The 144,179-nt window shown below is 35.2% G+C and overlaps 1 pseudogene; it reads left to right on the top strand.

Moving 5' to 3' along the window:
- Positions 1 to 33,580: 33,580 nt before the first annotated feature.
- Positions 33,581 to 35,213, top strand: LOC136391792 (transcription elongation factor A protein-like 8; annotated as a pseudogene).
- The last annotated feature ends 108,966 nt before the right edge of the window (positions 35,214 to 144,179 follow it).

Below are 144,179 nucleotides of genomic sequence, written 5' to 3'. Positions count from 1 at the left end.
TTGGATTGATGATTAAATATAAGGAATTGTCTCTTGAAGCCTTTTGGATTTCTATAAAAGAAAAATATGTGGCAATATCTAAAAAAGCTTTGAACATTTTACTACAATTTTTAACATCCTATTTATGTGAATTAGGATTTTCTAACCTCAACACAATTAAGAGTAAAAGGAAAGAAATTCTTCAATGTATTGACAAAGAAATGAGAGTTTGCCTTTCAAATATATGCCCAAACATTGAAGAAATTGCTAGGACACATCAGGCTCATGTTTCTCATAGACAAAAGAATTAAAAAACTTAACACATTTGTGCTGGGACCTGCAGAATTTACTAAATCTTACTAAGAATGTATCTATATATATAAAAAGGATAACTTTTTGTCATTTTTTGAATTCTAAAAAGCATAACTCAACAAATGTGACATAAAAATGTTTTTTAATGTCAGAATAAATTTAATTTATTCATTTTTATTTTGTTTAATTACCATAAAAGCATGCTTGGACTTTATATTTTTTATTTAATATTTGACTTAATTATTATACCATATTTCTCATAAATTTGTATATAGTGTGCCTACAATTATTTGTAGGATTTTAAATTTTTTCCGGCTTCAAAAAGTTTGAGATCCACCGGTTTAGAGATTTCTGTGGTTCTGTTGTTTTTCCTGTTGTCTATTACAAATGAATTTTTAAAGGCAGCATTTCATTCAGGTTGGTTGTCCTGTTTCTCCATTTTTTGAAAGTCAGTACAATTCCAGCTATTTAGTAGGTTTTTTGGGAGGGAGAGTCCACATGAAAACATATACTCTATCATCAAGCAATAATAAGAATTAAAACATCAATTTCATTTTAAAAGTAATGAGTAAAGAATGATAAATGACTTAAACTTTGTAAAATGCTAACACGGATTTGTCTACACAATGTCAATTATTTAATATGTTATGTTTTACATAATAAGGCAAGATAGATATTATTATTATTTCTATGTGATAGTTGAGGGAAATGAGGGTGAGAGAAATTTAGTAAACCTGCATATGGACACATAGCTTAGGTAGCTGGACAATTAGTCAAACTTTTGCTTAGCTTTCTCCCAAGTCCAAGCTATTTTGCTTGCATGGAATGACTCCCTATACTAATGAAGTTTAAAATTACAGGTCCAGTATGAATTATGGTGGTGCAGTAGACAAAGTGTTGACCTGGAACGCTGAGGTCACCAGTTTGAAACCATGGGCTTTTTTGGTCAAGGCACATACGGGAGTTATGCTTCCTGCACCTTTCCCTTCTCTTTCTCTTTTTTTCTCTCTCTCCTCCCCTTTAAAAAAAATACAGAAAATCTTTAAAATTATAGATCCAGTTCTAAAAAGCATGTAGTTTTGTTCCCCTTCTATTGTTCCCTGGGAGAAGGAAGGAAATGGAGGGATTTTATATTTGTGATTTTATAGGGACCATTAGCATCTTTTATCAGTTACACTCAATTTGTCATCAGGCAATGAAAAGTTCTAATAGTTGCAAACAACTATTCTGGCTTCACATTAGGTCGTACAGCATAATATTAGACCAACACTAGACACTACAAATATAAAATAAGCTAAATATGTAATTTAAATTTTTCTAGTAGTTAACAAAAAAGTAAAAATAAGAAAAGTTAATTTTATTTTTACATTTAAGAAGTTAATTTTAATAACAGTTTTATTAGACACAGAACCTCCAAAAATTATAATTTTAATATGAAATATATTCTTAATGGGAGTATTTTCTTTGTTTTTATACAGTCTTCAAATCTGGGACACTAATTATAAATAGTAATTAGGACGTGAAGTTTTCATTAGAAATACCACATCTGGCCCTGGCCGGTTGGCTCAGCGGTAGAGCATTGGCCTGGCATGCGGGGGACCTGGGTTCGATTCCCGGCCAGGACACATAGGAGAAGCGCCCATTTGCTTCTCCACCCCCATCCCCTCCTTCCTCTCTGTCTCTCTCTTCCCCTCCTACAGCCGAGGCTCCATTGGAGCAAAGATGGCCCAGGCGCTGGGGATGGCTCCTTGGCCTCTGCCCCAGGCGCTAGAGTGGCTCTGGTCGCGGCAGAGCGGAGGGGCACCGGAGGGGCAAGAGCATCGCCCCCTGGTGGGCAGAGCGTCGCCCCTGGTGGGCGTGCCGGGTGGATCCCGGTCGGGCGCTTGCGGAGTCTGTCTGACTGTCTCTCCCCGTTTCCAGCTTCAGAAAAATACAGAAGAAAAAAAAAAAAAAAAAAAAGAAATACCACATCTGTATTTAGAGTTCATAAAATTTACAGTTGTAAAGAGATTCATTTGTCCAAGTGTTCACCATTAAATGATATAAACATTATTTATATTCACATCAATGTTATTAATATTACATATTAATAAAAACATTTTAAAAAACACTGACACTCAAACATTTTAGTATTCTTGGAACAACTTGGATATTGAGGACTGAGCTCACAACAGAGCTGCTACCCAAAAGTGACTGCTCTGTGTTGTGGAACCCAGGCTTTGTCATTAAAATAATTTTTTTCTAAATAAACTTAATTTTGAATAGATTTACATTTTCAGAAAAGTTGTACAGAATGTTCCCATATGTTTCACACCAGTTGTTCTTATTATTAATATCTTACATTAATAGGGTACATTTTTCTTTATTAATGAAATAATATTGATACATTATTAATTAAATCTCATATTTTATTCAAATTTCCTTAGTTTTTGTCTAAGAAAATGTCCTTTTACTATTCTAGAATCCCACTGAGGATTCTATATTATATTTAGACATGAGGTTTCCTTAGGCTACTCTTGGCTGTGACATTTTCTCAGACTTGCATTGTTTCTGAAAATCTTCATACTTTTGAATAGTATTGCTCAGGTATTTTATTGAATGGGCTTCAATTGATATTTGTTTTTCTCATGATTAGACTAGGATTATGGTTTTTTTGTCTTTGTTTTTTAGGAGGAAGACCACAGAAGAAAAGATGTCATTCTTACCACATTATATCAAAGGTATCAACTATATGTTATCATCACGACTGATACTATTAACCTGACTTACCCTGATATACTATCGTAGTTGATATATGATCAACATGTCTTATCACTGTTGATGTTGACCTTGATCACCTGGCTGAGGTAGTGTTTCTCAGATTTCTCCATTGTAAAGTTATTATTCTTCCCCTTTTCATACCTTACTCTTAAGAAGGAAGTCACTATGCAGAATTCACACTTAAGATATGAGGAGTTATATTGCCCCTTCTTCAGGATGGAGTATCTATATAAATTATTTGGAATTCTTCTGCAAGAAAAATTTGTTTATTATATCTTATTTATTTGTTCAATTATATTTATATTTGTATGGATATTTGTTTTCTGCTTTGGGTTATAATACAATACTCTTTATTTTGTTATTCAACTGGTTCCAACTTCGGTCATTAAGAGTTTTTTCAGTTAGTTATCATGTCCCTTTAGTTTACCCTTATTGTATATGTATGTATATTTACTTGTTGGTTTTGAGTATAAGGGTTTGAAATCAAATTTATTTAAAATTAAATAAAATTAAAAATTCAGTTATTCAGTCTCATTAGCTACTTTTTAAATACCCAGTAACTACATGTGATTGAAAACTACTTTGTTGTATACAAAATACAATGTAGTTTCTTACTTTCCTTTGTCATCCACCTCTTAGAAACTGGTACATAATCAAATAATAAATGAATAAAAATGATCCAGTAAGAAATTATTCACAAATAATGTAAAGCATAATTTTCCACATTTTCAAAGTTTTTACGAATTGTAATATTTATCCATCTTGTTTGGTCACAAAAGACAAAAGAAATATCTTAAAGCCATAAGAAATAAAGGCATATACTTTAGAAAAGAAGACATTAAAATTGACACAAGTTTTTATAAAAATAATAGAAGCATGTTGATTAAATATTCTTAATGCTGGGGAAAAATAGCTGTCAACTTATATTTTTATTTCTAGCTAAATAATCATTTTTGAGTAAGTGTGAAAGATATTTTCGGATAAACAAAGAATAAAAATTTTTATTAAGAGACTTCATGGAAGGACTAATAAGAAATGTATTTTACAATGAGGTGCTAAAGTACATGAAACAATGGTCAGCAAAAAGTTCAGTCAACAACTGAATAATTTTAAGTCATCATGCCCTGTTTTATTTTCCAACTATGCAAGTTTTTGTCTTTTCTTGCAGTATTATTTACTTCTATACCTTTCATTATTTAAAACGTAGCTAATTTCTTTTGAATTATTCAGTAATCTGAAGGGCTTTCTGATTATTACATCTATTGATATTTTTTCTCCTTGTAAAGCCATCAGGGAGAGTGAGAAGGGCAGCTGAAGATATAAAAGAAAAACTTGGATTCAATAGTGTTACTGAAGCTCAAAGAGTAGCATGTTTCAAGAATAATATAGTATCAGTGAATTAAATAAGAAGACAAGGTGAGGACAGAAGTATATGTAGTAAATTTAGCAGCAAGACATTTTTTGGTGACTCTGATGAATAAAGATTTACTAGAACACAAGTTAGAGTTGAGTAAGTGGAAGGGAGAGTAGAGTGAGTTAAACACCGATGGCTTCAACACATGCACTTTGTTCTCTCCTTTTCAGATTTTATTAAAATGAGAGTAGAAACTTTTTTTTTTAATGCGGAACAAGCCTACAAAAACAAAGAGGATGAAACAGCAGTCAACAGGTTTTTGAACACAGATGTTGGATAAATGAATGGTGAACCTGGACTTGGAAGAAAGGAAAAAATGAATCCCCTTGTATCCTCAGAGGATGACAAAAGAGCCACAATTATTCCTTTGAAAGCTCGGCAAAGCACCTAGAACAAAGCATTTTCAGATCACAGTGTAAAAGTGAGAAATGCTGGCTGGTACAGTATTAGCATTTTGCCTCAGTCCAGGTCTTCAAAACGCCGAATCACAACAACCATAACAAAATCTTTGCCAAATATTCTTCAATAACCTAGGAGTCGGAGACTGTGTGTGTGTGTGTGTGTGTGTGTGTGTGTGTGTGTGTGCACGCGTGCGCGCATGTTTATCTTTCTAGATGGAAATAAGGTTATTTTTTTTAAATTCTCATATGATTATTATTTTTTTAAGAGACAGTAAAGGTTGACTGGATTATATAATGAAGTGGAAAAATGTAATAATGCTCTGGATTTCAGAAGATCTCCTTTAGATTTACTTTCATCATCTGTAAAAGGGTGATGGGAACATGCAACACATAGAGATATTTGAGGATGTGAAGACAAACACAATGAAAGTGCCTGCTGTATATTTGGCTCTGAATACATATCAACTCGCTCTCTGCTCTTTTCTCTTATTAAAGTATCTAATTAAAACAGATACACCAAAACACAAAAACAACTAAAAACCCAAATCTATAAGACAATTATACCAAATGGCATTTGATGAGTTAAAATTAAAAATTAAGAACATTGTTAATTCCTATTCTCATACTTTTATTTTAGTAATAAGTTGATTTCCTTTTCTAAAAAATAAAATAAACACTGCAAATGTAAATAAAACAAATTTTTATTAATTTTTTCTAACTTTTTGTTTATGGGCATGGTAAGAGGTTAAAACAATAGGATAAATCTAGTTTACATATAAAATATAAAGACCATCAAATTTTAAAATATCTGGAAAATAAAACAAGGGTAAAACACTACAGAAGTCTTTAAATAGTTTCTAAAAATATTCTGTTTTTGTTAATCTCCTTTATCACTTTTTCAGGAAAAGAAAATATTTTTATAGATGTTAAACTCTCATCAACAGCATAAGAACACTGTGCTGATAGTTATATTGCCCAAGGCTAATTTTTTTAAAAGCAACCTGTACTTTTATTAATTTATACTGCATTTTCTCCTCTGAAAAGGACACATTTGCTTTTCTCAAGTTCATATAATGAAATGAGCAATAGTAGAAACAGTCTGACTACAGTGATAGTGATATTTAAATTGCATTCAGCTCATGTTATGATTGCCATCCAGGTTAAAGTGTTTGCACACCCCATGAATTATCTCTCTCTGCAACCAAGTCTGTATCTTAATTCCAAATAGAGACCTTAGGCAATTATTAATCTTCAGTGGCAGAAAAACTCAAGCCCAATCTTTTTATGTTACTTCATTATTCTTCTTCATAAATAAAAATTTAATTTCTGTAAGGACGTTTAGTGCCGTCAACTGTTATATTATTAATTACAGAACTGCTGCCAATGCCTAGAAATGATATTTTAATAAGGTTTAATCTCTTTTTCATATTCTGGAGTCTTTAATAATTATGTCTTTGTTTTTCTCCCTGATTTTATTTCATTTGCAAACAAACTCAGCAGTGCAGGTTATAATTTTAAGTTAGCTGGTGTTTCTGAGGCTATAACACCCATAACTCAGACTGTGAATTTGTTCTGAAAAAAAGGGTGGAGAGAAGAAAGGCAACTTTATTGCAAATACCAACTGTAGTCTTGACCCACATATCAGACTCTGGTTTTAAGATTTAGTCTCTACACAATAGCTGAGGGACCTACTAGAGCCAGGGGTCCCCAAACTACGGCCCTCGGCCTGCATGCAGCCCCTTGAGGCCATTTATTCAGCCCCCACCACACTTCTAGAAGGGGCGCCACTTTCATTGGTGGTCAGTGAGAGGAGCATAGTTCCTATTGAAATACTGGTCAGTTTGTTGATTTAAATTTACTTGTGCTTTATTTTAAATATTGTATTTGTTCCCATTTTGTTTTTTTTACTTTAAAATAAGACATGTGCAGTGTGCATAAGAATTTGTTCATAGTTTTTTTTATAGTCTGGCCCTCCAACAGTCTGAGGGACAGTGAACTGGCCCCCTGTGTAAAAAGTTTGGGGACCCTTGTACTAGACATTTGGCAACTGTTTTGAAAGTTTTTCAGCTGAAAATTGTTTTGTGGATTTCAAGAGCATATTTTTATATTTAGTTATGCTTTAAAGCAGCAGAGAGCTCTCCAGAGAGAAAGTATAAAGACCTGTCATCATATATATAATGGCCTAAAGAGGGTGAAAATGGAGCTATTTTGTTCTTACATGTTGATAGCTTGTTTTTATATAAGGGGGTGCTGATTACTATTATAAAAGCTGTGTTATTTTCCTTTATTAATTAAGTATAAGGACAGCATTTAATTCTATTATGCTAACTCCATGATAATCACTTTGTTTATTTCTTTTTTTTGTTCTTAGAACATTTTAACTTTAGTATGAAGTATTTGTGTAATTGCTGTGTTTATTGGAACAGCTCTTGAGAAAGAATCTTAGCAATACTCTTGTTCTGGTGTGTTGGAGGAACAGCTCTTTAGGGATATTTTTATTTGTGTTATGGTGCATGACACTGATGAGAATTCACAACAGGAAGAAGAAGTCTAATCTACAGGTTAATTTCAAGAGGGAGAATGAGAGTAGAAATAGAAATCTATTCTATTTGCTCCACAAATATTTACTAAGCATTCTACACTGCTCTGAAAAATTAGGGAATCAAGGAACATGCAGATACTCCAGTACTTTCAGCCATTTTTTGTATAGTGCATTTTCATCAATAAAACAAAAGTTGGTTTTGCATCTCATTTGCATAATCAAACAACTTTCTTTGACTTGTTTGCTTTTCTGATGTTCTTGTTTAATAAAAAAAATTAAATGCTTTTTTTTATTGCTTCATACTTATTTTGAAATAACCCTTAATTTTGGTGAACAGTATATATGTTTTAGTTGCTGATCAGTACTAAAAACTTAACCAAATGAGAAAAAATATTAAAAAAAACCATCATTTTTGTAATTTTTTGAGAGAAGAATGGAACATGGTGGCCTGTTATGGATGTTTTTAGTCTTGAGGGGTGAAAGAGATTATGTAAGAAAGTGTATAATTGAAAACTAGATGACCATGCCTGACCTGTGGTGGCACAGTGGATAAAGAATCAACCTGGAATGCTGAGGTCACCAGTTCATAACCCTGGGCTTGCCTGGTCAAGGCATATATGGGAGTTGATGCTTCCTACTCCTTCTTTCTCTCTCTCTCTCTGTCTCCTCTCTCTAAAATAAATAAATAAAGTCTTAAAAAATAAAGTAAAATAAGAAAATTAAATGACTTAGGATGAAACTTTGGAAAGTATCAAAATTTAAGGATTAGAGGAAAGAATAAAAAAAAAATACTAAGAGATAGGCAGTATATGAGAGAAAATGGAATAAAAGAGCCAAAGAAAGTTATATAGAGAGGTAATAATCAATAATACCACATGCTAGCAGTAGGGCAAATTCTGTAAAGAGATTCATATTCTCCTTGGATTTGATTACTTCTAGAGCGGAGTTCAGAAATTTTTTTTTGTTAAGTATAAGATAGCTAATATGGTTAAATATCAGATAGATCAGTAGTCCCCAACCTCCGGGCCACGGACCGGTACCGGTCCACAGAGAAAGAATAAATAACTTACATTATTTTTGTTTTATTTATATTTAAGCCTGAATTATGTTTTATTTTTTAAAAATGACCAGATTCCCTCTGTTACATCTCTCTAAGGCTCACTCTTGACTCTTGTCTCGGTCACGTGACATTTATCTGTCCCACCCTAAAGGCCGATCCGTGAAAATATTTTCTGACATTAAACCAGTCCGTGGCCCAAAAAAGTTTGGAGACCACTGAGATAGATCATATGATCTCTATTGCACCTACTCAACTCTGTTGTAAGGCATGAGCCATACTAGAGAATACATAGATGAATGAGTGTGGCTGGAGTCCAATAAAACATTTTATACAATAACATGTAGCTCTAAGTTGCACTGTGGGCTAGAGTTGCCAACTACATGAAGAAAGTGGGATAAAAGAGTTTTAGTTGTTTTAGACTAGATGGCCAATAAGTGACAGTGGCTAAATTATACAAACTCTAAATCTTATGATCTTTTTATTACATCATGTTACTTTTAAACTAGTAAAGCTATAAAGATCACTTCTTGCCAAAGAAAGTCAGATTCAGTTCTGTCATTGAGTGAGATACATGTTTCCAATCATTTTGTGGGGTCATTTGCTTTTATGCAATGCTTCGCTTACATTAGTCTCACAAATAGCCATGGTATAGATGGCAGCAGCAGTTTCTCATGGCTTATTTTTGAAGTTGTCTTTGCTCTAAAATGTTTCTGAAAACGTGTCATGGAATTTAACAGTCTTCCATTAAGAATTTCTTATGAAAATGGAACCACTTTTGCAATACCAAATACATTAGCATTGATAACTAAATTTGAATTAGTGTTTCAAATTTAGTTAATATTTTTGAGATATGATTAACATATAACATTGTGTTTGTTTTAGGTATACAACATAATGATTTTGTGTTTGTATACACTGTGAAATCATCACATATTTTTCAAACAATATTGGAAATATTGGTGATAAGCAGAGTCTGAAATAAGTAAAAATCCAGGGAAGACGAAATGGAAAATAATGTCTTCACTTTACTATGCACTTGCTGAAATCATTAAAAATTAAAAACAAATATCTCAGCACCTTTACACACACACACACACACACACACACACACACACACACACACACACACATATATATATATACTATCGTCCTTTGAGTTATATTAATATATGCTATTAATTAAAAGAGCCACAGGTTTTCTAAAGGCTACATCATTCCCTGGTATTAAAGATATTAAAAATAAGATTTGTGAAATATATATAAGTTGAGTGTGAGGAATTTCATGTGGGTTTTTGATATATATGTTATATCCATCTCTATTTCAATTTTAATATGACCTATTCTAGTTACATTACCTAAAAATCACATTTTCTTTGTGTAATGAAATTGGCCAGTCATAAAAATGTCAGCGTTTAAATCTTAGTAGAGAAAGTGAGTAATAAATGTACTTATACTTGTACATATATGCAAATATAAGAATTATTAAATATCTGAATAAACAAATTCCTTATTCATGATCTTCAGAAGGTCTTAGGGTATAGTTTTATTATTCTATAAAAATCTCATCCAGAAACAGTAATTGTGTTTCCTACATGGGGAAAGAAACAGATAAAACTGCTGGTTAGGGTGACTCTTTGGCAATGCCGATGGAACATTAAGGATCAGCAGGGATGCCTGGGCGAGTTCCAGCCGACAGCATCTTCTGGATTGAAAGCAGCAGGGGATTCCTATTTTACATCATTTCCTAAATCATTTCTCTTCTTGAGAAGAATGACTAACAACTGTGAAGGAAAATTGAAGTTATAGTAGATTTTCGTAAAGCAGAGGAGATTATGATCATGGAAGCTTATGGAAATAAATAGACCAAAGAAATTTTAAAATAATGAAAGTATCTTATAAAGTTGATTAAATGTAGATATATATGTACATTTATAGTGGAACTTTTCATTACTTAGAATTCTAGACTCAATATTTTGGATCAAATTTTTAGGTTTTAACAAGGATACATTTTATGTCTTTTCTAGTATAAGAAGAAAACATTGTCATAATTTTAGAAAAAAGTATAAAGAAAACCTCTGGCTGGATTTTAGAAGCTATGTTCAGTGAGTCATTACTTATTTTAAGTATGTTTTAAAAATTCTGATGATTCCTTGGAGGTTTAAATACATCTGAGAGTTCAGCTTGCCTCTGAGAATTTTCTCACTGGAGTTATCAGCTATAATTCGCCTAAAATACACAAACAAGTATTTCATTTGAATGTACATAGTCTGCTGAGTTCTCTTTCTCTTCATTCTATTGTCCTCTGTCTAAGAAGATGGATGAAAAATTGAATTGGAGTAAGGCATTAACAAAATCTGGACTCGTGGTGGCAAGAGAGGAGCGAGTTTGCTGGGTAAGCAAACCTGTCACATATTGATAGGGACAAACCATTGTGCCTTAAGCCGGCTTTGAATGTGTACTATTATATGCACACAATAAATGAATAAAATTCACATGAGAAGGAGAAATCACATTTTGTACAATGTTATTGAAATTATTGAGGATCTTACAATAGTATTTTAGGGGGCTGATTTAAAATAATACTGAAACATTGATATGGAAAACAAATACTTGGAGATGGAAGAAATAATATACTTCCTCTTTACTTCCAATGAATACCTGGATTGATGCCATAACTAGTTCAACCTCTCTTTAGAGTGGTAATTTTTTTTCCTTAAGTATCAAAAATTACTGCTAGATTATCAATCTCATCTTGTTTTAATGTCATTTTATAATCAGATTAGATCAATTCTTCTCCAATCTTATTCATTAACAGATAATTTATTAGTAATTAACTAATTAATTAATATAAAATGCTTAGAACAGAGGCTGACCTATAGTAAATACTAAATACACATAAATAATAAATGTATTACTATTATTATTATTATTGGGTAATGTCTCGGTTGAGTCTGCATATAAAATCTGATTCAAGGATTGAATAAACCATGTGAAGTCTATTTCACCATGCTTCGTTCACAGATGTAACTAAAGTCTCCTTGTGTAAGTAAATTTCACAAAAATTAAAATGTAATACCACTCTGTTTTTACTAGAAAAGAACACTAATAATAATTGGGAGAAAATGTGGGAAAAAGACATATGAGAAAGATACTTCAAAAGTTATTTGCAAGTTAATTAGAAACTTAAAGATGCTGTCAAAATGTATATTGCATGATTTAAGATGAAACCTTTAAAAAGGGAGATAATATTCGATAAATTATCCTATCAAATGCTGTACATAATCCTGTTATTTCAAGCAAGATAATTGCAGGGTAAACAGCATTAGCTATTCATTAGCTGTAGTTGTTCTAGCTGATTCTTTCTCAGCTGGGCAGATTTAATTTAATGACAAGAAAAATACTGCAAATCAACTTTGTCAAGTGAACTAAATAAACACAAGAATAAAAAAGTAGTAAATAATTCATACACAACTGAAAGCAGTTTATCTTTAAAAAATAAAATTTCTCACATCTTGTGGTCTTGACACTACATTAGCTAGTTGTAAATATCTGTAGGTAATAACCTTAACAACAATAGGGTATTCTGGTAAGTGTTAGCAGTGTATAATTATATGTAAGTTGTTATAAAGAATAATTAGCAAAATAATTAAATACTAATATATTTGTGCATCATAGTATTTTTGTATTGAATTAAAACCAAATTTTTATTTCTGCCTTAGGTATATTGTTTATAGGACAAGATGTGATTAAGTTTTACATGATATGTAACTATATATTTTCATTTATTAGTAGAGATATAAATTCACTTGATATTTTTACAAAATATTTTTAAGCCAAAACATAGATTTTTCTGAGAATTAATACTTTTTTTCAAATCGTAAAATTTGGTGAGTTGGTTAAGTATTTGTCTTTATTGTCTTTCAAATCTTACTTAAAGTAAGGCTCCAAAGAACACATTTTATCTAGATCACTATTTTTATAAATTGTTATTGCATATTAAAAATTTTCCTGCTAATAATTTGGACAAAATTAAATGCCATATGAAAAACAAGTCATTTATATTGGGTCAAAATACCAAATACATGAACAATTACATTAGGTCAAATAACTGAATGGATGGACAATTTATTTAAAGTTTTGTACTTTAATCTTTATGTTTTCAAAACACATAGAAACTGAAATGTTTTCTAAAGAATGATGTTGCTGAACATGAACAGTTCATTAGACAATTCTGGTTATTTCAATATCACTTCAGAAAAGGTTCATTGAGTAAATCCACAGACAGATGGAAAAGAAAAAAGTCATGATTAACTTGGAGAAGAGAAATGTGTAGGTGTTATTATACAATGATTGTATTGCTCAGTAGTTTTCATATTCTTACATGGAAAATAGATTTAAATTTTATGTTTTTTTCTCAATAAAAACTGAACTTAACTTAGAAAAAAGTTTTGATTAATTTCTTTTATAAGCTAAACATTCAGACACTAAAAATAATAGTTAATGTTTTAATGTTTTATTTTTATCAGGCTTTTCTTAGAATAGAAATTATCTATCATCTATCTATCATCTATCTGTCTATCATCTATCTATTTATCTATCTATCATCTATCATCTATCTACCTACTTATCTATGATCTATTTCTTTATCATCTATTTACCTATACTTCTATTGGAACATTGGACATTTGGTCCTGCCCAAAACCTCTATGGAGACTTTTGATCTATGCCTTGTCATGTACCATTGATAATTATGCTTCTGAGACAATATAACTACAGTGCAATTATTGGACCAATAAAATATGATAATATTTTTATGTTTTAATCGTATAAATAAAAAATAAAAATATATAGGGTGTTTGAACCCAGGGATGTTACCTAAACATGAATGTTTTTGACAGGAACAAATATCAAATACTGTTTGGCATAGATCAGACAGATATACTCAGGATTGATTTGAATTGTAGTTGGTGTGAGAGAACTAGAGAATTGGGACTGGGAAGGACGTCAATTTGGTATTTGGTGGGTGAGGAAAAAAGCCTCTCATATCCCTAAGAAATATAAGATTATAAAGTAGTTTGCACTTTCTCTTGAGAAAAGCAATTTTGAGTGACTTTAATATAATTAATTCCATTTGCATCAAATGCAACACAAATGAAATGACAGAGTAAATTCATAGATTTATTTAGCATTTAACTAAGTTCCTCCTATGTGTTGAGAAACCACAAACCCCTAGAAAATGACATAATCCCTAACACTTAGAATTTGCAGTGTAGTGTGTGAAGTGAACATCTGAACAAATAGTAACAACATAATGAGGTAAGTGCAAAGACAGAGATAGTCATGAGTTATAAAGAGCCCATAGAAAACACTGGAGTCCTAAAGGCAAAAGATAGTCATGAGTGAGTGAAGTGGACAGGGAAATAAGGGAGTAAGAAGCCTGCTTTTATATGTTGGAATAATAATCTGTGAAACTCTCTTCTGATGTGAATACATGGTTTAATTATTTCTGTTTTATTTATCCAACAAGAATACCATTTTAAAGATATTGCTGTAAAGGTGAGAAAATGATTTATTTCAATAAATTTGAATTCCCTGCTAGAGCTGTGATTGGTATTGCAGTAATCCAATAATCGGCCACAGGGGATGTTCACTCGGATCAAGGTGGACTGGAGCTGATGGAGGTAGGTAAGAGGATTTGAGGAGATTTTAGAACAGGGGTCCCCAAACTACTGCCCGCGGGCAACATGCGGCCCCCTGAGGCCATTTATCCGGCCTCCGCTGCACTTCCGGAAGGGGCACCTCTTTCATTGGTGGTCAATGAAAGGAGCACATTGACCATCTCATTAGCCAAAAGCAGGCCCATAGTTCCCATTGAAATACTGGTCAGTTTCTTCAACCAAAAAGCCCTTCAATAGAAGACTGGATAAAGAAGATGTGGCACATATACACTATGGAATACTACTCAGCCATAAGAAATGATGACATCAGATTATTTACAGCAAAATGGTGGGATCTTGATAACATTATACGGAGTGAAATAAGTAAATCAGAAAAAAAACAAGAACTACATGATTCCATACATTGGTGGAACATAAAAACGAGACTAAGAGACATGGACAAGAGTGTGGTGGTTACCAGGGGTGGGGGGAGGGAGGACGCAGGAGGGAAGGAGGGAGAGGGTTAGGGGGAGGGGGAGGGGCACAAAGAAAACTAGATAGAGGATGACGGAGGACAATCTGACTCTGGGTGAGGGGTATGCAACATAATTTAATGACAAGATAACCTAGACATGTTTTCTTTGAATATATGTACCCTGATTTATTGTCATCCCATTAACATTAATAAAAATTTATTTAAAAAAAAAAAGAAATACTGGTCAGTTTCTTGATTTAAATTTACTTGTTTTTTATTTTAAATATTGTATTTGTTCCTGTTTTGATTTTTTTACTTTAAAATAAGATATATGCAGTGTGCATAGGGATTTGTTCATAGTTTTTTTTTATAGTCCGGCCCTCCAATGGTCTGAGGGACAGTGAACTGGCCCCCTGTGTAAAAAGTTTGGGGACCACTGTTTTAGAACATAAAATCTGAAGGACACGATGTAAATGTCCATGAATGAATTTCAAGTTTCTGACATTGATATCTAAATAGATGGTGTTGCTAATTCTTGAGATTGGAAATTGAGGGATGAGATGATATTTAATTCCTTTAAAGTTTTGTAGTCCTTCTACATTTCTTGAAGTATGCTTTTAAAAAGCTAAATTCTAATCTCTCAAAAGTTTGCTTACAAAAAGTATTATAAAGTTTCTACCTTGTGTAAATTTAAGTAAATTTTATATTTAATTTTTTTCACAGCTGTTTAGATGTATGTTTGGAATTGTGTGTGTATATGTGTGTATCTGTAAATATATAAAAAAGTAGATGTTAAGATGGTTGACCTAAAACTGTCTTGAAAAGCATCTGTTTTGCTTTAGTTCATTTTACACTTTTCACAATCAATACCCGAGATTTCTGTGTCAGGGTAAAAGAGGCTGATGAATGAATAAACTAGGATCTTGAGGGAAATGAAATACTCTGGTGAAATGGAAAAAATAATCTCTCTAGAATGGTAATAGCCTAAGTTGGAAAGCATAATATTTTTTTGTATCATTCATCCAGGAAACTAGTACAGAGGATCTCCTGCTGTTCTTGTGCACGTTGGATCAAGATTAAATTCATTATTCCACCTGCTATTACTGCTCTTCTTTCTACAAATTATAATGACTAGGTAGAGAATTTATCAGAGCTCAATAAACTCTCAAGAAAAACAGAGTTATGCTGGTGTTAATTTTTTTGGCATTTTTCGAATATTTTTTATTATCAAAATGGAAAAATCTTTTTAACATCTGTAGTCAATCTGAAGTATGTCTTACATACATACACACACAAGACAAATATATATGTTATACTTAATATATATTATACCTAATAAACCAAATATTATGAGAACATCTACATTTTAATTCTCCTGTATGATTCCTTATATCAAGAGTAGAGAGAGATAAGAAATTAATTTCTAAAATATCATTGAAAAATTTTAAGATACCACTGTAAACTGTTGTTTCTAAAATGGAATGACAAAATTATATGCACATTAAAATTGAATTAGAACAATGAAAATCAGGCAATTGGATTTTCACATTTAGATTGTGTTTTGTTATAAAACAGAGTACTACAATCTACATAAATTCCAAGTAAACAGTGTTGATTAAATAGATTACTTATCTGATTAGAGTGTACGGCAAAATGTTGCCTTATGATTTTGTTGTCACTTAGCAATGATATAAAATATTTTTCTATATGTTTTCAGGTGAACAATGTGATAAGATGACAACTCTTTAATTAACTTAGGACTTGACTACCTCACCCATCTAGGGCTTTCTAGAGCTTCTCCACTAATGTCATTACTTATAAGTTAATACTTGTTAACTTGGCATTTTACAGATACATTGACAGGAAGAAATTAAAAATGAATTTTCCAAAAGTTAATTATAGATAATAAATTTTGTTTATGCAAATGTGGAAATGATTTAATTTTCCAACAACTCATACTGAGCCAGTAAATTAAAGCTTACCTTTTATTTGCTGTGTTAAATTGCCAATCAGACTGAAGGTTACTCAATTATAAGAAATCTTATGTTTCTAAGTTCTTTTGATTTTTTTTCCTTGGAAGAAATCTGAAGAACAAGCTTTGGTATTCTGAGGTACCCTAGGGATCTGAGTCAATGATACACCTATTTCTACCTTGAAATTAATCTCCCAACGCTTAAGCCAGAGTTTGGAGTAGATTAACATAATAGAAGAATTTGTGTTTTTTTACTAAATTATTCAGCCCACAAAATGTATTATTTCTATCTGGAAAATGCAGTTAAGTGTGATTTATTTTAATTTATCTCACAGAAACAAGAACAAGAATACTATTATCACCCCTCACATAGACTAATCTTTGTACCTTGATGTACCACTTACCTTTGCCTAATGATACTCACTTGGCTCAAATGTCAGTCATGTTTTCAATTCTATATTTTTTCTTACATTTTCTTCATATCACTCTTTACAGTTTATAAAAAATACACTTTTTTTGTAAATGTTTATTACCCCATTGAATTGTAAACTCAAGAAGATATTGTTTCTTTTCTTTTTTTTTTTTTAATTTTTCTGAAGTGAGAAGCAGGGAGGCAGAGAAGACAGATTCCTGAATGCCTCTGATTAGGATCCACCAGCACACCCAAAAAGAGGTGATGCTCTGCTCCATCTGGGGCATTGCTCCATTGCAACCAGAGCCATTCTAGCACCTGAGGAGGAGGCTTTGGAGCCATCCTCAGCACCTGACCAACTTTACTCTAGTGAGCCTTAGCTGCGGGAGGGGAAGAGAGAGAGGCAGAGAGAAAGGAAAGGGGAAAGGATGGAGAAACAGTTGGGTGCTTCTCCTGTGCACCCTAGCTGGGAATGGAACCCAGGACTGCCACATGCCGGACTGATGCTCTACCACTGAGCAAACTGGCCAGGGCTGTTTCTATTTTTTTATTTTAATTTTTATCCCTAGCACCTATCATGTTGCTAGACACCTTATGAATGCTCCAGTAATATTTATTTAGTAAATTGAAATATAAGTGTTCTTATAAGTTGGATATTGGATAAAATAGTAAAACTCTGACAGCTGATCTGAAGAGATATCGCTTTTTCTTATGGCTGTTTAATATGAAATATGATGGACACTGAAAGCATAATCAAATGAAAATAAAAATATGCAAGGAATTTTTTTTATGACATTTGGACATTTGTAGTTATGAAGACCAATGAAATCAAGGTATGTGGTCTTTCAGTGATCAAACTATACAAATGGAACTTAGATTACAGAGAGTAATAAGTGGTTATTTCAACAAATATACTTAATATCAAAGGTGCAAACCACTACATTAGGTACTGTGCAGATACGTTTACTTGTTTATTTGCAAAGGCAAATTACTGATTACAATCAACTTTGCAAATCTCCATTTAGTATCAATTTTGTGTAACACAAATATGTTAGACACATCCAACACACTGATAGATTCTTAAGTGAATAATTTCTCATGGAAAAGCTTGACTGAAAATATTCCAGAGTGTAATAGGAGTAAGATAGCAACCACTATTTTTAGTGTAGTTATATTAAACTTATCCAGTAATACTAACATTTTTGAAACTTTTATAAGGACTCAAATTAAATTTATTTTAAGCCTTTGGCATGTAGGCACTCGGCAGCTAATTATAAGGAAGGCCTTTTTACTTTTCAGTTTGGCTTGGTTTCTCTAACTCAAATGAAGCATATACTGTTATCACTCAAATTTCTCTTTTCTTATTGTTATTAATGTTTCTCAGTTCTTATAGGTAAGGCTGAAACTAATTTCCACATTGTGAAGTAAAGGTGGTTGAGACCATTCATTATTTTATTATTTATTTTTAAGTTTTTGACAGAGACAGAGAGAGAGAGAGAGTCAGAGATAGGGACAGATAGGGACAGACAGGTAGGAAGGGGGAGAGATGAGAAGCATCAATTCTTTATTGCAGCACCTTAGTTGTTCACTGATTACTTTCTCATACATGCCTTGACTGGGGGGGTGGGGAGATCTGGCAGAGTGGGTGACTCCTTGCTCAAGCCAGTGACCTTGGGCTCAAGCCAACAATTTTTGGGCTCAAGCCAGCGACCATGGGTGTTACGTATATGATCCCACACTCAAGCCAGCCACCCCATGCTCAAGCTGCTGAGCCTGTGCTCAAGCCAAATAAGTCCATGCTCAAGCTGTCAACCTCAGGATTTCGAACCTGGGCCCTCTGCATCCTAGTCCAACATCTTAGTTTGATGCTCTATTCAATGTGACACCCCCTGGTCATGGGAGACCCTTCTTCTTTTTCTTGGAATAACAAAGGTCATTTGAAAAGCACTAGCTTTTGACTCCCTTCTCTGTATATCTCATGATCTATTTTTCTCTTTGTTTCCTTCATCTTTTCTCTTTCTGTTTTAGCCATCCCACTGGCACAGGGTGAACCTTCACTTAAATTTGGCTTCAGGGTCAAGATTCATGACATTACACACACCAAGAGGATAGGAATACATTCTTTATTCACATAAAGGGAGTCTCTATGTGGAGAGTAGGGTGAATTTCCCAAGCTGGTGGGGAAGAGGGATGGATAAGTCTGAGACTACAGAGAAAGGAGACTAGTTTAGGATTTCTATGGTGGTTAGAAGATGGAGGAGGGGTTCAGGCCCCCAGGACATGGGCTTGCCCAGTGTAAATCTCCTGCTGGCATCAAAGAGGTAGCATTCAGACTTTCTTAAAAATTTGCTCATAGGTAGGGCAGAAGAGAAAGGTCAGTCAAAACCAAAAAGTGAATTTAGATTCTCTTTCTTTTCCTTTCTCCCATTGTCCTTTCTTCCTTTCTATGTTTTACTTGTAATGTATTCTCCTTCTCTTTCGTCTGTCACCCTTTTTTTTGGGGGGGGGTCTCATTCTAATTTAGAATTTTATGTATCTCCTAAGAAACCCAATGAATGGAGAGAAAGAAAACCCAGCATTTTCAATATTATGCCAAGCAACACAATTTATCCAAGGTGGCAACTCCTGTATCTCATACTCTCGTGTTTCTGAGCAATTGGACTTAAAAAGGTCTGTTTTCACTTCTGAACTTCCTTAATAGAGGTTCAGAGAATGTGTTACTTCCAGAAAAAAGCAAATAGTGTAAATGCTTTGATTTCAGCATACTACAGCCATCTATCTTTGAATAATTGAGCCCTACAAGAAACTATATTAGTATTGAGTAAAATAATTGTGAGTTGAAAATTTTGTGATCAATTAAAATAAAAAATTAAACAATATTTTAGAATTTTTTATATTCTAATACTGACATGACTGTCTATTAAAAAAGTCATAAGATAATCTAGTTACCAAAATTTAAGTCTATATAATTATAACCTACTCACAAAATAATACAGTTTCTCTTTCAAATCTTAGAATTTTTCTCAGGGCTTAGAATTTGAGGGCTATTTATTTATCTCATAATTTTAATCATCTGTTTATAAATAAAACAAATAATTACACTTTAGCTCTATACTTAAAAATAGCTAGCTTTATTTTTATGTATCCATGCAATTTACTTTTGACATCTTAAGGTAGAATTTAATGTTTAATAAGGCATATATTGAGGTAATGAGACTTCAATTTCAGGCTTATGACTAATTATTCACATAGTCAGTTTGTTGTGAAGCCTGAAAGATGAAGAGACTTCGGTTTTCCCATTTGCATCTGTTTCTAAGTGGAAATGACTAGATGTCATTCTGTCTCCCAGGCTATTCCCAGTTTTTTCATCTCAATACTGTTTCCAGTTTCTCTCTTTCATCCTCCCCTTCCTACATGATGTTTAGTGTGAGATAAATCTCTCTTTCTACCCCTTTGGGTTTATTTTATAATTTTTGTCACCGTACTTAAATAAAGTGTGCTTTCAATTTTATATGTCCTTTCATTAAATTATGCACAATTCCATAGACTTTCTTTCAGCACTACAATTATTTTACCAATATATAAGGTCTACTGGAAAGTTCTGTCCATTTCTATCACAAGTTTCAACATGTAAGCACATGTTTATTTGGCGCATGTGTGCCTCTCTATTTTTATCACTTAATGTATACATACTGATATAGCAAATTAACTAAAATAAAGTTGATTCATGTTAGTCTTATGTGTGAAGCGATAGTGTACCAATGGCTACTGATAAAGTTCATTTACGCCAGTGTAATTTTTATGAATTTCAACAAGGAAGAAATGCTACAGAAGCATGTCTGTTGCATCCACCATATTCCCCGGACTTAGCACCCTCCGACAATCACTTGTTTTTGTCCTTACAAAATTTTTTGAAGGGCAAAAAATTAAAAAATGAAGAAGATATCAAACAAGCACTGGTTCAATTTTTCACATCAAAAGATAAAACATTTTTCAAAAATTGCCCTCACGCTGGCAAGAAATCATTAATAATAATGGCAATTATATTATTTAATAAAGTTTATTGATGGTAAGAAAAATTTGTATTTTGTTTTATTCCAAAAGCGAACAGAACTTTCCAGTAAACCTATATTTAGATGCGTTCAAAAGAAATATTATAAGAAACGATGCTTTTTGTACTGAAGAAAATTTTAAACTATTTATGGAATAGAGAGGGAAGCTGGAGATAACATATCTATTTATTGAAGCACAGGGCTATATTTGGTACTTTTCTGTTTTAAATTGAATTTTTGGCGTGACATTGGTTCACTATATTATACATGTTTCAAATGCACAGCTCAAAAAAGCATTATCTGCATGATGCATTGTGCACCCACTGCCTCAAGCAAAGTCTCTTTCCATCCCCATTTCCCCATCCTGGCTGACCTCCTCCTACTTCCTACCCAGCTTTCTCTCTGGCTATCACCATACTGTTGTGTTTGTATTTTATATATATATATATATATGTGTGTGTGTGTGTGTGTGTGTATGTAATTTTTGCTTAATTCCTTTACCTACTTCATTTAGCCCCTAAGCCACCTGTTTCTGGTAGCTGTCAGTCTGTTTCATGTATCCATGCCTCTGTTTTTGTTTGTCAGTTTATTGTGTTCATTAGATTCCACATATAAGCGAGATAATATGGTGTTTATCTTTCTCTTACTGGCTTATTTCACTTAGCTTAATGATCTCTGGGTCCATCCATAGTTTCACAAAAAGCAAGGTTTTCTTTTTTACAACTGAGTATTATTTCATTATGTAAATGTACCACAGCTTTTTTACCTAGTCATCTACTGATGGGCACTTCAGCTGTTTCCATATCTTGGCTATAGTAAATAACAATCAATGAAAAAAACATAAAATTTAGTTAGGAAATATATATACAGACACAAACACATATATACATATATACAATGATTCATAAAGAATAAAAGTAGATTTTATTTGGTAATAAAATTCACTTGAATATTTATTTAAAAATTTTTATTCTGTTGTTTTCCAATAGACTTTATCCATTAACCTTTTGTTTTTTGTGTTTCATTAGAATTTTTGATTGCTAATAACTTGTGGTCAGGTCTCTACTATGAAATTTAGAATGTGTGTGCATAAAATATATTAATGTGTATACATATATAATATGCACAAATCATCAAATATATGTTAACATATCATTTCTGATTCAGAAAAACTAATATTTTTGATGAGTTGTTCTTGGTTATGGCCATGAGCCAAACCTTGTTCAAATGTCAATATATCAGAATTCCAGATCTTATACTGGTATATTTGATTTTATTCTCTGCAATTCATTGCAAGTTTATGAAGCTTAATAATATCAAAGCTTATATGACATGACTCATTAATTTACACTTGCTGCTCAAATTGCCTTACATACTTATGCTAATCAATCTTCATTGCATCTCTCTGAGTAGGGCCTACTGTGTTCCCATTTGACAAATGACAAAAGGTACACACAACAGGATTGGAATACTGTCCAAAGAAAGTATTGAGATTGGGTTCCAGATAATCTATATCTCGTCAAATAAAATCATAATCACAAAATTTATTTTGCATGTTTGACACCAAGACTTTTTATAACAAATACTATATTTTTCTCTGCACTTGTTTTTAATTTATCTCTGCTTCTTTTTAACCCTTAAAATATTCATTTTCTTATTTAATGTAGGTGAAGAAAAATATTTAGTGGCATTTACTCTAATATGCTCAGTATATAACCTTATTGTTAATATTATAATTATCAATGGGGATGTCACAAATTTGACTTTATATTGTTTGTAGAATTAAAAAACAAACTTTAAAATTTTATACTCTGTTTTGGTTCTTCCTCTGCATTATTATTACTCACTTATAGTTAATCTAACTGTACAGTTAAACTTTTAAAAACTAACCATGTACTTATTTATAGTGTGTCTGAAAAATTCTCATTGACTATATTGTTAAATGTTTTGTCATGCCTCTTGGCAGCATAAATAATATAGACCAAAGAGTAGTGTAAAATTTTTTCACATATTAAAATAACTAAAATGAGGGTTTAAAAAATTTACAGTTATACTAAGCATCCAAGTATGACTTTGGTTTCTTTTTTATTCTTATGAGGAGAAAGAAATGGAACATCTTATCTAGAAAATTTGATTATAACTGTCTACCGATTGCTATAATTCATAATTATCATAAAAATGCCTCTGGAGTGAAATGGCAATTTAATAGTTGCATAAAGGCAGTCAGCTACAGTATACAAAACTGTATGTCTTTTATAAGGCTACAGGGTCTTAAATAAATAGTTCTGCTAAACCAATAAAATGTTGGCACAATAAAATTACCTACTCAACAGACTTCTCGAGTGTGTTTTGCTAAATTGCCTTGACACATTTGAAATTACTGGGTTTGGAGTTTTCTAATAGTTAATGATTTGCATTATCATCTGAGATAATTAAATATTTTTCTTATTCAGTACAAACTCTCTTGTGCAAATTTTTGTGAGGATAACTTGTGCTTTATTAAGTAAAAACTACTGTTTGACTCTCCGAATCTCATTCAAAAAATAAAAACTTTATGACTTGTATTCCAAGTGGTCACATATTCATAAACTTACCAGGTTAAATGTTTGGATAAAGAATTCTTGACTAAACAAAAAGCTTTGAACTAGAAATAAAAAGATAAAATAATTTCAAGTCTGATACCTTTATATCTAGAAAACTCAATGTTCAGAACATTTGAGATATTTATCAACAGACAAGATTGGGTCTTTTTTCTTTTTCTTTTTATACCATACCCTGAGAACAATATGTATCTGCTATTAAGAAGTATATAAAAGTAGTGTTACTATTCTTTCTTCACTTGATCTTTGCCAAAAGGCTGAGAAGCGATGTTACTATTTTTTTTTAATTTTTTTTTAAATTTATTTATTCATTTTTAGAGAGGAGAGAGACAGAGAGGGAGAGAGAGGAGAGAGGGAAGGGGGAGGAGCTGGAAGCATCAACTCCCATACGTGCCTTGACCAGGCAAGCCCAGGGTTTCGAACCGGCGACCTCAGCATTTCCAGGTCGACGCTTTATCCACTGCGCCACCACAGGTCAGGCTATGTTACTATTCTTTCTTAAAGTAAGTCATAATGAATAGAAAATGCCCTTTGATATAATTTATCATTTTAAAAAAATTATTAATTTTTATTTATTATGTTAACATGAATTCAAGTGTCTTATTCAACATAACATCCTCATTCCCCTCCCATGTCTCCCATTACATGTCTTTTGCCCTGCTCCTCCAAACTCCCTCCCCTTTCCTTCTGAGATTTGCTGTCCACTTATCTGTATTTATGTGTTATAATTTATCTTTAGATAGGAAACTGATAAGTGCTTTGTTATCTTTACCAGAGCTCTTAGGAGACAACCATAGACAAATTCACACCAAGGACTTTCAATTCTGTGGTTAATTTGCCTCCTTTTATGCTGAGTTAGAGCATTGTGTCATTTATTTTATTACAGCCTTTAAAATTTCTGTTGGAATACTGTTCTGCCATTTCTGGCTATTAGGCGACGTTTTTCAAAGGAAACAATAAAGCATTTACTTAGGAAAGTTGAGCAAGTCTTAAATAATTGTTTTTTACTTCTCATTCTTTCCATGGATTTTAGAACATTATTTTTAATATTATCCTAAATGTACACATAAGGTTTCCAGGATAGAAAGGATATTACTTACACATAGCATATAAACATGGGGCTTCTTGGCACCCTAATTTTTTATTTATTTATGATTTTAATTTGTGTTTTACATAGATTCAAGTGACCCACAGAATATATCTCCCCTCATCACCTTACTCCTCTGCAACCCCCCTGCAGCCCCATTCCCCAATGCCTTGCCCCGTTCCTTCCAAGATTTGCTGTACTGTTCCTATAATGCTATTATGTGTATATAATTTCATTACTCTCTTTCCCTTCTCTGATCCCATCTTCTCTTCTACTTTCCCTCTGACGGCTTTCCCTCTGGCCCCTTTCATCCCGACTCTGCTTCTGCTCTGTTGCTCAGTTCACATTTTTCATTAGATTCCTTAAATGGGTGAGGTCATATGACATTTTTCTTTCTCTGTCTGGCTTATTTCACTTAGCATGATAGTTTCCAGGTCCATCCATGTTGTCCCAAAAGGGAAGATTTCCTTCTTCCTCACTACCACATAGTATTCCATTGTCTATATGTACCATTGCTTTTTAATCCACTCGTCCACTGAAGGACACTTGGGCTATTCCCAGATCTTGTCTATTGTAAACAATGCTGCAGTAAACATGGGGGTACATTTCTTCTTTTGAATCAGTGATTTGATATTCTTAGGATATACTCCTAAAAGTGGGATAGCTGGGTCAAAGGGAAGTTTCATTTTTAATTTTTTTTTGAGGAATCTCCATACAGTTTTCACAGGCTGCACCAGGCTGCATTCCCACCAGCAGTGCAGGAGGGTTCTCTTTTCTCCACATCCTCGCCAGCACTTATTCTGTGTTGTTTTGTTGATGAGAGCCATTCTGATAGGTGTGAGGTGGTATTCTTTGTGATTTTAATTTGCATTTCTTTAATGATTAGTGATGAACATTTTTTCATATGCCCATTGGCCACCTGTATGTCCTCTTTGGAGAAGTGTCTATTCATTTCTTTTGCCCATTTTCTGATTGGATTGTTTGTCTTCCTGGTGTTGAATTTTACAAGTTCTTTATAAATTTTGGTTATTAACCCCTTATCAGATGTATTGGTGAATATATTCTCCCATTGTGTGGGTTGTCTTTTTATTTTGTTAACGGTGCCTTTTGCTGTGCAAAAACTTTTTAGTTTCATATAGTCCCATTTGTTCATCTTGTCTTTTATTTCACCTGCCTATCGGGATAAATAAGCAAATATATTGCTACGAGAGATGTCGGACAGTTTGCTGCCTATGTTTTGTTCCAAGATGTTTATGGTTTCATGACTTACATTTAAGTCTTTTATTCATTTTGAATTTACTTTTCTGAATTGTGTAAATTGGTAATTCAGTTTCATTTTTTTTGTTAGTACCTAGTACCTGTCCAATTTCCCAACACCATTTGTTGAAGAGGCTGTCTTTACTCCATTGTATGCTCTTACCTCCTTTGTCAAATATCAGTTGTCCATATAGGTATGGGTTTATTTCTGTGTTATCTGTTCTGTTCCATTGATCTGCATAACTGTTCTTTTGCCAGTACCAGGTTGTTCTGAGTATGATGGCCTTGGCCTGACCAGGCAGTGGCGCAGTGGATAGAGCATCAGACTGGGATGCAGAGTATGATGGCCTTGGACTATAACATGATATAAGGAAGTGTGATACCACCCACTTGTTCTTCTTTTTCAGGATTGCTGAGGCTATTTGTGTTCTTTTTTGGATCTATATAAAATTTTGGAATATTTTTTTCTATATCTTTGAAGTATGTCATTGATATTTTGATAGGAACTGCATTGAATTTATAGATTGCTTTGGGTAATATAAACATTTTAATGATGTTTTTTTTCCTATCCATGAACAGGGTATATGCTTCTATTTGTTTTTATCTTCCCTGATTTTCTTTAACAGTGTTTTAGAATTTTCTGATTATAAATCTTTAACCTCTTGTGTTAAATTTACTCCTAGGCACTTTATTTTTTTTGCTGCAGTAGTGAAGAGGATTATTTTCTTAATTTCTCTTTCAGACAATTCATTGTTGGTGTATAAAAATGCCACTGATTTCTGAATATTGATTTTATATCCTGCCACCTTGCTAAATTTATTTATCAGGTCCAGTAGTTTTTTTGCCTGAGACTTTAGGGTTTTCTACGTACAGTATCATTTCATCAGCAAATATTGATAGTTTTACTTCTTCTTTTCCAGTATGGATGCCTTTTATCCCTTCCTCTTGTCTGATTCTGTGGCCATGACTTCTAGAACTATGTTGAATAAGAGTGGTGAAAGGGGGCACCCTTGCCTTTTTCCTGATCTTAAGGGGATTGGTTTTAATTTTTGTCCATTGATTATGATGTTGGCTTTGGGTTTCTCATAGATGGCCTTTATTATGTTCAGGTATAATCTTTGTATCTCTACTTTGCTGAGAGTTTTTATCATAAATGGGTGCTGGATTTTATCAAATGCGTTTTTGACATCTATTGATATTATCATGTCATTTTTATCCTTTCTTTTGTTTATGTGTTGAATCACATTGATTGATTTGCTGATATTGTACCAGCCTTGTCTCCCTAGAATAAATCCCACCTGATCATGATGTATGATTTTTCTCATGTATTGCTAGATCTGGTTTGCTAATATTATGTTGAGAATTTTAGCATCTAAATTCTATACTGGTCTATAGTTTTCTTTCTTTGTAGTGTCTTTGCCTGGTTTTGGAATACTATTAATTTCTCCTCATAAAAGGATTTTGGAAGTCTTCCCTCTTCTTGAATTTTATGAAATAGCTTGTGAAGGATAGGAGATAGTTTTTCTTTGAATATTTGGTATAATTTGCCGGTGAAGCTATTGGCCCAGGACTTTTGTTTGTTGGTAGTTTTTTGATAACTGTTTCAATCTCATTTAATGAAATTGGTCTGTTTAGGTTTTCTGATTCTTCTATATTAATTTTTGAAAGATTATATGTTTTGAGGAATTTGTCAATTTTGCCTAGGTTGTCTAATTTTTTGGCATACTGTTCTTCATAGTATTTTCTTACAATATTTTGTATTTCTGCTGTGTCAGTTGTTACTTCTCCTCTCTCATTTCTAATTTTATTTATTTGGGTCCTCTCTCTTTATTTCTTGGTGAGTCTGGTTAAAGGTTCATCAATTTTGTTTTTTTTTTCAAAGAACCAGCTCTTGGTTTCATTGCTTCTCTATATTGTTTTTTAGCCTCTATGTATGTCATTTATTTTACTCTGATCTTTATTATTTCCTTCCTTCTACTTCCTCTGGGTTTTACTTGCTGTTATTTTTCTAGTTCTTTTAGATACAGGGTTAAATTGTTTATTTGAGTTTTTTTTTTTTAGCTTCTTAAGGTATGCCTGTAGTGCTATTAACTTCCCTCTCAGTACTGCTTTTGCTGTGTACCATAAATTTTGTGTTGTTTTATGTCACTTTCATTTGTTTCAAGGAAATTTTTTATTTCTCCCTTGATTTCATTGTTAACCCATTCATTATTTAGTAACATACTTTTCAGTTTCCAAGTGTTTGAGTGTTTTTCCATTTTTCTAATGTATTTGATTTCTAGTTTTATGCCATTGTGATCTGAGAAGATGCTTGATATGATTTCAAGCATCTTAAATTTTTTGAGACTCCTTTTGTGTCCCAGCATGTGTTCTATCTTAGAGAATGTACCATGAGCCCTTGAAAAGAATGTATATTCTGTTGCTTTAGGGTAAAGGTTATGAAGATATCTGTTAAGTCCAGTTTATCTAGTATGTCCTTTAAGTCTGCTGTTTCTTTGTTAATTTTCTTTCTTGAAGATCTATCCCAGGGGTCGGGAGCCTATGGCTCGCAAGACAGATATGGCTCTTTTCATGGCTGCATCTAGTTCACAGACAAATTTTAATAAAAAAATAATAACGTTAAAAATATAAAACATACTCATGTATTACAATCCATTCATTTCCTACCGCTCATGTTCATGGTTGTGGATGGCTGGAACCAATCACAGCTGTCCTCTGGGACAACAAATTTTTATTGGATAATGCACAATGTACACAGGTTGTTGTATGGCTCTCATGGAATTACATTTAAAAATATGTAGCATTCATGGTTCTCTCAGACAAAAAGGTTCCCGACCCCTGATCTATCCAGTGATGTTAGTGGGGTATTAAAATCCCATACCATTATAGTATTTCTGTTGACCTCACCTTTTATGTCCATCAAAATCTGCTTTATGTATTTAGGTGCGCCTTTATTAGGTGCATACATATTTATAATGATTATATCTTTCTGTTGGATCCCCCCCTTTGTTCTGTTTACAGCAGGCCCATTAATATTTCTTATAGCATTGGTTTGGTTGTAATGAATTCCTTGAGTTTTATTTTGTGTAGGAAGCTTTTTATTTATTCTTCAATTTTAAATGATAGCCTTGCTGGATAGAGAAGTCTTGGTTGTAGGCTCTTATTTTGCATTACTTTGAATATATTATCTTGCCATTCCTTTATGGCCTCTAATGTTTCTGTTGAGAAGTCAGATGTCATCCTTATGGGGGCTCCTCTGTATTTAATAGACTGCTTTTCTCTTGCAGCTTTTAGTATTCTTTCTTTATCTCTTAAGTTTAGTATTTTAATTATAATGTGTCATGGTGTTGGCCTTTTTGGGTTCATTTTCAATGGAACACTTTGTGCTTCTTGAACTTCTGTGACTTTTTCCTTCATCAATTTAGGGAAGTTTTCAGCTATGATATTGTCAATCATATTTTCTATCACTTGTTCTTTCTCTTCTCCTTCAGGAACCCCTATGCTGCAGATGTTATTTCTTTTCATGTTGTCACAGAGCTTTCTTAGAGTTTCCTCAGACTTTTTGAGCCTCTTTTCTTTTTGCTGCTCTGCTTTTGTGCTTTTATTTATCTTGTCCTCTAACTCTCTGATTCAATCCTCAGCTTCACCCACCCTGCTTTTAATTCCTTCCAGTGTGGTCTTCATTTCTGATATTTTATTTTTCATTTCTGACTGATTCTTTTTTATTATTTCAATGTCCTTTTTTTATACTTGCTATCTTTTTATTTAGGTGCTTGTTATGTCCATCTATTGTTGTTCTAAGATCTTTAAGAATCCTAACAATCATTATTTTAAACTCTACATCTGGTAATTTGGTTATTTTTGACTCATTCAAGTCTTTTTCTGGGAATTATTCTTGATTCATTTGGGTTGCATTTCTCTGCCTTTTCATTTTGTCTGTGTATAAGAAGGGTGTGGCCACAAGAGTCTGATGGTGTGGCCTCTGTGTCACCTAAGTATGGTCTGTATGCAGGCCCACTACCCCCTCTGCTGCTGCCATGGGCATTCAAGCATGGGTGTTGCTGGTACCAACCTGCTTTGGCATTTGTTGCAGTTTCAGCCTTGCCTCTGAGGGCTGGACTGTGTTCGTGTGCCTGAGCTGCAAGCCTTGGCCAGCCTAGCCTTCACACCTTGCGTGAGGGCAGGTCTGTGCTCAATGCCTGGGCTGCAAGCCCTGGCCGGCCCCAGCCTTTGTCCTGACTCATGGGTGAGACTGCATTCACGTGTTTGGGTTGTAAGTTTTTTCTGATCCCCTGCCTCCACCCAGCCCCCACGGACAGGACTGCTCTCCTGTGTCTGGTCTAAAAGCCTTGGCTGGCTCTGGCCTTTGCCTTGCACCTGAAGACAGGACTGCTCTTGCTTGCTCAGCCTGCAGCTGCTGCTCAGACTGCATTCATTGGACTTTTCTGCCACTGTGGCCGCCCTCAGACTTTGCCCCCAGCTGGCAGGACTGCACTCGCGATGGGCCTCAGTCACCACTGGCCTCTGCCTTCTGCCTCTGTGGGCAGGACTGTGTGAGCATTCAGCAGTGTGAGTGGTGGTGATGCAGCTTAGACCTTAGCATGCAATACTGTATTCCTAATGGCTCCCTGCTTATAAGTGACTGCTCTAAGTGCAGCAGGAGAGCTTCTGTTTGGCTGGTGACCTGCTTCTCTTTGCTGGTGTTGCTGGTTTCAGAAAAAATGTTCACTTTTGATTTGAGGAGTGACTCAGCCCACGGGTTAAGGTGGCTGTCTCTCAAAGTGTTTCTCTCTGTGAATCCTAGATTACACTCTCTTTCTGCTACTCTGGTCCCCTCATCTCTTTCTGTCCCTCAAAGCTCTGGGTAAGTGGTTGTAAAAAAGGTTTTCTGCACAGTCCCTTTAAGAAGAATCCTGGGACTGAGAAATCTGTTTCTTTCTCGCAAACAGTATCCAGGCTTTTTTTGCAGCTAAATACTGTCTGTATGCCTCTTCTAGGCTCTGGGGATGCAGGCTGGGGCTTCATTCCTGGGGCCCTGAACCCTCCCCTCTCCACTAAACTCACTTCCTGCCACGCGAGTCTCTCCAGGCTTCTATTTGCTCCTGGAGATGGGCAACCTTTTCTGTGTTTCTGCTTTTCCTACCTGTCTCAGTGTGGCTTCTATAGTGATCCTTGGTGAAAGAGTCCTCTTAGTTTAGTCCAAAGTTGGTTTTTCCAGATGATTGTTCTTAAAATTAAGTTATAATCCACTTTAGTTTTGGGAGGTGAAAGTTGGTACATCCGCCTACTCCATTGCCATCTGTCTGACTTCGGCACCCTGTTTTGTTGACCTGGCAGTGAATCAATGTGATTGAGGTCTTATACTCCACACACTGTTTTATATTATGAGTGAGGAAGCCAGTAAAAAGTACCTGGGCTCTTTGTTCCTTGTGGAGGATGTTTTTACTCTAACCCCTTAGAATGAATATTTATCAATTCCCTTCACTATTGTAATAACAAAAAAATAAAGTACCTAGGAGTAAATTTAACCAAAGAGGTTAAAGACTTGTACTCAGAAAATTGTAAAACATTCATAAAGAAAATCAAGGAAGATACAAACAAATGGAAGCATATATCATGTTCATGGATAGTAAGGATAAACATTACTAAAATGTCTATATTACCCAAAGCAATTTATAAGTTCAATGCAATTTCTATTAAAATACCATTGACATACTTCAAAAATATAAAACAAATATTCCAACAATTTATATGGAGCCATAAAGAACATGAATAGCCTCAGCAATCTTAAAAAAGAAGAATAAAGTGGGGGGTATCACACTTCCTGATATCAAGTTATACTACAAGACCATTGTATTCAAAACAGCTTGGTACTGCATAAGAATAGATATAGAGATCAATGAAACAGAACAGAGAACCCAGAAATAAACCCATGCCTTTATAGTCAATTGATATTTGATAAAGGAGGTAAGAGCATACAATGGAGTAAAGACAACCTGTTTAACAAATGGTGTTGGGAAAATTGGACAGGTACTTGAAAAACAATGAAACTAGACCACCAACTTATACCATTTACAAAAATAAACTCAAAATTGATAAAAAGACTTAAATATAAGTCATGAAACCATAAACATCTTGGAAGAAAACATAGGCAGTAAGCTCTCTGGTATCTCTTGTAGCAATATTTTTGCTGATTTATCTCCACAGGCAAATGAAATAAAGGACAGGATGAACAAATGGGACTATATGAAAATAATAAGCTTTTGCACAGCAAAAGGCACCATTAATAAAATAAAAAGACAACCCACACAATGAGAGAATATATTCACCAATACATCTGATAAGGGGTTAATAACCAAAATTTATAAAGAACTTGTAAAACTCAATACCAGGAAAGTAAACAAAATGGCCAATAAGCATATGAAAAAAAATGTTCAACATCACTAATCATTAGAGCAGGGGTCCCCAAAATTTTTATACAGGGGGCCAGTTCACTGTCCCTCAGACCATTGGAGGGCCAGACTAAAAAAAAATCTATGAACAAATCCCTACTCACACTGCACATATCTTATTTTAAAGTAAAAAAACAAAATGGGAACAAATACAATATTTGAAATAAAGCACAAGTAAATTTAAATCAACAAACTGACCATTATTTCAATGGGAACTATGGGCCTGCTTTTGGCTAATGAGATGGTCAATGTGTTCCTCTCACTGACCACCAATGAAAGAGGTGCCCCTTCCAGAAGTGTGGTGGGGACCAGATCAATGGCCTCAGGGGGCATGTGGCCCATAGTTTGGGGATTCCTGCATTAGAGAAATGCGAATTAAAACCATAATGAGATACCACCACCTCACACCTGTCAGAATAGCATTCCTTAACAAAATAACACATAATAAGTGCTGGAGAGGATGTGAAGAAAGGGAACCCTCCTGCATTGCTGGTGGGAATGCAGACTGGTGCAGCCATTGTGGAAAACAGTATGGAGATTCCTCAAAAAATTAAAAATGTGGCCTGTTTCCATGTAGCAGCTCTGTATCACTGGAGGAGAGATGTGTTCCAGATCCTTTCAAGACTCCTGGTCTTGGCCCTGGCCGGTTGGCTCAGTGGTAGAGCTTCGGCCTGGCGTGTGGGGGACCTGGGTTCGATTCCCGGCCAGGGCACATAGGAGAAGTGCCCATTTGCTTCTCCACCCCCCTCCTCCTTCCTCTCTGTCTCTCTTCCCCTCCCGCAGCCAAGGCTCCATTGGAGCAAAGATGGCCTGGGCGCTGGGGATGGCTCCTTGGCCTCTGCCCCAGGCGCTAGAGTGGCTCTGGTCACAGCAGAGAGACACCCCAGAGGGGCAGAGCATCACCCCCTGGTGGTCAGAGCGTTGCCCCTGGTGGGCACGCCGGGTGGATACCGGTCGGGCGCATGTGGGAGTCTGTCTGACTGTCTCTCCCCATTTCCAGCTTCAGAAAAATACAAAAAAAAAAAAAAAAAAAAGACTCCTGGTCTTTTGGGCGTGATGCAAATCGAGTGAGGGAAGAAGAAGGAAAATCTCTCAGATTCTTACAGGATTGATTTATTAAAAAAGGAAATAATAGAAAAATACTCAACATGCAAATGTCTTTTGAGGAGAATGAAGGAAACCCACAGAACATGCCAAGGGCCAACAGAGAGCACCCTTTGGAGGATATACCCCAGGAGGCAAGAGGGGATCCTCAACCTTTCCGGGAAGGAGTGAGCCAGGAAGCAGCAGGAAACTTTTGAGGGGGCCCACTCAGCTGGTCCAAGAATTTAAAGAGGACACTCCCATTAGGTATTTGGACCCTGAAGAAATGCTGAGAGGAGTAGATGAGTTAGAAAGGCTTAGGAAAGAAATAAGAAGAGTAAGAAACAAGTTTGTGATGATGCATTGGAAGCAAAGACATTCACACAGACGTCCTTATCCTGTGTGCTTTAGGCCTTTAATTTTTTTTTTTTTCTTGTATTTTTCTGAACCTGGAAACGGGGAGGCAGTCAGACAGACTCCCGCATGCACCCGACCGGGAATCACCCAGCACGCCCACCAGGGGGCGATGCTCTGCCCATCCGGGTCGTCGGTCTGTCGCGACCAGAGCCACTCTAGTGCCTGGGGCAGAGGCCAAGGAGCCATCCCCAGCGCCCGGGCCATCTTTTGCTCCAATGGAGCCTCGGCTGCGGGAGGGGAAGAGAGAGACAGAGAGGAAGGAGAGGGGGAGGGGTGGAGAAGCAGATGGGCGCTTCTCCTGTGTGCCCTGGCTGGGAATCGAACCCGGGACTTCCGCATGCCAGGCCGACGCTCTACCACTGAGCCAACTAGCCAGGGCCTGAATTCTTTCTTTCTTTTTTTTTTTTCTTTTTTTTTTTTTTTTAATCTGATAGTAAAATCTTCCCCCTGCTTTCTTTCTGTTAGCATTTTCTGACATATCTTTTACCTTCCTTTTACTTTAAATCAGCCAGTGAAATTTTGTTTTAGGCAGTTTTTTTATTACCAGCATCTTACTGGATTTTGTATTTTGATTCACTCTCCAGGCCTATTTTTCAATTGGGCAGTTTCACACAAATGCATGAAAATATGTTAATTCCATATTGTAACACATAACAAGTTACAAAGCAGTATATTTAGTATCAGCTCTCAAATGTAGGATAAAAACGCAAACGGTGTGTGTGTGTGTATGTGTATACATACATACGTCCAAAACTTAACTGTGCATATTTCTGTGTGATTTGAGTTTTCTTTTTCCTTAATACGTATTTTTTAATGAACATGTGCCGCAAACGGAATTTAAAATTTTTTAATAAGAGAATCAAGTAATTTGCAGCCAGCATATAGGGGCAATGGCAGCACCTAAACTCTTGATTGAAGTAACTATTAAAATGTAAAACTGAAATTACCTCTGAATTTTCTTAATCAGAGAAATAAAACTGGCCATTATTACAGAAAAAAAATTAAAAATGCAAATGCCCTTTGACCCAGCTATCCCACTATTAGAAATAGATCCTATGAATACCAAATCACTGATTAAAAGAAGAAATGCATTCCCATGTTTATTGTAGCAATGTTTACCATAGCCAAGATCTGGAAACAGCCCAAGTGTTTGTCAGTGGGCAAGTGGATTTAAGTGCAATGTTACATATATACAGTGAAATACTACGTGACCATGAGGATGAAGGAAATCTTACCTTTTGCAACAACATGAATGGACTTGGAAATTATCATGCTATGTAAAATAAGCCAGGCAGAGAAAGAAAAATATCATATGACCTCACTCATTTGAGGAATTCAATGAACAATATGAACTGAGGAACATAACAGAGGCAGAGGCGGGATCAAAGGGATCAGAGGGAAAGAGGTCAGCGGGAAAGGGGAAGGGGGAAAGAGATCAGAGGGAAAGGGGAAGAGAAGATCAGAGGGAAAGGGGAAGGGGGAAAGAGGTCAGGGGGAAAGGGATCAAAGGGACCAGAGGGAAAAAAGTCAGAGGGAAAGAGGTCAGAGGGAAAGGGGAAGAGAAGATGGGATCAGAGAAGGGAAAGAGAGTAATGAAATCATATATATATATAACACAGCATTATAGGAACAGGACAGCAAATCCTGGAGGGAAGGGGGGAAGGCATTGGAAGGAGGGGATATGGGAGGCAAGGAAAATATGGGTTGGGGGGAGATATATTCGGTGGAACACTTGAATCTAGGTAAATACAAATTTAAATCATAATAAATAAAAAAATTGTTTAATTAAGAAAGAAAGAAAGAAAAAAAGAATATATATAATATATATACATCTCTCTGGGAAAAAGATAAGACTATTGTCTCCAGCTTTATAATGTCTTCACACTACACCTTCATAGTTCCAGGTCTTATCTACCCCACGCCCCACCCCAGATCAATTTTCTCACTATCTAAATCAGTAACAAATTATCTTCCCAAACTTGGCTATGTACTAAATTTCTGTAAAACTTACAAAAATTTTAACTGTGCAAAATATATGCAAAATATTCTTTTCTTCATTTCATAGGGGATTATTGTGTTTAAGAAAAATTATGAATCATATGAATATTTAAGTTATGTGTTTATAATGAGTATGTGCATTATTATTTACTAGTTTTCTAAACAATAGTTGTAAAAAATTGGACCTGAATAAGACTTTGTTGGTGGTTAAGTAGTTACAGTGATAACAGGAGCAGTACTGCAGTGGCAAGAGGCAAACAGACTGTCACTGATTATTGCATAGTTTACTTTCAGAGGAAACAAGAGGTCTTTATGATTCACATATTTTATTAAAAGATTCCTGTGTCCCTTGTGTAAGGAAATTAAATTGTAACAACACCAAAATCTGCCTAAGAATACTATATCAAATATTAATCTTCAAAAGACTTTTGGTTGTATAGTTTGTGTTCATTATTATAGCCATGTTTTTTGTTTTGTAGGAGGAAATGTTTTTAATAGTGCAGTAATGATGTTTCCTTTCCAGCACTGTAGGCACTAACACAGATGTTTTATACTGATGCTGATAAACAGAATGTTCTTCAGCATCTAGAAAAAAAAAAAACCTTAACAAATTAAAACTAAAGCATCAGTAATACCAAATAGGAGAAGACAGGCCTTTGGAACTTGTGGAGTCATTTGCATACAGCTTATACTACAATTTCAGGAATGTATTTTTTTTTTGTAGTCTCCAATTGTAGTCTATTTTATTCCCAGTGACAGCAAAAGTAATTGCATTGAACATAACAAAAGTAATTGTGTGAGAAGTTCAACATGACTGTATTGGAGCACCTCTGTAGTCTCTGTACTTGTTTTTGCATATCTAAATGTGAAAAAGCAAATATATTCCTGGTACTTGAACAGTAAGATTTAGGTAAGGATAGCATGACATATTCAGATAGAACATGTGCCTTCATTATTTCCTATTTCATTAGCTTGCAATACTTTGACAGGGTATTTTATTTTCACCTGATAATTTGTGCCTTTTTAGAGTAACGATCTGAAGCATCACTAGTTATGTTATAAAATCACTAATGACCATTATTTTTTAAAAGAATACTGATAAAATTAATTTAACACCCTACCTGGTTTCCAGCGTTTACATCCTGCCTTCCTCACAGCACTGTTTGACTTCCTCCACAGTTTTATCTACATTTCAGTTTCTAAAATGAACCTTATCTACATACAATAAAATTAACTGGATTGAACACAATACTCCAAAATTCAGTTATAAGCTAATCATCTCATAACTGTGTGACCTTGCCAATTCCCACTGATCTCTACCCTTCCCCTTGCTACTTGAATAACTTCTACTTTAAGGCTCAGTTCACAGCACCCCCTTCAGGAGCCATTCTTCCATTTATTTCTCTGCTGAAGGGACAGTCAAACCATGAAAGCTCCTTCTTATGTGGGGAAAATTCACTCACTTCAAACTCATTTATTCTTTCATGTCTTTCAGCATTACAAATGACTAACATAAGATACACCTTCTTAGCACACGTTTTTAAATATACAACATATTATTGTTGACTACAGGTGCATATTGCACAGCAGATATTTAGAGCTTATTTCTCTTATATAACTGAAACTTTATGCTCATTGATTAATAGATACACATTTCTTTTCTCTCCAGCCCTTGGCAACCATTTCAATCTGACTCTATGAATTTGACCATTTCAAGTATTTATATATATGAAATCATACAATATTTTGTTTTTCTGTGATTGGCTTAATTCACTTAGTGTACTGTCCTTTGGGTTTATCCAGGTTGGTACTTGGAACTTGGTTTATGGCTGATGTCTGAAGTAAAATAGTCCTGTGGAAGATTGTTCCCTTAACCTTAAAGTTTGGCCTAATTCTAGGTAATTAGTACAAAAGGCATTATGCTAATATTTTCTGTGCTCTTGCAATGATCTTCTTTCTTTGGAGACCCACCATCCTTTGTAAAATACTTGTAGGACCTTATCCAGAGGATTCAGTTAATCTGAGTTTCCTGAAAACCATAGGTGCTTGAGTGTACTGCTTGAGTTTTGTTAGTCCAATGGGCATAGCTTCTTGCATGGCATTATTTTCTATTTTATCAAAAGTGACTGCATGCATTAGAAGCTAGTATTACCTCCTAAACTTCCAGGATAGATTTTGTAATGTGTCTCTTAAACTTCCCTTCAGGACTGAAAGACTTAGTCTCTCAAGCCTCTCAGAATGTTGCCAGTTAACTACTCTCAAATGATAGCCTTCTCTAGAAAATGCCTCATGCTGGAATTAGTTGCTTTGCTCAAGGTCATATCCTCTTCTTGGAGATAATCTGTATTTAATGGTGATAAATGCAGGAATATAAAATCCAACTTTCTGGCTACCATAAAAGCAGTGCTGAAAGTTCATCGCAGCTTCAGAGCTCCTTGATTTGACTGGGGACGTTGTTTGGACTGCATGATAGTCCATCTTCTCATTCTGTTTAATTCTGCCTTATTTCATTTTTTTTAAAGGTTGTCAAACCCTCTATAATAAAATTCTTGCATGTTAATCTCAGATTTTGCTTCCTGGCACCCCAAACTGTAATCATTGTTGCCAGGGCTTGTCAAGAAATAAGTGATAAGATTCTCAAGTTTAATCATCTGTTAGATCAGTGTTTTTCAACCAATGTGCCATGAGACATGGTCAGGTGTGCCATGGGAAAATTAAACATGGGTCCCCAAACTATGGTCCATGTGCCGGATATGGCCCGCAGAGGCTATTTATCTGGCCGCCACCAGCTGCCTCCATCTGAACATAAACATTCCCTTCACTATCCCTCCAGCTATCAGCGACAGGAAGAGTGGAGGCACAGGGAATGCTCACTGACCAATCACCTTCTAGGATTCATTCTGACCACTAGTGATGAACCAATAGTAGGTCGTCTCTCATCCACACTCAGGAAGGTCCCGCTCGGGCTGCCGCGCACTTGTCATTGTGTGGCCGCAGCAAATAATTGAAGTTGCTACTCCTACCCATGTCCCAATTTCTAATCCTGGTCAGGACTGGAGGTAAATGTTGCCACCACTAGATGAAGCCTCAGCCTCAGCTGGTTATGTCTATCCTAATGGTGTATATAGATATTTGACCTTTTTCTTTTTAAAAGAGGCCCCCACAGAGGGTGATATACAATGCATCATAATGTTATCTATATTGTATATGGGTCATCTTCTTAAAGAGCTCAAATCTCTATATAAACCATCAAAACAGACAGAACCAAGGCCCCTGCACCCAGCTAACCATGGGATTTAAACCCACAACCTCAGGGAGAACTCTAGTATTTATCAGAATCCTTACCTAGAAAGCAAACTGCTCAATCTGACAGTAGAGATGCTCTGAGGACTTATGATGTTACACAAGTACCCAACATTTTCTAAAATTGATTTTGTCCAGTCTCTATATAGAGAATTTGCCAAATTGATTTGAACCCACAACCTTGATGAAAGCTCCAGTATCTATTAGCAGGACTGTATATATGAAGGGATACATGGGACTGTATTTATGAGGGATTACATGGGGCTGTATATATGAGGTTACATGGGACTGTATATATGAGTTTACATGGGACTGTATATGAGGGGATGTTACGTGGGACTGTACATGAGGAGATGTTACGTGGGACTGTATATGAGGGGATGTTATGTGGGACTGTATTTATAAGGAGATGTTACGTGGGACTATATATATGAGGGATGTTACATTAGACTGTACATATGAGGGGTTATCCTTTTTTATTTAACATTTTTTTTAATGTAATTTATTTAAAGGACCTCTGCCAGGCATATTTCACTTTTGTGACAGTTTGGGATCTCAGCAAAATGAGCAAGTGACAGTGATGGAGAAGTTTTTGAGAAGAGAAAATGCAAATGCCGAACAGGGCCCTGGACAAAATTCTGACCCAGATGAAGGCTCTAGTATGAGTGGTTGACAAGACGGTGAGCTCGAGGCTATACAGCAAAAGCTATCTTTCATTTGGATTTACTTTCACCGGGGACGAGACAGCACCGACTCCGCTGTACTTGGTGTGTGGTGAGAAGCTTAATAGTGCCATGGTGCCAAGCGAGCTTAAATGCCATCTCCAAACGAAACACCCTTCCATTCAAAACAAGCCGATGGACTATTTTGTACACTTACGTACAAACAATGAGAAACGGGCAACTTTTTTAAGAAAAACCACAAAGGTAAACGAGAGAGCCCTCAAAGCTAGCTACCTTGTTGCTGAACTCATAGCTAAATCAAAAAAGTCTCACACTGTGGCAGAAACATTAATACTGCCAACTTGTAAAGCCATTGTAAATGAGATGCTTGGCCCTACCATGGCCAAAGAGATAGCTAAAGTGCCTCTCTCAGATAACACAATTGCCAGACATATTGATGACATGTCTGCGGACATTGAAACTGTTGTTTTGGAAAAGGTGCGCATTAGTAAGAAATTTGCCTTGCAACTTCATGAGTTGACGAATATTAGTGGATATTGTCAGCTCTTGGCCAATGTGTGTTTTGTGGATGGAGAAGCCATTAGAGAAAACTTCCTATTTTGCAAGGCACTGCCAGAAAAATCAACAGGAGAGGAAATATTTCGGGTCACGTCAGAATATCTTGATAAAAGCGGGCTTACATGGGAAAACTGCACAGGTGTCTGCACTGATGGAGCCGCAGCCATGGTTGGGTGCATCGAAGGCTTCATAAGTAGGGTCAAAGAAAGAAACCCTGATGTTATTGTTATGCACTGTTTTTTTCACCATGAGGCCCTCGTTGCAAAGACCTTACCAGCAGATCTAGCTCCTGTGTTGGATGATGTTGTGAGCATAGTGAACTTTGTGAAGACATGACCTTTGAGATGTCGCTTATTTGCATCTTTGTGTAAAGAAATGGGAGCGGAACATAAAATCTTATTGCTCCACGCATAGGTCCGGTGGCTGTCGCGTGGCAAAGTGCTGGCCTGTGTGTATGAGTTGTGAGAGGAACTTAAAGTATTTCTGACAAACGAGAGGTCCAATTACTCAATGCTGCTTGCAAGTGATGACTGGTATGCAAAGCTGGCATACCTGGCTGATATATTTCATGATCTGAATGAACTGAACACATGGATGCACGGCCGAAATGCAAACCTGCTTACAAGCACTGATAAAATGAATGTATTCCATTTAAAGGTGCAGCTCTAGCAACAACATGTGCAGCGTGGCAACCTTGAGATGTTCCCGCTCACCGAGAAACAGCATGATGGCAATACTGCTGCAATGTGCGAGGTGATTGGCAGACATTTGAAAACTCTTGAGAAGACGTTGTCATTTTATTTCTCTCCAGCCTTCACAGAATGCCTTGACTGGGTTAGGGACCCATACAGCTCAGTATCCATTGCTGGAAAGGACATGACTTTAAAGGACCAAGAGGAACTCATTGAACTGAAACAAGATCGTGGTTTAAAGCTAAAGTTTGTTGATCTTCCTTTGGACAGTTTTTGGTTATCTGTTGCCAAGGAGTTCCCCATTCTGGCCAACAAAGCTATTTTGACATTGCTCCCATTTTCAACCACATATCCATGTGAGCTGAGCTTCTCAAGCTTGACTGCGATAAAAACTAAAAACAGAGAGAGACTGAGAACTATTGAGGAAGAGCTTTGTGTGTGTCTTTCTACCATTCCTGCCAGGATATCCCTTTTGTGTTCATCAAAACAAGCCCAGGTTTCACACTAAGTGAGTATAAATACATTTAAAAACTATATTATTAACTATACGTATAATATGTACTTTGTTAGAGTGTCATTTTGTGTCATTTTGGTAGGTGGTGTGCCCCAGGATTTTGTAAATGTAAAAAATGTGCCATGGCTCAAAAAAGGTTGAAAACCACTGTGTTAGATCACACCAAGGATGCATCCCTAGTGTTAGATGAGCTCAGATGGCTTTGGCACAAAGGAGCAATATTATTAAGACTTTCTTTTGCAATGAACTGGATGGCTGTATCAGTGGGAGGAAGTGAACTAGCAAGGTTAATATAATATATTGCAACTTTGAAAGGTATGGGGTAAGTAACAACAGCACAGTAAAGGATGGTGAAATCAAACAGCTTATGCTAAGTGCAGTTGGTACTTTGAGAAAAGATAATCAAATGGTAACAGTGATTAAACAACAATTAAAAATTAAATGTGAAAATGAAGGGGGTTCTTTGCTAGCATAACAAGACCTAATTATAGCCAAAGAACTACTAAAGCTTATGACAAGCTAACGTCTTTAACTGAAATACCAGAGTTTCAAAAAAAATTAAACAGTTAAACAAAGAGGTTCTATGTAAAGTCAAGGCTCTGGTTGAGAAATAAAATGACTTAGTCATATGATGGGGACATCTGGGTTGATATACTAAAAATATTTTATATTCACAAATTTTCTTAGCTCATCCATTTATGTAGAAGTAGCCCACTCCTCTCTATTAAAGGTTAGCATACTCCCTCTACTACAGAACATTTTACCATAGGAACAAATCTGTCTCATTGTCAGGATCTGCCCTCATCTCCTTTCTTAGTTATCAGACCATTAGGATTAAATATAAACATAACTGGCTACAGGAAGTGTTTGGTTGGATAAGAAGTGAAATAGACTACTATCCAAGGAGATATGAAAAATGTATTTATTTTCTTGAAGGGAAAAATAAGACTCACACTTTAAAGAAGGTTATGAGAGAAAATGGAAATGCATGGCACAAAAATACCACTCAAAACATATTTTTTAAATGAATAAATAAATGTCTCAGTTCATGTCACTTTTTAAAAGACTATTGCAGGTCTTATCAAGGCAGAAGTACTTCCTATTGTGTATGCCAATAATGTATTTATATTTCTCTTGTAGGAGTTATTCTATTGCTATTGTTCTTCACAGACCTGTCTCCTCTACTACTGGAGGTAATTCTGTAGAAGTTCTCTTGATTCATCCTTGAATGCATAGAAGATAACTAGCATAATGTCTGGCTTTGAAATAAGTCATTGAAAACTCCATGGTTGTTTGCAATACTTAGGCTATTTTGACTGAAGTATAAACATATTTTCCAGTTCCTCTTTTAAACTCACATTTTCTTAATATACTTAATGTTTATTTTTTTAAATTTGTGAATGAAAATAGGTGAATAAAGACAATTTCTCGCCCTGGCCGATTGGCTCAGCAGTAGAGCGTCGGCCTGGCGTGCGGGGGACCCGGGTTCGATTCCCGGCCAGGGCACATAGGAGAAGCGCCCATTTGCTTCTCCATCCCCCCCTCCTTCCTCTACTGTCTCTCTCTTCCCCTCCCTCAGCCAAGGCTCCATTGGAGCAAAGATGGCCCGGGCGCTGGGGATGGCTCCTTGGCCTCTGCCCCAAGCGCTAGAGTGGCTCTGGTCATGGCAGAGCAATGCTCCGGAGGGGCAGAGCATCGCCCCCTGGTGGGCAGAGCTTCGCCCCTGGTGGGCGGGCTGGGTGGATCCCTGTCGGGCACATGTGGGAGTCTGTCTGACTGTCTCTCCCCATTTCCAGCTTCAGAAAAATACAAAAAAAAAAAAAAAAAGACAATTTATCAATATAATTTAAGTGAAATGATAGAAACCTTCTCTCCTAAAGGTATCTGGCCAAACGGCTTGATGATAGCAGACATTTGGAAATGTTTGCATTTGAATTGGCATAATTATACTAAAACAATAATCTTTTTTAAAATTTTATATTTATTTTATTTATTCATTTTATAAAGGAGAGAGAGAGGAGAGAGATAGAGAGAGAAGGGGGGAGGAGGAGGAAGCATCAAATCCCATATGTGCCTTGACCAGGCAAGCCCAGGGTTTCGAACCGGTGACCTCAGCATTTCCAGGTCGATGCTTTATCCACTGAGCCACCACAGGTCAGGCCTAAAATGATAACTTAAATTAAATTTTCTTTTCTAGATATCAGTCAGAAAATATTTGGGGGGAGCCAATTTTCCTTGGCCCACCAAAAATACATAAAATTTGAGAAAATGATTTACCCTAACCAAAATCAATTCCATTTAGCTTACACCTAGCCTTAGTGGTGGAATGTTGTCAAAATCCAGTGTCATTACCTCCTAGAAACACATATGCTCATTCTAGCAATTCAAGGTTTAAGGAAAGCTCTCAAAAGATAGTTTGTTGATAGTTATACATTTATGTAACCTGAAGGCAGCATCTTAAAGAGACTTAAAGACATTTTGTTGATATTTGAGTCAGGAAATGCAACAATGTAACCAAGTTACAGTTGCTCTGAATGTAGGTAAGGTTTCATGATGCTTCGCTCCAAGTGGCAGATGCAAATTCTTTGAAGTTGCTCTAAAAGAGAATTATAATAAACTGGCTGCATGATGAGGAAAACACGCAGTGCTGTGGCCGATTCACGAGAAATGTGAATTCAGCTGGTGCTGTTTAAAGATCAGAAAAATGTATTTTTGAACTACAAATTCAATCTGTGATATTTCAGTGAGAATACCTGGCATCCAGTAATCCACTATCAAAGCTGATCTCCCCATGTTCAGAAAGAGTAATATAAAAGAGGGATTAGAGTCTCTGATTTATTTCATTTTTTCCAATGTTATCTTTGGGAGATTAAGGATGACTGATGTTGATACACTGTAACAACTAGTTTAGATCAAGCAGTTCTTGAGAGAAGACAAACATACCCAGCTGTGCACTTGAATACTGGGAAAATACTGATGAAACTGTGCTTTGAGTTTAGAAATATTCATTCTGATTGATTATATATATATATATATATACATATATATATACATATATATGTATATATATATATATTATGTCTTAGAAACAGTAGGGCAATTAATATAATCAACCCCCACTACTTGATCTAAAGTGAGAGTTTAAATACCATCTGGAATTATATTTTTGCATTATTCCATGTTTATAATCATATGTAAATACCCAAATTTATCTGTAAGAATTTGCTTAATAGCATATATTACAGTAAATATTATGGTTATTATAGCATGTAATGCATAGTATATGTAATATATACTGCTCATAAAAATTAGGGAGTAGTTTATTGCTTCATATTCATTTTAAAATATCCCCTAATTTTTGTAAGCAGTATGTATATTTACATAAATATATACTTGTATGAAATATTAAAAATAAAGAATATTGATTATAACTAATAATTTTTGAAGATTCAATAGAAAATTAAATTTGTTAGTCTAAGAGTCTATGATATTATTTTCTCAGATTCTTTATATTGAATCTGAGTGGTATTTAAAGAGTTCTTTTTCAAGAGTAAAAGGTTGCACTACACAAAGAGATACCTTCTTTAAAAAATAAATTAATGTAAATCAACATTTCTATAATGTTGAAGATTAGTATTATATAGAGAAGTTCAATGTATACCATATTGGAGATTTTTCTGTTGATAGAATTGATAAAACAGAGTCTTAAAGTTCAACTTCTGTAACAGAAAACTCATTACATATAGATCAAGTTATATTATGTTATTTGCTTTTATGGATCAATAATCTGCAATGAAGTCTTGTGCTAAGTATATAAAAGCATTTACTCTGATATTTAATATGTAAGGTCGAAATTGAAATCTATACTAACATAAGGAATGCTAAAGAGACAAAGAATATTGAGTTACAGTTTAGCTGAGTGGGAGCTACTTTTTTGTGAGACTCTCTCACTATCATGACTTTGAGATCCAAACCTCTATGAGTTATTTATTGGGATCTTACGATGCTATGTGAAACAATAAAATACACCTTGGCACTTTGCGATTTGATGCAGGTACCATTTTACAAGAGATTGCTCTGTTCATATGCTGAATTTCACTTCACTAGAAATCAAATAATGTCCCTAGCACCATCTGTGCGTGGCAGGGCAGAGAAAAAGTAGTAGCACAGATGTCTTATAGTCACACTGCTGCTGTAGTCTCCACTATTTATCAAAGATGGCTGGAAATTCTGCACCCATACATGAGATAGTTTCAAAGTAGAACCCTTTAAAAAATACTAAATGCTCATATCTCTTCTTAATGACTTTAATTATTACTGACATCCTTATTCTTAAGAGAAAACCCATTAAATTAAAAAATATCTTTTTTAATTTTAAAGGAAAAAAACAATATTTACCATTCTAACTCCAAATATCCAAACATTTGCACACAAAAATAGCATTTGTCAGCTGAATACTGATAAGTTAGCTAAGAAATACAATTTGTTTATAAAATGAAATGTTGCAAAACTTAATGTATTTTTTTCTTCTTTCTGTACCATGTTCTTTATAGTTTTTTTTTTCCTATCTTTTGAGAGCTATGGTTATTTTGGATTCAAATGCATTTTAAAATAAAGCTTTACCACCAGAAAATATCTCTAGGGCAAAATAAGTCTAAAGACAGAAACTTTGTAAAATGGAGAAAAAATGACTATACACAATAGTCCAGTGGTAGTCAACCTGGTCCCTACCGCCCACTAGTGAGCATTCCAGCTTTCATGGTGGGCGGTAGCAAAGCAACCAAAGTATAAATTAAAAGATAGATTTAACTGTAGTAAGTTGTTTTATAAAGATTTATTCTGCCAAACTTAGCAAAAATCCAACATAAAGTACTTGGTAAGTAATTGTTATTATATGCTTTAACTTGCTGTAACTCTGCTTTATAAACTTTATAAAGTAAAGTTACTTCTCTACTTTATAAATCACCATTACTGTGGAACCAGTGGGCAGTTAGAAAATTTTACTACTAACAAAGATACAAAACTGGGTGGTAGGTATAAAAAGGTTGACTACCCCTGCAATAGACCAAAGTCACAGCACATGCTGCCCCTTCATCTCCCTCATCTATATAAATAAAAATATAATGTTCATTTGTTCAAAATTTTAAATCTCTGAAAGTTCTTCACTGATTGCTTTGAAATTTTGAAACAACTTTGCATTCAAATACATGCTCTTTTTTATATACCTACTATTATATAGATATAGATGTCACACCTGTGACAGGTAAAAACATGCTTCTTTGAAAAACAGCGCCATCTGTTGGACATAAAAGCAACACACACTATACTAAATATTTTTTTGGGGGGGAGTTCTTTTTTTATTTTTTATAAATAAAATTTTATTTTAATGGGGTGACATCAATAAATCAGGGTACATATATTCAAAGAAAACATTTCCAGGTTATCTTGTCATTTAGTTCTGTTGCATACCCATCACCCAAAGAGAGATCATCCTCCGTTACCCTCTATCCAGTTTTCTTTGTACCCCTTCCCCTCCCCTTCCCCCTCTCCCCCTTCCCTCCCCCACCCCCTGTAACCACCACACTCCTGTCCATGTCTCTTAGTCTCGCTTTTATGTCCCACCAATGTATGGAATCCTGCAGTTCTTGTTTTTTTCTGATTCACTTATTTCACTCCACATAATGTTATCAAGGTTCCACCATTCTGCTGTAAGTGATCCGATGTCATCATTTCTTCTAGCTGAATAGTATACTATGGTGTATATGTTCCCCATCTTCTTTATCCAGTGTTCTATTTCTTTTACAGTGATTAAAAGCCTTTAAGCAAACTCTTGGCCAATACAGCAAGAATCCATAAAAGAGTAGTGTCCTTAACATGTTCACCAAGTCCAAATTGGCCCCATCACCATGCCAAATCCCTGAAAAATGCAACCCAACCACAGTTCAGTCTGTTAGGAGCTGTCACAGGGAGCAGGAGTCCAGGAAAAGTCCACACAGGAAAAGTCCACATGGCACTGGAATTGTTGTCACCATTCTATATTTTGCAGCTCATGTCCAAGTCCCAATGACCGCTGCTTCTAGCTGGTAATGATTCAGGTAGACTGGAAAAGCCATTTGCAGCATGCGTGGATATGGAGCTTCTGTTCTCCTCTGCCTGGAGAGTTGGACATAAAAGCAACACACATTATACTAAATATTTTACAATTCCCTTTCAATGTTTCCCATTTATGATCCATTTACTTGCAGCCAGACTTGAGGGTGCACCCTTGCAAGCACAGCGATCGTGTTCTGCAGCTTCAGATCTGCTTTGTTCTCAACAGAATGAATGCAACAGGCTGAGAGTGGCTGAGAGATGTCAACAAGAAACAGCAGATCAGTGTCAAACATGACTCTGTGCTCAGCAATCACATGATTTTAATCGCCTTGCATTCTGGTACAACCCAGCTGATGATTATAGTTTGAGCCACATGTTCACTTCATGACTGAAATGTGTCCTTATTGCAAGGCTCTGAAATTTGATGGAGAAACGAAAGGAACGTGTTGCGCCCCTGAAAAAATTAAACTGCCTCAACTTGGAGAACCACCAGAGCCATTAAAAACTTTGCTTGCCGGATATACTGCTGAATCAAAGCAATTCCTATTTAACATCAGGAAATAGAACTCATGCTTCCAAATGACATCGTTTGGTGCAGAAATTGTAACAGCTCAATTCATGCCAACTTTCAAAGTGAAAGGACAAATTTATCATAAAGCTGGCTCCCTGCTTCTGTTCCCAAATGGTCAACATAAATTCCTACAAATGTATTTCATCAATGATGGCAATGATGAATTGAATGCTGTGGAATTTCTACCGACATAAAAAGGTCCATCATTTCACAACTGCAAGAGCTTCTTCACAAAAAAAACCCAATTTAATGTGTTTGTCCAAAACAGCAATTGACATGATGCTATCTGATACACACAAGATTGTTATTCATGCTGACAAAATGGCTGCTGGCAAACATGTGCAAAGATTCAATGCTCCAACTATAGACGAAGTGGCAATTGTTATAGTCGGAGATCAATTCCAACCTAGAGATATTGTTTTTCATCGGAGAAACAATCAATTGACAAAACTTGCAGAAACTCATCAATGCTACGATGCCCTGCAATATCCAATCATGTTTTGGGATGGTGCCAATGGATCTCACTTCAATGTTAAGATGATAAATCCAGTCAGTGGCAAAGAAACAAATGTGAAATGCAGCACAATGAACTATTATTCATATCAATTAATGATTTGAGAGAATAAAAACAATCACATTTTGAAATGCCATCAATTGTTTCACCAATACATTGTACATATGTATGCAAAAATCAAAACAGAAATTTGATATTCACCCATTTGAATCAGACCAAGCTACCTTTGAAGAATACGTTCATTTGCGAGATGCAGTTGTAATGAAGGTAATACAACTAACGTTGGAAGACTAATGATTTTGCCATCTTCATATACAGGCAGTCCATGTCATATGCATGAGTATGCTCAAGATGCAATTGCGTATGTTCGTTACTATGGGCATCCAGACCTATTCATTACATTCACATGCGATCCAGCTTGGGATGATATACAACAGCTCATACTTCCTGGCCAATTACCAGTGGATAGGCTTGACACCACAGCATGTGTTTTCAGACAGAAGCTGAAATCTTTGATGGATTTCATGGTAAAACAAAGTGTTTGAGTCTGTGCACTGTAAATAATTAATGAGCAACTTTGTAGAAGCAACAATCTTGACAGGACCTTTCAAAGGTGAAGACGTCCTCACTCTTTGCCTTCCTATGATTCCAATGGATATACCATTTCAATTTAAGAGATTGCAATTCCCAATTTAATTAATGTTTGCTATCACCATCCACAAAGCTCAGCGCCAATCTTTAGAACTGTGAGCTTTATTTTTATTTATTTTTATTAATTTTAATGGGGTGACATTAATCAGTCAGGGTACATAGGTTCAGAGAAAACATTTCCAGGTTATTTTGACATTTGATTATGTTGCATTCCCATCACCCAAAGTCACATAGTCTTCCGTCACCGTCTAACTGGTTTTCTTTGTGCCTCTCCTCTCTTCTCACCCCCTCTTTTCTCCTCTTCACCCCCAATAACCAACACTCTTGTCCATGTCCCTGAGTTTCATCTTTATGTCCCACTTATGTTTGGAATCATATAGTTCTTAGTTTTTTCTGATTTACTTATTTCAGTCAGTATAATGTTATCAAGGTTCATCGATGTTGTTGTAAATAATCCAATGTCATCATTTCTTATGTCTGAGTAGTATTCTACAGTATATATGTACCACATCTTCTTTATCCAATCATATATTGAAGGGCTTTTTGGTTGTTTCCATGTCTTGGTCATTGTGAACAATGCTGCAGTAAACATGGGGCTACATGTGTCTTTAAGTACCAGTGTTTTTGAGTTTTTGGGGTATATTCCCAGTAGAGGGATTGCTGGTTATATGGTAGTTCTATTTTTAATTTTTTGAGGAACCATCATACTTTCTTCCATAATGGTTGTACTACTTTACATTCTCACCAACAGTGGATGAGGGTTCCTTTTTCTCCACAGCCTCTCCAACACTTGTCATTACCTGTCTTGTTAATAATAGCTAATCTAACAGGTGTGAGTTGGTATCTCATTGTAGTTTTGATTTGCATTTCTCTAATAGCCAATGAAGAGGAGCATCTTTTCATATATCTGTTGGCAATTTGTATTTCTTCCTGGGAGAAGTGTCTGTTCATGTCCTCTTCCATTTTTTTTTATTGGATTGTTTGTTTGTTTGTTTGTTGTTGAGTTTTATGAGTTCTTTGTATATTTTGGATATTAAGCCCTTATCTGTGCTGTTGTTTGCAAATATTATCTCCCATTTAGTTGGCAATCTGTTTGTTTTGTTGTCAGTTTATTTTGCTGTGCAAAAGCTTCTTAGTCTGTATTAGTCCCATTCATTTATCTTTGCCTTTACTTCACTTGCCTTTGGAGTCAAATTCATAAAGTGCTCTTTGTAACCAAGGTTCATGAGTTTAGTACCTATGTTTTTTTCTATGTAATTTATTCTTTTAGGTCTTATATTTAGGTCTTTGATCCATCTTGAATTAATTTTAGTACAAAGGGACAAACTATAGTCCAGTTTGCCCAGAACCATTTGTTGAAGAGGCTTTCTTTTCTCCATTGTGTGTTGTTGGCCCCTTTATTAAGAATTATTTGACCATATACATGTGGTTTTATTTCTGGGCTTTCTATTTTGTTCCATTGGTCAGAGTGTCTATTTTTCTGCCAATACCATGCTGTTTTGATTATTGTGGCTCTATAATATAATTTGAAGTCAGGTATTATAATGCCCCCAGCTTTATTCTTTTTCCTTAGGATTGCTCTAGCTATTCGGGTTTTTTTATAATTCCATATAAACCTGATAGTTTTTTGTTCCATTTCTTTAAAAAATGACATTGGAATTTTGGTGGGAATTGCATTAAATTTGTATATTGCTTTGGGTAATATATTCATTTTGATTATATTTATTCTTCCTATCCAAGAACAAAGAATATTTTTCCATTTCATTGTATCTTTTTTGATTACCCTTAACAATGTATTGTAGTTTTCATTATATAGGTTCTTTACATTCTTCGTTATGTTTATTCCTAGGTATTTTATTTTTTTGTTGCAACCATGAAGGGGATTTTTTAAAATTTGTTTTTTGGTGTTTTATTATTGGCATATAGGAAGGCAATGGACTTCTGTATATTAATTTTGTATCCTGCAACCTTACTGTATTGGTTTATTGTATCTTCCAATAGCTCTTTTTCTAAGACAGTGGCTCCACTCCACTCCTAGTTCCTAGTCCTGTTCTGCTAACCCTGGGGATAATAACTATTACCTGCAGTGTATCTCTGATATTTTAATGTACCATTTTGTTCCTCTAGTTTTCCAATATACATTACCAACATACTGTATTCAATTTATTCTTTTTGAGATATCTGATATGGTTCCTTCATTTTTTTTAACTGAGCCTTGACAGGGACTTTTTTAAACATGCATACAGCATATTCTTATCACTGATAGTGAATTCTAGAGAGTAAAAAGCTCATTTTTATTATATTATATAATATTATTAACTGTATGTTCTATATTAATTTATAAAATATCTAATATTTATTGAGCAAACTATGTAGGAAACATACTTCTGAGTTATTTACTTATTTAATCTTGATAATAATTATTAGAGGTAGATAGATATTTTTCAGGTGATGAAACTAAGACTGAGTGAATTTTAAAAACTGCTCCCAGTTAATGGAATTAGGATGGAGCACAGAAGAGTTTATCTATAAATGGACATATGGAATTGAGGAAGGCTTATTGAAACACAATGATAGTAAAATTATTTTTTTCAAGATAAAAAATATTGAAGTATTGATTCAAATGGCATTAACCTGGGAAAGTGATAACAATTGAAGGTATAGAAACTCTGAAGATTACTTGCAGGGTTGACTTGAGTAGCAGAGAAGGATTTTCATATGGTAAATATAGAGAAACTATTTCCTTAGAGAAGAAGAGAAACAGTAGGCAAAGCATATGGTGCAGGTACAAATACATTGCTAGAATGGAAGCCAGAGTGTATGGAAATTCATGTATGATTGCCTCTATTTTCCCAATAAATAAAACACAAAGCCAATAGTTTATAGTGAGGATTATGATACAAATATTCGAATGACTAAAAAGAGAGGAGCAGGTATGGTTTGATCATTTAAAATAGAATAAATCTGCCTGACCAGGCAGTGGCGCAGTGGATAGAGTGTCAGACTAGAATGCAGGTTACTCAGGTTTGAATCCCTGAGGTCACGGGTTTGAGCACAGGCTCACCAGCTTGAGTGTGGGATCATGGATATGACCTCATGGACGCTGGCTTGGGCCCAACGTCGCTGGCTTGAACAAGGGGTCACTTGCTCTGCTGAAACCCCCCAGTCAAGGCACATATGAGAAAGCAATCAATGAAAAACTAGGGTGCCACAATGAAGAATTAATACTTCTTATCTCCTTTCCTATCTGTCTGTCTTTCCCTATCTGTCTGTCTCTCTGTCTCTCCCTCTGTCTGACTCTGTCTCTCTTGCTAAAGAAGTAAATAAATAAAATAATTGAATGAATCTACAAAGAGAAAGTAATAGTTTGTCATGTAGCACTAAAGGTAACATTAAAGTTATTTGTCATAAATTTAAAGTGAGATGAATCAACATGGTTATATCAGTCAATGTTTTTCAGAGAAGCAGAACCAAATGTGTATATAAAAATCTATATCTGTGTCTGTATCTATGCTTATATCAATAGCCCACCATTACCTGCAAATAGTCCTTATTCTCTAGGGTGGGATTTTAAATGAATAGCACAAATGCTATGGCTAAACTCAAATTCAGAGAAATAGGGCACCAAAAGCCCACAAGTAAAAACAGAAATAGTGATACTGAGAAGGTTAAAGGATTTGGGCCAGTTTTGCAATATATTTACCAGAAAATAGAAAGGAGAGAACAGATTTAGATGATATATTGAATATGTATATGTGTGTGTGTGATAAGTGTTCTTTGAGGGAAGGAGACATTTTTCTCTATCCCCCTAGAGTTTTTAACTGGTCTATTAATTAAACTGACATAGACAAATTAACAATAGAAAACAAAACAAATTTAAATACATATGTTAAAACAGAAACCCACATATATGACAGAGTCAGAGACAGAAAATGAAGTGTATGTGATATTTTGAGCTAAGGAGTAAGGAAAGAGGCCTGAGGCTTCAGGGGGTCACCCAGAATGGTAATTTACAAGATAATAAGAGACATATATGTTCATTAATTGCATGTTTGCCCTGTCATATAAATAGGTCATAAAAAGTTATTTCTACTAGTGAGTCTTGTTATGGGCAAGTCACCTATTTAAATTCCTTAAGGGAGAGTTAAAAGTTGTTCTTGATTACATAGGGTGTTGATTGCTTTCAGCTCAAAATAATTCACACATCAAAATATCAGACCTTGGGGATGCTTATTTTGAATTACTTCATTCTTTTTTTTAGAGAACATAGACTGAAAGGGCTTTGTAAAATAATGCAGGAAGTAAAAAAAAAACCAAACAATGTTTTTGAATACTTAATTATTTTCTCTGGACAAAAATAAGTGGCAGGACATTGAGATTCTTATTCAGACTCTGCTGATGCATTTAAACTGCTGTATAAATAGTACCGAAATCCATCTCACAAGGTTTCTGTGACTGCTTGCATATTGATGACACCTGTGAATTCTCTACTCTCATTTTTCATGTTTTATGTCCTAAGTTTTGAAACTAAACTGTATAAAATGTAAATGAGATTGAGAGATGTTTAATCATGTTGGAATTAAAGATCATAACAATAAGAATTAACAAAAAAACAACCGCTGTCTTGAAATAAACTAATAAAAGTGCACTAGTTATTAATTTCAGCTCTAACATTTAAATAGAGATAACAACATCTCTAAAAATATAGTGTTTCTTTTGTACAAATAGGTAGAACAAAATGTACTTTGGAATTTTTATACCCAAATTATTAATAAACTTGTCAATGTATTTGATATTTCATAGTAAACTCAATACTTTAATTGCTATTTAATTTTATCCTAAATTTATTTCTAAATACACACACACACACACAAATTATGTATAAGGCCTTAGACAGGACAGGTAATCAATCCTTAGGTGAATCAATAGATGATTCAGTGACCATTATTACAGTATTACCAGATGTTTATAAAAAATCTATTCCCTGGCCCAGGCTGGTTGGCTCAGTGGTAAAGCATCAGCCTGGCGTGCAGGAGTCCCAGGTTCGATTCCCGGACAGGGCACACAGGAGAAGAGCCCATCTGCTTCTCCACCCCTCCCCCTCCTCTCTGTCTCTCTCTTCCCCTCCAGCAGCCAAGGCTCCATTGGAGCAAAGTTGGCCCCGGGCACTGAGGATGGCGCCGTGGCCTCTGCCTCAGTCACTAGAATGGCTCTGGTTGCAGCAGAGCAACGCCCCAGATGGGCAGAGCATCGCCCCCTGGTGGACATGCTGGGTGGATCCCGGGTCGGACACATGCGAGAGTCTGTCTGATTGCCAACTTCAGAAAAAAAAAAAAAAAAATTTATCCCCTGAAGTATTACCACTATTTCTTTTTCTTTCCATCTTACTATAGGGAAGTTTGTGTTCACAAAAATTAGTATATGCTTTCTTCTTAGTATAGACTTCTTCTTTTTTTTTTTTGTATTTTTTCTGAAGCTGGAAACGGGGAGGCAGACAGACTCTTGCATGCACCCGACCGGAATCCACCGGGCACGCCCACCAGGGGACGATGCTCTGCCCATCCGGGGCGTCGCTCTGTCATGGCCAGAGCCATTCTAGCACCTGGGGCAGGGGCCACAGGGCCATCCCCAGCGCCCGGGCCATCTTTGCTCCAATGGAGCCTCGGCTGCGGGAGGGGAAGAGAGAGACAGAGAAGGAGAGGGGGAGCGGTAGAGAAGCAGATGGGTGCTTCTCCTGTGTGCCCTGGCCGGGAATCGAACCTGGGACTTCCACACGCCAGGCCGATGCTCTACCGCTGAGCCAACCAGCCAGGGCCAGTATAGACTTCTTAACATCACCATAGCTTCTACTCTATAGTAAATCTACTACTCTTTAAAGTCAACCAAGTATTGTATGTACAAATTATAAGTGAAGGTACAATTTCTTGATTTCCAGTGGGCAGGGGTCAAGCATATATATATATTTTTCCATGAGTGAAAAATTACATTATATGGGAAAAGAAAAAAGAGTTATATTTCTTATCCATATAATTTTTTCAGCTAAAATTACCTTATAGTGTGTATTTTTTTTCTTTTTTTTACAGAGACAGAGTCAGAGAGAGGAATAGACAGGGACAGAGAGATGAGAAGCATCAATCATTAGTTTTTCGTTGCTCATTGCAACACCTTAATTTTTCATTGATTGCCCCCTCATATGTGCCTTGACTGCAGGCCTTCAGCAGACCGAGTAATCCCTTGCTTGAGCCAGCGACCTTGGGCTCAAGCTGGTGAGCTTTTGCTCAAACCAGATGAGCCCTCGCTCAAGCTGCCGACCTTGGGGTTTCGAACCTGGGTCTTCCACATCCCAGTCTGATGCTCTATCCACTGCGCCACCGCCCAGTCAGGCGATAGTGTGTATTTGTAAAATAAAGAGTGACAAAACAAATCTTTTCTTTTGCAAATGATAAAACAAATCAAAAGCCAGTCTTTTGCATTCAACACAATACACAAAAGCTTTTATTTGCTAATTTCTTTTACCTTTGGCTTTATGTACTCTGCATGATTAATGTTGTTTTCTTTGTTATTTTGTTTAGATTAAGCTTTATAAAATGCCTGTGGACAAGAGTGAACAATAAAATTAAAAAAGGCTGACAAACACCTATAGAATCCTGAATTAGCAGACTATCATCTTTATCTTTGTAGTTTATATGAATTTGTATAAATGGTCTTGTGCAATATTTTTTCTTTACTCAAAAAATCTTTGCAACATTCATTTAAATTTTCAGTCATAATAAATATGTAAGTGCAAACCTTGACTACCAACTGAAATATTTAATGGCATTCTCATGAATAGATAAATTGGGGGAAAAGTATGTCAAAAGAAGCTAAACTGAGAAATTCAATACCATGTCTTTGAGTACTGTATATGGTAACAGAGACTGTATAGTCGGACTTCCAAGATAACAATTCCCATTCATGAAATGTATTACTGAATTTGTACCTTCAAATACCCCCACTTTATGTATCTTTACAATTACTGATGCGGTTTTATTGGAAGACAATTTTTCCTGGATTTCTCACATTGCTGTGGGTTTCATTTTCTGAACAAAGACATCATTAGCTAGTTTCCTCTGAATTTTCTTTTTGGGAGGCTTATAAGGAAGAGCTGTTGCCCTCTCTGGAGCAAACTGAAATCCCAAAGGCGGAGGTCACGCAGGGCTGCCAGCAGTACCTGTAAGATCAGAGCCTTCCTGATAGCTTTGTCCTTTCTCCCACAATTCATCCTGTAGTGTACACAGGAAACACCTGCCCCTCACTGTGTTGCACCGTGGGCACTGGGCTCAGAAAACAAGGGCACGGTGTTACTCTGGCCTGTGCTGTAGCTGTGTGTAATAAACTGTTGTATGCTCTGACCCAGAAACCTTGTGACTCTCTGCTAGTATCTAAGAAATTGTGACAGGCTGTCTTGTTAGCTTGCAAGTAAGGTAAAATCTGAGACATTGCTTTGGATTTGACAAATTTCTTTGAATTTTAGAAAATGTCTTCCATAACGACTTTCTTCGACTGGATTGTATTTCATCATTGTTTTTCTAAAGTTAGAAGCAAGGAGGCAGTCAGACAGACTCCTGCATGTGCCCGACCAGGATCCACCTGGCATGTCCACCAATGAGTGATGCTCTGCCCATCTGAGGCATACTCTGTTGCAACGAGAGCCATTCTTGTGCCTGAGGCTGAGGCCATGGAGCCATCCTCAGAGCCTGGGCTAACTTGCCTGTAATAGAGCCTTGGCTGTGGGGAGGGGAAAAGAGAGATAGAAAGAAAAGGTGGAGAAGCCAATGGGTGCTTCTCTTGTGTGCTCCGGTGAGGAATCAAACCCAGGACTTTCACACGACAAGCTGACACTTCAGCACTGAGCCAACTGGCTAAGACCATCATCGTTTTTAAAGAGAGATTTGTTCTTTCACATCAGGATACCTTATCTGATTGCATGATCAATATATGCTCACAAGAGAAAACTAAAGAAACTTTATAATATATATAAGGAAGACATTCAAAATATCCTCTATTTTGTTACTTAGAGAAAGTCATTTATAATATTTTTTATATATTCTTGGATCTGTCCTTCTGTGGAAACACACAATTACACATGGAAATGCATTTAATAATTTGGGACCATACTGTATACTATAGTTATATTTCGTGTTTTAAGTCTAGAACTGATGTTTGCCTTCTTACTTATAATTCCAAGTATAATATACTATTTGTATTGGGTTATGAAAGATACCACTTGGTTTCTAATTTGTTTTTCTTTTTATCTCCTTTGTCTCTCATACATTCTCCCAGTTCCCACAAATTATATTTTAAACTAACATTTAAAGGGTACTAACTTACTCTGCACAATCTACTCTAAGTTTATATGTATTATTTTTATAATAATCTCAAGAACCTTAAGAAAATAATGTTTACCTTTTTTCTAGTGTACCAGCTATTTATATCATCCTTAGGAAGAGCTTTCTTTATCCTAAGCTAAAATAAAACATTAAACTTATTATCTTAAATATTTTATTTAATGTTAATCCATTTAGTGAGGTAGTGATCTAATATTTCCAATAATTATGATATTTAATACTTATTGGACATTTACTATAGTCAAGTGCTTTTCTTTGCCATATGTATAAATTGTTACTAAATTATTTTAATCTCTTCAGCTGGTAGTATTATTTCTCTCATTTTAAAGATGAGATAACTGAAACAGAATGAGTATAGCTAGTCTTTTTTTGAGTAAGTATGTTGTAAGTAGGACTTACATTGTATAGCAGGGGTACCCAAACTATGGCCCGCGGGCCGCATGCGGCCCCCTGAGGCCATTTATCCGGCCCCCACTGCACTTCCGGAAGGGGCACCTCTTTCATTGGTGGTCAGTGAGAGGAGCATAGTCCCCATTGAAATACTGGTCAGTTTGTTGATTTAAATTTACTTGTTCTTTATTTTAAATATTGTATTTGTTCCCGTTTTGTTTTTTTACTTTAAAATAAGATATGTGCAGTGTGCATAGGGATTTGTTCATATTTTTTTTTATAGTCCGGCCCTCCAATGGTCTGAGTGACAGTGAATTGGCCCCCTGTGTAAAAAGTTTGGGGACCCCTGTTGTATAGAGTATGACTCCAGAACCCTTCCTGAGCAATTGCAATATTCTGTCTTTGAGTTAACCAAGTGTCCTGTTATTGTTTCTTAAATAATCTGCTACTCACCCCTTAATAAAATGTTTGTTAATGATATATTTAATTCAGACATGGACCTAGATCTGTTTGTGGGTCTCCTCTTCTGTTACAAAAATCTGGCTACTTATCTTGCGTCTTAAAAAACAGTTGCTTTGAGGAAACAGCCAGTATATGCTGATACATGGTCTCCCACAAAAGTTTACTTAATATATGTTTCCTGGGCCATATATATGCAATATATAAATAAATATACATTTTATTTAGAAAATGTCATTAATTCAAGGGAATGAATAGATATGAAGAGAAATGCATCAAGTTATTATAGTTATTTCCAAGAGTATCATGTTCCAACTTTAGAATTATTGTTCAGAGAGACTGTATTATAGCTAAACCCAGTGTCAAGATCAAGGGCAGGAAGAGCTTTTGGGTCTGTAACTAAGGAAGCTCACTAAATGGAAGTCCATATCTTAGCATCTTAGAGCTGCAATAACAAAATACCAAAGACTGGGTGGCTTAGAAACAACAGCCATGTATTTCTCATGTGGAGGCTAGAATTTCAAGGTCAAGGAGCTTGTATTTGTTGTCTGGTGAGAGCCCATTTCCTGGTTTATAAATATCCATCTTCTTCCCATGTCATCACATGGCAAAAGAAAAAAGGTTGTCTCCGGGTCTTTTTTATATGGACATTCATCTTATTGATGAAAGTTTCACCCTCATAAACTAATATCTGCTAAATACCTCCTTTTCTTATACCATCATTTTCAGTGTAAGGACTTAAAAATAAAGTTTAGGGGACATATGCATTCAATCTATGGCGGCATAGTCTAAAAAAGGAGGGGTATAAATTCCATCAATAGAGAATAACAGGGTGTCTTCTAAGGCCATCCTTGTTGAGAAATCATTACCAGGAATGATGAAATGATGGAAATAATTTATGGTTTACTTGTTTGTAGAATAATATCTTTAAAAAGGACAATGTTGAGACAACTCCAAGATTAGACTCAACCAGCTCTACAAATAATACACCCAAACACACAGACATAATGTGAAGACAGAGAAGTGCAATCCAAATAAAACCACAAGAGAACCCTCCAGGAAATGAACTGAGTGATATAAAAATAACCAAACTTCCAGATGCAGACTTTAAAATAATGATTGTAAGGATGCTTAGGGGTCTTAGAACAACAATGAATGGCCATTATGAACACCAAAATAAAGAAATAGCAAGTATAAAAAAGGACATTGAAATATTAAAAAAAAATCAGTCAGAAATGACAAATACAATATCAGAAATGAAGACCACATGAAAGGAATTAAAAGCAGGATGGATGAAGCTGAGGATCAAATCAGCGAGTTAAAGGACAAGTTGAATGAAGGCATGGAAGCAGAGCAGAAAAACGAAAAGAGACTCAAAGAGTCTGAGGAAACTCTTAGAGAGCTCTGTGACAACATGAAGAGAAATAACATTCGCATCATTGGGGTTCCTGAAGAAGAAGAGAAAGAACTAGGGATAGAGACTTTGTTCAATCATATCATAGCTGAAAACTTACCTAAATTAATGCAGGGAAAACTCTCACAAATTCAAGAAACACACAAGAACTCCGTTAAATAGAAACTCAAAGAAATCTACACCAAGACACATCATAATAAAAATACCAAAGCTAAGTGATAAAGAGAAAATATTAAAAGCTGCTAGTGAAAAAAAGACTATCACCTACAAAGGAGCCCCCATAAGGAAGACATCCGACTTCTCAACAGACACACTTGAGGCTAGAAGGGAATGGCAAGAAATATTCAAAGTACTGCAGAACAAGAGCCTACAACCAGAATTCTTAATACAACAAGGCTACCATTTAAAGTTGAAGCAGAAATAAAAAGCTTCCCAGACAAAAAACAACTCAAGGAATTCATTACAACCAAACCAATGCTGCAAAAAATGTTAATGGGTCTGTTGTAAACAGAACAAAAAGGGAAAAGAATATAGTAAAAGAGAAATAGAGCTTTAAAAAATAAAATGGCAATAAACAACTACATATCAATAATAACCTTAAATGTTAATGGATTAAATGATCCAAGCAAAAGACATAAATTAGCTGCATGGATAAGAAAACAGGACTCATACATATGCTGTATACAAGAGAAACACCTCAAAACAAAATATACACATAGACAGAAGGTAAAAGGAGGAAAAAAAATTTTTCATGCAAATGGAAATAAAAAAAAGCTGGAGTAGCAATGCTTATATCAGACAAAATGCATTTTAAAACAAAGGCTATAGTAAGAGATAAAAAATGCCACTATGGAATAATAAAGGCAACAATCTAAAGGAAGATATAATCATTATAAATTTCTAATGCACCTAAATTAGGAGCACCTAAATATATAAACCAGACTTTGATGGATATAAAGGTTGAGATTATTAGCAAAATTTAATAATAATTAAATTTTGTGGATTTCAATACCACATTAACATCACTAGATAGATCCTCAAGAAAGAAAATTAATAAAGAAAGAGCAGACTTAAAGGACACAATAGATCAACTGGATTTAATAGATATTTTCAGAAGCTTTCACCCTAAAGCAGCAGAATATACATTCTTTTCAAGTGCTCATGGTACATTCTCTAGGTTAGACCACATATTAGGGCACAAAAGTGATCGCAACAAATTTAAGAAGATTGAAATTATATCAAGCACTTTCTCTGATCACAATGGCATAAAACTAGAAATCAAACACAGCAGAAAAACTGAATAATTCTCAAACACATGGAACTAAATAGCGTGTTATTAAATAACAAATGAATTAACAATGAGATAAAAAAGAAATAAAAAAATTTATAGAAATAAATGATAATAAGCATACAACAACTAAATATTTATGGGACTTAAAAAAGCAGTACTGAGAGAAAAGTTCATAGCCCTACAGGCACAGTTTAAGAAGCTAGAAAAAGCTTAAATAAACAACTTAACCCTGCATCTAAAAGAACTAGAAAAAAAAACCCAGCAAGTAAAGCCCAAATGTAGTAGAAGGAAGAAAATAATAAAGATCAGAGCAGAAATAAATGACAAAGAGGATAAAGAAACAATACAGAGGATCAATGAAACCAGGAGCTGGTTTTTTGAAAAGGTAAATAAGATAAATGAACCCTTAACTATACTCACCAAGAAAAAAAGAGAGAGGACTCAAATAAATATAATTAGAAATGAGAGTGGAGAAATAACAACTGACACAGCAGAAATACAAAATATTGTAAAAAGAATACTATGAAGAGCTATATGCCAAAAAACTATAGACAACCTAGATGAAATGGACAAATTTCTTAAAACATACAATCTTCCAAAAATTAATCTGGAAGAATTAGAAAACCTAAACAGACTGATTAGAACAAATGAGATCAAAACAGTTATTAAAAAACTCCCAACAAAGAAAACTCCTGGGCTTGATGGCTTCACAAGTGAATTCTATGAAATATTCAAAGAAGAACTAACTCCTATCCTTCTCAAGCTATTTCTAAAAATTAAAGAGGAAGGAAGACTTCAAAGCTCCTTTTATGAGGCTAGCATAATTCTGATTCCAAAACTGGGCAAAGACAACACAAAGAAAGAAAATTATAGGCCAATATCCCTGATGAATATAGATGCTAAAATCCTCAACAAAATATTAGCAAACTGGATCCAGCAATATAAGAAAAATATCATACACCATGATATAGTGGGATTTATTCTGGGGTGGCAAGGCTGGTACAATATTTGCATATCAATCAATGTGATTCATCACCTAAACAAAAGGAAGGAGAAATATTAAATGATAATTTCAATAGATGCAGAATAAGTGTTTTATAAAATCTAGCACCCATTAATGATCAAAACTCTCAGCAAAGTGGGAATACAGGGAACATACCTCAAAATGGGGCCATCTATGACAAACCACAGCCAAAAACATACTCAATGGGAAAATATTAAAAGCAATTCCCTTAAGATCAGGAAGAAGGCAGGGTGCCTTCCTTTAACCACTCTTATTCAACATAGTCTTGGAAGTCCTTGCCACAGCAATCAGACAAGAAGAAGAAATAAAAGGCATCCAAATTGGAAAAGAAGAAGTAAAACTATCATTATTTGTAGATGATATGATATTGTATATAGAAAACCCTAAAGTTTTAGTCAGAAAACTACTGGACCTAATAAATGAATTCAGCAAGGTGGCAGGATATAAAATTAATATTCAGAAATTAGAGGCATTTTAATACACCAACAATGGACTGTCAGAAAGAGAAATTAAGGAAACAATTTCCTTCACTATTGCAACCAAAAAATTAAAGTACCTAAGAGTAAATTTTATCAAGGAGAATAAAGACTGTACTCAGAAAATTATAAAACATTGATTAAAAAGAAATCAAGGAAGATACAAACAAGTGGAAGCATATACCGTGTTCATGGTTAGGAAGAATAAACATCATTAAAATGTCTATATTACGCAAAGCAATTTATAAATTCAATGCAATACCTATTAAAATACCTATGACATACTTCAAAGATATAGAACACATATTCCAAAAATTTATATGGAACCAAAAAAGAACACGAACAGCCTCAGCAATCTTGAAAAGGAAGAATAAAGCGGGAGGCATCACACTTCCAGATATCAAGTTATACTACAAGGCCATTGTACTCAAAACAGCCTGGTACTGGCATAAGAACAGGGACATAGATCAATGGAACAGAACGGAGAACCCAGAAATAAACCCACAGCTCAATGGACAACTGATATTTGACAAAGGAGGTAAGAGCACACAATGGAGTAAAGGCAGTTTCTTTAATAAATGATGTTGGGAATATTGGACATCTACCTGCAAAAAAAATGAAACTAGACCACCAACTTATACCATTCACAAAAATAAACTCAGAATAGATAAAAGACTTAAATGTAAGCCATAAAACCATAAGCATCTTAGAAGAAAACATAGGCAGTAAGCTCTCTGACATCTCTCGCAGCAATATATTTGCCGATTTATCTCCACGAGCAAGTGAAATAAAAGACAGGATAAACAAGCGGGACTATATCAAACTAAAGAGCTTTTGTACAGCTAAAGACAATAAGAACAGAATAAAAAGACAAAGTACACAATGGGAGAACATATTGGACAATACGTCTGATAAGGGGTTAATAACCAAAATTTATAGAGAACTTGTAAAACTCAACACCAGGAAGATAAACAATCCAATCAAAAAATGGGCAAAAGCAATGAGTAGACACTTCTCCAAAGATGACATACAGATGGCTAATAGGCATATGCAAAAATGCTCATCACTAATCATTAGAGAAATGCAAATTAAAGCCACAATGTGGTATCACCTCACACCAATTAGAATAGCGCTCATTAACAAAACAACACAAAATAAGTGCTGGTGAGGATGTGGAGAAAAGGGAACCCTCCTGCATGGCTGGTGGGAATGCAGACTGGTGCAGCTAGTATGGAAAACAGTATGAAGATCCCTCAAAAAATTAAAAATTGAAATACCTTTTGACCCAGCTATCCCACTTTTAATAATATACCCTAAGAACACCATAGCAGTGTTCCAAAAGGAGAAATGCACCCCCATGTTTATGGCAGCATTGTTCACAATAGCGAAGATCTGAAAACAGCCCAAGTGTCTGTCAGTGGACGAGTGGATTAAAAAGCTTTGGTACATATATTCTATGGAATACTACTTAGCCATAAGAAATGATGATATTGGTTCATTTACAATAACATGAATGGACCTTGATAACATTAAACTGAGTGAAATAAGTAAATCAGAAAAAGCTAAGAACTGTATGAATCCATACATAGATGGGACATAAAAATGAGACTCAGAGACATGGACAAGAATATGATGGTAATGGCGGTGGTGGGGGGAAGGAGAGGGAAGGGTGGAGGGAGGGGAGGGGCACAAAGGAAACCAGATATAAGGTGACGGAAGACAATTTGACTTTGCGTGATGGTAATGCAACATAATCAAATGTCAAAATAATCTGGAGATGTTTTCTCTGAACATATGTACCCTGATTTATCAATGTCATCCCATTAAAATTAATGAAAAATAATAAAAGAAAGTGAATATAGACCACCACTGAAAAATAAATAATATCTTCTTTTATTATATAAAAAAATAAAATAAAATGGACAATGTTACAAGGGAATAACAAGGTCACCAAGAATAATTTGGAGGTTGCCGAGAACTTTGTTTTAAATGTTTTCAAGTCTGACCAAGAACTCTGACATTAAAAAAAAGAAAAGGACAATGTTAGACACTCTTTTCTCCTTTTTCTTGTTATGATCATTAATCATTGAGGTTCCTCTTGCCAACACAACCCTATCACATATGTGTAACCAAAGCTATGGTTTTCTTAGTGCCTTATTCAGCATTTGATCCCCTGTCAGTTTCCCTAAATTTAGATTAGGATGCTGCTTTAGAGTTTCCCAAGTACAGTGCGCTCGGCCGTTATTCTAGAGCTACAACTTTCTTCTTTTATATTTAGAAGTGTGTTTACTGTTAACTTGTTTAAGCACATTGTGAGCTTGTTTATCTTTACAGTTGTACGTAGTGAAAAGTTTAAGAAAAATAAATATATAACTAAAGTCTTATACAAACTTAATCATAGATTATTTCCAATAACTATTCATTAATTTTCATGCTGGTTATGTAAGAACTATGTCTATCACTAAAATAATGACTTAAAAATCAGATTCTGATAAAGAAAAAGAATAATAACATTTTCTGGCATTCGTGCACACATCTGTTTTTTATATGCATTTTGTAGAGTGTGACTTAAATATATTCTTTAAATATTTCTATAAAGTGGAACATTGGTAGCCAGTTCTTTAGTTTTTAGCTAAAAACAACCTTAGGTATATTTTCCCCCCACTTTCTAGGTTGTGTATATACTCTATATGAAATTACATATAAAAATGTGCCTTCAGATGGAGCTTTTATTATCTTTCTGTTGTTGGGCTACTACAATGGCTTTATTTCTGTAGTGTGTCAGGGAGAATCATGGAACAATTTTTGGATGCTAGCCTGACATAGTACAGTCACATCCACCATAACTGAAGGCATTTTGTTTATTACACTCACCTTTGCCTGACAGCAAACAAAACCAGTATTTACATTGTGGGCACAATAGCACATGAGTTTTATTCACATTGTTTGATGCTGTTAATAGCAAGAGTCAGGTTTTGAAGATTACGTCAATATTAATATTTCTTCCTGAAAAGTTTAAAGATAAATCATTTGTATTTTTTCTTCTTTATAGCTCATGTTAATTTTAAGACTTGAATTGCTTATGGTAAAATTGACAGTCATTTAGTTAAGTATACTGTTGATGCTATTTTCTTTCTTCCAAAAGATAAAATTTTTGAAAATGACTACATCTAAGAGAATTCAGTTGGAAACTACTATAGATTATTGTTTTCTTCTTTAAGAATCAGTTTGAAAATTATATACATTGTTAATTGATACTGATATTTATACAAGTTCCTCTTGGAAAATAAAAATTTTATTATCCATGTTTGAAAATGACTTTGTCACATGCATTTATCTTTCTTAAAGGTTAATAATAAAAGTTTTAACTTAAAAACATTTTTAAAAAAATGTGTTCTCAAGTCTCTTTTAATCTTCCCAAGAAGCTCGTTGATGTAAGTATGTCTAAGATAATGTGCTCTTTGTAAAGGTGAAGACACTGGCTCAGAGATGATGAGTGACAATTGCTGCACAAGTTTGGTGTGGATCCAACTCTTATGATTCTAAACCCTTGGAGAGGAGAGAGGGTAGTATTTGACTGGGTAAAACAGGAGAATTTTGGGATTTTGGGCATATTCTGTGTGATAACATAGTACCATATGGTGCTCCAGTACCCTGTAGTGGGTACATGACATTGTTAGCTTTATCAAAACACAGAGTCCTTTACACCAAAATAAGTAAATCTAATATAGGCAAAATAAAAATGCAATCAAACAGAATGACAGCAGATACTGGAAAAGAATTCAGACAGTGATAAAAGAATGAACTATTGAATATATTGCAAATATATCACAATTTCACTGAAAGTGATGGGAGGTAAAGGAGCTGAACTAAGTACCTTTTGAAAATGACGTTTATACTGGAGAGTGTTGTGGACAAGTCCTGCCAGGGGTGAGGACAACCGAGACGCAAAGACCTGACTCCGAGGAACAGGTTCAGTGACATAGATCCACTTTATTCAGGAAGTAAACTAGCTTATATAGATGGGTTCAGCCTATAGGGTGTTACAGTGTGTTCCTCAAAGCCAATGGCTGAAAGGTCAGGGAGCTGCGTGGTTGGCGCAGTGGGCAGCTCCCTTCCTGGGTATGCCCAGGAGGCTTCTGGGAGCTGGAGTATTCTCACAGCATTGCATCAGCTGCAGCTGCTAAGAATGTGCTCTGTGCTTCACCCACACAGGAACTATGTATAAACACTTTACTCTGGTTGGTAACGCTATTTCTCACAAAGATACAGTTTCATAATTCTGAAATAGATATACATGAATCCTGGGATTGGCCAAATAAGTAGATGAATGACTGATAGTGGGATCCATGTTTCTCATTGTTGGAGAGGGAGATTACGGATTAACAAAAAGGAGAAGCCAAAATAAATTCTGTGTAGTTGGATTAGAGTAAAAAATTTAAGCACACTTCAGGCTTACCTTAAAGTAGATAAAAATAGGTAGATACATAAACACGTATAGATTGGTATGTATGCATGGGTTTTATACAGTATATACATGGATTTATTCATGAAGAGAGCATACAAGTATGACATCCCAATAGTAATGGACATACTCAGAGTCTAGATTTTTTTTTTTTTTTCCTGAAGCTGGAAACGGGGAGAGACAGTCAGACAGACTCTTGCATGTGCCTGACCAGGATCCACCCGGCACGCCCACCAGGGGCGACGCTCTGCCCACTAGGGGCCGATGCTCTGCCCCTCCGGGGCGTCGCTCTGCCGTGACCAGAGCCACTCTAGCGCCTGGGGCAGAGGCCAAGGAGCCATCCCCAGCCCCCAGGCCATCTTTGCTCCAATGGAGCCTTGGCTGTGGGAGGGGAAGAGAGAGACCGAGAGGAAGGAGGGGGGGTGGAGAAGCAAATGGGCGCTTCTCCTATGTGCCCTGGCCGGGAATCGAACCTGGGTCCCCCGCACGCCAGGCCGACGCTCTACCGCTGAGCCAACCGGCCAGGGCCTAGATTTTGGTTTTTAATTTCATTCTCCAATAAAATGAAATAGGGCTTCTTGTAGCAATGACTAATTCCAGAGCTGGGGCAGGAGTATACAAGATGAGTCATAGTGACAAAAGTAAGGATGTTTTCTGCACCTACAATATTTTGGATTTTTTATAAAATCCATGCATATAACTTTCCCAGGGAGACCTTACTTAACTCTGAATTCAGAATAATCTCATTTTTCTCTATTTCAGCAAAGACTTTTATGTATTTTCAATCTTTACTGCACTCATTAAATATTATAAAACTCATTATTTACCTTTGTACCTCCCTGAACACCTCCATGGAAGTGAGACCTGAATTAATAATTTCTCTGTCTTCAGTACCAGAAAACCTGGTACTTAAAACAATTCTTTGAATGAATAAATAAATGTACAGAAAAAATTGATTTTCATTTTACTGAAATGACTAGAAGAGAAAGAGCTAATTCTTCTTTGTGGAAAGAATGAAGGAAAGGAAGCACAAGATATGATAAAAGAGCATTCAGAAATGTATATAGTTAGTGAAAGGTCAACTGGGGACAGAATGTAGCATTTTGGGTTTTTAATCTAGACTTCTGTTCAGTCATAAGGATTCAATTCATTCATAATTATGCAGCTGACCCAATTAGAAGCCAAGTATTTCTATGAATAATGTGATATAATTCCTCAAGAGATGTATCCACAGGGGTCCTTCATGGATTTATCAATTCTTCCTGCACTAGTTCTCTACTTCTACTTCTCTACTAATTTTTCTAAACTAGAGAACTATTTATTTAAATGAAAAAAACAAATGTGAACTCTAAATATGAATCATGCTAATTGTAGTCTGCAAATGTTGTTTTACTATTTTGGTTTTTAAGTTTTACTCCTTTCCAACTAATTTTTTGGATACATTTTAGTAAGAACGCTAATAAATAAAAAAAAATCTGTTAACTTAAAATTTTTGAATAAAATATAATTTGAATACTTCTTAGTATTTTATTCATTAAGATAAAATTGTTATGAGTAATCTGTCGAATGGTAAGTTTTCAGAAAATGCTATTTATTCACATATCTACAAATTAAAACACATCTCTATTTTACATGTTTATTTCTGCACAGCAGAAATATACACATGAAGCTTCCCATTATTATAAAAAATTTGGCCTCTTTTGAAAATAAAAAAACCCTCTTTTTATAACAAGCTATGACAGATGAAACTAGCTTTGAGAAATAAAATACAAACAAGTCAAATCACGTTAGAAAATGATTTTAAACTATCTTTATAAGGTCTAATTAATAACTTTTTTTTAAGACTGAAATTTTGCTCTAATGAAGTAATATGAATAGCCCCAAGAATGTGTCCAGTTCGTTGGACTTTATGTTCTGTGTATGATAAATTTAACTCAGTTTTATCTCTCAAAGGCTCAGGTTCTGTTTCATTTTTAAATGTTCCAGTATACTGGATGTAGCTGATGAAAATTTGTGTTAGAAAAGGAGAAAAACATTTGCATTAAAACAAGAGTAAAAATAATATGTTTGACTGTAAAAATGTTTTAAAAAATTAACAAAGTATGTATTCAGAACCATCTTTAGTATCAGCTAAGTTGCCATACACACAGAAATTCAGATGCCATACTCTGTGTTTTAGAAAAACTAGCTTCTTCGATGGTAGAAATATGGCAAAGTAATGTCCTCAGTAACCATCTTTATAAGAAAAAAAATCAGTGTCTTTTGTTGTTGTGAATAATGCCAATGAAGTTTTTATGTGGTGAATGCCTAATATAAATTGTATGGTACATGATAGTGTTTTATGAGATGAGATTTCTTACAAAGCAGACCTGTGTTTAAATTATGGTGCCTGCCACTTTTTACCTATGTTTCTGAGATGAGCTGTTTAACACTTCTGATTTTCAATTTTACCAGTTGTAAAATTGGGATCATTAAACCCAGCTTAAAGACACTGTTCTTATTAAACTAAGTGTGACTGTAAATGTTCTGGGAGAGCACATTGTAACTGTAAATGTTCTGGGAGAGCACATTGTAACTGTGATGAAGGCAATGATCTTCAAGGTCACAGAGACTGGAATCTTCCTGAGAAATTTATAAATAGATTTCTCTATTAAAGTATTTCTATTTGTACATTATCTATACAGATATTGCAAGTCAACATATTTTTAGGATATTTCTTTTTGCTTTTTATGGAAAATAGGTTGGTTTTAGTACTCATCCTGTTAACTGCAGAATATCGCAATTGCATATCCAATAACAAATTCCTATTATAGGCAGTTCCTGGCCATCAACAAGATAAGTTCTATAGGTTTGAACATGTCTAAGTATTCGTGTGCACAGACAAGTAAAAATGAATGTTAAGTTAATACATAAATGTACCTGTTCCAACTTACATCTAAATTCAACAAACCTTAAGAATCTATCCTGTTTGTAATCCTGGTACTGCCTGTATACTATTTATTTAAAAATTATCAACATTCATCATTTATTGACCCTAATTTAGTTACATAAGGATGATATAAACATTAAATAGATTATAACGTATATCTTATACTTGTTAGTTGGTCAAACTATTTGAGTTATTAAGATTAAATTAAATCAATCTATATGGCTTATTGGCCTAAGAAGAATAAAAAATGAAGACATATCTCTGGACAAAAGTCATACTCCAAGATAGTATATTTGATTTTACCTACTTTTTAGATTATTCTTATCTTTGATATACTTCTATATAGATAATAGAGAGTTTATTAGTTTGTGCTTTCTTGATTTAGTCAGCCATTTTAAGGATTGATCAGTTTTTTTAGGACAATCATCGGCTTGCTCCAATTAAAAATAAACACTTTACTTAAGCAAATGCTTCTAAGATTTGAAGGCATGTTTTGTCATTCCCACACACAAAATCCTACCAAACATTAGTGTCCTCTGACAGGTATTACACAGAGATATATGCAATCTTCTGTTAAGAAAGATGAGCATTGATCCACAAGATGAGAGAAGAAAAGAACTTGGAATTAGAGAACAAAATACTTGTCATTTGGGAAGGAGAGCATGGGCACTTTCATAGTCAATGTCAGAAATATTGGGCTGACAGAGGAATTCATTCTATATACTCACTCATTATATTTTATATATTTTATAGTGAATATTTATTATCTCATTCATTAATCTATCAATTTATTCAATATTATCCACACTAAAATAATTTTATATGTATATTTCCTCCTGTGTGTTTGGGGCTATAATGAATGGTAAATTAGGGTGTTTCCTAAACATTAAATACTACCTCAAAAACAAAGAAACAAGCAAATTCTAGAATCCAATTCAAGTTCTAATGGTGTTTTTAAAATTCATTTAGTTGCCATTGTTCTGTAGGCTGATCTGATTTCAAAGTTCTACTAATTGATCAGCACATGAAGTAGTAAATAGGCGTGCTATTTTTGTTCTAACTTTGCTCTAACTTTGTAATTACTTACATGTAAAATGTGTTACTCTAGTTATAGTGATATCTAATTATTAAAATTTCAATTCCAGCTAAGTTAATGAGTACATGAGGAGGAAAATGTTTTCAAAATTATTATAATTAAGTTGATTTAAATGGTGAGATTTTGAGAACACAAGGAAATGAGTAACTCCCTAAAGAAATGTGAACATGCTGGGAAGACCAAAATGTACTCTAAGATTTACAGTTATTTTGTGTTTTTTATCACTCCAATTTCTTTGATTGGAGTTCAATCTACCTTGATATGACACATTCAAGAGGATATAAGCAGTCATTGCCCCATGTTGGCAAGTGAGGGAACAAATTTAATAATTTTTGAAAAGAAATTTAGTTCTTCTAAAATGCATCTTTAAAAAAACTAGAGGAATCTGTTTCTTTGAAGTTGCTTCTCTCATTATTTTTATCTTATATGATCCAAGAAAGTACCACAAAAATTAACCTATTAGATAGTAATTTTGTTTTAAAGATATCTTCAAAATACATATTAAATATCGTATAATTAACATTTTAGAAGATGCTTAGAAGACAGTGATAATGTAATATTCAGAATAGTTACATGTCCAAACCTTTATCTTTCTTCTTTGCTTTTATATCTTCTCAATGTAGGATTGGAATTTGTGGAATAATATATTAATTTCCCTAGAGAGGAATAACTGTAGGGTTGGAAATACTAGTATGAGTTATGTAAAGCTAAAGTTTATAGTTCGTAAGTCAGCAAAGATTTATAAATAAAAACATCAGCATATCTCTTGTTGCATAAAGTGAAGACAATACTTCAATATAGGCAACACTAACTGCTTTCTTGTACTTGGTAGAATTTCTCATTTTCCCTCTTCCTTGTGCTTGTAAGGATAGTATATAGTGCTTCACACTATCTGACTTCCAAAGTCAACCAAAATTTTCTTTATCTGATCAGAATTTCATTTTTCTAATCTCTTAAAACTTTTTGTATTGATCGATTTTAGAGAGAGAGAAAGGGAAAGAGAAAGAGAGATAGAGACAGGATAGTAGATCTTTTCTTGTATGTGCCCTGATGGGGATCGGACCAGTAACCTCTGTGCTTTGGGAGGTTCCAATCAACCGATTTATCTGGCCAGGGCCTATTTTTCTAATTTCAATAGTATTAATTTCCTACTTTGGTATTGATTTGCTTATTTTTAGCAATTGCAGTTAAAGTGCAATGTGGAAACTGAATTCTTCATTCTTCTTTATCTGGATCTTTGGGATATTTACCTCTTGGGAGCCTGTTGCAATGTCAATATCCTTATCTTTCTTTTTCCTGTAACAAGATTGAGAAGAGATCCAGGTGCATCTTTATACAAAGAAATGATGGTTTAACAAATGGGCACAAGGACCTACCTAGCTAAGCCAATTAAAATCTTTCTCTGCATGTTTTTCACTGGAAATCATGGCAAACACTATGTATCTTTATTTGGATCACTAGATGGGAGGATAGCATTTAAGGGTTTCTGGATGTTGTCTTTCTTGGTTGTGAGAAAAGCCTACCTGAAGCAAAGGTATATGAAGTTGACATAAAAAGAGAAGCAGAAATTACTTGGGCAAACAATGGGGAGAAAGCCATGGCAGCATTATTTGAGCCCACCTCTGTGCCTGAAACAAGCATTCTTCCTGAACCTGGAATGTGTAATGTGTCAAAAACATCCTCATGTATAAGCTGTTAAATTGATTAGAGGTAAATATGCTTTACTTAACCAGAAATCATTGTTATAGTGTTATAATTACTTGAAAGCAAGTTTTGTGGTTAAAAAGTGCAAAATATTAATAATAATTCATATTAAATTGATATAATTGATATAGAACTATATAATTTTCAAAGAGATTGTATACTTATTACCTCATTAAATTTTCATAGTAAACTTCAAGTATTCCTTTTTTATCACTTAAGTTGATCTTTAGAAATGGGGGACGGGAAAAGAAAAAAAAGTTGACCTTTAGAGGATTATAAAAAAATTAGGTAATTGAACAGAATAGTGGAGAGTATTGTAGGCAAAGTATGTAGCTATGAATAACCTAAGTTGAGAAAGAACCTGGTGAACTCCAGAAAGGCAAGAAACAAATTTGACTGGACCATGGTGAGCAAAGATGGTGTTAGATGCAACGTGGACCTGGAGATGTAATAGAAACAAAGTCATCTCAGTTATTATTGATGTTAAAGACTAAATAATAAGAATAAATCCAGAGGGCATATTTTATGGAACTAAAAATAAAAGATATATATTTTCCAATGAGGATTAACTGTGTCAAATGCTGCTGAAGACAGGGGAGGGCTGAAAGGGCCCTTTTAGAATGAACATCATGGAGAGGACATTCGAATTGCATCAAAAGCAGTTTGACAGAGTGGAAGGAGTAGAAGTCAGCTTTGCATTACTTAAGTAGTGATTTCAAAGTCAAGAGAGGAGATGACATAAGAATAATGTTTTCAAGAGCACCAATTCAGAAGTAAGATGATAGCTAAACGGGCGAAAGGGTCAATGGTTAAAAAAAGTTGGTTTTTTTTTAAAGGGAAGAAACACACCTAGAGCATAACTGAGTACTCAATATTTGAATATTATGTTAATTTTATTTAAGATGCCAAAGTAAAATTACTTGTCCAGTTAAATTGAAATTCTAAAGTTAGACATTTATTGTAATTTAGGGTCATTTCTTTTATATATGTTATGCTCTAATCTTAATACTTCAGCTCTAAGCAAAACCTTTTTAGTTTTCTACCTAATATGTGATGTCTAATTTGTTAAAAGTTACTTTAAAAAATCTAAATGTCAACAAATATGTTTTCTTTATAAAATTTTGAGTTATATGTTTTTTAAATTTTACAGATGTCAATGCTTCCCATATATGCAGAAATGACTTCTACCCTGATGTCAGCTTGAAGCTCTTTAACAACTAAGGATATACATGTTATATACTTTAGTAATGTCTAGGACTTTTTTAAAATGAAGGAGAAAGCAAGAATAATCCACTTATAAATTATAAATCCATACCATTTTAAATTTAGTTCATGTGAAAAAGGGTTACTTCAAAAAGAAGAGAATGTTATTCTTTTCATAAATTAAAATTACTTGACCATAATTTCCAACCTCATAGGCAAATCAAACAGAATGAAATGAGTTTCACAAATAAGACAAAAGCATCAAATATTATGTTGATGTTTTTCAGAGAGAGAAAAAAGTTTTTTTTTTTTTTAATTTTTCCATGCATCTTCATCACAAGAAAGTCAATTTTATAAACAAAAATTGTTCATCTTAGTAGGAAGAGCTGAAGATCAATGTGTCATCACAGTTTGCAGCAAAAAGCTCTTGTCTTTTTGATTGGTGGTATAGTTATGAATAGAATGAAGAAGTAATTTCTTTTTATACCAGCAGCAGTGAATTCACTAGTGTTGTCTTTAATAGAGAAAAATGCAATCACTTCTATTTATTTCACACTATTTGTTTATTCCATCTCAGATTCTGTGGTTTTTCTTTTTGAAGCAGGCAAGGGCAGCCTTTTCTCTCAGGAAAATTTGACAATCAATCAATCAGCTTTAGGAGCTACTGAGTAATATCTAATTGGGCAAGATAACTGGTTCTATTTGATCTCTGCTAAAAAATATTGTTACAAATGTAAAGCAAAGAACCTGGAAACCTCAAGTCACATTTTACAGAGCATCAAATGTACAGTTTTGAATATACTTTACTCCACATAAACAGTATAACATCGGTTTTTGTGACTAACTAACATCTCAGTTCCATGAGTGAGAAGAAACAACCCCATTGGAATTTTAAAAGCAGCCTCTCAACCCTAAACATGAACTATCAAGAAGGTAAAGGAATCTTCCCAGGAGGCTGCTCTGTACAGTAAAATGCTCCTGCTGCTCAGTTAAATGGCCTTTCTGCCTCTGATCCAGAGAAAGGATTATAATGGATGCTTACAATTAATTAAAAGCTACTTAAGCAAGATAGTTTTTCTCTTACAGGATTCTGAAAATTTCCTTCTCAAAGATATTTTAAATGAGTTAGTTATGTCCTCAGATTCCACATGGCACTTTATGCTGGGATTTGCAGTTTTTCTCTGATGCAGTTTTTCTCTGAGGTCCCTTCCTCACAACCCCAGACAAAGCCCAAGATAGCCTTATAAGGGATTCTTTCTGAGTATTAATATCCTCCATTTCCAAAGAGCCATTGTTTAATTTCAGGAAGTCCCCATATGGAGTGGGAAATATTTGCACAAAAACTATATTAGAAGGATGAACACCTTACTGGTTTCACATGATCAAATCACTCTTTTTAAATATCTTTTTTATGTGACTATTTCAGGATGAACCCACCCATATCCCCTTTCCTTTTATAATCACATTAAATAATAAAGTTATCCAGGTATCCATCTGCTTGTGACAAAATGTTTTGATAGGAGAAAGAATTAAGTTTTATTTTTATTTCCACAAGATACCAATGTTCTAGGCTCTTTTGATTTTCTTCTTCTTGTTTTTCCTTTTGTCTCTTTTCTCCTTTTCCAGTTTAAGCATTGCAAGATAAATATATAACTATGAATAAATATACAAATCTCTTTGTTTATAAAAGTATATTTTTAAATAAAAAAATGAAAGCCAAATTTATTCATTTAATTAGACAGTCAGTTTCCCACCTAAAAGTGTGTATATGTTTTCAGACTTTTTTTTACTCTCTGGTAATGAGAAGCAAGAGACTAAGTGTAGAGATGAGAAAGTTATCAATGAGTCAAGCCAACAAGATCAGAAAAGAAGAAATGTGTAGAAAGTGCTGAGAACAAGCCTATTAAAGGTGTCAAAGGAAACGGGCAGTCCTGGGTACACTTGATCTCCCTATGTGTCTTTAGAGATTTAGACTCTTCCATCTTGATTTGAGTTAGAACTTGAGACTCGTGATGTTTAAATTCTTGTTCAATTACATTCTTTTTCTCTCTCTCTTCTCTTAAACCTACAGTCTGACTTGTCTTATATTTTGTTTCTTTCCTGCTTTCTTAAATTAACAGCTCATATTTGCTTAGCCATCTCAGTTAGAAACTGCAGAGTTGTCTCAACATTTCCCGGGACCACATCTTGGAGTGTTATTCATAACCATGACACCACTCTATCAGGTCAAGTATATCCATCTCTTCCACTCCATTGACTCTGTCCAGTTTTCAATTTAGATGCTCATAACCTCATCACTGTGCTATAACATCGTTTCTGGCTGATAGCATCTCTTTCATTTGCTAATGTCATAAAGGTTAATATCTAAGAATATAGCAATGTCCAATCAAGTCATCAAGCTAATAAACTGTTTCCTGGATTTCACAGCATAAAATTCTAATATATATTTACATAGTCATTAAAGACTATTCAAATTCCTGTGAAAATTACAATTTTTAATTCTCACTTTTATAATGCACACTCTGAATTGCTCTTTCTATTCGAATTAATCTTTGCTAATATCAGATGTGTTCATATCTTCCAAATAATATTGGCCCCCTTAAAATAATAAAAATACATGTAATTTTCTTTCTTGGTGAATAGCAGAATCTTTTCTATGTTGGCCATATTTCCTCTTGAATTTAAAGAAATCCCAAATGTAAAGTATATCCACATTTATTTTTTCTTTTCAATAAAAAAATATCCTTCCTGTCCATACTGTTTGTACCATTGCAATAAATCTTTTATAGCAACATATTTATAGGAAAACAATCAGATTTTTAAAGATATCACACAATTTTTTAAATCTCTGATTTTTAAGCCAAAGACTCTCAAAAAGATTTTATTTTTAAAAGAATTCTGAACCATGTTCCAAATATAACACCAATTCTGCCTTGTAGTATACTTTTAATAGTGTACAAACATTTAAATGTAAGTTTCTGTTTAAAAAAGTCTATGTTCATTTGAGACCTGTATCTCTTTCATGAATTTTGAAACTTTTATTTAAAAAAATCATAGCCATAACTCTGCTATGAACATTAAATTCAGTTTATTAAAAAATTTAATCTTGAGATACATTATTTATTCTACAAATTATGATTTTTTAACAATTTTAATTTATTTATTAAATTTAATGCAGTGACATTGATAAATCAGGGTACATATGTTGAGAGAAAACATCTCTAGATTATTCTGACATTTGATTGTGCTGTATACCCCTCCCCCAAAGCTAAATTGTCTTCTGTCACCTTCTATCTGGATTTCTTTGTGCCCCTCCCCTCCCCCAACCACTCTCTCCTTCTTCACCCCATCCCCCCTCCCCCCAACACCCACCCCTGTTGCCATCACATTCTTGTTCATGTCTCTGAGTCTCATTTTTATGTCCCTTCTATGTATGGATTCATATAGTTCTTAGTTTTTTTTTTCTGATTTACTTATGTCACTCCGTATAATGTTATCAAGGTCAATCCATGTTATTGTAAATGATCCGATGTCATCATTTCTTATGGCTGAGTAGTATTCCATAGTATACATGTACCAAAGCTTTTTAATCCACTTGTCCTCTGACGGACACTTGGGCTGTTTCCAGATCTTCGCTATTGTGAACAATGCTGCCATAAACATGGGGGTGCATTTCTCCTTTTGGAGCCGTTCTATGGTGTCCTTGAGGTATATTCCTAAAAGTGGGATAGCTGGGTCAAAAGGCAGTTCGATTTTCAGTTTTTTGAGGAATCTCCATACTGTTTTCCACAGTGGCTGCACCAGTCTGCATTCCCACCAGCAGTGCAGGAAGGTTCCCTTTTCTCCACATCCTCGCCAGCACTTATTCTGTGTTGTTTTGTTGATGAGCGCCATTCTGACTGGTGTGAGGTGATATCTTATTGTGGTTTTAATTTGCATTTCTCTAATGATTAGTGATGTTGAGCATTTTTGCATATGCCTATTGGCCATCTGTATGTCCTCTTTGGAGAAGTGTCTATTCATTTCTTTTGCCCATTTTTGGATTGGATTGTTTGTCTTCCTGGTGTTGAGATTTACAAATTCTTTATAAACTTTGGTTATTAACCCCTTATCAGACATATTGTCAAATATGTTCTCCCATTGTGTAGTTTGTCTTTTTATTCTGTTCTTGTTGTCTTTAGCTGTGCAAAACTTTTTAGTTTGATACAGTCCCATTTGTTTATCCTGTCTTTTATTTTACTTCTCCATGGAGATAAATCAGCAAATATATTGCTCTGAGAGATGTCCGAGATTTTACTGCCTATGTTTTCTTCTAAGATGCTTATGGTTTCACGGCTTACATTTAAGTCTTTTATCGATTTTGAGTTTATTTTTGTGAGTGGTGAAAGCTGGTGATCTAGTTTCGTTTTTTTGCAGGTAGCTGTCCAATTTTCCCAACACCATTTGTTAAAGAGGCTGTCTTTACTCCATTGTATTTTCTTATCTCCTTTGTCAAGTATCAGTTGTCCATAGACCTGTGAGTTTATTTCTGGGTTCTCTGTTCTGTTCCATTGATCTATATGCCTGTTCTTATGCCAGTACCAGGCTGTTTTGAGTACAATGGCCTTGTAGTATAACTTGATATCAGGAAGTGTGATACCTCCCACTTTATTCTTCTTTTTTAAGATTGCTGAGGCTATTCGTGTTCTCTTTTGGTTCCATATAAATTTTTGGAATATGTGGTCTATATATTTGAAGTATGTCATTGGTAATTTAATTGGTATTGCATTGAATTTATAGATTGCTTTGCGTAACATAGACTTTTTAATGATGTTTATTCTTCCTAACCATGAGCACGGTATATGCTTCCACTTGTTTGTATCTTCCTTGATTTCTTTCATCAATGCTTTGTAATTTTCTGAGTACAAGTCTTTAGTCTCCTTCGTTAAGTTTGTGCCTAGGTACTTTATTTTTTTGGTAATAGTGAAGGGGATTGTTTCCTTAATTTCTCTTTCTGACAGTTCATTGTTGGTGTATAAAAATGCCTCTGATTTCTGAGTATTGATTTTATATCCTGCCACTTTGCTGAATTCATTTATCAGGTCCAGTAGGTTTTTGACTGAGACTTTAGGGTTTTCTATATACAATATCATATCATCTGCAAATAATGATAGTTTTACTTCTTCTTTTCCTATTTGGATGCCTTTTATTTCTTCTTCTTGTCTGATTGCTGTGGCTAGGACTTCCAGGACCATGTTAAATAAGAGTGGTGAAAGGGGGCACCCCTGCCTTGTTCCTGATCTTAAGGGGATTGCTTTTAATTTTTGTCCATTGAGTATGATGTTGGCTGTGGGTTTCTCATAGATGGCTTTTATCATGTTGAGGTATGTTCCCTGTATTCCCACTTTGCTGAGAGTTTTGATAATGAATGGGTGCTGGATTTTATCAAATGCTTTTTCTGCATCTATTGAAATTATCATATGGTTTTTCTCCTTTTTTTTTGTTTATGTGATGAATCACATTGATTGATTTACGAATATTGTACCAGCCTTGCCTCCCCAGAATAAATCCCGCTTGATCATGGTGTATGATGTTTTCCATATATTGTTGGATCCGGTTTGCTAATATTTTGTTGAGGCTTTTAGCATCTATATTCATCAGAGATATTGGCCTATCATTTTCTTTCTTTGTGTGGTCTTTGCCTGGTTTTGGAATCAGAATTATGCTCGCCTCATAAAAGGAGCTTGGAAGTCTTCCTTCCTCTTGAATTTTTTGAAATAGTTTGAGAAGGATAGGAGTTAGTTCTTCTTTGAATATTTCATAGAATTCACTTGTGAAGCCATCAGGCCCCGGACTTTTCTTTGTTGGGAGTTTTTTGATAACTGTTTCGATCTCATTTGTTGTAATCAGTCTGTTTAGGTTTTCTGATTCTTTCAGATTGATTTTTGGAAGATTGTATGTTTCAAGGAATTTGTCCATTTCATCTAGGTTGTCTAGTTTTTTGGCATACAGTTCTTCACAGTATTTTCTTACAATCTTTTGTATTTCTGTTGTGTCTGTTGTTATTTCTCCTCTCTCATTTCTAATTTTATTTATTTGAGTCCTCTCCCTCTTTTTCTTGGTGAGTCAATTTAAAGGTTCATCAATCTTGTTTACCTTTTCAAAGAACCAGCTCCTAGTTTCATTGATCCTCTCTATTGTTTCTTTAGCCTCTATGTCATTTATTTCTGCTCTGATCTTTATTATTTCCTTCCTTCTACTACATTTGGGCTTTACTTGCTGTTCTTTTGCTAATTCTTTTAGATGCAGGGTTAAGTTGTTTATTTGAGCTTTTTCTAGCTTCTGAAAGTGTGCCTGTAGTGCTATAAACTTCCCTCTCAGCACTGCTTTCGCTGTATCCCATAAATTTTGAGTTGTTGTATGCTCATGGTCATTCGTTTCTAGGAATTTTTTTATTTCTTCTTTGATCTCATTCTTAATCCATTCATTATATAACAACCTGCTATTTAGTTTCCATGTGTTTGAGAATTTTTGAGTTTTTCTGTTGTGATTCATTTCTAGTTTCATGCCGTTGTGATCGGAGAAAGTGCTTGATATGATTTCAATCTTCTTAAATTTATTGAGAGCACTTTTGTGCCCTAACATGTGGTCTATCCTAGAGAATGTTCCATGAGCACTTGAAAAGAATGTATATTTTGCTGCTTTAGGGTGAAAGGTTCTGACGATATCTATTTAATCGAGTTGATCTAGTGTTTCCAATAAGTCTGCTGTTTCTTTGTTAATTTTCTTTCTTGAGGATCTATCTAGTGATGTTAGTGGGGTATTGAAATCCCCTCCTATTACAGTATTGCTGTTGATCTCGCCCTTTAAATCCATCAAAGTCTGCTTTATATATTTGGATGCTCCTATATTAGGTGCATAGATATTTATAATAGTTATATCTTTCTGTTGGATTATGCCCTTTATCATTATGTTGTGGCCTTCTTTATTTCTTACTATATTCTTTGTTTTAAAGTCCAATTTGTCTGATATAAGTATTGATACCCCAGCTTTTTTTTCATTTCCATTTGCATGAAATGTTTATTTCCATCCTTTTACCTTCAATCTATGTGTGTGTTTTGTTCTAATGTGTTTCTCTTGTAGACAACATATGTATGGGTCCTGTTCTCTTATCCATGCAGCTACCCTATGTCTTTTGATTGGATCATTTAATCCATTTACATTTAAGGCTATTATTGATATGTAGTTTTTTATTGCCATTTTCTTCTTTAAAGGTGTATTCCTTTTTTGCTATATTCTTTTCCCACTTTGATCTGTTTACAACAGGCCACTTAACATTTCCTGCAGCATTGGTTTGGTTGTAATGAATTCCTTGAGGTGTTCTTTGTGTGGAAAGCTTTTTATTTCTCCTTTGTATTTAAACAATAGCCTTGCTGGATAAAGTAGTCTTGGTTGTAGGTTCTTGTTCTGCATTACTTTGAATATTTCTTGGCATTCCCTTCTGGCCTCAAGTGTTTCTGCTGAGAAGTCGGATGTCATCCTTATGGGGGCTTCTTTGTAGGTGTTAACTTTTTTTCTCTTGCAGCTTTTAATATTTTCTCTTTATTGCTTAGCTTTGGTATTTTAATTATGATGTGTCTTGTTGTAGGTTTGTTTGAGTTTCTCTTTAATGGAGTCCTCTGTGCGTCTTGGACTTGTGAGAGTTTCTCTTGCATTAATTTAGGGAAGTTTTCAGCTGATATAATTGAGAAAAATCTCTATCCCTTGTTCTTTTTTTCTTCTTCAGGAACCCCTATGATGCTGATGTTATTTCTCCTCATGTTGTCACAGAGCTCTCTAAGAGTTTCTTCTGACTTTTTGAGTCTCTTTTCTCTTTCCTTTTCTGCTTTCATGCCTTCATTCCAGTTGTCCTCTAACTCGCTGATTCGATCCTCTGCTCTATCTATCCTGTTTTTAATTTCTTCCATTGCGGTCTTTATTTATGATATTGTATTTGTCATCTCCAACTGATTCTTTTTTAAAGTTGCTATTTCTTTATTTAGGTGTTCATAATGATCATCCATTGTTGTTCTAAGATCCCTAAGCATCCTTACAATCATTATTTTGAACTCCGCATCTGGAAATTTGATTATTTCCATATCACTCAGTTCATCTCCTGAAGGTGTCTCTTGTGGTTTCATTTGGATTGCACTTCTTTGTCCTCTCATCATCTGTTTTTGGGTGTTTTATTTGTAGAGTTGGTTGAATCTAGGCTTGGTGTTGTCTGCCTCCAGTTTTCAGTTGTGTTATTTCTAGGTCTTCTTGGGTTGGTATCAGCTGTTATCTGTAATCCACTTTTGGATTTGGGCAGCTATGAAGTCTTGATTTGTTTGTTTTTTTAACAGGTGATAGTCTTGTTTACTGATCTCAGCAGGGGGCTTCCTTGAAACTGTATCCAGGAATGCAATGGGTGTAACCTGAGACTCTGAAGGCCTCATTAGCCAGCTAATCTCACTGGGGGCAGGGTGTTTTCTCAGCTTCAGTAGGGGGAGGTGTATCTCAGATCTCCATGGAGACCTGAGTTACTGCCCCTCCTCCCCACTTCTTGTTTTCAGCTGTGTCTTGTTGCGCTGATTGGAGCTGGATAGATGTCCGGAGATCTGTGATCCCGAAGCACTTCAGCTCTTTATTGTGAAAGGTTCAGTCTGTCCCCCAGTTATGGTCGCCTCCAGCACGGATGAGTCAGCTTTTTTAGTTCATTTCCTGCATTCCTTAGCCCCTCACAGTTTGTCCCTCTCCCTGTTCTTTCCACTTGGGAGATAAGCTGGTCTTTTCAACACACCTCGCTCTCTGGTCGCCAGGCAAGTGGCTGTGAGCAGTAGTTTCTGCTCTTTTCCCTGTGTGAGATCCCCTCTGGGCTCTCAGCCTCAACCTCCCCCCCCTCTGTTTTTGTAAGCAGAGGAGATTCAGGCACTCCCTACCAGGATTGTTGTGGCTTATTCTTTGCTCCTTGGTTTTTGAGAGCTGTTCTTGCAGTTCAGAGTTGGTTTTTCATGCTGATTTTTCCTAAATTGATTTGTATTCCAGTTTGGTGGTGAGTGCTGGGCATCTGTGCATCCGCCTACTCTGCTGCCATCTTTTCCCCCTGGAACTTCTTTTAATTCACTGCCAAACTTTGAACTTCTATTTTTATGGCCATAAGGGGTGAGGGAACAGATGGTAAGCTTAGGGCAGCTGAAGGTTACAAATTCTGATTGACATAAAAATAAATTTGAGAATCCCTAACATAATTTGAAGCTTTCCTCATTCTCATTTTTGAGTATTTGTCTTCCACTGGGCTGAAAATTTCTCAATCAGAGCAATTAAATCTTAGCGATAGACCCAAAATGAATGAGTTTCTTTTTTACAAATGCAGAAATGAACTCAAAGGCAAAGATTCTACTAGAGTTGAGGAGAAATGAAAGGGGTTGGGGAGTGGGTGGTTAATGATTTATTCTGGGCCATGAAGGTGCTTCTGAAGCCCTGCCCACATCCACCTAAAGGTTTTATACTGCAAAAATGTGAACTCTTTGCTAGAAGCTTTTTTGGCTACTCTTCCCTGAACTTTGTTGAACATCATCGATTTCTTAAATACTCCAAAGAGCTAATTGTGATATTTTCTCAATAGATTTTTATTATGGTTACTATTATTGCTTAATTTTCTTAATTTAGTTTCAACCTATTTTCTTTTGAACTGATATTCTTGATTCTTCCAAATAGTTTCTTCACCACTTGGGCTGTGTTTCTCTAATTTATCAAATTTCCCTGAAGTATTTTGCTAAATCCAATGTTCATTTTTTCTTGATCAAAAATCTAAAGTATTAAGTTTTCCCTCTGATGTGCATGTAATTGTAAATGCCTTATTCCTGTCATTCTTTATTCCATATTACCTGGCTTCAGCCGACTTTTGTTCATTGCCATATTAACAGTGTTTCTTGTATTCTATTTACATATTTCATGTACTTAACATATTGCTTGAAAAGGCAAAATAACTCATCTTCTGTTTACACTCCAAAATTAATAAGCTATTTAAGATATAGATCAAGTTTTACCTTCTTCTTTGACTTATTCTACTTTTACAGTGATGTTTTCTTTTTTTACACAATAATTCAATATATCATATAAAGCAATAATTCTTCACTGGGGAATATTTTTTTTTAATTTTCTGTTGCATGAAGTTTTAGAACTGTTTCTATATATTTCTGAATTGCTTATTCCAAATCTGAAATTCATTTTTTGGTGCACACTCTAGTTTTTATGCAATTTTAATTTCTTTTTGTTACAGTTAATGGCAAGCATTTGTTTTTAAATTGGAGTTAAAGGGCAATGACTCATGGATTGAACATAACCAGAAGGCAATTCATGTTTTACAAACATCACTTTTACAAAATTGTACTTGTTTTTAAATGTAAAAAAATATTATCTGATAAAAACACCCTCTTATTTTGTTTTAACATTGAATCATGGCTTCTTTAAGTAGGAATAAATGTAAGAATAGTCCTGACACCTTCTATTATATATGTGGCTGTTACACACTTCAAAGTCAAAGGCACAAGATTTCATCATTTGTGACATGTGCATATATTGCCTATTTTCAAGTTCCCCTTGGCTATCAAGACAAGATTTGGGCTCCTCATATTGTGTGTCATAATTATTAGAAAATGCTTCATGATTGGACAAAAGGAAAATGCAAAGGAATGCCTTTTGGTATTGCCATGGATTGGCGTGAACCTAAGGACTACAGCAGTGACTGTTATTTCTGTCTGATCCATACAAAGGGCATTGGCAAGAAAAAATGGCATATAATCGCATATCCTAATATTCCTTCAGCAATACGATCTATCCCACATTCTGAGACACTCCTGGTTCCAGTTTTCAATGGTTTTATTTCTTCTAAGGATGAAGAAATTGAACATGGTGATCAACTGTATTTTGATAAGATGCATGAGGAAATGGTTGTAGAATCTGAAGGGTCTTCTTCTGATGCCAAGCAGTCATTAGCCCCTCAGCAGTTTAGCCAACCCAAATTGAATGACTTAGTAAGAGATTTGGGCCTATCAAAGAAAACAACTGAGCATTAGCCTCCACGCTTCAAGAAAAGAATGTCCTTCACTGGTCAGCTAAAGTATCCCATTTCAGGAAACGTGAACAAATTTTTGTGGATGTTTTTCTCCAAAGACAAACACTTTGTTTACTGTCATGATATCAGTAGTCTTCTCAGCAAGCTAGTTGTTACCATTTACAGTCCAACAGAATGGCTGCTATTTCTTGACAGCTCTAAATGGAGTCTGAAATGTGTTCTCCTACAAAATAGTAATGTTTATGCAGCGGTTCCAATTGGTTATTCAACTCATCTGCAAGATTATAATGACATAAAAATTGTCCTTGACTTTCTGAAGTATTAGAAGCATAACTGGATCATTTGTGTTGATCTTAAAATGGTAAATTTATTGCTAGGACAACAGAGAGGTTTCATGAAGTATCCTTGCTTTCTGTGTTTGTGGGACAGTCAAGCTCAGGAGAAACATTGGCCACAGAAGGAGTGGTCGAAACTTGAAACTCTGGAAGTAAGAATAAAAAATATTGTGAATGAACCTGTAGTTAATTGAGACAGGATCATTTTTCCCCCACTTTACATCAAACTTGGCTTAATGAAGCAGTTTATTCAGGCTTTGAATAGAGAAAGTGAATGCTTTCAACATATTATTTCTGTTTTTCCTGCCTTGTCTTTCGAGAAGATAAAAGCAGGTGTATTTGATGGACCTCAAATTTGAACCCTCATACATGACAAAGAATTTTCCAGGAAGATAAATAAGGAGGAGAAAGCAACATGGCAGTCTTTTGTGGCAGTTACAAAGAAATTCCTTGGCAACAAAAAAGCAGAAAACTATGAACTTCTGGTTCAAAGGATGCTGTTGGCTTTCTGCAACAATGGATGTAACATGAGCATTAAGATTCATTTCCTGCACAGTCACCTTGATAAGTTTCCCCAAAATCTTGGAGCTGTTAGTGATTAGTAGACTACTGCTGGAGCATAAAATGAGATTGTTCTCAACAAGTACACAAACGTAAGAGCTACAAACACAAATTTTTGCCTGAATAGAATTTAAATAAGTTTTGTGCAAATTTTATGATTAAAATAAATGTTTTAATATGTTCTATTTCAAAATTGTAGACCAATTCTGATGCAATCATACTTTCAGTGTATTAGTGTATTTGCTGCATTATATAAATTATATTTTTACAAAGTTGATGCCCAAGAAGATATTCTACTTCATTATGTTAAACTAAATGTTGAAAATTTTACAATAAGATGAAAACCTAAAATCTTGAACTGCAAAAAAACTGTAGCTTACAGAGAAAAATTAATGTCAGATTTGAGATCAGCACAGGTAAACACTTGTTAGGTAAGAACAAGTGTTTTTGTTGATGCTATAAAAATTTTGTTCCCCAGTGTTATATGGACTATTATGGCTGAATTGTATCCTTTTTGCCCATATCTATATGTCAAAGCCCTAATTTCAGATACCTTAGGAAGTGATCAAATTTAGAAATAGGGATTTTAGGTAACTAAGGTTAATTAAGGTTGCATGGGTGAACCCTACTTAATTCAATCTTACTGATATTCTTAAAAGAAAAAATTGGGACATCAAAAAGACACCAGGTATATGTGTGCACAGAGGGACAACTGGGTTAGGAGGCAGCTAGAGGGTGAGCATCTGCAAGCAAAGGGGAGGGCTCAGGAGGAACCAACAATGATGGCACCTTCATCTTGGACTTCCAATTTTCTGAACTGTAAGAAAATAATTTTTTGTTGTTTAAGCAACACAGTTTGTGGTATTTTGTTATGACAATCCTACCAAATTAATATATACATAAGTAACTTTCCCATAAAAATACATGAGGTAGTAATTCATTTTATATTCATCAAACCAATGAAATGCAAAGCCAAGTGACATGTTAATTCTAGGCACTATTATATTGTTCATGAGCCATTGGGTTTTTTTTTTACTCACATTTGTATTAAAACTATGTTATTCAAATACATTATGAATTCATTACTGTGGAAGCCTAATCAATATGGGGATTAATAGAAAGTATAAAGTATTGATTTCTGCAGAAGGATTACAAGTGCCCTTAGATTAGTTATGTTTATTGAAAAAGAAGAATGTTTTAAATAAAAAAGATATTGAAAAGAGAATTAATGTGTTTTCCTCAAATCATTTTTAATGCACACGAAAGAACATGAAATTTAGGCTGACATACCAGGTCTTGAATCTCAACTATGCCACAATCTTTTCATAAGACATTGGGAAAGGAGCTTAACCTCTCTCCCCAGACTACAGTAGACTGAAGTGTCTTTTCCTTTATTGTTAAAGAAAGTTCTTAACACTTTACAGACTTGATAGGAATGCATGTATATATTACCAACTAATAGAGCTCTTAGTATAAGTAAGCAATCAGTAAATAGAACTATCATCATGTTACTTACAAAACAGTAAATAAATGGATTAAACTGAGTCACTGGTTAGTGTCCTTAAAAAGATTCCAAGGCAGCTTAGTATGAGAGAGCTTTGTCCCCACATACATAGTCAAAATGATGTAAGAAAGACAAATTTAGGGATATATATTAGAAATCTTCAAAATTATGTACATTACTGTGAATTAATAAATATTTAAATGTTTGTTTTCCACACTTATAATTTACCATGTCACTTATTTTTTTCCTGACACACTTGTCTATTTGGCCATTTCTTATTAATGATACTTTTTTGTTCTTGTATTATCACCTTGCACTTTTCTCAAATTTTAGTGAAGAAGAATACTTTTGAAGCTTAAAAATCCATAATCTTAGAGCTGAGAAAGTCAACAATTAATGGGTTGCATGGATTTGAGGATGAGTATATGTTATAAAAATATAAAGTCATCAAGGTTAATTAGAAATAAAATTAAGTTAGTTAATTAGTAAATTTAGGAAAATTATTCCAGACACTGATTTATTTATTTTTATTTATTTATTTATTTATTTATTTATTTATTTATTTAATTTATTCATTATAGAGAGGAGACAGAGAGAGACAGAGAGAGAGAAGGGGGGGAGGAGCTGGAAGCATCAACTCCCATATGTGCCTTGACCAGGCAAGCCCAGGGTTTCAAACGGGCGACCCAGCATTTCCAGGTTGATGCTTTATCCACTGCGCCACCACAGGTCAGGCTCCAGACACTCATTTAAAGAGGAGAGAGAGAAGAACCAAAATGGAGGGGGGAATGGATACAAAGAGAGAGAGGAAAATACAAGCAAGAATTATAAAAAATTATTATTCTCATTTTTTTGACCATAGAAGAAGACCAAGTTAAGAATACAAGAGAAGTTAACTCAGTAAAAGCTGAAGTATCATGAAACACTGGAGATGTGACAATACTGTTTCTCCAGCAATAGAACCCTCACTTTAAGGTAATTATAGTAAATTTAAAAAATAAGTGGAAAGAGAATAAACAGTAGTCAATACATAGTCTAATGAGCTGCTCCTTGGAGACAAGCCCAAGGAGCTGCTGGGGCAGACCAATGCCATGAACAGAGGAGAGTTCATAAAAGAGAAAATGACAGGTTGCTGTGTACTGAAAAGAGATTCTGGTTAGAGCTCAAATTCACTGTTTCTCTCAGAGATGTACACTGAATTTGGTGTAGTTAATAAATCACAGTGTTGTAAGTACCCTTGGTTTCTTCCAGCGTAGCCTGGGAGTAATGTTCCAGTACAAAATGTGGAATCTCCTTGCTTTGGTGATCTGCATAAGGAAATTTGGAGCATTTGTAACAATTGCAGCCCTCCACGGCTCACCTTGATTTTCATGCCATTACTCTTGCCCAGAAGTTGTGTGGACCTGAACTCACCTACAGCCAAAGAAAGACAACAGAGAGTTCCCACATTGGGGGACAAATATATGGTGGTGGAAAATGAGATGACTTTGGAGGATGGGCACACAACGCAATCAACATTTCAAATGCCATGGAAATGTTCACCTGTAATTTATGTATTCTTATTGATCAATGTCACCTCATTAAATTTAATTTCTAAATAAAAAGTAAAATAAAAAAGGTTTCCATAATGATTTGCAATATGAATACTTAGGAAATAATTTTTCTTAAGAGAAAAGTATTGTAGAGAGTATTGCAGTTTTTCAAAATAGGAAATAAATATGTATATGCATTTTCAGATCAGTGTAAACACATAATATGTCATCACATTGTTCACATTGTATCCTATAATGAGTGCCCAGCAAACTGAAAGAATAAAACGTGTCATTAATGAATCTGTAGAAATAAGTATGCCAATCCAGGAAGCTAAGTTTCTTGTGTTGACTGGCAAATTCATGTGGAATTTTGGGTTTTCTAAATTGTGTCTAATATTGTAAAATCAAAGGATCACACCTCTGGCTAATGTGGCTTAGAATGGGACATTAAGGGACTCTAGTGGCACGTTAAGAGTGTCACCTGGGCCACTCAGAAGTGGATGGAAGGGACTGGACATGCTGTTTCCAAACCTTAGAGATTCAGCTTTCTTGAAAACAGGTTCTTAAATTATCTGATTAATTTTACAAAGCTCTAAGTCCAATGACCTCTGTCGAATACTGATTGCTTTACCTCACATTTAACCCAAATTAAAATGATTTACATGTGTTTGGGGATTTGGGGGTTCTTTGGAGCAACTCCTTATAAAATGAAAATTAGTGTACTTTAGTAAGAAGTCTTGCTTTATCCCATTTTACAAAATGACTGCACAAAGCAGATGCGCACAAAGAAGTAGATTGCAGATAATTCACTCCAAGTGAAGCCACTGTTTTCCCTTGGTGATGTGTAGGAAAGTTTCCATTTACACACTGCATTTTACTCACACATGGTCATTGTGCCTGCTTTGCCTCTAAATCTTAAATCTGCCAAGTGATTATAGAGAGCAGCATCTTTGCAGAGGCCACACTTTTCTACATGGATTCAGCTGTCTTTCATTCATGCTCTTGCTTTGCCACCATGTGGAACTCCCTGACTAAGAGAACTTCAACAACATTAGTTACTTCCCTTTGAGGTTCCCATCATCTCTTCAAATTTTTTGAAACAACTGCATTGTGATTAGTTAACATGATTAACATCATAAATATTTCTGAAAATGGCTATTACTCATAAAACTTAAACCTTGTCTAGATACCTGAAGAAAACCATTGTGAAATAAAGAAATATTTATATAAATTCATATAGATTTTGGTAAGCATTTATTAACTGGGTATAATTTTTTTTATGAGGTGCTAAGAAAGTACGGTGAGAACAAAAATAGATTTTCCACAATAACATAGATTTGCAAAAGATATGTTTCTTGGCTGAATGTTCAACCTTAAAAGATTTTCACATTTATATAAGTTGTGACACATGCCTTAATTCTGATAACTATGAGGAGAGAAAATTGCTTTCTTTCTGGTATTGAATCTTAAGTGATTAACATATTATTTCATTTCTATCTTTTCTTTTTTCTTTTTGGAAAAAAGGTACTTGTCAAGACTAAGCATGTTTCTCCAAAGATAGATGTTGAGGGGAAATTGTAAACACATGGTAGAAAAAATAGAATTACTTACTTGATTCCTTCCTGTTCTTGTCACTGTCACTTGTGTCCCTTCTGCCTCCTCCTTCTTCCTTTTGTTTGAACAGATGTTCAAAGGTTCCAGATAATTAATCACACTGGACTGTATTTAACATGAATCTGTGCCTAGGAGCCTTTCAAATAATTAGCCCTTTTGAGAGTATTCAAGATGTAGTGCACATTGCCAAGACAGTAAACTCTCCAGATTCCTTGCTTCCTGTCACTGATCAATATTATCCTAGTCTTTCAAGACCCTATTTCCAACTGCTAATGAGAGCATAGACAGAAGATGGCACTGTTGACTCATTATTAAAGGGTCAGCAAACACTCCAAAGAATAAAACAATTCTTCCTAGAAAAACATAGTGTTATTAAAAATTGGGAGTGAGACTACATATATAATAAACAGAATTTTTTAATCTTCCATTGGGAAAGACAAATTTAAAATAGGCAAGATAAACTAAACATGGAACACGGTCTCACTGACCACTGAAGTTTTAGGAACAGCCCATTTCAAATGGAAAGTAATTGGTACAAGTAGTGAATAGACCAGGATCTTGGGTTTGGATCTCAGCTTTAACAAACTGCAGGACAAATTGGATGAGTTGCTTAACTACACTGTGAGCTCTGACTGTGAAATCAGGGTAATAACATTTATATAATAAATGTTCATTAACAATACTAGACCATAAGTCTTTGGTTATCTTGCTAATAAGACACCTACCATTACCAAATAGCTAAATGTCTAACCTAGAAATGCAGTGTAGAAATTGATTAAATGGATGAAAAACACTCAAAACTTAACTGAATTTTATGTTGGTTAACAGATAATTTTTACTTCAACAAGAAGCAGGACAAGCACAAAAAATAATTAGTTTCTAATCTTGAACGTTAGAATAGGCTATTAAAAAAATAAAAGAATGCTTGCCTATTTCAATCTTTTCCTTATCAGAGAAATTTGATTATTCCCAATTAAATAAATGAAAGTATTTTATTACTAATAATGACTATTTTATTATATTTCAGAAGCACTAAGACAATAAACTATTTTAAATTGACAGGTAGAAATTTATTTTATGTTTTATTCTATTTATTATTGTAATTATAGATACACTTTTACAGCCTACCTTTCCTTTGACGAATTTAAAGGAGAAAAAACTAATAAAATGTGGTAGAATATTTTGCTCCAGTAGTTTCCCTAATATTTAAAGCATACTATTTGTAATTAGTCTACACTAATTCAACATGAACATTTTAAAATAACTTACATAGATGAAGCCTTACTCCAGCTTGTAATATTTAACTTTGCAACAATATTAACTTTATGCATCAGAAGTTTGAATGGTTATTTAGAAATTATTATATATTTAAAGATTTATTCTCATGACCCTGATACAGTAGAGTCATTCACCAAACAACGATTTCCTCTTCCTAGGCACACATAGGAGCTAGCCTGCATTTCTTGCTCTCTGAAGTTAGATTTGTGGCCATGCGACTGGGTTCCAGGCAGTAGACTGTATCCAGGAGCAATGATCTGGGCCATTTTTGTGCCAGTGCTTTAAGAAAAATGCATGTTTCCAATGACAGAGGATCTATTTTTTCTTCCATGTCCTCAATGCAAAAAAAAAGAGAGGACCTAAGACATGGCAGAGCCACAGAATGAAAAGAATCTAGTACCTAAGTCTCCACATAAGTTAAGAATTCATTCATGACCCAGTAACTGTTAGGAAAGAGGGAAATAAACTTTTCTTTGTTTATCAGTTAGCATTACACAATTTATATTCTCATAAAAGACACAAAGTGAGCTAGCAATAACATTGTAGCATATGATTTGCTACTATTCTTGAAAACTTTCCAGGTTGAAACATAGATACCAAGTAATAAGTGACTTTTGGTGAGAGAGCCATGTTGTTTTGCTCATCCAGTTCACTAGCAGTTCTAGATAGTATATACTTTTCATTAATCCATTTTTAATTAAAAATGCCAAATAATGGCTCAATGATGTTAGTTTTAGAATACATTTGAACAAATATATGTCTCTTCATGTTTAGCTCAATTATCTCAGTTAGACAGTACAATGAAAGAAAATATTCAAAACTAAAATAAACAGTGGCCACTATACCTTCTAAGAGATGAGGAATTGAGTGGTATAGAATTTATTTCTATTTCACTACTCTTTCTTTCCTCTCCCAGAGTCTAAAGTGCAGGCGAACCTTAGAAATTTCTACGTTGCCACTATTTCTTTACTGTATAATGGTGAACCTGGAGAGATGAACGATCCATTGTAGAGGAGCACAGTGATCAGTCTTTGGTGGCCTGGAAAGCAGTAGAGGCCTATTGGAAAGCTAAATTTTTCCCAACAAAGATGTGAGAGGCAATTACTTGGATGGGTGGTGAGAGACAAGATATACAATCTTTAAATGGAGAGGGGCTGACAGTTGCAAATGAAGCTTGCTGCATCCAGTGCTTAGGTTGTACTTTACAGTGAATGTCAGGTGCTGTTTTCTTGTCCTTCTCCATGTCTTCTCCTGCTCTGTACACCAAGAGAATGGTTCGTGTAAGGTCAACCTTTTTGGCTTCCAGTTAGACTTGGCTAGGGGGAAGCAGTTGCAGAAAAGTGAGTGATAGAAGAAAAGAAAAAGCAGAATTCTTTCTCACCCCCTTCTTCCTTTGCACAGGATTCTGGAAAACCCTGATATTACCTGATGGCTCCCACATTTAATACCATTGCCTTTTCCCCTTTTCCTCAGGCCTAGTGGGGCAATGGCTCCTGGCTTTGCCAGTCCCTGAGTGTTGCTGTTTCCTTGTTTTTTTTTTTGCAAACCTTTAAAGACTATTTATTAAAGTCTTTTCAGTTAAACACTTCTGAGACAGCTCATCTCTCACCAGGACTCTGATTAACAGAGAGTTGGTGGTGGCGGCGAGGGAGGGAGCATGTTATAGCAAAGGTACTGAGTTCATGCCTGGTCTGGCTCTCATGTTAATTCAAAAATGTTTGAAAATAAAATAAGAATTAAAATTATACTGATTTACTGACATGAGACTATGATGGCCTTCTGTATCTAGAGTCCATATATGCAAATGTTGTAAATATAATGTCATAGGCATTTACTCTAAGTGTTTCTCTATTCAAATAATTTAAACAAGTAGAAAACAATCTATTTCTATTCAAGTGTCACCTTCTAGCAACAGCTGAAATTTGAGAGTCTGTAACCTTCAGGTTTTAATGGTATACATGAATAAGAGATATGCAGATTCTTGAGCAGAAAGAAGAGAAGAAATAGTCACAGGAGAAAAGACAAAATGAGATCAGTTACTCATCAGAAGAGGATTCTTTCAGCTAGAAATGACTGCATGTGCTTAAACTACCTTGGAATGTTGAGATGTTTTGGAAGAATACCAAATTTCTCATTGAAAATGGGTTTGGTTAATTAATAGAGCCAATTTTTAAAGATAAACATCAAGGAACAGTTACCCCAGCTAATAATGTGGTTAACATACAAGTAAGTATAAATTAAAAGCTACACAGAGATACATGAGTTTGAATTTTTCTTACAGAATTTATATAGTCTTTTGCCCTATGTTTTTGAACTTTTCACTGGAGACTAGATTTACAGAGTTGTGAAGATAGCACAGAGTTCTAATATACCTTCTGCTTACTTTCTCCTATTGTTAACATCTTGTGTTTATATGTTATAACCAGTGAACAGATACTGATACATTGTTAATAGCAAAAGTCTATGTTTTTGAGGGTTTTTTTATATCACCATATGTTTTACTCAGTACACTTATCATTTTCAAGATTTAAGCCAGGACACCACATTACATTTATATGTTAGGTCTCTTTAGGCTCCTTTGATTCTGACTGTTTCTCAAGCATTTCTCATATCTGACGGCCTTGACCATTGTGAGAAGTAATGGTCAGGTTTCTGGCAGAATGCCGCTCAGTTGAAATTTGTCTGATGGAATGGACATAAAGGCTTATGGAATTTGGGGAGGAAGCACAAAGGGTTGAAATGTCTTTCTCATTACATCATATTAAGGGTATATACTATCAAAAGTTACTTGTTGCCAAAGAAGTCAATGCCTTATTTTGTGATGTATATATTCTAGGTTCATTACTAGATTGTAAACTCTTGGAGGATAGAAACTTTCTTGCTGTTTCCTACGTCCAAACTACACACTATCATTTCTAGAAATTATTAGTTTACAAATTTCCTAACATTATAACATGTGATACACAGAGATCATACAGAAACAGGCAGCCTTATTTTCCTCCAACACTGTTTTAATAAAGTTATAAAAAGCTGGCTGAAAAATAGAAAATGTTATAACAAAAGTGAATGCAGGCTACATGAACTGGAAAAGCACATTTTCCATGATGTCAAATGCCTTTTCATCATGTTATTGTTGTTATATTGTTCTTTGAATGTTTCTGTTTAAATTTCTTTTACAAAAGTCAGAAAAACATGTGACCTTAGTTGTCCGACTTCCCCTTTCCTAAATCCCACTATTCTTAATACCCAGAACCCAGAATATTCTTTCATCAGTTTCTCTGGGGAGAATCTACATTATCCCTCAAAAATTTGGGGGTGGGAAATAAGCACTTGTCCTGTGATTGCTTGGAAGCTCATCACTGAAGAGGATGCTTTGTCCTTTGAGCATCCTTTACCTACTTCAATGGTTGTGGATATGGGAAATGTCCTAAAAAGTATCAAAAGTATTTGAATGCCGTTCTAGTGCTCAGAAACCTGGCAGAGGAATTTCTGGGGACCCAATTGAAATCTTCTCTCCTGAAGGATCAACAAGTTTCCTGTATATAGGCTATCAATTTTAGTATTGTTTTTTTTCCCTGAAACTCAGTTTGCATATACAAAACATTCCTACAGTCTGCAGAAAGAGAAAAAGAAGAAGCTTAAGGAAAAAAAAAGGAAGGGTTGGTTCTTTTCATGACATCTTTCCTTTTTTAAAACTCTAATTCAGACAGCTTTATCTAGTTCATAACTTGGTGGTGGGCAGGTTTACCTTTCTACCTAACTTGGTGATTCTCTTCCTAACTATTTACAGAAGCTCTTCTTGTATAATTTTTCAGATTCTATAATGATCTTTTAAGTTACATGAATGGATAACATTCTAGCTCACAAAGTAATACAAAGGCACATATTATATTTGTTTTTCTTAAAAGTACAAATAGTACACGTTTTCACTCAGTAAATGCTCACTAAAAATTGTTAAATGATATTCTTATTGTGTTAGCAATACCTTTTTTATTTATAGACATTTATATATTTCAAACAGGAAGGATTTGATATAATTTTGCTTCTTTGGCATTTATTATATTCATTTCACATCCATTAACATTGTTACTAAAAACACACTTTATAGTTTGTTGTTTTCTTTTTTTTTTAAGCATAATCTTTTCACAGGTCTCTAATTGTGTCTTAATCTTATTTGATCAATTTTGTGAAATAATTTTAAGTGATATGTCTTATGTAAAAGTAAATTTCTGATTCTTAGATAATAGACTAATATTGGGTGGAGAGAAAGACATTGTACTATTTGACTAACATAATCAAATTTCCTATACCAAAGGTTAAATGTATAGTCCTTTTGTCCTTGGTAAATTTGCCAGACATCATTAGAGGCTATGTAAGCTTTATTCATTATGAAATGGTAAATTTATTAATAAAATAATTATTTATTTAACACTCACTATGAGATAATCATTACATTAGACATTGTATATATATGACTAATCAAAACCAGATTAGATTTCTGCCTAGTCAAACAGAAGCTATTTTACATGGTAACAAATCAAAGATATAACATGTTACTCTCACAAGTGCTCTGAAGTTGAAGTACACTACACAAATTTTAAATTAACTTGAGATATAGTGAACATGAATTTTACCTTTTTGAAGTGTACAATATAGTGGTTTTTAGTATATTTCCAAAATTGTGCAATCATCACCACCATCTAATTCTAGAACATTTTCATCATCCCATAAAGAAACCTTTTCTATACTCATTACTGGTTACCTTCCATCCTCTTTTCCCTCTCCCCTCATCTACTTTTTCTCATGAATTTGCATTTGCTGGGCATTTATATAAATGAATCATACAACATGAAGCCACTGTGTCTGGCTTCTCTCATTTAGCATAATGTTTTTGCGGTTCATCCATATTGTAGCATACATATAACAATGTTTCAAAGTTTTATGAATCTAAAAAATATCCCACTGTATGGATATACCATATTGTGATTATAAATTTAATTAAACTTTTCACATTTGGATTATTTTCACTTTTTGGATATTGTAAATAATGCTGTTATAAACCTATGAGTACAAATTTTGAGGGAACATATGCTTTTGACTTTGGGTAATATATAACCAAGAGTAAGATTACTGGGTCACCTTGTAATCCTATACTTAATTTTGTGTGAAACTACCAAATTTTTTTCCAAAGTGACTACACCATTTTACATTCACATTAGCAATGTATGATGCTTCCAATATTTCCATATCTTGCCCAACACATTATTGGCAGTCTTTTTCTTTTAGATGAGAAAAAGGGATGGTAGTAAGGCAGATTCTCACATGCACTCCAACAGGGATGCACCCAGAAACCCAATCTTGGCCCAATACTTGAGTACTGAGCTATTTTTATCACCTGATGCACTCCAATAGATTTATCCTTAGCACCTGGGCCTATGCTCAGACTAACGGAGCCACTGGCTGCAGGAGGAGAAGAGGGTAAGATGGGAGAGAGGTAGGGAAAGAGAAGCAAATGGTCACTTCTCCTGTGTGCCATGACCGAGAATCGAACCTGGGATGTCCATATGCCAGGTCGACACTCTATCCAAAGCCACTGGCCAGAGCCAACAGTCTTTATTATAACCATCCTAGTAGGTATAAAGTGTTAATTCATTGATGTTTTGATTTGTATTTCCTTAATGGTTAAAGATGTTGATATATTTTCATATATTTATTAGTAATTTGTACATTTTTAAATAATAACATTTCAAATGATTTGCCTATTTTTAACTGGGTTATTTATCATTAGAGTAGTGTTTTGAGAAGGTTGGGGTTTTTTTTAGTTATTTTCTTAGTGGCTGCTATGGTTACCTCAGTTAATATCATAATTTATAACAGACTAGTTAGGATTAATAGTAACTTGATTTCAATTATACATAAAAACTTTATTCTTGTTTCCTCTCTAGTTTGTGCCTAGCTATGCGAATCCCATTATTTTACACTATGTGTCCACCCACAAAGATCTATAATTCTTTTTTATGCAGTTATATTTTACATGAGATAGAAGAAAAGGAAAAAGTTATAATTAAAAAATGAATGCCTTGGGGCAAAGGCTTTTCACACTGTGAAGCTCAGAGTCGGGTTAAATAAAGACAGCCTTGTAAGCATGTTCCTACAGGGAAAGACCAGACAGGTTAAATAATGATGCTTCTCTGGGATGAGACAGCAAAGGAGCTCCAGTCCTGCTCTGCCAGCTTCCGTGGTTGCCAGGCTATGGGCTATCACCACGTTCGTGGCCTGTATGTTTGTAAAATAACTCCACAACTGGGGAGTGGGGGATGAGACTGGGGCAAATTAAATACCTGCCATGTCTGTTCTTATGACAAGTCAGTTGTTTTTCTTGAATAAACACTTTCTGGACTATCGTAAGTATCTTGTCAATTTCTAAATTTCTGAGAAAATTAAGTCTGAAAATCTTTGTCATTTCTTTTTTGCAGAGAATAAAAAAAAGGAAGGCTTTACTTAGCCTTTTTTATTTGTTTGCTGATTGCCTCCATTATGTATTTGAATTTAAAGAAGCAGAAAGGACTAGATAAAGCCCTGGGATTTAAAATGGGGATGGAGAGGTGAGAGAGGCTCCAGATAAGACTGAGAAGTCAGTCGGTGTGCAGATTATCCAGTTTTGTAAACAAAATTTAGGACTTCAGTTTAGTTTTTATTTCAAGGGCACAGAGACATAACCAGAGGATTTTGCATAGTAGAAGAAAAGCCAGCTTAGACATAGGGAGATCATTTGGTTAGGAGACAGAGAGAAAATAGCTGCTTGGTTATGTTAGGAAAAGAATGAAAATAAAAGTAGATAGGTTTGAGGACATTTAGGAAATAAAATGAACTGGGATATGGGTGGATTAAAGGGGAAGTTTGAGGAAGAAATTCAAAAGGGACATGGTTTTTCTGCTCTCTCATCACATATGGTACAGCTTTCCTGTTTAAAGCATCTGATAACTGTTACCAGCATTTGATCTTGGATGAATGCACAATGGACAAAATGAAATTGTCATGAAATGTAGTCACTGTCAGTCCGAACACTGTGATCTCTTTTTCTCTCTTTCTCACCAGTTGACAAAAATAAAAGACACTTTTTAGAAGCAGAAGGGGTTGACAGAAGTTCTGGTTCCCAAGAAGAGAAGACAAGACATGGAAGAATGGTTGGTGCTAAAACAAACACAAAGTCAAGCACCTCTCCACCTCCTCCTCATAGGATTTTATGTAAATAGAAACAAGAATGAGTCTATTCTTAGAGAAAACAGCTGTTTTTCTTGTATCACCTTTCAATACCTCATGTGAGAGTTGATTTATCTAGCCAAATTTAAAACATTTTCCCTAAGATTAGAACTCCCACTTTTCCTGACATATCCACAAGTTATCTCTTTATATGACTGAGCATTTTCCTGAGCTTTGCAATAATCTACCTTCAATAGACTATTATGGGTGACATTAATAGTTTATTTCAAAATAGTACACTTACTATTTAAAAGGTTTTCAATGATTTGCTCCATAGTAATAAGTCAGAAATTATGACAATATCAGGAAACATAAATTTCTAAACTAATTGTTTGCCTAGAGTAAAAAAATACCCTATACTGATATAAGACTACAAACACCAAATAGTAATAAATGTTATTTGTTACTAATTTCTTCACGGTTCGACTCACAAGGCAAAAGACACACCAGATTCAAATAACTGGGCAGAGGGCTGAAAGTCTTGGGCGGATTCAGCCCCGAGCCACTGCATATTTAGTGAGTTCCAAAAGCCATAGCTCAGCAGATAAAACTAGAGAGTTACACAAGGCTTTTTACCCCATCCATTTCATCCCCAACCCTGCATGTCTATTGTTTCTTTTATGAACAAGGACACAAGAAAAGTCAGAGTCCCAGAGCTTATCGATCATAAAAGACATCTGGTTCTTGGAGGCATTCCTTCAAGAATCCTGTGTACTTGCATTCAAGTAACCCAAGCCAATGTCTCCTTATGGCTAACATACTCCAAGATCTCTTGTCTCCAAGTAACCCTTGCTCGGCAGTTAACTGATGTTTATATTGGTGCAGGGTCATCTCCTACAGTTATTTATATATCAAAATGATACCAGAATGTATTACTAATATAAAAGTATTTGTCCTATAAAAATCAACATATAGTATTATTAGACACACACACACCATAAATCCTTTACCCAGAAATTTTGTATCTAAGATTATATTATAGAGATAAACTATTGTTTTCACTAAAAAATTATTTAAAATGATGTGATTTCAGGATGGTTTGGTAGACTGCATCTATCTATCATTATCTATCCCTCTTTCTCTATCTATCTATCATACTTTGGTACACACACACATGTCAAAATACATACATACTGTATTTGTCAGAGCTCTCTAGAGGACCAAATATGAGAGAAAGAGAGAGAGAGAGAAGAGAAAGTTGTTTTAAAAAATTGACATATTGGCTCTGTGGCCTCTGCTTCAGGCAATAGAGTGGCTCTGGTCGCAACATGGCGACGCCCAGGATGGGCAGAGCATCGCCCCATGGTGGGCGTGCCGGATGGATCCCGGTCGGGCGCATGCGGGAGTCTGTCTGACTGACTCTCCCTGTTTCCAGCTTCAGAAAAATGAAAAAAAAAAAAAATTGACATATTGAGAGAGGTGGTGCATAGCAAGTCCAAAGTCTGTAACAAGACAGCATCCTGGTAGTTTAGGTCAGATTTAATGTTGTACAATAGTTTTGAGTCCAAATTCTGTAGGGTAAATGCTGCTTGCAAACTTGAGTAGAGTTTCTTTTTTGTAATCTTGAGGATAACTTCTTTAGGAACCCTAAAGTCTTTCTTGTTAAGGCCTTCACAACAATATCTAGACTGGGATTTAATAAATAAATGAGCACTATAGTCTAGACAAGTGAACACAGAAAATTAACTATCATACTTACACTGAGAATCTTAAGTTGAAAAATGGAGGACAGTTCTACAAATGGGATGGAGAAGGAATGAGTTGGTGGAAATTTTTGCATTATTGATAGATAATTTTCCTTAGCAATACGATCTATTCAGTAAGAAAATTAAAAAACAAGGACGTGCTCAACAAATAAACAGATCCTCCTTTAAAGACATGTCTTTAGACAAAAATTCTTGAGTTGAGGTAACATAACTTTTTCCTCCCAGATTTCATGGTATCCCTAAATGAGTGATATCCCAAATAAGGATAGTAAGAGAAAATAGAAAGCTACAACAGACTGAAAGAAACTAAAGGTTTTACATAAGTTTATCAAACCAATAAGTGTACACTTTAGACTTACACAATGTTATATTACAAATGTATCCTTATAAAGCTTGATAAAATAAAATGAAAACAAAACACTGAAGGATTTGAAAAACATCCTGTGAGTGAGACTACCCCAATCTTCTGGCAGTTATCAGAGGTTTTATGTGTCACAGAAATATATGACCTGAGAATAAATAAATCTTTGGTCTGAAAATTTGCAATGAAATAGACAATTTAAATAATGAAAGAGCACATTCCAGAGTTTGGGATTTGGAAACAAAGGGAAGAAAGAAAGAAGGAAGGAAGGAAGGAAAGAAAGAAGAAAGAAAGAGAAAAAAAGAAAGAAAAAAGAAAGGAAGAAAGAAAGGAAGAAAGAAGGAAAGAAAGAAAGAAATAAAGAAAGAAAAGAAAGAAAGAAAGAAAGAAAGAAAGAAAGAAAGAAAGAAAGAAAGAAAGAAAGAAAGAAAGAAAAGAACGAAGAAAGAAAAAGAAACTTTAGATTAAGAGCTTATAATACTTGGCATAAAAATTCTTAAAAATATAAACCTTTATGAAAGACCTAATAATATTCCAGATATTTCAATGTTTCTATATTTGTGGTACAGAACTATGCAATCTGTATAGTTTTTGGAAAAGAACTATGCAGATTGTGTAGCTATAAGGATAAACTGAAGATCAAGATGTCAGTGATAGATGAAGATCCAGCTTCAGTTTCAGGTAGATTTTAGAACACTGGTTGCTCTCTGTGGCAGCAGTAAGAAGCAATGTGAGGTGATAAATATTTTAGCTTTTTGATGAGTAAACAGAAGTCAGACATAAAATAAATGTAGATATCATAGCTAGAGTTAATGGAGTTAGGTTAGATGGCTTTAAGATTTTATGATTATAAAATTTATATTCCCCAATATTAAAATATATTTTGCTTAAATATACAATTCTAGCTATTCTTATGAATAGCTGAAGGCAGAAATTAATATACACTTCAACACATCTTACAATTTTAAATTTTATCACATTTAAGGTACTATGTATATAATGTGCAGAAAGTATAAAGTTTCTGACAGTTTTATTTTTAGCAGCTGTGCTTATTTTCCTCTTGCTCTGTAACTTAATTTTTATGTCAGATTCTAGTCATTTAGAATTTTGCAAAGAAATTGAGCAAGAAGATTTTTATTCTGTTTTAGTTTCTAGTATGCTGTATACAAGCCTGAAGACTGAACTATATGATAAACTTTTGGAAGCTGAGCTATAACCACAGTACTTTTAAAGATAAGGATTTTATAGAGGTGAAATAGAAGGTTCATATGATTCTGGGGCTTTTGGAATTCATTGGACTGTAAACCTATTTTGGTACTTCAGAGAATGAAGGTGGTTTTTTTTTACTAAGTCACTATTACAGAAAAGAACAAGAGAAATAAATAAACTGTATTATTGCCACCATTTAATAGAAGAACTTTTATTATATATATATATATACGCACACACACACATTATTCTTTGGTTTATGTTCTAATTATTAAGCACTTGGTGTGGAGCTTGTACTAATTGACCAGTTAAAACAGACATTAGTTGCTAAACTCTGCTTCACCTAATTAATATAATCTTAGGATAAAGCAGGGTGTTTTACATTTTATAACTTAAAGTCATAAAAACTGATTACTCTTTTCTTATTTTTATCTATGTGTCACAATGCATAAAGGTTTGGTAAACATCTACATGTGTTCACAGACCAACTTCTGTAATATTGACTTAAAAAAATTTCTCTGGAGAGGATTCCAACACGGCAATAGAGGAGGCAGATGCACATACTGCCACCTCTTATGACCAAACTGGATTACAAATTAATTTAAGAACAATCATCGTGAAAAACTAACTTTGGACTAAAAGAACAGGAGTCGAAAACCAAGGAGCACAGAAGACTTCACACCAATCCTGGTAGAGAGTTTGGGGGCATGGTGGGGGGTCTTCCACTTCTGGGAGCAAGGGGAGGCTGAGGGTGAGGGTGCAGAAGGACTCTCACTGTGAGGAGAGAGACCCTGAGAACTGGGGATCCTCAGTCCCAGGACCGTAGCCCCAGCCTAGAAACCCAGGGACTGGAGGAGACAGCCTGACAACATTGAGTGGGGAGAAGAGCACAAGGTCTGTCTGTGGGAAGCAACTGGAAAAAGAAAGAGCAGCCTTAAAGAGCCAGAACAGAAAATATCACTCACAGCCACTTGCCTGAGACTCCAGGAGCAAGGAAGGCTGAGAGGACTGGTAGTGCATGAAGAGAGTGGGGAGATTGAGACATGGGGACACTCTGACTTGAGCTGATTTGAGTCATTCTCCAGTGCCGAGGCGGCTATAGCTGGGGGAAGGGTCACTCCCTAGGTCCTGCACAGCTTAGTATGGAACCAGTTGACCCATCTCCAAAAAGCTCACCAGCTCCAATGAGTACAAAAGGTTGTTCAAAAAGGAGGAAATAAAGGGGGAGGGGCAGTGACTCAGGTTTCCAGGGAGATCTGAGCTACATCTCCCCCTTCATACTGAGAATGTGCCCATTTCTCGGAGAGGCACTGGGCAGAACACACTTTCAGTTTCTCAGAAGCCACACCCACCACATTCCTGGATACAGTTTCAACTAGGGCCAAACAAAACAAAACAAAACCAAACAAGAAAAAATAAAATATTCCCACTTTCTCCCTCCTAAACCGAGAAGCCCCCTGCTGGGAACGGCAAACCTAGAAGCTCCCTGTTGGGATCAGCAAATATAGATGCTTCCTGCTGTGCTCAGCAAACAAAGAGCAGGGAAATTAAGACTTTTAAGCAGTTCTAATAGTTAAAGAGAATTAAAAACCAAGCAACCAGCAGAAGCTGAGGAATAAAGTCCTGGAAAAAAAACCCGCATTACATAATCCAACCTCAGACCCACAACACTAAAAAGCTTGCAAATCACACACAGAAAGAATGAGAAGACAGAGGAACATAACTATAAGAATCAAAAAGAAAAATCCCCAGAAAAATATACACAATAGTCCAGTGGTAGTCAACCTGGTCCCTACTGCCCACTAGTGGTGTTCTAGCTTTCATGGTGGGCAGTAGCAGAGCAACCAAAGTATAAATAAAAAGATAGATTTAACAATAGTAAGATGTTTTATAAAGATTTATTCTGTCAAACTTAGTGAAAATCCAACATAAAGTACTTGGTAAGAAATTATTATTATATGCTTTAACTTGCTGTAACTTTGCTTTATAAATTTATAAAGTAAAGTTACTTCCCTACTCTATAAATCACCATTACTGTGGAACCAGTGGGTGGTTAGAAATTTTTACTACTAACAGAAATACAAAAGTGGGTGGTAGGTATAAAAAGGTTGACTACTCCTGGCCTAGAGGAAATAGAGGGAAGGAAATAATAAAGATCAGAGCAGAAATTAATAACATAGAGGCAAAAAAAAAATACAGAATTCAATGAAACGAAGAGCTGGTTCTTTGAAATGGTAAACAAAATTGGTGAAACTTTAACCAGACTCACCAAGGAAAAAAGAAAGAGGGCTCAAATAAATAAAACTAGAAATGAGAGAGGAGAAGTAACAACTGACGCAGAAGAAATTCAAAATACTGTAAGAAAATACTATGAAGAACTGTATGCCAAAAAATTAGACAACTTAGGTGAAATGGAAAAATTCCTTGAAACATATAATCTTTCAAAAATCAATCTGAAAGAATCAGAAAACCTAAACAGATCTATTGCAACAAATGAGATTGAAACAATTATCAAAAAACTTCCAACAAATGAAAGTCCTGGGACTGATGGCTTCACAGGTGAATTTTACCAAATATTCAAAGAAGAACTAACTCCTATCCTTCTCAGCAATTTCAAAAAATTCAAGAGGAGGGAAAATTTCCAAGCTCCTTTTATGAGGTGAGCATAATCCTCACTCCAAAACCAAACAATGACAATACAAAGAAAGAAAACTATAGGCCAATATCCCTGATGAACTTAGATGCTAAAATTCTCAACAAAATATTAGCAAACCAGATTCAGCAATACATGAAAAAAATCATACATCATTATCAAGTGGGGTTTATTCTGGGAAGGCAAGGCTGGTACAATAATCACAAATCAATCAACGTGATTTATCACATGAAAAAAAGGAAAGATAAAAACCACATGATAAAATCAGTAGATATAGAAAAAGCATTTGATAAAATTCAGCACTCATTTATGATCAAAACTCTTAGCAAAGTGGGAATACAGTCATCATACTCATTTGACAAAAATATAAAGCAATGCCCTTAAGAACAGATACAAGAATCACTACGTTTATTCAACATAGTTCTGGAAGTTCTAGCTACAGCAATCAGACAAGAAGAAGAAGTAAAAGGCATCCAATTTGGAAAAGAAGTAAAACTTTTTTTATTTGCTGATGACTTGATACTGTACATAGAAAACCCTAAAGTCTCAGTCAAAAACTACTGGAGTTGATAAATGAATTAAGAAAGATGGTAGGTTATAAAATCAATATTCCAAAATCAGTGGCTTTTATATACATCAACAATGAAATTTCAGAAAGAGAAATTAAGGAAACAATCTCCTTCGGTATTATAACCAAAGAAATAAAGTACCTAGGAGTAAATTTAACCGAGGTGGTTAAAGACCTGTTCTCTGAAAACTACATAACATTGATAAAAGAAATCAAGGAAGATACAAATAAGTGGAAACACACATGATGTTCATAGATAGGAAGAATAAATATCATTAAAGTGTCTATACTACCCAAAGCAATATACAAATTCAATGCAATTCTTATGAAATTAAAGATGTCATACTTTACAGATATAGAATAAATATTCCAAAAATTTATATGAAACCAAAAAAGAACACGAATAGCGTTAGCAATTTTTAAAATGAAGAATAAAGTGGAAGGTATCATATTTTCTGATATCAAGTTATACTACAAGGCTATTATACTCAAAACAGCTTTGGTACTGGCATAAGAATAGGATACAGATCAATGGAACAGAACAGAGAACTAAGAGATAAATTCACACCTTTATGGTCAACTGATATTTGACAAAGGAGATAAGAGCATACAATGGAGTAAAGAGAGTTTCTTTAGCAAATGGTGCTGGAAAAATTGGACAAGTACATGTAAAAAAATGAAAGTAGAGAACAAACTTACACCATTCACAAAAATAACTCAAAATGGATAAAAGACTTAAATGTAAGTCATGAAACCATGATCATCTTGGAAGAAAAAATAGGCAGTAAACTCTCCAATGTCTCTCATAGCAATATTTTTGCCAATTTATCTCCACAGGCAAGTGAAATAAAGGGTAAAATAAACAAGTAGGACTATATCCAACTAAAAAGCTTTTGTACAGAAAAGGACACCATTAACAAAATAAAAAGACAACCCACACAATGGGAGAACATATTTGCCAATACATCTGGTAAGAGGTAATAACCAAAATTTATAAAGAACTTCTAAAACTCAACACCAGGAAGGTAAACAATTAGCAACTCCACTATGCGTTTTTTTCATAGCGTTCTGAAGTTCCAACATTTATGACTCAGAAGCATTTTGTATTTATGCTCCATTTAAATGAGGTATGATTTTATATAAAATTTCACAAGAACAATGGAGCCTGTAGCTTGATTTCCTGAAGAGTTGTTCCATCAACAGGAAAATCTGTCGCCCTTAACCTAATGCCAATGCACAGGGTATTCCTCCTCGTTGGTAGAAGAGTGAGCCACATACCTTGCGACAAGTAAGAGAGAGGGCAGCCAGAAGAGGTACGTGTTGGAGTAGTTACTAAAGTTGTCTCAGAAAACATACCATACCAATAAGATGCATGGAAAAGAAATGTTATTTGAATGAGGCAAGCAAGATATTCTGGTGACCTTGGTTGAGACTTAAACTCCAGAACTTCCCATAAGTTGAGGTGGGGGTTTAAGAAGAGGGGAATCATAATACTTTAATAATGTAAATATTTTTAAAACCTTTTATTGAGTTATGACTGACATACAAAAAGCTGTACATATTTAATGTTTACAACATGACGAATTTAGAGAGATATGTGCATGTGTGAAATCATTACCATATTCTATGGCAGCTCAGTTCTTATTCTAAGGGTACAGATTGAATAAGTTCCTTCTTCTCAGTGTCATATTGAGATGCAAGAGTGTTCTCTGTTCTCTCCCCTTTTTACCCATAGATTGGTTACATGTAACTGCAATCCCAATTAAACAATAAACATTAAAACCTTTCCTAGGGGTAACCTAGCATAATTCAAAGTGTATAAATAACACTTAGGTTTTCAGACTCTTGAAAAAAAATTCCCTCCTCACTGCCCAGCAAATTGCAAATCTGATTTCTGCAGACATAATAGAGGGTGAACGCCATGAGGAGTGATGATGAGAGTAAGAGTGTCAGCAAGGGAATAAGTCAGGAAGCAGTTTATGGGTTGGTCTTAATGAAATTTCTGAAGAATTGTACTTTCCATAGGCTCTATTGTGGGAAAATGTCACAGTAAGGTTTAATAAAATCAGAGGTTAGTAATAGAAGGGGCATTTTGGGAAAATAAAAAATAAAATTCTTTACATCCTAAAATATCCCCTTTTCACTGAAATTTCCAGCATATTATAGATGAAATTGCACTACAGTTGAGAAAAGCACATAAAGATTATGATTGTTTTTTAGCCTTTAAAACAGCTGGCTTTTTCTGTTTACCTGCTAAAATCTGAGACCAGGGATTAGTTCTTTCCCAAGTGATTATGGCTTTTGAAATGGCCCAAGCACTGGTTCTTCAGTGGGCTTTCGATAGCATTGAAGAGCTGCAGTCAGGGAAGAAACTAATGGACTGAAAGGCTGATTTTTTCAACTACAAATTACTAGAATGTTATTGAGATGAAATAGTCAGGATTTCTGTTTTGAGACATTTTTAGCATTTGTTCTATAAAAGATCTCTGTTTAGATTGCTTTTTATCCTATCAACAGCTGAGTTCTAATGTTTCAATGATTTTCAGAAAGTGCTCTTGCTCATCTCTACAGGTACATAGGTGTCTGTAACTACAAATGTAGAACAATAATCCTAATGTCAAAACTGAATATTAAAAAAATTCAGGCATCATTGTGGTTTCTTTACAACATGCACAGAAATAAGTGAAAGTAATATTTTAAGGCTGGTAAATTAAGAATTGGAATAAAACAGATAAGATAATGCATCTCAATAGTAGATAGAATGCACCTTGTTCATTTTTATATGTCCTTCTTTGAGTGAGGTAGATGAGACAAAGAAGGAAACTACTAGAAATAGATCATTTTGGTGTGGATAGGCATGAAATGATTTTACAGTCAAATATTTCTTAGGAGTAATCAGTCCATTGAGGGTAAGAGAAGCTTTGAACCATGACATGATTTTGACACACATACCGTTAGCCCAAACAATCTGTTATACATTCGTCTTTCTGCTGTTGACCATGATCTGGGATTAGCAAGGAGCCTGAGAGCATCTGCCTGGAATGCTTCTCAACTACCAGTGTCTGATAGGTAGAGAAGAAAGGTCTCTTTGAACCACCAAACACAGCTATATTTATACTAATTGTGTGTCAAATGGTGCAATGGATTGAATGTTAGTGTCTGTCCCAAATTCATGTTTCTTTTATAAGTTTTTTTTGCAGTTAGCTTTTTTATTTATTTATTAAATTTAATGCAGTGACATTGATAAATTAGGGTACATATATTGAGAGAAAACATCTCCAGATTATTTTGACATTTGATTGTGTTGTATACTCCTCACCCAAAGTCAAATTGTCTTCTGGCACCTTCTATCTGGTTTTCTTTGTGTCCATTCCCCTCCCCCCACCACCACCCCCATTGCCATCACATTCTTGTTCATGTCCCTGAGTCTCATTTTTATGTCCCATCTATATATGGATTCAAATAGTTCTTAGTTTTTTCTGATTTACTTATTTCACTCCGTATAATGTTATCCAGGTCCATCCATGTTATTGTAAATGATCCGATGTCATCATTTCTTATGGCTGAGTAGTATTCCATATAGTATATATGTAACAAAGCTTTTTAATCCACTCGTCCTCTGATGGACACTTGGGCTGTTTCTAAATTTTCGCTATTGTGAACAATGCTGCGACAAACATAGGGGTGCATTTCTCCTTTTAGAGCTGTTCTATGGTGTTCTTGGACAATATTCCTAAAAGTGGAATTTTCAGTTTTTTGAGAAATCTGCATATTGTTTTCCACAGTGGCTGCACCAGTCTGCATTCCCACCAGCAGTGCAGGAGGGTTCCCTTTTCTCTACATCCTCGCCAGCACTTATTCTGTGTTGTTTCGTTGATGAGCGCCATTCTGGCTGGTGTGAGGTGATAGCTCATTGTGGTTTTAATTTGCATTTCTCTAATGATTAGTGCTGTTGAGCATTTTTTCATATGCCTATCTGTATGTCCTCTTTGGAAAAGTGTCTATTCATTTCTTTTTCCCATTTTTTGATTGGACTGTTTGTCTTCCTGGTGTTGAGATTTACAAGTTCTTTATAAATTTTGGTTATTAACCCCTTATCAGACGTGTTGTCAAATATGTTCTCCTATTGTGTAGTTTGTCCTTTTATTCTATTTTTATTGTCTTTAGCTGTGCAAAAGCTTTTTAGTTTGATATAGTCCCATTTGTTTATCCTGTCTTTTATTTCACTTGCCCGTGGTGATAAATCAGCAAATATATCGCTGCGAGAGATGTCGGAGATATTACTGCCTATGTTTTCTTCCAAGACGCTTATGGTTCACAGCCTACATTTAAGTCTTTTATCCATTTTGAGTTTATTTTTGTGAATAGTATAAGCTGGTGATCTAGTTTCATTTTTTTGCAGGTAGCTGTCCAATTTTTCCAACAACATTTGTTAAAGAGGCTGACTTTACTCCATTGTATTTCCTTACCTCCTTTGTCAAATATCAGTTGTCCAAAGAGCTGTGGGTTTATTTCTGGGTTCTCTGTTCTGTTCCATTGATCTATATGCCTGTTCTTATGCCAGGACCAGACTCTTTTGAGTACAATGGCCTTGAAGTATAGCTTGATATCAGGAAGTGTGATACCTCCCACTTTATTCTTCTTTTTTAAGATTCCTGAGGCTACTTGTGTTCTTTTTGGTTCCATATAAATTATTGAATATGTGATCTATATCTTTGAAGTATGTCATTGTTATTTTAATTGGTATTGCATTGAATTTATAGATTGCTTTGGGTAATATAGACATTTTAATGATGTTTATTCTTCCTAACAATGAGCATGGTATTTGCTTCCACTTGTTTGTATCTTCCTTGATTTCTTTTTAATCAATGTTTTATAATTTTCTGAGTACAAGTCTTTAGTCTCCTTGGTTAAGTTTACTCCTAGGTACTTTATTTTTTTTGGTTGTAATAGTGAAGGGGATTGTTTCCTTAATTTCTCTTTTTGACTGTTCATTGTTGGTGTATAAAAATGCCTCTGATTTCTGAGTATTGATTTTATATCCTGCCACTTTGCCGAATTCATTTATCAGGTCCAGTAGGTTTTTGACTGAGACTTTAGGGTTTTCTATATACAATATCATATCATCTGCAAATAATGATAGTTTTACTTCTTCTTTCCCAACTTGAATGCCTTTTATTTCTTCTTCTTGTCTGATTGCTGTGGCTAGGACTTCCAGGACCATGTTAAATAAGAGTGGTGAAAAGGGGCACCCCAGCCTTGTTCCTGATCTTAAGGGAATTGCTTTTAATTTTTGTCCATTGAGTATGATGTTGGCTGTGGGTTTCTCATAGATGGTTTTTATCATGTTGAGGTATGTTTCCTGTATTCCCACTTTGCTGAGAGTTTTGATCATCAACGGGTGCTGGATTTAACCAAATGCTTTTTCTGCATCCATTGAAATTATCATATGGTTTTTCTCCTTCTTTTTGTTTATGTGATGAATCACATTGATTGATTTACGAATATTGTACCAGCCTTGCCTCCCCAGAATAAATCCCACTTGATCATGGTGTATGATGTTTTCCATATATTGTTGGATCCGGTTTGCTAATATTTTGTTGAGGCTTTTAGCATCTATATTCATCAGAGATATTGGCCTATCATTTTCTTTCTTTGTGTGGTCTTTGCCTGGTTTTGGAATCAGAATTATGCTCGCCTCATAAAAGGAGCTTGGAAGTCTTCCTTCCTCTTGAATTTTTTGAAATAGTTTGAGAATGATAGGGGTTAGTTCTTCTTTGAATATTTGGTAGAATTCCGTTGTGAAGCCATCAGGCCCTGGACTTTTCTTTGTTGGGAGTTTTTTGATAACTGTTTCGATCTCATTTGGTATAATCGATCTGTTTTGGTTTTATGATTCTTCCAGATTGATTTTTGGAAGATTGTATGTTTCAAGGAGTTTATCCATTTCATCTAGGTTGTCTAGTTTTTTGGCATACAGTTCTTCATAGTATTTTCTTACAATATTTTGTATTTCTGTTGTGTCAGTTGTTATTTCTCCACTCTCATTTCTAATTTTATTTATTTAAGTCCTCTTTCTCTTTTTCTTGGTGATTCTAGTTAAAGGTCCATCAATCTTGTTTACCTTTTCAAAGAACCAGTTCTTAGTTTCATTGATCTTCTTTATTGTTCCTTTAGCCTCTATGTCATTTATTTCTGCTCTAATCTTTATTATTTCCTTCCTTTTACTACATTTGGGCTTTACTTGCTGTTCTTTTTCTAATTCTTTTAGATGCAGGGTTAAGTTGTTTATTTGAGCTTTTTCTAGCTTCTGAAAGTGTGCCTGTAGTGCTATGAACTTCCCTCTCAGAACTGCTTTTGCTGTGTTCCATAAATGTTGAGTTGTATGCTCACTGTCATTCATTTCTAGGAATTTTTTTATTTCTTCTTTGATCTCATTCTTAATCCATTCATTATTTAACAACATGCTATTTAGTTTCCATGTGTTTAAGAATTTTTGAGTTTTCTATTGTGGTTCATTTCTAGTTTCATGCTGTTGTGATCAGAGAAAGTGCTTGATATGATTTCAATCTTCTTAAATTTGTTGAGACCACTTTTATGCCCTAACATGTGGTCTATCCTAGAGAATGTACCATGAGCACTTGAAAAGAATGTATATTCTGCTGCTTTAGGATGAAAGGTTCTGAAAGTATCTATTAAATTGAGTTGATCTAGTGTGTCCAATAAGTCTGTTGTTTCTTTGTTAATTTTCTTTCTTGAGGATCTATCTAGTGTTGTTAGTGGGGTATTAAAATCCCCTACTATTATAGTATTGCTGTTAATCTCACCCTTTATATCCATCAAAGTCTGCTTTATATATTTATGTACTCCTATATTAGGTGCGTAAGTATTTATAATAGTTATATCTTCCTATTGAATTGCTCCCTTTATCATTATGTAGTGGCCTTCTTTATCTCTTACTATATCCTTTGTTTAAAGTCCAATTTGTCTGATATAAGTATTGCTACCCCAGCTTTTTTTTTAAATTTCCATTTACATGAAATGTTTTTTTTCATCGTTTTACCTTCAATCTATGTGTAGCTTTTGTTTCAAGGTGTGTCTCTTGTAGACAGCATATGTACGGGTCCTATTTTCTTAGCCACGCAGCTACCCTATGTCTTTTGATTGGGTCATTTAATCCATTTACTTTTAAGGTTATTATTGATATGTAATTGTTTATTGCTATTTTCTTCTTTAAAGCTGTATTCCTTTTTTTCTATATTTTTTCCCACTTTGATCTGTTTACAACAGGCCCCTTAACATTTCCTGCAGCATTGGTTTGGTTGTAATGAATTCCTTGAGGTGTTTTTTATCTAGGAAGTTTTTTATTTCTTCTTCGATTTTAAACGATAGCCTTGCTGGATAAAGTAGTCTTGGTTGTAGGTTCTTGTTCTGCATTACTTTGAATATTTCTTGCCACTCCCTTCTGGCCTCAAGTGTTTCTGTTGCGAAGTCAGATGTCATCCTTATGGGGACTCCTTTGTAGGTGATAGCTTTTTTTTCTCTAGCAGCTTTTAATATTTTCTCTTTATCGCTTAGCTTTGGTATTTTAATTATGATGTGTCTTGGTGTAGATTTCTTTGGGTTTCTCTTTAATGGAGTCCTCTGTGCTTCTTGAACTTGTGAGAGTTTCTCCTGCATTAATTTAGGGAAGTTTACAGCTATAATATGATTGAATAAAATCTCTATTTTTTGTTCTTTTTCTTCTTCAGGAACCCCTATGATGTGGATGTTATTTCTCTTCATGTTGTCACAGAGCTCTCTAAGAGTTTCCTCAGATTTTTGAGTCTCTTTTTTTCTTCTTCTCTGCTTTCATGCCTTCATTCCAGTTGTCCTCCAACTCGCTGATTCGATCCTCAGCTCTATCTATCCTGTTTTTAATTCCTTTTATTGTGGTCTTTATTTCTGATATTGTATTTGTCATCTCTGACTTATTCTTTTTTAAACTTTCTATTTCTTTTTTTAGGTGTTTATCATGACCATCCATTGTTGTTCTAAGATTCCTAAGCATCCTTGCAATCATTACTTTGAACTCCGCATCTGGAAGTTTGAATATTTCCATATCACTCAGTTCATCTCCTGAAGGTTTCATTTGGATGCACTTTTTTGTCTTCTCATTGTCTCTGTTTTGTTTGTAGAGTTGGTTGAGTCTAGGCTTGGTGTTGTCTGCCTCCAGTTTTCAGTTGTGTTATTTCTAGGTCTTCTTGGGTTAGTATCAGCTATTATTTGTAATCCACTTTTGGATTTGGGCAGCTTTGAAGTTTTGATTTGTTTGTTTTATTAACAGTTGATAGTCTTGTTTACTGATCTCAGCAAGGGGCTTCCTTTAAACTGTATCCAGGAATGCGGTGGGTGTAACCTGAGACTCTGAAGGCCTCTTCCACCAACTAATCTCTCTGGGGGCAGGGTGATTTTTCAGCTTCAGTAGGGGGAGGTGTATCTCAGATCTACATGGAGACCTGAGTTACTGCCCCTCCTCCCCACTTCTTGTTTTCAGCTGTGTCTTGTTGCGCTGATTGGAGCTGGAGAGATGTCTAGAGATCTCTGTTCTGGAAGCAATTCAGTACTTTTTTGTGGGGAAGGATCAGTTCCTTCCCCAGCTATGGCTGCCTCCAGCGCAGATAAGTCAGCTTTGTTTAGATAGTCTCTTGCATTCCTTAGCCCCTCACAGTCTGTCTCTCTCTCTTTCCTTTCTACTTGGGAGATAAGCTGGTCTTTTCAACACACCTCGCTCCCTGGTCACCAGGCAAGTGGCTGTGAACAGTATTTTCTGCTCTTTTCCCTAGGGTGAGATCCCCTCTGGGCTCTCAGCTTCACCCCCCCCCCTCCATTTCTGTAAGCAGGGGAGATTCAGGCACTGCCTACCAGGTTTTTTGTGGCTTCTTCTTTGAACCTTGGTTTTTGAGAGCTGTTCTTGTAGTCCAGAGTTGGTTTTTCATGCTGATTTTTCCTAAATTGATTTGTATTCCAGTTTGGTGGTGAGAGCTAGGTGTCTGTGCATCTGCCTACTCTGCTGCCATCTTCAGGGCTCCCTAAATTCATATGTTGAAGCACTAACACTCAATGTGATAATATATAGAAGTGGGGCCTTTGGGAGATAATTATATTTGAGGTCTTGAGGATAGAATTGCCATCAAGGGATTAGTGTCCTTATAAGAAGAGGAAGAAGGTAGCTCTTTTCTGGAAACCAGGAGAAGTATTTTACAAAGAACCTAATCTTTTGGCCTCTTGATCTTGAAATTCTGAGTCTCCAGAACTGTGAGAAATAAAGGTAAATGATTTGAATCAGCCAGTCTGTGGATTTTTGTCATAGTGGCCCAGGCTGACAAAGACATATAGTGGTAGTGCCGTAATATTTCAGATGGGTGGTAAACATTGTGGATTAGAATTATGAGAAGAGCTATCATTGTGCATCAATTTGGGTAGATAAATCAAAGACTTTTCAGGGAAATCAAGATAATCATAAAGATACAGAAAATAAAATAAAAATAAAAGTAAAGGTAAGGGGGTGACTACACTGATAAGTCTATTTTATACAATTATGTATTGATTCCTCTGTGTACTTGAGCATAGGAAAAATAGAGAATAATTATATACTCATCTTTTTTTTCTCAATTCTTTTAATTTAGTACTCAAAACATATCCAGTTTTTGAATTTTAAACACACACACACACACACACACACACACACACCTATGGTATATTTGATAATTTCTGAACTGAGAGAAAATATAGAAAGTAAAATGAGAGAAACAGGGTGAAACAGTAAGTTCTGCCTGGGAAAGGATTGGTCAGGGAAGCCTGCCTAGAAGAGGCTTATGGGTGACAATGTGAAAAAGGCACTGTGAATCCTTGCTGATGAAAGTGGGGCTTGGGACAGACCCTCACACCACCTAAGTTATTGGTTGTTCCAATCTTATCTCCCTGCATCTCAGGCTTCTCTTCCTCACCATCTTGCATACCTGAGCACTGGACCTGCTTTAAACTGAGTAAGGTATGACTTGAATTCAGTTCCTTTGTTTATCTATAAGCAGCTTGAACCTTTCTTAAAAAAATTGATTTAAGTGAGAGAGGGAGAGAAAGAGAGAGAGAGAAAAAGAAACATTAATCTGTTCCTGTATGTGCCCTGACCAGGAATCAAACCGGCAACCTCTGCACTTCAGACAATGTTCTAACCAACTGAGCAATCCAGCCAGGGCATCAGCTTGAACTTTTGAAGATACTTTTATAAGAAATCTCTCCCTAGTTTTTATCAGAAACATGCAAATTTTACCAGTTTTGTTTTCTAAATAACCTTTACAGCTGACATTTTTATTCTTTTAAAAATGTTTTCTTTTAAAATATCATATATAAAATTTGGAGATTACAAAATATATACTTGTTGTACCCACTACTTATCTTCAGAAAGGAAATATGCCAAAGTCCTTTCTAAGGACTGTGAGATGTACTCTTGTGAAGATGTTATTTATTTATTTTTTTAGAATGAAAGAAGCATTATGAATTCCACATTCTGTTATATGTACAGTTGATGTTCAGTTCCTAAATACCTTTTTCTTAAAAAGTTAGCTTTCTAAAGTGTTCTTCAGAAAGAAGTAATCTTTCTGAAGCTGGAAGTAAAGTTCATGTATGATATCAGTTCCTTCAGCAGTTTATTGTGGACTTAAACAAGCATAAAAAAATTAGGTTCAATTTATTCCCACGCCCATTAAAACTTTGATGACTCTTGCCTGGTCATGTGGTGGTGCAGTGGAAAGAACTTCTGACTGAGACATGTAGGGCACAGTTTTGAAACATCAAGGTCACCAGTCGCATTGGCTCATCCAGCTTGAGTGTGGGTTCACTGGCTTGAGTGTGGGATTATAGACATGACCCCATGGTGCTCGCTTGAGCCCAAAGGTTGCTGGCTTGAGTTCAAGGTTGCTGGTTTGAGCAAGGGGTCACTCGCTCTGCTGTAGCCCTCGTCAAGTCACATATAAAAAAGCAATCAATGAACAATTAATGTGCCTCAACAAAGAATTGATGTTTATCATCTCTCTCCTTTCCTGCCTGGCTGTCCCTGTCTGTCTGTTTGTCTCTTTTTTACTTAAAAAAAATTGGTGAATCTTAGTCAACTCTGTCAGATTTTGAAAACATGGTCTTAGAACATGAAACATATTTCAGCACTCATGTCAGTTATAAAAAGAAATAAAGAATTCCACTGAGTTCATATTTTTGTTGCACTTTGTGTGTGAAGGACAAAATGTTTGCTGTTTCAGTATGAAGGGAAAAAGAAGATCCAACATCTACTTTTTGAAAGTTCAATCTTGCCATCTAGTCAAATTCTTGGTTTGAGAGACAATGTGGTTTCGAGCAGTGACAACATCTCATGAAACATTGTTGTTTCCAGGTCTTAGTCATAACCCCAACATTATACTTACAGTCCACCATCCTTTCACAGAACTTGCTGGTTTTCCTCTTATCACTTACCACCCATGCAACTATAAGGCTATGTTTCAGAATTCTGTCTGCCTTAATTAAGCAAAAAATTTTCTCATTGCTGTCTGTCAATACAACCCCAAGGCTTAAGGCTCTGTTGATATAAGCTTCTTATTTTACTGCTTCTAGACTTTTGATTCAAGGTCATTAAATTCCTGTTTTCCTTTCTCATTTTGTATCCTGAAAACCTTTCTTACAACTTTAAGTCTAAGAATTAATTTTGGTAAACTTGTTTTAGTCACCTACTGCTCAGATGGTAACTGTGTAGGGTGACTCTGAAGTCCAAAAAACTTTTGGTCTTTGGAGCATTTTATTTTATGCGTTTATTGTCTTATATCTTTCCTTTAATTTTTATTGATTTCACTACATTTTTCAATATATTTCTTTAACTAATCACAGTCTAAGAATTTTTCCTTTAGCTCCTTTCAGTGTTTTGTTTTCAATTATTGGTTTTCAGCATTTAATTATAATTTACTGTCATGTAGCTTTTTTGTATTTGTTGCCTGAGGTTTATTGCAATCTATTGAAAAAAAGTTTCTTTAATGAGTTTTCTCTCTTTTTTCCTCTCTTTTTCTTGTGATATTGTAATCACATATTTGTTAGGTCATTTAATAATAATGTCTCACATGTTAGTGAGGTTCTGTTTAATTATTTTCTAATTATTTTTGTCTGATTTTATTGGATATTTTCATAACCTTTCTTCAAAGTTACTTCAAGTATATCTCTTCAGTGTCTGATCTGCTGTCTAATCAATATATTTTTCACTTTAGATGGCGTCTATGTTAACACTACAACTTCTATTTGGTTAATTTTTATAATTTCAACATCTTAATTGGGATTCCCTAGTTATCTCTTATTAATTATTTATTGGTCACATTTTCTGATTTTCTATATGTCCATATTTTTTTACAGGTTAAACATTAGAATATTACTGTTGAGTGTCTTTTTTTTATTGTCTTTCCTAATACAGTGATGTTTGTTTCTTACAAGTAATTCATTTACTTAAAAACAGGACAGTTATTAAAATCTTGTGTTTCAGCCATATTAATGTAATTCTAGAATTGTTTTTACCCTAGATATAAAATATGTATTCTATTACAGTGTAATGTTTTTTGGATGTTATTCAATGTTCACTCTGACTGGCTCGTACACAAATATTTTTTATGCCTCTAAGATCTAGCAGTTATTTTCTCAGTTCCAGATAGATTTTTTTTTACAATTTTTTATTTTTGTCTGGTCTCATGGAGTCTAACCTTGCACATCTGCTCTTATAATCAACCAAAAGTTAACACAGATTTCCAGAGTTTTCGATCTCCTTCTCTGCATATTTTATGATTTTCTGATAAGTTATTTAACACGTTGGGTTTTCTCAGTAGCCACAAACTCCCATCCATTTCTGTTTCCTAAGATTAGCCAGTCTTCTGTGCTCCCACTGTCTATACCACATTAATAAACAATGATCATCAAGTATTGACTTTCTTAATGAAACAGTAATGAGAGACAAAATTAAAAAAATCTGTGAAGATTTTCACAAGTTTATTTGATCCAAACTGATAAAGTATGTCAAGGAATAGGATTTCAAATGCTTCAGAGAATGACAGTTTTGCATGTTCTTTTATGTATTTGAAATTAAGGAGGGATCATAAAGAAGTTTATATAGGGTAGGAGACAGCAAGTTGGGGATTGGTATACATAGCTGAGTTCTCTCTTGAGGATGACCATGCTTAGAAGGAGAGGTATGAAAAGAGGCATTTCTAAGACGTGTTAACCTAGATACTCTGAAACAATGAACAGGGCATAATTAAAGCAAAGATAAGCCTTTCACTAAAGAATTTATATGTCAGCAGTGTGAACACCCACTATGACCTGCCTAGTTAGAAATTTATGGTTAGAACACCTTGTGTTCTTTAAAGCCCTCCCGCCAAATTCCAAAGGTAGACTCTTCAAAACAGATGTCCTAGTTCTATTTTGGGAAAATAAATGGTTAAAACATTAACATTAATTATCAGTATTATATAGAATGTTATGGTATAACATAGATAGTATAAACAAAGCACTAAACTATAGAATTTATGTATCTTTTGTGTGATCATTATTATTCAAAAGAACATAGAGGTTGTTCTTGCAAGATAGTTTATAAACCAAACACTTTTGGTCCTCTATAATTTTGTAGATACTTTTCAGTATACATCAATCTATCTACAGGTAAAATCAAATTGAGAAAAGAAAATAACAGACAATAAGTTTTAGAGAAAAAACTTACAGTTTGAATTGGTACTTTATAATAGTTGATAGATATGTGTATTCCAAACTGCCCTCTTGATGTTCCGCTTATCTGTCAGACCTCACCCTTACTGGACTATTGCCCGAGACAGAGAAATTCCAAAAAGCTGACAAGCTGCCCCAAAGAGGGGCTCCAGACATACCAGGACTTTTGATTCAACACCCACATGCTCGAAGCCCCCCAAGGAGGAGCATTCTGGACATACCAGGACTTTTGCCTCAATATCCCCTCAACCTCTCCCAAACACTATATAACTCACCCCTAGTCTGTAACCCTGTGCACTTCTCCTGGAGAAGTGCCCCGGCAGGTCTTTCTCCTCTAATAAAGCCTACACATCTGGTGATGGAGTGCCATCTCATTCTTACATTTGGTGCCGAAACCTGGGACAGGGTACTAACTGCCTGGACAATCCCTCTTTGCCGTCCAAACTTACAACCAGGGAAGCAATGGGCAGTGGCAGCTCATCCCAGGCTTACTCCCTGATTCTGTTTGGATGTGTAATTGTGGGGTGATTGGCCAGTGGTCTAACCCTGTCCTGAACCCCTGCAGGACCAGAAAGGTAAGGTTCTCCCTTCCCCTTCTCTGGTTGGCCTCCAAATTTCTCTCTAAAAACACCCCTTCCTGGTCTGACGGTTTTCTCTGATATGCCTCACGTTTTGAGGGGTTTGACTTTCAGTCTCAGTGAACTGCATGGAAGACTAGGCGCCTAGCCAAACCTCTCCACTCTCTTGGACTTCTCGTCCTCGGAGCTCCCTGACAGGTGGTGACAATCTCTATCAGGGACGACTCCCCCACACGGAGATTCTCTCCTCTTGGGACAGTGACAAAAGGCTGGGACGCCCTCTCTTGCTCACCTGTCTCCACTATGGGCTCTTCAAAGTCTAAGCCTTCCAACTAGACCCCTCTGGGATGTCTTATAAAAAACTTCACTAAACTCGGTCTCTCAGACCTCAAACCGAAGAAATTAATTTTCTTCTGTAACACGGCATGGCCTCAGTACAGATTAGACAATGACTCCCATTGGCTTGAAAATAGGACATTCGATTACAATATCCTAAGAGATCTTGACAATTTCTGCCACCAGACAGGGAGCGCATCAGAAATTCCTTACGTGCAGGCTTTCTTCTCCCTTCTCTCCTATCCTTAATTTCTGTGCCTTCTGTTTTACACGCAGACCGTTTTGGCCAAAGAAACCTCACCTAAAATCTGCTCCTAATCTTTCCTTCTCCGTGGACTCCCAAGTCTCTCCTTCTCCTAACTGACCCCTGAGGGCACCCATCTCTCGGGACCCCTCTCTACTCCCTCAGCAAATCTTTTCTGCTGGAGTCTCTTCCCTCCAGAAAGCCCTTCCCTTCACTAAATCCTGTTTTCTCATTCACCAGTCTTTCTTTCTCCTCCCCTGCTGGCCAGGGGCCTCTCCCTTCTCCACTGTGTTCTTCATCACCTCCCCCTCCTTAGAAGCTGTGGCTCTGGCTGCAGTGCCTGTCTCATCTCTGACCCCCCTTCCCTCCTTAAAAACTGCAGTTCTGTCTATCTTTTCTTCGACTTCTCCTCCTTCCTTACAAACTGTGACTGTGCCTCTTTCCTCCTCATCCTCTCCCCTCTCCTCAGAGCTCTAAATCCTTTTGACTCCTCTGACCATGTGGCACCACACCAATACTTTATCCTCCTCCTCCTCCTGCAGATTCTGACCCTCCTTCTTTCCATTCAGCTGCTCACACTGTCCATCCGTCTGCTTTCTCTCTTCCTCCCCTCTATGCTGGCAACTCCCTGCCATCTTGAAAAACTTAAAAAGCAGAACTATATATTAAGCTATGTGAGTAAGTAATCCATCTTGTCTCTTTATTTGTCAGAAAATATCTCTAGTATAATTTGAATTGAAACAAGTAAAGCACAGTCAATTAAATTCCTTAATTCATGATGTGTATCTATCTGAAGTCTTTGTTTAATGTGTAACAGTGTCTGTTTCTAAGTTCTTAAACCAATAGTTACCCACCTCTTAAACCAGGTTTACTCATCCCCATGGACTCTGCCTGCAATACCCCCATCCTTCCTGTTTGAAAACCTTCGGGAGTTTATCACCTTGTACAAGACTTACACCTAATCAATGAGGCAGTAATTCCCCTCCATCCAGTAGTCCCTAATCTCTACAGGTTACTGTCACACATTCCCTCAGACACCACTCACTTCACAATCCTAGACCTCAAGAATGCCTTCTTTTCCATTCCTCTACACCAGGGGTCTCAAACTCAACTCAGCATGTGGGCTGCAGAGCAAGATCACAGCTGTTCAGCGGGCCGCACTAGGTCTACAAAAGGCAACTGTTATGCAACACTTTTCTCACTGCAGTTGAAAACAAAAAAAAATCAGTACAACAAGCACAATAGTACATGCAGTTTACTCAGTGTCACAAAATGACCAGAATCTGTAGTTCACATCACAACTGCTGTTAACTAAGCTAATATCTAGCTAGGATGCTAGAGAAATGAAAAATACAAGTAGGCCCCTAGGCTTACTTAATTTTATCCAAAATATTTTGAACTTCGTGGATTAGTCTGCGGGCTGCACAAAATTGTTCGGCGGGCCGCATGTGGCCCACCGGCCGAGAGTTTGAGACCCCTGCTCTACACCCTGACTCTTACTTTCTGTTTGCCTTTACCCAGACACTAATTCAGCCCAGCACTTACATGGACTATTTTACCCCAGGGGATCAGAAACAGCCCACACCTGTTTTGGCAGGCACTAGCTCAGGATTTAGCAGCATGCAATCTCAAAACCAATTCTTTCTTACAATATGTAAATAACCTACTCCTCTGCAGCCCCTCCCTGCCTGCCTCAAGGAGACACACTGCCACCCTTCTTAACTTCTTTACTATGAAGTGATATCGTGTCTTCTCTGCTAAGGCTCAACTTCATTCTCAGTCCCTAGTCTATCTAGGCCTCGCCTTAACCCCCCACCACCTGAAGTCTCACCCTAGATCAAACTCAGACTTTCCACAGTCTCCAACCACCTACCACCACAAATCAAATCTTTTCTTTCCTCAGTCTAATAGGCTTCTTTAAACACTGAATTCCCAATTTTGCTCTTAGTCAAGCCCTTCAGTGAGATCTTCTGAGCATGGCTTTTAAGGTCTATAATGGCCAAGGAAGTAACAGAAAAGGCAAATAAGGCCTAAAAGAAGTCAGGAAATACCAGCTTTTGGCTCCAGCACCCTAAAGGGCTTCAGAGGATTCTATCAGGGCCCTACTTCAAGAGTGGAAAGAAAGGTCATTGAACTGAAGCCTGCCAAACTTCCCGGCCCCACCAGTTGACACACCTGTGCTGTGGAAAGAGGGACATGAGAAGGTAAGCTGCCCCCTTGCTCCATGGAGGGAGGGTTCAGTCTCTTCTAGCCCTGCTCCAGCTACCTGTGACCTGACCTTGCTCCATGGAGGGAGGGTTCAGTCTCTTCTAGCCCTACCCAGCGTGCTGGGAATTGCCACTGAAAGCCCAAGGACATCGTTCACGAGCCTAAGTTATTTCTTCCAAGTAGCAAATAAGCTAATCTCATTTCTTGTAAACACAAGGGCCATCTACTATGCCTCGCTTGAATATTTAAGTTTTATTTATCTCTCAAAGATCTCTACTGTGGGTATTGACAGTCTAATTTTGTTACTTTATTTAATGTATAGTATCTCCTTTATTCCTCTTATCTCAATGTCCCATGCCTATTATAAGCTAGGACTTGCTGCTAATTCCAGCTAGAAGCAGTGGTCAATAGGACTTAAACTCTAATTGCAAAGTGTAGAAATGTAACCACCCTTTCCCTAAGTACTTGACGGTTTATAGGTTACTCAGCAAACTGTTCAAAGACTGTCCAAGAGGAACTTCCAGCATTACATCACCCAAGAACTGACTTTCACATGGACAGTCCACACACCATGATCCTGACAACTCCCACTGCTGCTAAAATAGAAAAATGGCATGCCTTACTCCAACCACAAACCTGAAGCTGGTTGGTCTGCATATGGCAAATATATAAAAAAAACTAAGGACTTTTTAAATCAGGCTTTGGAAAAAGGGAAACTAGAATAAAAAGAAAGCTAATTTAATTGTCACTAAAAGTTAAAGAATTTTAAATCAAAAGTTCTGACTAGAAAGGAATTGTATGATTTTGATAATAGAAGGTATAAGGTATGGAAATACTTTTGAAAGAAAAAGGAAAAAGCAATTTGTTATGAAGGCCAGTTATTTCTGGATAAGAAAGTGCATGAAAGCTGAAGGTTTATGTAAATTGTAGAAGGTTTGTGCAGGTTGTAGGAGATTTGTACTGAGAAAAAAGAATATGTACAGTCAGAAAACTGATTTTCAAGAAATGTTTAATCAGTCACCCTAGCTACCAATCCTCTACTCTCCACACTTATTAGGACTGCTTATTGGGATGACTCTTTCCTCTACCCTGACCATCTGGAGCTCAGAAACAGAGAAACAAAACCGACCTCTTGTCCTTGTATTCTCTATTCACCTCTTAGCCTGCCTCACCTAATCAGGTGCTTTCTACTCATGTGGGACCACGAGTATATGTATCTCCTTACTAATTGTACAGAAACCTGTACCCTAATCTGTCTCACCCCAAATATCAACCTAATCTCACCCCTTGAGCCTCTTCCAGTTCCTAATACACTATCTGTCAATTTAATGAGCAAAAGAGCTATACAGGTAATTTCTCTTCTTGTTGCTTTAGGAAGCCTAGCGAATTTGTATACATGGAATAAGTGGTTTCACACAAACTGGGTGTCTTGACTATTACCCTTCATTGGTCCACACACTTTCCTATTTATTTTTCTAACTTTTGGACCCTGCCTCTTATGTTTGTTTACTAGTTTCTTACAGAACCACATGCAGACCCTTCACCAATCAGAAAATTGGAAAAATCTACCTAATTCTACACATCAACCCTAAAACCTGCCCTCGGAAAACAGAAAAATCTGAAACCCTATATCAGCAAACCTCCTAAATCCTATCTTTCAACCCCCACAGGTCCCCTAATGCTATGCCTCTCCCGTATCCTTGAAGAACTAGGAGAATAAAAAGCAATCACCTCTTAACGCTTCTCATTCTTTTTACCCTTCACATAGTAAGAGGACAAGACTGCTGGGTCTTCTTGGCTGAAGAAGAGCCTACAAATGGACATGAAACATTTCTTTTAACTCAAGCTAACTGCTCTCTCCAGGGCTGCCAGGAAAAGTATCTCTAACTTTATCATGGAAGAACTTTCACCCCCTGCTATACAACCCTCCTTATCTCTGCATTCCTGATCTCCAAATACTTGCCTCTTTCTTCAAGTTCCTACAGTCTGGGATGAGAGAAATCTCTAGGATTAGCTACAATCAAATGCTCCTACACTCCTATCGCTGATTACCCCAAGGAAAACTTCATGAGGGAAATATCAAATAGGTAGGGATGACAGCAGGAAGAAGCTGCTCCTCAGCCCGAGAAGTTCCCTCCTGAATGTTCTCCAAACCCCCTTCCTTTTAAACCACACATATTCAGTCCTTCTAAAAACTTACACTAACAGGTTCCCTGTCTCTTAAAATCTCCACATGTCCTCCCATTCGAGAGGAACCAGACCAGCACATCTCATGAGGCTCATCCAAGAGACCATGTATCACCATATCACTCTGTTCACTTGGCACTAGCAGCAAGCAACTAACAATTATTTCCTCGCTAATTTTTTTTACTCCCTCACTCAGGTTTTCGGAGACATTGCCTGGTTCAGCATGGAAATTGACCACCTCCTTAACTGGATGAGGGACTTGGCTTGGCAAGATTCCCTTCTTGAGTTCTCTTCAGAAGAAGCAATAATTTTCCAATTTTTTCTCCTCTTTCTCCTCATCACCCCTCACCATATATTATAAAATTAATAACTGCCTTTCTTTTATATGTAACCACAGAGTTGAGAAATGATAGATATGTGTATTCCAAACTGCCCTCTGATGTTCCGCTTATCTGTCAGACCTCACCCTTACTGAACAGAGAAATTCCAAAAAGCTGACAAGCTGCCCCAAAGAGAGGCTCCAGACATACCAGGACTTTTGATTCAACATCCACATGCTCGAAACCCCCCAAGGAGGAGCATTCTGGACATACCAGGACTTTTGCCTCAGTATCCCCTCAGGCTCTCCCAAACACTATATAACTCGGCCCTAGTCTGTAACCCAGTGCACTTCTCCTGGAGGAGTGCCCCGGCAGGTCTTTCTCCTCTAATAAAGCCTGCACATCTGGTGATGGAGTGCCATCTCATTGCAAAACAAAATGAATTAATTTTCAAATAGATTTTCGGCTTCCATGGCATTTCCAGGAGCATATATCCTCAGGGTTTGCTGATGTGCCTGAAAAACATTGAGTGATTTGCACATGTTCTGCTCTACAGCAAGGTCAACATTTACATAATGTGGATATGTAGATTAATCTTTGTTGCCGTTAAGTAGATTGGCCTTGGTAAAATAAAAAATAAAAACAACAATAGCAATGACAACAAAAATCAATTAATGTTTTACAATCTTAGATTATTGTAGGCTGCCACATTTCGGCTATATTTATCTCTGAACGATGCTACACAATGTTTCTTTCTTGGTTATAGGTCATATTCCACATATATGACTGGTTTTGCATACCGGAAACTTGCTGATATCCAGGGTAATTCACTGTTGATGATAATGCTTTGTTTGTCTTTACTTAGGAATACAATTCTTACAAGTCTAAGAATAGAGGAAAATCTGTCACATTCTATATTTTAAAAATTTTATTAAAGAAAGTCTGGTAATTGAAATGTTTTTATCAACAACAAAAAAATGAACATATTTCTTATGAAAGTAAATGGAAAGGAGAACAAACAAGAAAGGATAATTAGTCAATTTTTTTTCCCTCTTTCATTCTTTCTACACCATTTCCCTTAAAGGTTGGAGTTGGATTTTTTTAATGTATGTAAATATTAGTCTGTTAGGGTAACAGAGATGTGTTCTCACCTCCTGCAAACACAAAGCACTGAAGAGTAGACTCCTTTAATTATGGATTTCTCTAACAGGGAACAATATGAGAGCATATACAGAAAACTTATCAAATTAAGAGATTAGTCCTAGCATGCTCCCATTTTGCTGCCCTGAAGTAGAAGCTACTATTATAGCACTCTTACGTCCTTGATCCTTTGCACTTCTCAAATTCCATAAGAACAATGACCGCCAACTCAGAGTTCTAATATACATGAGATGATGTTTTTATAAGTCACCTAATATTCTAGTAACATGACATTTTGTTCTTTTACAAAATGGGAGGTTAGGGAAATTTATTAATGTGCAATAATGAATTAAATAAAATAATGTGTCTATCACTGTTTAATGATAGCTACTGAAATACACAGTTAAGAAAAAAGTTTCAATAGGTGACCATACAAATTGCAAATACCAGGGACAGTCATTCTTCATTTCAAGCATTCCAACAATCTCATACCCACCATTAATCTAGGTACAACATATTAAAAAATATTCAAAACTAGACATTATCTTTCAATTCAACTATACTTCAAGACACCCAGACCAAACATTTACCGTACTTTCCCATGTATAAGATGCTCCCATGTATAAGGCACACCTTAACTTTGGGGCTTGAAATTTGAAAAAAAAAAAAGTATTACATGAAGTCATTAAACTCAAGTTTTATTCATCATAAAATTCATACAACTCCTCATCACTGTCAAAACTCCCATCCATTAGCTTGTCCTCATCTGTGTCTGATGATGAATCACTGTCTTCATATATTGCCTTGTCCTCAGTTCCATCTATGGTATTTGAAATGCTACAGCCACTGTAGAGGACACACCCAGTTTTTAGACCCCAAATTTTTCAAAAAAGAGTGCATCTTATACAATGTGTCCGTAAAGTCATGGTGCACTTTTGACCGGTCACAGGAAAGCAACAAAAGACGATAGAAATGTGAAATCTGCACCAAATAAAAGGAAAACCCTCCCAGTTTCTGTAGGATATGTGGCAGCATGTGTGCATGAGCAGACAATGGCGTAACACCATGTATACAGCAGAGCAGCCCACGGCCATGCCAGTTGAGATGTGGACGGTACAGAGAAAAGTTCAGTGTGTTCTGTGGCTCGCTAAATTTGAATCTGTGACCAAAGTGCAACGTGAATATCAGCGCGTTTATAATGAAGCACCACCACATAGGAATAACATTACTCAGTGGGATAAGCAGTTGAAGGAAACTGGCAGTTTGGTGGAGAAACCCCGTTCTGGTAGGCCATCGGTTAGTGAGGAGTCTGTAGAGGCTATACAGGATAGTTACCTAAGGAGCCCTAAAAAATCTGTGCGTGAGCCCACATCAAACTGCACTGAATAAGTATGAAACTGAGAGAGTTTTCCTTTTATTTGGTGCAGATTTCACATTTCTATTGTCTTTTGTTGCTTTCTGTGACTGATCAAAAGTGCACCATGACTTTACGGACACACTGTACATGGAGAAATATGGTAATATAGTCCAGATTTTTTTAAAAGAAAGATTAAATTAATATTTCTGGTTAGTGACTTGTGCTTTAATTAGTTTTGGAATTCTTAATAATTAAGCTTCTGAATTTGAAATAAATATTTTTTCTTGCAGTTTTTCTGTATTTTTTATATGTACATTTTCTAAATGCCTGTTCATTTTTATAAATTGATACATATATTCATTTATTTAATCAAGAATCCAATTATTGATTCTTTATACCTTCATTAAAATTCTTAGGATATGCTAGGCCTTGTGTTAAGACATAGAAAGTATTCTGTCATAGTTGCCACTATGGAGAAAAAGGTAGAGAGTTATTTCTGAAGCCAAAGAAAAAGAAACAGAAAAATGAAGTATAAAAGATCTACCAGGCATTCCCAAACTATGGCCCGCGGGCCACATGTGGCCCCCTGAGGCCATTTATCCGGCCCTGGCCGCACTTCCAGAAGGGGCACCTCTTTCATTGGTGGTCAGTGAGAGGAGCACTGTATGTGGCGGCCCTCCACGGTCTGAGGGACAGTGAACTGTCCCCCTGTGTAAAAAGTTTGGGGACACCTGATAGACTAATTTCAATTGATAATGTGGATACTAATGCAGGTTATAACCAAGGCAAATATGGAAAATTTTGCTTGAACATTTGCAATATTGTTATTAAAATAATATAGTAAAGATAAAATGAGCTATTTTTATATATTCTTTGATCAATCTAAGAACAAATATAACACCATTTAATTGTAAACATACTGTAGTTTTGAATGTAGACTGATTTTATATGAAGAGCTTTCATTAAGATGACCAGAAGATATGCCATTTATCCAGTGTATAAATTTTTTTAATGAAGAAATAGAATTGACAAAACATCTACTTTGAAGAAGAAACAGTGTAGTGATTCTATGGCTCTAACATTCAATGTCTTAAGAATAACTTTGATGTTTAATAAAGGAACAGGATATTTGAAAGAAAATATAGCACAGTGGTTAAAAGCTAAACTTGGCCAACTTCATCTGAGTAGGAATAAACCTACATAAATTACAGAGGATTACTACACAAAGGGTTTCTTTCTTTCTCACTTTGCATGTTAGGAGCTGCAGGATTCTTTTCTCCATCTATCTTTTGTTGTGATGCTAAGCTGAAGGATCATCCCCCATCTAAGACATGCTGTTTTATGCCAGAGAGGAGAGCTGGTAGAAATGCATAAGGCTCTTGAAGTCTCTGTTCAGAACTCTGCATCTGTCACATCTGCTCATTCCATTGACCAAAGTATGTCATGAGTCCAAACCTATAGTCACTGGGGCAGGGAAATATACTCATCCCTTGCTTGATACTGTGAGTCTCATGGCAATGAGGGGTAATTGATAGTCCATTTAGAGAGCAAGGAGTCAATAAATGAGGGTGATCTTGTTACTTTACAATGAGAGCTTCTGGGGCCAAATTACTGGATTTTTCACTTAATAGCTTTGTCAACTTGGGGGAGATCTTTAATCTTTTTATGTCTAAGATTTCTCATCTATAAAATAGTACTTTTTCCATAAAGTGGAAACGAGAATTGTGAGAATTGCCATATGTGACAAACTTATACTAATATTGGGTAACAGTAAGGATGATTTAATGGTGAAATATATGGATGCAACACAATTAATTAAACTAATTTATTTTAGTGACAATTGCTAATAACATCCTAAGAGTTGCTTGTGAACTATATGTACTTATCTGTAAATAAAACCCCCCACTATTTTTACTAGATTTATTTGATTAAAGTTTACATGAAACTAAGCCTCTAAAGCAGTGGTGGGATTCAAATAATTTAACAGCCAGTTCATTGCCCTAATGACCATTTTAAGTATAAATAAAGATATACAGAAAGGCAGTTTATTATTAAATGCATTAAATACATAAATAAGAACAATACAGAGGTATACAAAACTAGATTGTTATAAGAAAAAGTTTTAAAAGACTAATAAAAAATATTAAATAATACCTGACAAAAAACAATAAAACTGTTTTTAAGATATTTCCATATTGCTTCTTGATTGGCATCTTCACTTGCAGTTTTTTTCACCTATGGATGGAATGAACACCACTATGAGCACTTAGAACATGCTGTTGCACAGATGAATGTTAATAAAAAATAAGAAATGTAAATTTGTGATTTCCACATTGGGTGCCTGCCCAGGCACCTACCTTAGAGAGAACCCTTATTATAAGTGCCATTTTAACCACCGGTTTGGCAAACTCAATAAAACATTATGTATCAATTCTGCCAAACTGCTGCAAACTAGCTGAATCCCACCATTGATCTAAAGATTGTAAGAGATGTAAATTCATTTTATTTTCCAAGTTATGATACCTTTACCAGGTATAATAAACATTACAAAGAAGTGAATTAAGAGACAATATGTGGTTTTTGTAGAATATCTCGAATAGATAAATCCATACAGACAGAAAGCAGATGGCTGGTTGAAGGGTCTGGGAAAAGGGGAGAGTAGAGTTGCTGAATGTGTCGAATATATTTTTGGGAGGGTAGGTAATGAAGATGTTTGAAACTAAATAAAAGTGGTAAAATATATTAAAGTCACTGAGATTTAAGTGAGAAAGTATACACAAAAACAGTTGGTAAATATTTGTAGCTATATTGGTTATTATTCTTGCAATTTATGACTGAATCAGATATTCATGAAAGCATGCATTTAGTGGTAGAAGCAAGAGTGAAAAGATTATGTGATGAGATGGATAGTAACAGAATTGTTTTATTTTTCTGAGCTTCACAACTTAATCTGCTTGTTATTTTGATCTAAAGCAACAATCTGTTTAAGCCAGGAGAGAAAAAGTACTAGATTTGGTTGAGACTCAAGCAATCTGTCATCTATGAGAATGAAACATAGATATGAGATGTTTCAAGGATTAAATTTTATTATATCTCAACTTTTATGAGAATTTAACTTTTTAGCCTGATATTAAAATTGTATTCTAAACTCTTCTATAAAGAATTTAATACTACCCAGTTAAGTCTCTGGCAAGTTAGTTCAGTTGGTTGGAACATCATCCCAATATGTTCACGTTGCAAGTTTGATTTCCAGTCAGGGCATATACAAGAATGAACCAATGAATACATGGATAAGTGGAACAGCAAATAGCTGCTTTTTTTTTTTCCTCTTTCTCTAAACTAAATAAAAAAAATACTATCCAGGTAACTGAAATATTTTGTCATTATTGACAAAATTTATTTTGGTTACACAGTTATTTAATTAGTGTTTTCTGATAGCTAATCAATAATATGCTCATGTTTGTCTGTTTTTCTTTCCTTTTTCTCAATTGTGAGGTGACTAAAAATCCAAATTTAGAGATCTCTTCCCAAAGAATTCTTCACCTGCCAAAATCTCATGTACTTTGATTTTATTCTAAATTGTGTTTTGGTTTATAGTTTCTCTAATTCTTTTTGCCTAAGTAATTTAATTTTTAAATTTCAATAAGAATACATTATTATTTTATAAGGATAATAATGAAAAATATCTAGATAATGATGAGAAAGTTTAATATGTAGATTATTTACTCAGTACATGACTTGTGCTTTTACATTCTTTGGGGATTGACATATTTGAATGTAATGCAAAAATCACTCCTGGAATGTTCTGTTCTTTTAAAGATGCATGTTAGAAAGTTAGACACTAACATCTTACATCTTCATCATTATTTAAAAAATAAAGTTATGGGAAATATCTTAATGTGTTGACCTAGATTATACAATAAGCATATTATAAAGGAATGCTTAAAGAGTTTTCAGGCTCTAGGTACTTGGTTCTGGAAGTCTGAGCAAGTGGATCTCATCAAGGTGAGTGTGGGTAATGCATACTTTACAGATTGGTAGACACATTAAGTGGGACGATTTACAAGAAGCTTTGGAAAACTACAAGTTATAAGTATTTTTATTTATTATAATTATTTTATATTTTTGATAGTATTGTGGGAAAATAGCTAAATATGTTTTTACTCTACTGACTTTCAGTTAGTGAATTTTACTTGTTTGTGGATAGCAATTTACATGATCTGCTAAGGCTTTGATTTCCAAAAGATTGGTATTGTGAATTATGTCATGTTGATAATAACCAACTGAAGAAAGTGTGAAGATGCTATAAAGACTTGGAGCTACAAAGTTAACAATCACTATTACTTTCTGTCTTTTCTGTGTCTCCTCCATATATTCTAAGTGAACCGTTAGATTGCAGCTCTCATTATGAAAAGAACCTTGCTAGTTTGGAGAGAAAATGTGTTTTAAGTCCAAGAATTTCAGTACCTGACAACTTTGATTAGTCTTATAATTGCATATTTTGCAAGCAATTAAATTAGGGCAATTACAGCCTGATGTCAAAGAAAATATTAAGTACAATAAATATAATTCTGTTTGCAAAACTTAAGTCCATTATTATAACTAACAACTTATTACTAGGCAGAATAGCACAGGAAAAGTATTGCTTTAAATAGTCATAGCTACTTTGGGCCCTGGGATGTCCATATTATGATAAGAATTAATACATAATGCATACACACACTACTAAAGAATCAACAACTAACTTTCTAAAATGAATGTATAAATATTTGCTGTCCCAAGGAGCTATATAGTTTCTGAAGAGGTGTTAGCAAATATTCACTCACCAACCTACAAACTGTGAGTAACATTTAAATTTCTTTCCCAATATAAATGGAATACAAATGTGATCAATGTTCACTTTAGATTGTAAGGCTCATATGCTCAGTTGGGAACCAAATAATAAAAAGCAAAGTTGAGCTTCACCTTAGAGATATCTAAAATGCAATATTGTCAGATGTCTAGTTCTCATGCTGAAGACTATATTAATGGTCTAAATTTTTCTTCCAAATAAATCCCTTCCAAATATACTTTATTATATTTTACTAACAACAATCAATTTTTAAATTATTAACAATCTGTGATACGTTCGTGTACCCATGTGTTTTCTATATTAATTTGCCATATGAAGAAGAAAAATATAGAAGCAACATTCACAAATTAGCAGTTGAAAGCATCTGTTAAGTTTATTCTATAGTCCAATTAACCAAATAATGGTGGGCTTGATGATGACTACAAAATATAAAGCCAATTTGATTTAAGTGAAATAAAAAATGTAAGAGATAGCACAGCCTATCTCTGGGCATACTGCTTATTTTTAAAGTATGATTTAGAAATAAATTCCCTCTCTCTAAAATATAGTAAAATACACTGAAGAAATTTTTATTTGACAATTTTGAGCACAGTATTAAAAATTAAAAGGTGCTTTGGAAAAAAAAAAAGATGGCTATGCCCTTTGGAACACAATGATTACAAAATTATATTTGTGCAATATTTGGAAAATGAAACCCCTTCTGTGTGCCTTTTAAAATGTTTTTACTTAAATTTAAACTTAAGTGGGTTGCTAAATATTCCTCAATAGCTTGTTTCAGAATGATGATGAAAACCACATTTTTTACAATAAAAGACCCATGATGGGTGGATGTGGCTTGTTTCTTTCTCATCTCAATCACAGTTGACTCCATTCACTTTGGCCTTTGCATTCCCAGAGTACACCAAACTTGCTTTGCCTCTAGGGCTCTGCACTTTGCAGTTCATCTTTCTCCAAATCATCTTGTAGTTCAATTAGCAGCTCAAATGTCAGCTTCCTGCAATCACCTTCTAATTTATGTCTCAGTTCAAATGTCGCCACCTCACAGACACATTCTGTGGCCTCTAAACTCATGAACAGCGTTGATCCCCTTGCTCTGTTTTCTTTGTAGTGTGTCTCACTGTTTGATGTTCTGTTAGTTTGCTAGGGCTTTGGTGGGGAAGGACGTATTTTCCCCATCCTCTTAATTTGAATTCCAGGAACCTTTAAATTTAATTTGACAAATGAAAGTTTAACTAGGGAAAGAAAAAAAGGTTTGGATACTTATTGTAACCAACAAAAAAATAGCTGTATTTTTAAGTGATTAGAGTTAGAGGCTTATATACCTTCCAGTAGGAAAGAGTAAGGGAAGAAAGATTTCTATGGGATAAACAAAGCAGTTTTTTAATAAAGACATATAAGTTTTTAGCAGAGTAAACAGGAGATAAGAACATTTGTGAAATGTTTGTTCACGCAGTTGTGAATGGTCTTTGCATTTTGTTCATGGCCTGAACCTCTCCCAGGGTGGGGATTTGTGGTAGACTGACTATTAGCACTCTCCTGGGAATAAACTCTCCAAAGAGGTGATTCATATTATAGTAGCCTCATTTCTCAGTGGTTGCTGCTGTTGGTCAGATTAGGAAAGCTCTGTGAAGTCCTATTTCTGAATTCTTTGGATCTCAGATCTTCAGCTTAAAATAATCTTTATATCATCCATGGCATTTCAAGTGGATCCCTACAGCTGCTGTAATAGAATTTCACAAACTGGGTGGCTTAAATAACAGAAATTTATTTTCTCACAGTTCTGCACAGAAGCCCAAGATCAAAGTGTCAGCAGGTTTGGTTTCCTGAGACCTCTCTGCTTGGCTTTCAGAGAGCCTTTATTTTTCTGTATGTACACATCACTGGTGTCTCTCAATGTGTTCTAAACTTTTCATTTTACAAAGAAACCAGATATACTAAATTAGGACTCACCCTAAAGGCCTTAGTTTAAAGGAATGATTTATTTAAAGGTCTTATTTCAAATTATAACCACCTTCTGAGGTATTAGAGGTTAGGACTTCTCATACAAATTTGGGGAGACACATTTTATTCCATAACAAATACTGTATTATTTACTTTCACTCTTTACTACCTAGTTCCATCTTTCCCACTATAATGTAAACTCTTTGAGGGAAGAGAAATGCCTGACTTCACTGCTGCTCTCAACCTGTAAAGTGGTTAATGGTCGTAGTTGATAGACAAAAATATTTGTTAAATACCTAGTTAAATTGTTTCAGTGAATAGATATTGGTCTCTAATGTTGAGTAGGAAATGCTTTACTAGAATAAATATAAGCATATTTTATCTAGAGAGTCAATGGGGTGATAGAGAAAACTTTCCTAAATATTTAAAAAATTGTTCAGTGTAAAAAATACAAGATTTCTTTTGAGAGATTTTATTTGGATTTATATTATACATAAAACTACCATACAGAAAAATTAAGAAAAGTTTTAAAATATCTTCAAGAAGAAAGAATATCCTTTAAGAATATAGTTTAATAACATAAAATATAGTAACAAAGCTGTATACTTAGCCAAATTTATCTCTTTAAAGATATATAAGATGCAAAGCTGGTAAAATGACCAGAATTAAGTAGAATTTTTTTTAAATGGAACATTTGCTGAAGACCATGACTTAAATGGCATTTTAAAGGAATGAGAAAAAATTAAAGACTAATTATATAGTAGTGAAATAAAAATATAAAGAAAGAATAGCAGACAATAAAAGTGGGCAGGTGAAAGAGTGAGTTGGATTATTTTGGAGCTCATGATTAATATTTAATTTGAGCTCATTCGACTAGGGCCTTTTTAAAGAAGAAGTGGTGATGTGAGGTCAATATATGTAGATTGGAGACTTTAAAATAAGAAATCAAGAGTTACTGTTTTTGAAATGTGTTAAGACTGTGAACCTTGACTGAGGTTGGTACAACATTTGATATTTCATTATCCACTGGAAAATTGGAAGTGGAAAATTAGCCCCCTTTTCTACTGTAAACATTGGAAACTGGTTAAGGAGTTACTTGTGCTACTATTTATACTATTCCATATGTGTGTGTTTTATAGCAAGAAAAGCAATACAAAGTAGAACTTTGAATCAGAAGAAATCTAAATGAATAAAGAAAGAAGTCAGAGCAGAGATATAAACTTCAGAATCATTAGGGCATAAATGGTCTCATCAAGGAGAGCAGAGCAATAAAAGCAAACTACCTGAAGCTCAGGCTTGAAGAATGATCACATGCAGAACACATCCCATAATCTCCTAGAGAATGTGCTATTCCAGACATAGAGAACTTGAAATACATTGTATCTTGATTGAGATACTTTAAATTATTTTCAGGGTGGAATGTGGTCAGCTTTATAGGAGAAAATGATTTTATGCCTCTTACTTCTCTGTGTCTTGAAGATTGGGCTGGTAGAATGGCAGTTTGCTCTAAATTCTAGTTGCCTTTAATTCAATTAAGAAAAGATAATCTACACTCTTTAAAGTAATGATGTTTTGTGATTATGATTATTTTTATAGGAAATGAAAGTTTGAATTATCTTCTCCATTCCTATCATTTCTGGTGCTGCCATCTCTGAAACTCCTCCCCATCTGGAACTTTCTATGATCGAAAGCCCATCGGATAGATTTTGAGGAATGATCAGAGAAGTCGCTACATCTTAAATTTAAACATGCATTTGGGTTTTTCTTTAGTCAGTATTTTAAAACACTGATACTTTGGGAGGCAGTCAACTTATAAAACAACTTTATATATGAGAGAGATTATATCTCTAGAATGAATATCCTAGAGAAACATTGAAGTGCAGTGAGTGAAAGGACTAAAGAAAGAGTATATATATATATAGCTACCTCTTGATAATTTAATTTTTTAAAAATTCTCATCATCAATGGTGATAATGATGATAATGCAATATTAACTCATGATAGTACCTCTAAAAATAAGCGTAGACCAGTCATACTGTTTTTACATTTGTATATCTATGCAGAAGCAGAATAACAGTGACTATGCATTACTAGTTCTTCTAGCTCTACAAGAAGCTGTGCAAAACAGAGTATTTTTATCCTTAGAAATGATCTCACAGTTTTGTAGGTTGGAAAGCTTTCACACAACAAAGAAAATAACTCAACTGCAGTGAACAGGAAAACAAACTTCTGAAAACACTTTGTTGACCTTTCTCACTCAACTTGCCAACTACTCCTCCCTTTAGGATCTCTGAGCCAAACTCTTCTATTTCCTCACCTTATTTTCATCTTCTACTGTGAGAAAATAAGGTGAAAAGCAAACCTCTGAATCCCAAGACACACTGAAATCTCATTCTATTCTGTTTCCTCACTTTCAGGAATAAACAGGTTCTCAGGAAGCAATCTTTACAGTTTTAACAGCTTCTGGCATTTTCCAGCCTCTAAAGTCTTTTTCTCTAAAGTTTCCTTCTTCAACCACCTGGGATTTCTGGATATTATCATTCATGCTCTGAAAAAATTTTTTCTTTTACATTTTTTTCTTTTCTTTTTTTTTTAAATCAGATATATTTGTGTCCATCATTGGCACAAAAGGAAATATCAGAAGTATTTCAAAGCTGTTTCTTAACATACAAATGATCTACATATTTCTTAAAAATATTTCTTTCATTTGCCTACATATTTATTTGATGCATGTAGCCAAAGGTCATGCATGAAGTTTCTTTCATACATTGTTTAGGAGATAGAACATTGCATTACTTATGCAGAAAATAGTTCTGTAACAGAAAAGCTTGGAGTGGATATAGATTATTTTTTTTTACTCAATTAAAACTGTACAATCACATCAAAAGAAGGTATTTTTATGAAATAAGTTATCTAAACAATTTGCTGGTGAATATGAGGGCATGAACAAAAATATCCATGCATTTCACAACCTTGAAGAGAACACCTTCTAGAGCTCACACACTGATGCAATTCTCTTTGTAAAGGCACACTGTTCCCAACAGTGTTTCAGTTGTGCTTTTATGTGACAGTGAATGTTTTCAGATAAAGTAATATGTAGGGAAGTTAATCTGAAGACAAATACCTATTTTAAAAGAATAGTTTTTAATTCAGTGTATTTGAGTGCAGTTGCCTCAATTCACTTCATTAATTTAAAGAAATTGCAATTACTTGTTATACTTTGAGATCAAGGTTCCTTGTTATTTTAAAAATACAGCCATTCTTTAAGACTTGATTTATGTCTTGATAGAATAGCTCTCTAAAAACAATACTTTTTTGTCATAGAAAGATAATAATCATGGGGTCATTTGGATTAGTTCTTCTCTGAAGGTAAACATGACTGTTCAGTCTTCAAGAATATAGCTTTCTTTTCCTACTGTACATAATAGTATTGTTTGGATTTGTCATTGTTATCTTAATTTTCTGCTATGTTCTCCTCAGTTATATTCTATTGTATAAAAATGTACTGAAGAAAGCAATACAAAAAATGAATCAGCATTGAGAAATCTTGGATTTTATTTTGACCTTACCAGAGGGCCTCTATTTAAGCCAAAGAATATAAAAATATTTGACCATCAATTTTGTTCTGACAGTCACATAAAAAAGTTAATATGAATGGGCAATGTACCTTCCAAAGCTGTGAACTGAATTAGTCTTTGTATTTGTAATATGATAATTTTTACTGCAATTTTGTGAGGGGCAAAAACCGAAAAACTATTCCCATAATAAATTTGTTTTTTGTGTTGTTTTGTTTTGTTTCCTCAGATAGGTGCTCCGTTTTCTCTTCATTTCTACGTAATGAAATATTGATCTGAGAGGTCATGTCATCACTGTGTCAGTTGACCATTGCTGTGTAAGTCACCTCTAAAACTCAGTGCTTACACAATCATTTATTATAATAGTTCTCAAGTTATGGGTGTGAGGTTTAGCTGATCTCAAATGGGCTCACACAAATGCTAGGTCTGGAGTGCTATTGGCTGATAGAAGCTGGTCTCATCTGGGAAGGCTCTACTTGGCCCTGCTCTGTGTGCCTGTCATCCTCTTTCTGGGACTAACAAGTAATGTAGTATGTCTGTCTCACATCAATAGCAGAAGAACAGAATGATCAAGCCTGATCTTGCCAGCCTGTATCATACTTATAATTGTGTCATATCTGCTAACTTTTCATTGGCCAAACTAAGTTTCTTGACTAAATCCATATTTGTGAAATTACAATTCTTACCTCTCCATTGAGGATGCTATAAAATACATGGCAGAAGATGGGATCAGGAAAGACTGACACATTGGAGCCACCCTGCAACCTACTATAGTCATCTTTGTGAGGTGTTATTTTTCAAAGTGATACAGTTATATATATGCACATGATGGTACATGTAAGGTAGTCAACAATGGGGAAAAGTCACATGAGACACCAGACCCAGGAACTTGGTTAGAGCCACCCACATCCATGATCGCCAAAAGAAACTTCTCAGGAATCCTTGGAAAAGAGCGACTGTCTGTCAACCAGTGAGATTTCGCCACATCATGTTAGCTTGACCACCCTAGACGGGACCCTTTAAATATCTCCCACGCAGATCAACCCATGCAACTTCCCTGGCCTCTGTCCCTGGGGCCAGGGAATATCATTTGGGAAGTGCTCTGTACTCAATGAAGCTTTTGCTTATCCACACTTCGTGGCTACGCCCCTTCTTTCTTCCTCGGCAGGGAAAAATACCCCACAGTACAGACTTAAAATATTTTCATGTGTACTTAGCATAAACATAATCTTAGAGGATCATATTTCTTTTTTTTTCTTTTTAATCAGTTTATTTAAATATCAATACCAAATATTAGCTGCTAGCACAAAAATCATATTGCTAAATAATATCAAATAATCTAAATATTACAATTATAAGTAGTAAAACACACACACATTCCCTCTCCAATTTAAACCATATTTTTAAATTTATAACATCAGATTAATATCCTAAAGCAAACATCATATAGAAAACATAAAGTAATATAATTATATTATTTCTCTTATACATACCTAAGTGTGTTTTTGTTCATTTTAGTTCTTATATTTGACTATTTGAAAGAATTCAGTTGTTCACATGCTTCCCTGATATTTTAGCAGAATAAATTTACTTTCTAGCACTCCTTATAAAATTTGATCTGACTTAAATCGTATTTATTTTTGCTAAATCATAAATGTGTGATTTTTATTAGCCTGGGCTTGTCACATAATTACATTGTTACTATAATGTTATTAAAATATTTAGTAGTGTGCTTTAGTAACTATTACTACTTTTCTCTAAATGTGTTTTTGTCAACATATTTTGTATTTATATTCCAATTGACTTTGCAGAGCCTGAGATTATTTGAAAGGAAGGCTGATAATTATTCTCCAATGAGCACTTTGTCATATTTATGCTTTGTTCAGCCCATTAGGAAATAAATTGTATTTGGTTTTAACATGCTCATCAATTTTTTTGCATGTGTTCATTTCTATGTGTGCCGTAGTAATTGTAGTAACTCAATATTGAGCTCATACATTGACAGAGATCATTCAAAACCAAACTATTTTTGGCCTATTTGTAGTATAGCAAAGATGCTGACTTAACCATATAAAGGAGGCTAGTAGAATGGAGGTACAATAAACATAGATCAGGTTTGTTCCTTTAAGTAGTAGTAGAGATCAGGTTTGTTTAAGAATAAAAAAAGTAAACCTGAGTGTTCAGACTCTTGATTTTTCTGTTTCCTGATCCAAAAATGATGTCAATTATAACCAACTTCCCAATCCTGCACCTTTTTGGAATGATTCAATCAAATAGCACTTAGGGAATTATAGGTCAAATTCTAATGTAATATATTTTTAACATGAAAAGAGTAAATTGAATCAGGGGTTTGTAGTTATTATTGGGAGCCACAGAGACAAAGGAAGAAGCTGATAATTTAAAGTTTTAAAAATATTGAAGCCTCCCCTAACTTTCAGATACGTGGCTGGTCAGGGCCATCATAGAAACCTTCACAGCAGAAAGAGGGCTACATCCTCTCTTTATGACTTTGAGAAAAAAAGAGGCACTCACTATGGAAATTCATTAAAACTTGGTAGTGTAGGCCCTGGCCGGTTGGCTCAGTGGTAGAGCGTTGGCCTGGCGTGCAGAAGTCTCGGGTTCGATTCATGGCCAGGGCACACAGGAGATGCACCCATCTGCTTCTCCACCCCTCCCCCTCTCCTTCCTCTCTGTCTCTCTCTTCCCCTCCCGCAGCGAGGCTCCATTGGAGCAAAGATGGCCCGGGTGCTGGGGATGGCTCCTTGGCCTCTGCCCCAGGCGCTAGAGTGGCTCTGGTCGCGACAGAGCAACGCCCCAGAGGGGCAGAGCATCAGCCCCTGATGGGCAGAGGATCGTCCAAAGGCAATATAATTCCAAATAGCTTCCAAAGGAAATTCAGATTCTGAAATGCTTTCTGAAGATTTTGTTTCCAAGTCAAATAAAAAATGAGAAAAATATATGTCTTTCTCTTTTATGTCCTTAAATAACAATTTGAACTTACCAAACTTTATTCCAGTATTTTTCCCTCCATTGTAATCCTACATTTGCTTCTGCTCTGACCCCAGCTTCTGACCTACTTCCTTTCCCCTCTACTCAACAAAAAAGCCTCAGATCTCAACTGCCTTTTAAGATAAACCTTCCTCAGATTAGAATGAGCTCCTTATGACTGATTTTAAGCCCTTCTCTCATTCTTCTAAAGAGTTTACAAAGGCGTAGACTTGAAAGAACAAAATTCACAGAAGAATTTATAATAGTTCTGGTAGGATACAGAGCTCCATACTCAATATTAAGTTTTTCTCAAGGTTGTAGAGAAATTAAGTGCAAGCAATTGAGTGGAAAAGGAAAACTGGGGAGTTCATGAGGGTGTTCTAAAAGAATCTTCTACCTCCCCCCAGTTTACCCATTACATTGAAAGTCAGAGTAGTCTAGAAAGGCTGTATATATTAGTTAAAATATTTTGGAGGCTATCTCTAATGCCTTCACTATGAAAATAGATTGAACATTAATTTACTCTTATAGGCAAAGAAGAAATTAGTTTCAAAAGAATTTTCAGAAACAGGTTTTTTAACACTTTTAGATAGCATTAACAGTGGATTCTGAAGCATGGGAACTCAGAGCACATGTGCACGTGTGTATGTGTGGCCATAAACCAGAAATAGAACAAATAATGCTATGAAATTTAGCCCTATTACCAGATATCCAACATCTTTCTGGATGTTTTGAAAGAGACTTGGGTCAAAAGCATAAAAAAACCTCCAGAAGATGAGTTACTGGATTTATGGGAAAACAATTAGATGTTCTTACACCAGTTATTATTCATTAAGCTGTGGGAGACTTTGTGTAGATATGGTAAACAGAACAGACAGTGGAAAACAATTCTGTTACACTAGCTAAGACATTGAAATAAGTGGTTGATGATCGATGATGGCACTTGAGAAGGATCCAAGTACCTAAATTACTATTTTACATTTAAAATCACAATGAGAAACTTTATGTGAAATGTTCAAAGAGAAATCTTGAAAATGAGGTTGATTTGGGGGCCACAGTATTGACTTTACATTCTTTAAACACACACAACTTCCTTCTCAGTCAGAAACCTAATCAGGTGGCAGGTATCTCTCATAATGCTCAAAGTTCCCCTACCTCGGCCTACAGCCACTATCTTCAGACCTTATAACTGAGAGACAGTTTTTTTCTCCTTTATGACATTACATCTGCCAGTTTAAAAGGAAAAGATCTCTTGTACCAACAGAATTTTCAGATTGTTTTCCTGGTGTACTCTCTAAATATTTTTGAGAACTCCAAATACAGCTCCTTTAATAATTAGGACATAGCTACTTTGGACATTTATTTAACAGCACCCATGTGTCTAAAGTAAACTCAAATTAAAGATCTCCAAAAGTGATAAATTCTTTATAAGCCTACCTAAAATTCTATGAACATTTGCCTAGTCACTGGGCCAGAACCCACAAAGGTGCAGACAGATGCACAACTTTGCACAATACCTTCTAAAATAAAAATTAAAGAAAGACTAGAAACAATATTTTAAAGCCACATAGAGTAGGAGCTCATCATGCCTTGAACATATCCATGTAATAATCCTATCCCCCTGATTAAGAAACTCATTGGGAGAGGGTGTCAATGTCTTAAGCACCTTTACTTTTTTTCACTGTATCTTATACATTGTTGTTAAAGTGGTTTCTTTAGGGTTACTATTTATAGCTTAAATTTATCAAAATCAGTTTTAGATTTATGACAACTTAATTATATCAAGATACAAAAATATAATTTCTGGCCTCACCAGGAGGTGGTACAGTGGATAGAATATTGGACTGGGACGCAGAGGACCCATGTTTGAAACCCCAAGATCACCAACTTGAGCGCAGGCTCATCTGGTTTAAACACAGTTCCAAAGTTGCTGAACCCAAAGTTGCTGGTTTGAGCAAGGGGTCACTCACTCTGCTGTAGCCTCCCCCCAGTCAAGACACATATGAGAAAGCAATCAATGAACAACTAAGGTGCTGCAATGAAAGAATTGTCGCTTCTTATCTCTCTCCCTTCCTGTCTGTCTATATCTGTCCCTCTTTCTGTCTCTTTATCTCTGTCACACACACACACACACACACACACAAACCACACAAAAAATAACTTCTGTATATCTTGTAATGGAATAAATATTTGTGTCTCCTTCAAAATTCATTTGTTGAATTCTTAACCCCCTATGTGATAGTATTTAGAGGTGAAATCTTGCACGGGTAATTAGGTTTAGGTGATGTCATAAAGCGAGGCTCATGGTAGAATTTGTGTCTTTAGAAGAACAAGAAGAAAATGGAGGAGATTGTTCTTATCACCATCTGAGGACACACAAAAAAGTAACAAGCTAAGAAAATGCTCTTTATCAAAACCCAACCATATTGGCACCTTAATCTTGGACTTCCAGCCTCCAGAACTGTGAGAAATAAATGTTATTTATACCATGTATTCTATGACATTTTGCTATAACAGCCTCAGCTAACTAAAGTATAACTTTAATATCTTTTCTCTCTCTTTTTTTGGTATTATTGTACATGTATATATACAGTACGCTCTCTCTCTCTCTATATATATATATACAATATATATTATATTATAGATATAATTTATTATTACAA

This window comes from Saccopteryx leptura, chromosome 2 (assembly GCF_036850995.1).
Source record: "Saccopteryx leptura isolate mSacLep1 chromosome 2, mSacLep1_pri_phased_curated, whole genome shotgun sequence".
Lineage (NCBI taxonomy): Eukaryota > Metazoa > Chordata > Mammalia > Chiroptera > Emballonuridae > Saccopteryx > Saccopteryx leptura.
This window is presented reverse-complemented; position numbering and strand designations above follow the sequence as displayed.